This window comes from Phaethon aethereus, assembly GCF_964289735.1.
Source record: "Phaethon aethereus genome assembly, chromosome: 1".
Lineage (NCBI taxonomy): Eukaryota > Metazoa > Chordata > Aves > Phaethontiformes > Phaethontidae > Phaethon > Phaethon aethereus.
In genome coordinates this window covers 90,265,473-90,370,795 of record NC_138575.1, presented here as the reverse complement: position 1 = coordinate 90,370,795, position 105,323 = coordinate 90,265,473, and the positions used below count along the sequence as shown (strand labels likewise).

General features: G+C 48.8%; 2 protein-coding genes across 2 annotated transcripts; both read right to left on the bottom strand.

Moving 5' to 3' along the window:
- Positions 1 to 5,552: 5,552 nt before the first annotated feature.
- On the bottom strand, positions 5,553 to 19,292 carry LRRC58 (leucine rich repeat containing 58; the record flags this gene model as incomplete). Its single annotated transcript, XM_082003356.1, has 4 exons — positions 18,676 to 19,292; positions 9,446 to 9,574; positions 7,191 to 7,468; positions 5,553 to 5,761 (listed from the first exon to the last, which is right to left on the bottom strand). The coding sequence occupies exons 1-4, from the start codon at positions 19,194 to 19,196 to the stop codon at positions 5,553 to 5,555; spliced, it is 1,137 nt and encodes a 378-aa protein (XP_081859482.1). The 5' UTR covers positions 19,197 to 19,292.
- A 6,522-nt stretch (positions 19,293 to 25,814) lies between these two features.
- FSTL1 (follistatin like 1) lies at positions 25,815 to 88,583 on the bottom strand (the record flags this gene model as incomplete). Its single annotated transcript, XM_082005087.1, has 12 exons — positions 25,815 to 25,859; positions 26,067 to 26,164; positions 27,871 to 27,981; positions 29,190 to 29,302; positions 30,089 to 30,207; positions 33,010 to 33,140; positions 34,649 to 34,681; positions 36,220 to 36,349; positions 38,399 to 38,503; positions 77,833 to 77,892; positions 78,809 to 78,932; positions 88,528 to 88,583. 12 exons carry the CDS (start codon positions 88,581 to 88,583, stop codon positions 25,815 to 25,817), a joined length of 1,125 nt encoding a protein of 374 aa, XP_081861213.1.
- Between the last annotated feature and the right edge of the window lie 16,740 nt (positions 88,584 to 105,323).

Genomic DNA, 105,323 nt, shown 5'->3' with positions numbered 1-105,323 from the left:
GTAATTTTTTTTAAATGGTTGGCAACTGCAACTCACCACCTTAGTGCAGAGGAAAAGGTACATATATTCAGCTCTAGCTGTCTTGATCACCTAAGGCAGCCCATATACAGGAAACTTATAGCTCTACTTTACGAAGAGCACTTCCAAAGCATAGACGTAATGCTTGCTTTTACATCTGTGCAATTCTGCATAGGCCCAAATTGCCAATTTGACATTCTGAGCTCCTACTTCAGGCATCTACGTACCTCATGTTTCATTTACACTCTTCTCATTGCATTAGAGCTAAAAGCAGAGAAGAAAGTTTGAGAGCCAAGATTTGCTCCTTGAGATTAGAAGCCAGGCAACTAATGTCAGGAAGTCATTGGGCATTTGGAGAGACTTCTGCACTAGGAAGAGATTATAGCACCAGAGGCAGAGAGATTGTGGATGTTTCATCCTTGGAGGTGTCCAAGACTCTACTAGACAAAGCCACAGCGACCTGAACTAGTGCTGGCAATAGTCCTGCTTAAATGAAGAGGTTGGATTAGAGACCACCAGAGGTTCCTCTGAACCAGCACTTCCGTGATTTTGTTTCCGAGTATAAGAAAGGCATTAAGAAGGCACAGAAAAGGGTATCTTTAAATTAGTTAACGAGGCTGAGAATATTCTTGCCTCTTTTTGTTACTACAGGCAAGGTTACTGTATTCCTTGGTATTTTATGTTCTCTGAAATGGGGCTGCTGCATAATTTGAGAAGTTTTTCATTACATATGAAGTTGAATCATCTCTGAAATAGTTCCTGCTGAAGTTAATATCAAGTAATTCTTGTTTCCCACTGTCCCATTTTCCAATACACCACATTTCTGCACTGACAACTGGTAATTGCACAGCAGGATCTGAAACATTTTGGCAATAGATCACAAAAACTCTTCAGGATGTAGGAGGAAACACGGGATTACACAAGAAATGGGAAAACATTAGCCAGTTAATATGATCAGAAAATTAACATTCAAAAAGTCATTTACAGGTTTCAGTGTTAGCGTATTAAGGAAACAATTCAAGTAGTTTAGGACTGTTGTTTCATATTGCTGGAAAACTCCACCACGACTCTCGCCTGTGAGTTTATTTATTTATCTCGCCTGTGAGTTACTTCTACCTTTAAACCGTGGAGCAAATTTCTGCAATGCTATACCAGAAGTAAAACAGGGTCTGGTCTGTGACAGACACTGGTCTGTCACAAGTGGGCCCCAAAAGCCAAGAGTTTCAGCAGTCCCTCTGGAATTCTCACCTACTCTTACGTTTACACAGAACAGGTCAAATGTCATCTGTTCCCCAACCATGTATAGCCACATTTTTAATGTTTATAATTTTGCAAGGGTTCTGCCTGCAGCAATACCAGAATCGAGATGCTGGCAAATAACGGACAGACAACTGTAGAAATAACATTTCTGGTTTAGTGTTTGCAATTTGTTTTACAGCTCATAATGAAATACTGTTAGAGATATTCTACATTCATACATTTCTAGCAAAATACACTTTTTAAAACACAAGGCACTTTAAGACTTCCTAAAACAAATGCTCATGATAAAAATTCAACAAGAGGGCCGGATGAGAACCCTTTCTACCCTTAATGTTCAGGTCAGTAGAAGATCAATCCTCTAGTCAGGCAGGCAAATGAAATAATCAATAGAAAGGTTTCCAAGATAGAGTTACTGCTGTATTAGTGTGCATTCTGAAGCAGTCTACTTGAAGTATCTTCAGTTGGGGAGGGAGGGCATGGTGTGAATAAGATGCATTAAAATAGTTCTTTGAACTGGGTAACAAAGACACATTGCAGGGATTAAGTTTCATTACTTTCATTGGATTAAATTCCTTCCATTCATTATTGCCAACAAGAGTAAGGAACAAAAAGGAGCTAGTTCTCCCCTCCCTCCCCCCCATTCCCATTATAATTCAACACAAGATTTCAAAGACTTAAAATGACCAGGACAGAGGCCCATGAAAAACTGCATCTGGCCACTTCAGAGTACGTTTAAATATTCATTACTGACTTCCTCAAGTCTCACCTCTTATTAAAGAAAGAGAAACATAAAAGAATTGGCAACTGTGTAAGTTGCTTCCAGTCAAACTGATATTTTGCTTCTTTTTAACACGACCCCACTGTTCACATTAAGTACCTGCATTCAGAAGCGCACCAGCAGCTCCCCTTGGCAGAGAGATGGCGGGGCAGAGGATGAATGCAGGCAGGGCCCCGGGCCCCATGCCCCGCGGGGAGGAGGGAATGGGCAACGTCGCTTCACACGCTTGTGTCTTGGCTTAAGAACAGTTTCAAAAGCCCAAGTGCTGGGCTGCTGTAGCAACAAGGGGACTGATACCAAAACACTGACTGAAGACTTCACTCAGAGATGCATCTGCAGGAACTGAAATCCACTATTTAAAACTGACAAAAAGAGCTATAAAGCTGGCAAAACCACTGTCTACTTCTCAGGGCCTGTGAGAAGGGGATGGTAGAAATTAGTCCCTACCATCCATCGGTGTATTTTCAAGTTGTGTCTTACCTATTTTATTGCCCAGTACATTTTCCAGTCTTTGGGGGCTAACAATTGCTCAAAAACTTGACTCCCAGGGGCTCAGTATGCTAGGCACTACAGTACAAACCTGCATCCCTAGTCCTCTCAAATCCACTGCCGAGGGAAAAAAAAACCAAACCCACCAACCAAACGTTTGTTTTTCTTACAAGTCCTTGATTGTTTTAAATTCAAACTTACTTGAATTGCACTTTAAAGCCCAGCAGCAAAAAGAAAACTTGGTAGCTATATTCAGGAATTTATATAAATTTTTAAGAGACAAGACATTTTATCAAGTCTAAAAATGCACAGAGATACCAACTGCATAAGCTGTCAAGTTTTGACCTGGCTACAGTGAAGAAGCTGTGAAAAAAGATTAGCCTATTAGCCCTATTAGAATTGGAGCAGAAATGGGATGCCTGTTCAGTTAGGAAAGAATATGCAGTTAAGGATGGAACTAAATTAGAACCAGCCACCACTGGTTTTAGCCCATCATGCACAGAGTTGCTACTGTGTAAACAGGAACTGTGGTGAAATCTAACTTCGAAGCGAAAAAATTCATGACTTCAAGACAGCTGCTGCTAAAGAGAAGAAAGAAAAGTGGTACCTCATGGCCCTGAGCTCAAAAAGATCTTGAGATCTCAACTTGTGTGGCTCACTTTCACTGGCAGAAGAGCCAAGCCTAGATCACTCAGTTGCTCACTACTGTTATACTAGCAGCCAATTTAAAATTGTGGCTCTGCAATCAGTTTACTGTCCTTCAGCCCTGGTATGACGATAGTCACTTGGGACAGGAGGAAGCATCTGAAAGAGGAGATGAAGAACAAAACACAGGCCACTCACTGATCCGAATTTAACTAACAGCATGCAGTCAGTTTCTCGCAAAATCTGTAGATTCTTCTTCCCAAGCAAACCTCACAGAATTTACTAAAGTGACATCCAGTTGCTTTGCATATATACCTTATTGTGTTTTAAAAATATACTTTAAAAAAGTTATATGGAAAGGCACAGAACACGTGCAATTTAGCTCCTTGTGGATCTGTGCATGTGGGGAACCTTCAGACTAAGTTGCAATGATTAATAATGGACGCAGTTCTATTTTACAACCAGATCATTTCTTTCAAATTCCAGTTCTCTCCAAAGGAAACTAGGGAAATGAGCAGTGCTGTCAAGGAAATACAAGGCGAGAAGTTCCACCTGCACACCAAGACAGACTGGAACATACAAAGTTTCACAGACCTTGTTCTTCAGGTCACATTAAAGGAAAAATTGTAGTCTAATAAAAAAAGAAAAATCACTAAAGCTAGTTACAAAGAGTAGAATTATCAAAGTGCTTTAATATATAAAGTGTCAAATATAATTAAACAGGACCATTAACATAGAGCTGCCATAAGATATTCAAACAGGTACATGCGTTTTCTGAATGCAGGAGAGGAGCATGGGTTTTTCATTTCCCCTGTACGGCCAAAGTGGGTTAAGAAAAGTTTTTCTTGTTCGTTTAGTTTCTTAACACAGTCTGTTTGCTCTGCTCATGCATTCAAAGGCACAGTTGGATTTGCTCTATCTGAAACTGCATCAAAAGGACTGTCTGCCATGAAATATTAATAAAGGGGCAGCTCTCACCAAGCAAAACGCACAATAGCCCCATAAAGTAGATTTACAGATACCTGTCAATTCATAATATTAATCTTTATAAGCTATTTCTTGAAACTTAAGAATTCTGAGCTATTTTCTGCAGCTTTCCTTTAAATACAGTTTAAGACAACTGAATGTGTTATTTGAACAAACCAACAGACTGTCACAGCTGTTATAAGGAGAGCAAACGCAAACAAATAAATAAGGAAGAGGTTTCAAAACCACCTCATGCAAGATGTTCAGACAATACACCTTAGCCTCCCTACCAACTTTTCCTCTCATGTTATGAATAAGAAAAAAAAACAAACGCCAAAAAACATTCTCCATGGCACTTCTCGCAGTACTTACAATTGATGAAGCTGCTGCCGACTTTAAGCAGATGACCTTAAAGACGGAAAGTAGCTCTGTACCAAGCATAGCAGAGCTAGCTGCAGCAGGGGGACATGGTTGCTTAGAAACAAGAAATGTCAATCAAGACCCTTCCTGCACTTCACAGATATAAAAGCAGATTTGCTCCAGTACGCTGAGGCTCAAAAACATGATACAGAGCATCGCATCTGCTCCCTTGTACAGGCACGTACGGCCACAAGTCTGAAGCAAGACCAAGTCTCAACAGAACAACTTGTCTGTTTTCTGAAGGCACCATAAAGACAGCAACACTCCAGGTGTAATGGGAAGAGGCAGAGGGAGAAAAAATAAGGAATACAGTTAAGAGGAAACACTAAGAGCAGCCTGGTATAACAAGGGAGAAAAAAGGTGGCTCAGTTGGTTGTAGCATCTGTAACAGCACAGAGACCCTATGCCTCTAGGCAATGGACGAGTAACCAGAGTGTGGAAAAATCTACTCCTGAACAAAACACACCCAACTCCCATTTTTAGTGGAGGGGTGTAAAATCTGTAACTGAAATCAAAGGAGACAGCAAAGAATCAAAATGCTATATAAAACACTGGGGTCCATACATACTCACATGGCATCATCAGCCTGTTTCTGATTTACCACAGTGTTAAAAGATCTGGACAGTCTCCTTTGCTCTGCAGGATGACTGAAGTCCAGTGAAGTGTCATATATTAAAACCCTTCTCAATCCGCCAGTGAGAACAAATCCCCCTCCCCAGCCCGTTCAAGGGAGCAGGGGGGGTCTCCCAGACAGCAGATGTTTCTAGCAACCCCAGGCACCCTACAGGCAGTATGCCACTGAGTTAGTTCTCTTAAGTAGCACTGCACCAAGCAAGTCTAGGCTTGCTAAGATGTTCTGCCCCTTACATGGACTTTCAGTTTCTCCTGAGCCCTTCAGGCCAGAGGCTCATGCTTCCCTGTTCCATTACTGCTTTTCAAATACGTTTTCCTTCCAGTCTTCCCCTCTTGTTCCCTGTTATCCCAGAAGGACTTTCTGCATCCTGCGTGCTGCGACACTGGCTTCGTCCTCAGAGTCAGACTCGCTCTGGGAAGTAGAGCTCTGGGAGGCAGAGCTGCAGGGAGAGGAGCACTCTGGGGAGCACAGGTAGTGCATCAGCGGGAGGCGATACTTCCCGCAGAAGTCAACGAACTTGATTTGTCTGACGCAGCTGTCAAAGTAGACACCTGTAAGGGCAGAGGGGACAGTAACAACATATGAGACCCCGTGCAGAGAAATCTGTAAGGTCTACGAGGTTGTTGCGTCTGCTGCAAATGCCTCAGATTAGGATTTAACTGACAGCACCGGATGTAGAAGGACAAAGGATATTGGTAGAAGAGAAGGGACCAGGGCACCTTTGGAAATGTGAAATTTCTTATCTTGGTTAAAAAAAAATCCTGTAAAACTGTACTTGCTAGGTGATTCAGAACAGCATGCTCTATGTGAAAAGACACAGGGCAGCTACTTCCAAAGAAACCAGCAATTTTTTTTAACCATTAGGGAGAAATCTCAGGCTGGGAACTTGCAAACTTCTTAAATGTCAAATTAATGCATGCACTCTATTTTCAAACTTGTAAAACCTCTTCTACCAGCTAGCAAAAATGCATTCACAAATAGACCTTCATAGCTTTACTTTTCTTCTGCTTGAGTGAAGTCACCACACTGAGTTTGGATGCTACTTTCCATAGCAACAGTCTTGCTGTAACACACAATTACCTTCTCTTCTTGTCATAGCAACTGATTTCAGATACTGACATTTTCAGAAGTTTCCAGCGGTGTTTTAAGTCCTAGCTGGTCTGGAGTAAGCTTTTCTTTTTGTGAACTGCAGTACTATGCTAGTTCATAAGTGAAAAAGAGCAAAACCGATCCACTGTTCTCCAAGCTGTGAAAAACTCTAAAAAAGTAAACATTTCTTTCCCTCCCAACGCAAGTTGATATCACATATGCTTTGGTATTGTCGTGTAAGGGACATAACAGCCTGCATTATGACTGTGGGGTAGATACTAATTAATGATTTTTTTTCCTTAATGTTCTAAAGGCTAAATGCGCAGATCATTGACTCTGAATAAAGATTAAGCATTACGCCAAATTAAGGAGAAGCATTCCAGGCTTTTCTATGAAGTCCTCTCCTTCCAGGAGTCCTCTCCTCTTACTCCCAAGCAAGAGCTAAACAAGTTGCTCTTGGTAACTGCCAAGCACTACAGCCTCTCTCCTCTTCAAGAACTGAAGCTTGCTGTTCAGGAAGAGTGCTTGGAAAAATTCTCCTGTCCTTTACTTAGTCTGAGCTATTTCAAGTTGGACGGATCCGATAACTTCAGACCGTAAAAGCAGAGTGGAGTGCTGGGATGAGCTGCAAAGACTGACAGAAACACATTCTGTGTCTTATATTCCTCATGCAAATACAGTAAACCAGCACTACAACTTTGAACATCATTCCTAAGTGAACAAGGTTCCTTAAAGACAAGTTTGCAGGAGACCTGGAGCCAATGAAATACAGCTAGAATTTGGATGCAACAGCACATCTAACCTGACTGAGCTACTAAAGTCACGGCAAGTCAGAGGGAAAGAAAACCCATCAGGTAAAAGCAGGAAGCAGAGCGGTGAAGGTGAACTTACCCCCACATTTAGGATTGGGACAGTTGCTGGCCAAGCTCAGATACCGGACAAGATTCTCCGGGAGATCGCTGGGAGCATAGGGAACGTTGCGAGTTTTAACTGTGCGTCCAGCCAGTTCCTGAAGGCTTGGGGGATTGTAGGTCAGGTCACGGACAAAACGCACCACCAGTGGGTTCCCACGCAAGCTCAGCTCTTCCAGGTGAACCAGGTTTAGGATCTCTCGAGGAAGGTAAGTCAGCAGGTTATTGTGCAGGCTAAGGGAACGCAACGAAGGTAGCCTGAAGAGGGAGATGGAAACCCAGTCAAGATGTGCAAGCAAAATCACCCCACAACTGCATTGCACACAGACCTGATTACTCTCCCCTCTCCCACCAATTTCTTTTTCTTTGGCTTTTCTCCCTTTTAAAGCATAAATTCACGCTAAAAAAGCTGCTGCTACTCCAGCACACACAACACCCTAGAAAACTTGGCTCAGCTCCAGAGTGCCTGTTAAAGAAATACAGTCTTAAATATGGTGCTGTCCTCTCAGTATTCCTCCCACACACCTCCCCAAAAAAGGTAGCACAGAACAAAAGTATACAAACTGAGTGCTTTCAGGGGAAATGACGTTTCGTTGTACCCAGGGCATACACCAAGAACAGTTCCATGCAATACTTTGAATAAGTCTCCTGCTTTCACTCATGCATTAAAGATGATTGCTGGTAGGCAGCCAACCCTGGAAAAACCCATGTTTTCATTGCTTGTGGCTGCATCAGCTTGCACTGTGATGCTACCAGATCTCACAAGCTAAGCAAGGTCAGGCCAGGCTAGCATCGGCACAGGTGACAAGCAGGTTTTTGGCTTGTGGAGAAGGCATTCTCCTCTCTCAGGAAACACAAAGCAATGCTCCAGCACAGCATCCAGGGATGCTCTCGAACCTTTACAAGTCATCTAGTCCAACCCCCCCTGCTATGAGCAGGGACATCGTCAACTACATCAGGCTGCTCAGAGCCCTGTCCAGCCTGATCTTGGAGGTTTCCAGGGATGGGGCATTTACCACCTCTCTGGGCAACCTGTGCTAGTGTTTCACCACCCTCAATATGAAATATTGCTTCCTTATGTCCAGTCTAAGTCCACCCTTGTTTAGTTTAAAACCATTACCCCTTGTCCTGTTGCTACAGGCCCTGCTAAAAAGTCTGTCCCTGTCTTTCTTATAAGCCCCCTTTAAGTACTGGAAGGCTGCAAGAAGGTCTCCCCAGAGCTTTCTCTTCTCCAGGCTCAACAACCCCAACTCTCTCAGCCTGTCCTCACAGGAGAGGTGTTCCAGCCCTCTGATCAGTTTTGGGGCTCTCCTCTGGCCCTGCTCCAACAGGTCCATGTCTTTCCTGTGCTGAGGGCTCCAGAGCTGGACACAGGACTCCAGGTGGGGTCTCACCAGAGCGGAGTAGAGAGGCAGAATCACCTCCTTCAACCTGCTGGCCACACTGCTTTGGATGCAGCCCAGGACACAGTTGGCCTTCTGGGCTGCAAGCACACATAGCTGGCTCATGTCCAGCTTTTCATCCACGAGTACCCCCAAGTCCTTCTCATCAGGGCTGCTCTCAATCCCTTCATCCCCCAGCCTGTATTGATACTGGGGGTTGCCCCGACCCAGGTGCAGGACAGAATCAACTGAGAAAACTCTGTGCTGCTATTCAATTGCTTTTGGGGTTACAGCTACACTCTGAATTCTTCACCTCCCATCTTAGGCTACCCATACAGAGTTTGCAACGTCCTTTTTCCCCTGTTATGAAACAGATAAAGCAGTAAGCTATCCTCTAGAGCTGTGCCGTAGGATTTAACAAACACTGAAACATCCTGAAATGCTAGAGTAAGAAATGCCAAGGGAACAGAGGGTTTGGTACAACACAAAAGTACACACAAAAAAGCTTTGGGTAAAAGACCAAGCATTCATCACTACGAATATGGTAACATGGCAGTTTATCTGTTCTGAGTTGCCCCAGTACTTCTCAGGGCTCCCTGTACAAATCCATTAATTCCCCCTAAGATGTATACTTGGTGACACTTTTTTTCCATAACTCTTTGATTGAGATTTCCATATTACATGTTCATGGTCCACCTGCAGTCCAACACGCTGAGGATCTCCTTGTTCAAGTCTAGTCACATTAACAAACTGAAGTACAAATAGGTCCTCCCAGGTGCTTTTATCCACAGATGCAGAAGAAAAAGTTCAGAGAGTTAATTACAACTGGTGGCTGATGACAGTAAATACTCACTGTGCGAGCTGAGGTGGAATGCTCTGGATCTTGTTGTCACACAGAACTAGATAGCTTAGCGAAGGCAGGTTTGCTAATTCAGGTGGAATTGAAGTAATGAAATTCCCTCCAAGGTATAGAAACTCTAAACTGAAAAAGAGCAGAGAAAACACTGCATTATTTCATTAAGGTCATTTCCAGTTTCATTTAACAGTAGGTCTTCTCATCTCCTGCATTTCTTAAACAAAACTTAGAGATGACTATGTGTGAAAGAATTTGCTGAGGCAGGGAAAAAAAAAAAGAAAAAGCTGAGTTGTACATCAAAATTACAGCAGAACAACTGTTTCACAACAGATAATGTCGAGATTTACCTTCAGCTTCCTGCAGTCACCATTACCTCTATAGGCAGGCACCAGGCAATTATGTATTCCTACACCAACTCCACATGCAAAGCTCCTGCTCCTATTTCCAAAAAAGCAGCCTGCACACACAGGGTCTGCTGCACTGATGCAGCCGGTGGGAGCTCTCCGTTTCAACAGCAGCAAAGCAAGAGAGCAACAGCTCTCCCCAAAAACCTTGGCCCCGCACAAGCGCTAGTCACTCTTTATGGTATCATTTGACTCCTTGGTGACTAGCTGCAACCTTTCAGCAGAAGTCAGAGGCATCCATTCCGACTTTGACACAGCTCACATACTGACAACACTGCAGCTGAGACAGCACAGAGCGCATCTAAGTCACACAAGAACCTGCATGCCATTTCTCAAACAGATTGATTTCAGTATACTGAAGTCATGGAGCCCAAAGCTGCCAAAAACATTAGCTGGGCTTAACTGCAGTTTGGGCCTAAACAAAACAAAACAAAACAAAACAAAATCATTGGACATCCTGCAAAAAGTCAGTGGATGGGATACAGGAATGAGGAGAGGCACATGATCACTTCTGCCAGGTGGAGTCAGTATTTGCTGTGCATCTCTGCCCTTCTAGGAAGAAAGATTGGCAAGCACTTCTCTTCGACATAATAGCTTCAAGTCCCCATTTCACAGAGTCAGATAGTTTTCCTCCTCTGTTCTCAAATGTTGTCTGGCAGAGGAGCAAAAGCAGGTTCAGTCTGGGTACTTCTAGATGGGAAGAGACACCATAGCAAATCATGGTCCAGACAATGCTTTTTTCCATGCCCGAAAAAGGTGGATCCCACAGTCCTGTCTGCAGGTGCTGGTTCCAAGATCTCCAGTAGGTACTCAGATTAACTGCCTAACGACAGTGTACATTGGCCCCATCTGATTCACCAAGCATTCCCTGCAGGTCAGGGAAAGAGAAGTCATACAGGCCCTGTCAGCCTTTCTTTAAGAACAGCTTATAACCTTCTTGGAATAGGAGACACCTTCATCTCATCCCAGCAACTGAGAAAGGCTATGGATACAACTGGCAAAGAAATACATGACCAAACCACCCAAGGGACATGGTAGTCAACCCAGAGAAGGTCTGAACCCTGCAACTGTGCCACAGCATGTGTGGAGCGTCAGAGAAGCTCCTCCCTGAGTCTTTCCCTGAGATGGACCAGAAGAACAGTAGAAAGAGACCATTTCATTCAGTTCTTGCAAGAAACCTGAAGCCCAAAGACCCAATGACAGCATCTGCTTGGGCTACAGAGGCCACTAATGCAGCACAGAGATACACCTGCCCAGCAGGCAAAGATGAGAACAACAAAACCACTGCAACACACAGGAGACACTCACGGAGCTTAACTTCCCCCAAATCTGCTTACCTTTCTAAAGTATGTCAGAGGAAAGCTAGATACCTGAGATCTGAAAAAATGGGCACAGAATTAAGCCATTTAAACTGAATCTGACTATATAAAAGGAAGTAACTATACTTGCTTCAGCTGAGAGATAAAGTGGGACAGCACATTTGGAGGTTATTCTGAACATGCAAGAAAGTACACCAGGAAAACAACCACCGCCAAAACCCCACTGTTGAGAAGTAGCCTCTCTTCCACAAACAACCTGTAGGTGAGGAGTGGGGGTAGGAGGAAGGTTGCTGTGCAGAGACCATATCAAGGGGAGATTATTTTTAATTAAATTTTGATCCCCTAACAAAGCCCAGAGTGTTAACCAAAATTCCTCCTTCAACCTCCATTGTTTCCCAAGGTGGATTTAGGCTGCTTGGCTCTCACTAGGAACCTAACTGCTGACCATACAATTCCTAGGCATATTTTAACTCCATGCCACTGCTGGAGCCCACACTAAAAACTGTCGGGCAAGGGAATTCTACTAATGTGGATTTCAATGTTTAAACAAGGTTTAGATGTGTACAAGTCTCCACTTCCTAGGAAAAGTGAATAATTAACTCTTCATCCTCTATGTTTAAAGACAACAATGCCATAAAGCCACGTTGCGTAAAAACATATACTACCAGGGAAGGGGAACAGGGGTGCAAAATATATAGTCAATAATGGTTTTGAAATTAATTTCAAGGTGTGAAATGTGTAAGTTTCAAGACCAGCTTATCAGACAAACTAAGTGTGCAAAAACACTGCCCACAAACTACTTGCAGCTTTCAAATCCATTCTTTGTAGAGTCTATGTAATGAGAACACTCACACTAGCTGGGATATAAAGCCCCAACATCAGACTACAAACTGTCTCTAACTAAAAATTCACTAAATATGGTAACTCCTTCAGTGTCAAAGGGCTTCTTAAAAATTGTCTTCTCTTTATCTATCTTCTGAATCACCTTTTTGAGGTCAGCAGACTAACAACTCACTGAGACCAGTCTAGTACAGCAAATTCAGAATTTCCAGCATCAACCCAAGATAGGAATGAAATGGTAGATTTATTGTTTTTATTATTTTTTAATTAAAGGGAGGAGGTTTTGAAACTATAAAGAAACTTATTTTAAATACAGCAAAGATACTCTTATAGCTTCCACTGAAACACTGCTCAGTAGGCAAAGGAAATCTATCACTCCCGTCCCCCCAAATATAATTTGCTAGAAAGGACCTAGCCTAGTCTTGGCTGAGCAAGATGGAAGAATTAATAACAGCCATTTCTGCATCAAATTAAAGCATCAAGAATTGTTTGAGCAAAGCTAACCATGACACAGGCAAGGATTTTCAAGAGACACAACCTTTTTGTAGTGAGCACGGACCACACTACTGGGGCCACAGTTCATTCCTAGCTCATCTACTCCTGGCCTGATTTTTGTGTAGTGCTAAGCCCATACCTAGAGGCCAAGGCAATGCTGGCTCCACTCGGGGGGGGCAGTTTGCTGCTTGGTAAGATGAGCAAGAGCACTGCTGAGTTCTGCCCTCCTCACAAAAGAGCCCCTCTAATGAGGCAATCCACAATGTTTACCACAGTTTTTCACAGCAGGATCATAACAGAGACTGGACTGAGCTTAGTGGATACTTCTAACTAACCTTTCACACAAAGCCCCAGTTTTTCTGACAATCATTAATCTGCGTAGTCACTTGGACCAGCCAGCTAAGGTCTCGTGCATTGCTGTGTACACAGAGGGAGAGACGGAATTCTTCTGTACTTTTAAAAGTCAGGCCAGGAGCTTAGAAAAGCCAGAGAGCAACCAGCCTCAAACGAACATAAGCTCAGTTCCTATTTTTGAAGATAGAATAAATGATGTGCTTCCAACCTGCCACACAGGATCTGGCTGAACAAGTTTCAAGAGGGGACAAACACTAACAAAAAATGAAAAAAACCCCCCACATTTGACAGAGTAACTTATAAAGACTCACACTTCCTCTCCTGCCTCTTAGCAATGTTTACAAATACACTAATAAAAGGCCAGAGTCCTTTTCAGCCTCATCTCCCGGCTCGCACAGCGCAGCCAGTGCCCACTGCTGCCAAGCAGCAGCCAGCACACCAAGCCCATCGTGTGTCGCTCCTCGGCAGGGGTTTTCACGCCACCGGGCTGTAAGGTGGCTGTGTATATCCTTTGACACGCAGGAAGGGAGTGGGGAAATGCTCAAACAACTCTGAATCAATTCAGGTGCGGGCAGCAAAGTTTAACATGCCAAGAGACTGTACATTCTTGCTTGAGTATGTCCCTGAGGTTTCCAGGTCATCTTATAGCACAAAACAAATCAAAAAGCCCCAAAACACTCAGAAGTAAGAAGAGCTCACTCTGAGCACTTAGAGCTACTTTTGATACCCTATCAATTACCATGACACTTTCATACCCATGTTTCAATGGGAGAATGACTTCTGGCACAGAAGATACTAAAATTTTCCATCTACCCTGTTTCCCCATAGATGCTTCTTTGGATAAAATTTAACAGCTGACATCAAAAAGATGCATCTAAATGGGTAATCTAAAAAAGAAACAATGAGCCTGATATAGCTCCAGGTCTTTTTAAGATAAACTTTTCAGAAAGAAATTTCCAGGGCAGTTTTGAGGATCATGCAAGGAGAGGAATTTAAAAGCAGCCCACAATACACTCCTGCTAACCCTGTTCTACGATTTGCTAATTCCCGAGAGAACTGCATAGCCTTTGCTGACACGCAAATTTAAGATCAAACGGTCGTCTGAAAACTATTTGCAAAACGTTTGAAGAGGGCAAGAAAAAGGGAGGCAGCAAGCAGATTTCCTAATGCTGTATCTTTATCAAAGCTTCACTTGCCGTTTTTTCCCACACTGTAACAGCCATTCTTAAGTGTATGCTTGTCTAACATGCTTAATACTACCCACGAATAAAAGCAAATACTCTGGTTTTTGTTGCATCTAAGCCTTCACACAAAACTTGGATGAATCCAGTTAGGCATTTGAGGCCTTTGATCCCAGCTCTTGCACAACTGGGCTTTACTAGAGGAATCCAAGCAAGAAGGAAAGGAGCGTGCACAGCAGACGCCTGGAAAGAGCCTGGCTCTTGTCCAAGCTCTTTCCGCCTGCCCCTGATGCTCTACTGAGCGCAAGAGTATTAACAAGAAGACTAAACTCCAAGTTCACATCAGGAGATTCAAGGTATCCATTAGCATTTTGCTAAGCTCTTGAGGATTTTTCCTTTTACGGGACACTTGCAAGACGTTTCCTCCAGCGTGCACACTGATGAGGGCAATCCATGCACCCTTAAGCCAAAAGCTGCAGTTGGACAGTGAAGTTCAGAGCTGCTCTTTACCAGACTTGCCAAACAAATTCTGTCTGGAACGGGCACAAGTAGATGACCACATTTCTAGCTCACCAGCTAGATGCCCCTTAGTGCATCCCCAGCTGGATCAGCAGAGGAATGACACACATAACCAATGCAGCGGTGGGATGTCTACACAGATCACAGTTCAGGAGCTGCTGGGCGCTGTGAATCGAGTCTGAAAGAGTGACTGACCATAACATCTCACGCAGCAAGGTGAATGTTGGAAGAAGAACTACAGAAAAGATGACACTTACATCTACCTATGGTAAGCTCATCTTTTATCTGGCCACAAAGAGGAAAGCAATGCCAAGAGGGCTGCTCTCATCCATCTGGTACATTTTCTACTCTACATTCACAGCAACAGCGAATGCTGCAATTCAGGTCTTGCACTGTGCTGACACAGCTAGCTGACAGTAACTGGGGGTGGCGGGTGTACAGAAGGAGCTGGCACAGCCTCAACCTGATTAAAAAAAGCCCTCAGCAGGGTCCACACTTCCCTTTCTCAGAAACCTAAGAGGCTGCTGCAGGTCAGCATACATAGACACTTATGGTGGAATTAGGAGGAAAGAGCATTGCATTTTCTTAATAGAAAACATGAAGCAAAGGCTGTTCATCCTTGGTGCCGGCATGCTATGATCGGCATCGTCCTCCTGCCATCACCACAGCAATCATGATCATCCACTTATGAAGCTATGTGAAGGAAGCTTCAAGCATCAGGACATCTATAGGTGGTCCTTGCACAATGGCCTAGGAGGTAACTGATAATCAGGTGAAAGGCATTCACTTTCCGTGCAGGACCTTGCACTGCACACAAAGATTTGTGTGGGCAAGGGTGGGGCAGATGGCTGAAGTTGGAAAGAGTAAGATGAGACAGCAGCAGGACTGGCTGTGGTTTATTAACTTCCTAAATCACTAGGGACATGCTAGGGAAAAGTTTTTGCACAAAATGCCTGATCCCAGATTGCTGCAAAGTTGGGGATTTTTTATCTTCACGTGAAGAACAACACATGGCACACATCTCTCATTCTAGGGCCTTTGTGTTTGTAGTTGCCAGCATGTTCCCTCCCCTTTGGAGATCAGACCCATCAGCTTTTTATTCTTTCAACTTCACCACATAGACTCCTTACCTGCTGTACTCCTGGCCTTCACTAAAACTGATGCGCTACCCCTTCAAAAACTACAACAGGAAACTGTATGGGGTGGAAAGACATGAGGCTTAGTTACCACGAATTAAAAAAAAAAAACACCCCAAACAAAAAAATCTCATCAGAGGTCAGACATTCCCTGGAAACATAAGTATTTCTAGATCTCTGCAACTCTGCTCAGCTCTGTAATCAGTGACTGGAGCAAATGGGAAGCTGCCAGGGTCACGGGAAGAAGAGAACTGCTGGCCTCAGGAGTACCAGCAGGAGGAACGTGTCCGGTCAAAGTGCTGCCTGCATTCCTCTGTGGTCTCAGAGACCATGAGACATGAGAAAAATTTATTTTATGGGAAGTTGCATATGGAAAAAGGCTCAAAGTCTTGGCTTGCCAACAACAGTGAGACAGACACTTACAACTTGAGCTGTGAGGTTAACAGAAGCCCCAACACCTACACCAGGTCCCACTCCCTGTCCCAGAGTTCAGAAACAAACAGATGCCTCCATGTTGCCCTGCCACAACGGCTGGTACTGCTCTGTCCTTGCTCAGGCTCATTTCATCCACTTCAACACTATGCACACTCACATTGCAGACACCTCTCGTGTTGGCAGGCAGAAGGAGGGTCTGGCAGCAGTTTTTCTCCAGTACATATTTACTACCTTTTTGGCAAGGATGTCAGGTCACTGGTTATCTGGCTCCCAATGAGTAGATTCAGGATTCCCTCTGGAGGAATATTAGATTATAAAGTATTGTTTTCTCCCAGCTCTGTCAAGCAAGTGTGCTGCTCCCTTTTGTTATGTAAGCAGTCCCAGATACAGAAGAGTCACTGATGGTAAAAAAGTGGTAAAGCAGCTGACAATCTTGGTGGAGCATGGATTTGCTATCTTGAGCTAAAGTTCAATTATATGATGGTGACACATTAGCAGAAGTTCAATGAGTTAGCAGTGATTACGCGGGCAGCAGACACAAGCTGGGTCTAGTCTAGTTTTACTACCTGACACATCACTTTGTAACGATAAACAGACAGTTCAATAGCCTTGTCCGCATTTGCCCTCTCAGAATTGACATTCTGGGGTTTGAGCATGATCAGCCCAAGAAAAGCTGCAGGACAGGACAAACAGGAGCCCTGCTTCAGGGCAGGCCAGAGGAACAAAGCAGAGTAACCATGCAGCAGTAGTTTGACAGCAGTGCAGCATGGAGCACAGCACACAGCCCACTGGGGCACCACATGCAGTGCTACGCAGCCTGGTACCTTCCCGGGGACAGCAGGATAACAAAAGGCAGGGCTGAGGTTTGGTTTGGGGGGGGATGTGGAGAAAAGTGTGAGAGAGAAACCACAACCACAGATGAGAGCATATAAGCAGCAGCAGAGAACCTCTGCCTCAGAGGCGGGTGCAACAGTCAGATCCCAACCACATCCTGGATGGTACAGGGCATGCTATGGAGGCAACGTGGATCACCTCCCACGCGCAACTGCCCTCCTCCACTGGCCTCTTCTCCCACAAAGCTGGTGCCACTGTCCTCATTTCCTCCATTATCCCTGAAGCAACTGCTCCTGAACAGAGAGAAAGCTGAGGTTCCTCCTCCTCATGACAACCCCAACCCAGGATGCATCCCAACTCTGCCAAAAAGGGCAGGGGCATTCTCTAGCACTCGAAATGCCTCAGAGCATGTCTCAAACTTAGCTTAACCCAGAATTGCTCCAGATCCTCAACAGGTGCATGCTGTGCCATCTGGGCAAAAGCCACACACCCAATGGTATTATACTGCAGCTGACAAAACCATTTCCCCCCAGCACTCATGCAGTTCTGGTACCGCCAACTTAGGGCTGTGGGAGACAGCACCCCACACACCCCACACAACATCCTGTGCTTCCACTGGATACAGCTCTGCTGAGCCATCAGGGCAAATCTGCTGGAATTTGTGTAAGAGAGGCTGCCTCTGGCGAGTCCTCTGGCAAAGAGCTGGAGTAAAGAAAGTTTAGAGTTAGTCTTTAGCACAGAGCCACACAAGGGCTAGTCTGAGGCTACCAGCAGAACACACTGACACACCTGCGTGTAACATAAGAGTCAGAACACAGCCTCCAGCTTGCCCAGGAGGATGGCAGGCTTGAGAAGTACCCATCCCAGGTCAGTGCAGGCAGGTCCGTACCCAGTCCTACCTAAGATCTGTTCCCACCTCACCAACGTTCCTAACTGTCATGATTCAGCTACAGGTTTCTGCCATCAGCCTGCAGCAGTTTGATCCAGCCCCAGAGCCAGACACATCACTGCACCTGAGCATGGCCTGGGGCTCTATGCTTCCAAAGATCTGTCAGCTGACCTGTCTGATAGACATGAGCTGGATGGGTGGAGAAAAATACAACAAAAACCCAACCATGCCAGCAAGCACCCTGATGAGGCTGGAGCTGTATCAGCAGAAAGGCCCTATTGTTTGCATAAGCCACAAGCAGATCTTTATCCTCCTCTGCAGTCCATCACGCAGCCATGAGCTGCATGAGCCCAGGGGTTTTATTTTGCTCTCATCTAGAGATCTGTATTAAAGCAAAGCCACGGAGTCCCTTCTGCATGTCAACACTCATACCAACCACACTGTCATTAGGAGTGCCTCTTCTGCACCAAGGCAGCCCGAGGACTTGGAAATCCTGAAAGTCACCCATGTTGCAAGTGCAGAAGGGCCATCGTCCGCCTGAAGAGCTGCTTTGAGTTTTGGGAACTCATTGTGATGCAGGGGAAGAGACATGTTAGCAGCTGCAGCAGCAGCAGTGCTTAGAGACACCTGAGGCTGGACAACGCTCACTCCCCGAGTGGGAGGGAGACGCGAGGCGTGGTGGCGGCGGCGCACCGCTTCGCGGCGAGAAAATCCGGTTGGGTTTACCTGGCAGCCGCCGGGGCTTTTCTTATCCCCCCAGGCAACGGCCCGGCCCCGGAGATGCGGGGGGGGGCCCGTCCCGCCCGGCGCCCTGCCCTCACCTGCGGAGCTCCTGGATGTCGGGCGGGATGCCGTGGAGGCGGTTGCCGCCGAGGCTGAGGCTCTGCAGCCCGCGGAGCCCCAGCAGGGCGGGTGGCACCTCGGCGAAGCGGTTCCCGCTGAGGTTGAGGACACGGAGGGAGCGGCCGAGCGGGGCCTGCCCCAGCCCCTTGGGCAGCGAGCCGGGCCCGCCCAGCCGGTTGTTCTTGGCCAGGAGCGTGTGGAGGCGCGGCAGGGCCAGCAGCTCCGCGCCCAGCTCCACCAGCCCCGTCCCGCTCACGTCCAGCGCCTCCAGCGCCGGGAACCACTGCGACAGCCCGGCGGGCAGCGGGCCCGACAGCCGCCGCGGCGACAGCACCAGCCGCCGCGCCTCCGCGCTGCGCCGCGCCGCCAGCTCCGCCGCCAACTCCGCCTCCGCTGCCACCTCCTCCTCGCCCTCCGCGGCCGCCGCCGGGCCGCGCCGCGGTGGCTCCGGCTCCAGCTCCAACTCCAGCTCCGGGGCCCCGCCGCCCGCCGCCGCCATCCCGCTCGCACCGACCGATGTCCCGGCGCGGCGCCGCCGCCCTTGCGTCACCCCGGGGGCTCCCACGCCTCGCTCCGCCCCGTCCCGCCCCGGAATCTGAATAGCACCTCCGGCCCCCCGCGGCCCCATGCTCGATCCCGGGCGCGCCGGCCGCCGAGGCGAGAGCGGCCTCCGCGGCCGTAGAAGGGTGAGCGCTCTTATGCAGCTTGCGGGGCGTCCGCGGGCTGGCGGCGGGGAGAGCGCGAGCCCCGCCGCGGCCCCGGAACGAGCATACGAGGGAGGTGCGGAGGCGGGGCGGTGGGGGCAGCGTCTGTGGAGGGGGGGTTGGCACCCCCGCACCTGGCATCGCAGGTTTCCGTTACTGCCCCCGTGGGACCGTTACTCGCCCCCTGGGTCACCGTTAACAGCCCGCCCCCGGCGGGCCTGGCCAGCCGGCCTGCTGGGGAACCGCTGGGTGCCCGCCGCAGGGCTGGAAATGGCACCTGCTCCCTTCAAAGTGTTATACACCAGGCTCAGTGAAGTCGGGCTGTGCTAAAGCTCTGAGTCCCTCTGACCGAAAAATTAAAAAATAACCTTCCTCTTGTCCTTTTCACCCATCCTCAGACCCTGAGGGAAAGGCACTCTCCATTCCTCCTGTGCCCAAGGCCTCTCTCTGCTGCAGCTGCTGGCGGCAGGGGCCTGGTCTGTGGCGTCCCTGGCCCTGCACTCGGCTGGTGTTTTTGTCCAGGGTTTGTCTGCTTTGGGCCTTGCAGTCCTGCTGCTGGTGGGGCACCAAAGCAGAGCTGCCCCCCCGGAAGTACCTTGCTGTATCTCCTTGCACTGATGTGAAAAGGAAGCTTTCATCTTGGGCTAGGGCATTGGCAGGAGTTAATCCACAAGACCTCAGTCTGTCAGGTGAAGAGACTTTGATGCAGGTTACAGACTGATACGGAGGTGACCCTGGTTGTACCATATATGAACAGGCAACTTGAGACTCGTGATTTCAATTCATCATCCTTTGGACACAGGTTAACAGCAGTATAATCAGTAATTGCCCACTGGAAGAAGCAGCAGCAATGTGTGATGACAATGAGATTAACAGCCCAAGGGAACTTTTGCCCTGACAAAGTCTGTGCTTAAGAATCAGACTTACTTCCTTGTGATGTGTAGAGGAACCAAAAAGAAGGGAGCTGCAATCTCCTACCTGCTCAAAACAAAAGCCTCTGTGATCTTACAGTGGAAGAAATGCAGACAAACCACAGTTGGCTTGTACCAGCCAAGAGTTTAAAACCAATGCGTGAAACAGTAACAATGCTGAGTTTGAAGGTGTCCAGAATAGTGTGGACGAAGCCCATGGTTCACTTGTCCTTCCTTTGGTGCTCCTGTCAACTCTGGATTTTACTGCAAATATTTTGAAATATTGAAATATCCCCTAAAGCAGGGAGCTATCAAGGTTGTGCCATAGAAAGGGTGTGCCACAGTGGGTGGGAGAGAACACATCACCTTCTGCTGGACTTGTTTGTTAAGTGTCTATGGATATTCACAGATGCAACCCCTGATGTGAACCCAGAGACAGCTGCATAAGGGCAGACGCTTTACCAGTACAGTAATTTCTTTCAGTATAGTTATTTTTTTTAATATAATTTTTCCCACTCTATAAAGCTTGTGCTGTTTCAGCTGGATCAGGATAATTTGTGGGAGGGTTTATGTAGGGACAAGAGTAAGGTCATCTGGATTTTGGTCTTGTCTCCTGCAGTGCTTTTAGCCTGGGTTCTCCTAAAGTTGTGTCCTGTGAAATGGTTCAGTTTTTTTCAGGAACCGAGCCTTATTACAGATCAGTTTGCTCCCATCTTCAGAATTAAAGTTAATAAATACCTTACAAAAACAGTTCAGAGTCTTGATCAACCACTTAAATAGCCTATTTCTCAGTTTGAAGCTTAAGAGTGCTGGAGAATTGTGATTAAGTGTATGTAGCTATAGTGCAGCAACTTGCTAACACTCAGATGTGCTTAACTCCATAAACAGACAGGTCAGTTTTTGCCAGGCCTCCGCTAGCAGTGGGCAACAGATTTTTTGCTCTTTCTCTCTCCCATCCCTGAATCATTTGGCTTCAGGAAGTATGCATGATGCATAAGGCAAAGTATTTATAGTGCCATCTAGCTAAATTCATGGCTGATGCTTCCTTTCATTCCTTCTTAAAATCCTGGGAAATTCTAACAGACCCACTTTGCAGTTGAGCAGTGAATGGGCAGGAAATGCCACAGTCAAGCATGCATACACAGCAGCTGCTACGTGCTAGACGCCATTTGATGTGAAAAGTAACATGTAAGAGGCAACGTTGAATGGTAAGACATTATCCTCCTGTTACAGAACACCATTAAAGGGCATTCCATCATTCAGGTCAGCAAAGGTGATATGAGCCATTCAGGCCTGTCTTCATAAGGTCGTATCAGAAATAGAAGGGATGTCAGGAAGGTCACCAGCCTGTTCTCCCATCTTGGGGTAGGACCAGCTATACTTGGTCTATTCCCGATAGCTGTTACTCTAGTCTGTTACTAAAACACATACAGGGAGGAAGTCTGTGAAATATCAAGGCAGAGTCTTCCAGTTCTTTTCTAACCTTGGCATTCAGCATTCCCTGATCTCTCATCTAGATCTTTGACTGTTCAACTGAAGCTAGCGTCCCATCCACCACAGCGAGATGGGTACGTTCATCTTGGTAGCAGTCTCCACCTGAAGACAAACATTTAGAGCTTTCCTTGGTTAAGGAAAAGGTGTCTGACCTGTGCTTGTAAGTCATGTTTCCGAGACCTTTAGTTATTATTTGTACTTGCCTCTGGGTTCTTTCCACCTAATCCATCTGTTTCATGAAAGGCACTGCCCAAACCAGAAGGTACTCCAGCTGAGGCTCCCCCAACGCCACACAGGACAGAGCGATTGCCCCGTACTTCACTGCCTGTGTCCCTCTGTATTCTTCCCATTCTACAATTGGTTTGCCTTTCTGTTGGCAGCATGACCCTGATGCATGTTCGTCTTGTGATTGTATCACACATTGGGAGCTGCTAGGTGTTTCTTTCCCAGCAGCAACAGGCGGAGCGTGTGCTGGGGGAGCGAACCAGGAATACTGAAAGGATTGTGGAGCAATCTCATCGTGAAGAGCGCGCGGCTAAGGAGGCAGGAGTTGTAGCTGCAGGCTGCACGTCGGCCACTGGCTCGCCACGCGACTGCAGCTTTCCACTTCTCTGCTGTATTTCAGCTTCCCCAGCTACAAAACAGAGATGGTCATGTCCCGCATTTGCCAAATGCATTAAGATCTGTGTATAAATGCCATAATGAGATGTGCAGAAAGAGTTCATTTTTTTTTTTTTTGGAAGAGGAAAAGGAGAAATGTGGCTTGTGAGAAATAAAACAAAACGTGTTATTTTTTAAATTTTGTTTCATTTATTTGGCAGTAATATCCAAACCCCCCTGCTTCAAAAAAATTACAAAATCAAGTAAAATAAGTGCACTAAGGATACCTACAGAATACCGATAAATTTCACAGACATACAGGAGGAAATATAGAGGGAGGAGTAGGACTTTTTTGTCACTTAAATTTGGCTTTTTTTGGGGGGGAAAAAAAAATATGCCTTCCCTGCCCCTTGCAGTCCGTACAGCAACTGTCCCAGAGGGCAAATGGCTGGAATTCAGCAGCCAAGTCACCCTGCAAAAGTTAGCCACTGGCCAGTCTGCTGCGGGGTACCGTCTGGGCACAGCTCACCCAATGGTTGCCCTTCCCCTGGGTGCGGGGAGGCAAGATGTTTCCGTCGTCTTTAGGTACCGTAGCCCTTAGAACCGGCATCGCTCTCCACAGCCGCGTTGCCCTTTGAGGGCAGGAGGAGGATGAGGCCCCATGGGCAGCAGCCCTTTCCGTGGAGGCACGTTCACCACACTCTTACCCCACTGCCCCAGGCTATCCTGGGACATGTTGTATGGCTTGTCAGAGCGGTCAGCCTGCCTCGCCTGAGATAGCAGCCCACCCCTCTGCCTTCAGTGCAAGTGCAAGCTCTGTAAACCTCAACTGCCAGCACCCGCCTCTCCAGCTGTCTCCAGCAGCCATCCTTGCAGACTGCACAGCCGCAGGAGACAGGAAAGGGACTAGAGAACGTATCGCATAATGCAGCTTACAGAAGCTGTTCAGCTGTGGATTAGCCTCCCCTTCCTGCACACGCACTGCTTCTCCCAGTTGGAGATTTTCCTGACTGGACAATAAGATGTTATCCCCATCCAGGGAAACCCTTTAAGGCAAGCTGTTGTGTTTTCTCTAAGGCACTTCAATGATCCAAGCTGGAAGGAAGTGAACTGGGAGGCACGAGCTACCTTTCAGAGCAGGGTCGGAATAAAGCAAAACATTTATTAACAAAGTTTCTGTGACTCCAGATCCAGCATATCAAGCTGTTTCGCTCATACTGTTGGGGAGGAGCAAGGGTATGTCTAATGGGTGCTCCCAATTCCACCAACCGCTTCATCCAGTGCCGCCAGAACACAAACTGTGACTCTCCCCCAGTGTAGTGTTGTCCACATTACCCTCAGCTCCTATGGACTCATCCCCCTCGCCTTCTCAAATCCAAGCCCTCATGGGAAAAGAACCAGCCCCCTTCTGTATTTATAATGCCAAAACCTCCAAGCATGTCAGGGCAGATGATTGATGATTTTCACTGGAAATGTGGCACTGTGCCAAAGTCAGTGGAAGTCCTCCAGGTTCATATCAGGAAAACAGCTCTAAGACCGGACAGCCTTTAACAAATCTGGCTCATGGGCAAGACCACAGGAGGGGCCTTTTTCTTCCCTTCCTACACTTGCTAGGTACCAGCTAATTCTTCCTCTCCAAGGAAAGCAGTGTGCAAAAAGGGGAAGGTTGGGACAAAAGTCCTGCTGATCTTTACTCAAGCAGAACATGCTTCTGCAGATGCAAGTGCAAGTGGAGTTTCGCTTGAGTAAGCACTAGGGACTGCAAGACACCTGGCAACAACCGCTGATGTTGCTCATAAAGAGGAAGATGGAAGTCGCAAGCAGTCATCTTGACTCAGGGTATGTGCAACTGCTTGGGATGCACAGCAGCGGCATGAAGGGAACGTGGAAACAGGATGTTCAGGTGTGTGAGCATATGAAGTAGGTTTGACAACTGCAGGAGAAAATCAGCTGGGCTTGAGGCTACAGAGGCGATTGTCAACAAAACAGCATTTCATTTATATCTAGGACTGATGCTCTGAGAAACGGGTCAGACAAAAATGACCCATGAAGGGATGCGAGGGTAGTCAAAGATGGTCTGATGAGAGACACTGTGAAATGGGTCAGTGATGAGGCTTCCAGCATTGACTCCAAACCCAGACCTGGAATCAAGGAATAATGCTGCTGCCTCACCCCAGAGGGAGATGGAAAGACCAAGGTGATGGCTAACAGCCCAGACTTCAACACAGTTAACCATTTTAAAATACCCCACTTACGGGATTGCCTGGTCCCTCTGTCTCTAGACTACTTGGCACGTCCCTCTGGGCAATTGAGAGAGGCATGAGCATGGACTTTGAGCACATGGTCAATGCTAGCTAAGGGAGCAAGAGCTAAAGGGAGCTGCAGTGTCAATCCGTGCCTGGTGAAACTAATTACATCCAGCCCTGTCTCTTCTTCCCATGAGGACATTGCTATCCCCAGTTGAGAAATACCCTGTACTGCAGGGCTCACAAATTGCTTGTGGTGTTTGCAGTGGCTGAGCGCAGTGCGATACAAACTGTGCATGGGCATACAGCACTGTCACTAACAAAAACCCACAGGCTGGGTTTTCTTGAAAGATCTAGAGCTACGAAACATACAAAAGCTGAATTACTATCATAGGAAATAAAGCAATAAAAAAACCCCAACAAAACAAAAGAGGGAGTCAGCATGTGAATGTGGTAAGAAAAAAATATGATAGCACCTCTAAGGAGGGGGCAGGGAGAGCAAGAGTGAGATGAGGTCAAAAGGAACCATGTTGTGTTGGAGCCCAGAATGTACTGGAGGAGCTGCTGGGGACAGTCCGGTGGAAAGCAAGGAGGAATGTGCTGGACTCATGCCAGCAGCGTGGTACCATGACTTCCATGTGTCACACCAGGCTGACCAGCTTTGAGGAGCTCGAACCAAAGGGGAGGGTAAGCAGGGCAAGGTCCTTGGCTAATGATGCCCTGCAGCACACGTGCTCAGCCACAAAAGTGCCAGGCCTGTATTTCTGCAGCCAAGGCCGCTGCTGACAATCTTATCAATTGAAGACCCCCTTTTCTATCCAGCACTGACCTCCATTCTTTCCCCAGATCCAGGGGAACAAGAAATCCCTGTTAGCTCTTGGAGGGAGCAGCTGTCTGCTCTGGGAAAGGGTCCCAGAGGCTGCTTTAAGTCCCTCCCAGCCTTCCAAGGTCCCAGCAATAAAGCTCCCTGAACAGGTGGGCTCTGCTCCCCTTTCCCGGCCCCATTCTCTGTGTATTACAAAACAAATAACCCATCGCTATACAATGTAAATATCTGTGACTGGGCAACTGTAGCAGACACTTGTGCATACTGAGATCAGCATGGGAGGACAGGGCGGCAGGTTGGGCCCATCCTCCTGGGCTCCTCCGGTGTGGAGGCCCCTTACATCTCCTTGGTGCTCATTCTCTTGGTCTTCTCAGCCGTCTCCTAAAGAAAGAGAGCACAAAAGTGAAAGCAGTGCAAACACTGGCTTAAACCTCGAAGCCTCACACCTGTGTTTGTCCCCACAGGCAACAAGAGATCCCCCTTTACTGTGCTCCCCCTTCTGCCAGAAGTCTCCAAGTGACAGAAGCAGAGGGAACCCCTGTAGCAAGCAGAGACAGTGCAAGTGGACCTTCCCAGCCTCATGCTAACCTGATGCTTCTGCAGTTCCTGAACGTATCTAGCCAGCTCCTCCTCAGTCAAGTCTTGATCAGGTCGCTGTCTCTGAGCAGGCACCTTCTCATTCTTCCCTGCAAACAGAAATGGAGTTATCACAAACGGGGGATGTGGATTCCAGAAGCTGAACCACGCAAAACAAAGAGGCAGGTTGGCCACAGCATACCTCAAGCTTAGGGAGGCTTTGCTGGAGGAAGGTATGGACTGGCTTCTTAGAAAGAGAATGGGCCTTGTGCCTGCCTGGGACTTCAGAACCTGGGTATCCAGCCTGTCCCCGTCTCTCCCTCCCATGTGATTAAAAAAATAAAACCACAAGGAAGAAGCTGCATATTATCTAAAAGAAGCACCTATAATTAGTTCAAACATCTTGGCCTCTTGTAGGTAATAAATGGAAGCTCAGTGCTATCCAAGTACAATAACTGATGCCTAATGAAGAGGTAATTTCGCTCAGTGGAGATGCATCTTGCTGATGTATCTGACATGATTCTTTGGTTTCATTATCCCTCTAACAATAGCCTCTAACCCCTCTGCTGTTCTGACACAGGCAGAAAGTCAAGGAATTGTTGTCCCATTGCATGCTTCTGCCATGGATGCAGGGAACAAAGCAGGCAGCAAGACTCGGTGTTGCATAGCAACTTTGAAGGTTGTTTTTGGCGAGGCAGCAAAAAGAGTCTCTCATTCCATTGCTTAACCTCTGACACCTACCCACAACTCCTCTGGCAGCTCCATCAGTATCACTGTTACTTTTTCTGAGGTGAGTTCCTGCTGCAACAGCCAAGTCTGAGCTGAGTTGATCCTGAAGCCTCTACTGCAGAAGGCCAGCTAAATGTGAAAGAAACTCTCTACATACTTGTTGCTGACCCTCTCTCTCCTACTCTGCCCAAGCTACTGGCTATAGTTCTGAACTAACATACTGTTGACAGCTCCTGCACAGCACTGAAAACAAAGCTCATGCAAAGGCCTGGCTTCTAAAGAATGCGTCCAGAGAAATGCAGCGCAGTGCTGGGGGGGTGGATGTGGCTCCTTGAAAAGGACCCGTATATTTCCTAAGGCAGGGGAAAGCTGGGTTTTACTGCCCCCGGACCATCTGTGAGAAGCAAAACAGAGAGCTGTTGTTCACAACCCCACCATGACTTTTCACAACTGTAACACGTCTGTGAGAGTTTAAAAAGGGTCCTCCAGAGGAAGAACAGACAGACAAACAACCCTGCCTTAGTAGCAACACCACCTCCCTTCATCTCTGTCATCATTAGTTTCTTCTACAGTTTTACAGCAAGAAGTTAAAGTGCTTTCTTGGCATTATTGGATGAAATCTCCTATCTCCCCTCTGGGGTAAGACAGGACTGTACCTCTTGTTGTACCGATACCGTAAACACAGATACAGTGAGGATACTGACACACATATAGGAAAGCTGACTTGCTCACACCTACACGTATGGTTGCAGACAGTGACTTGTTTGGTCTGTGCATGCCAGCTGGATGCAGAGTAGCTCTGGTCTGGAAGATTTGGTGCTGAATTTTTATGATGCTAAATCCAAACTACAAGCCCCAGCAGCATTGCGCCCAAACCAGTTGAAGACTTTCTGACCTCTAGAACAGAACCAGTTTGGATTGGGCCAACATGGAGCATGGGAGGGTGACGTAGAAGCCACCCATACAGGAGCTGAGGAAAAGCTGGAGAGTGAAGAAATTTGGAGAGCTGGTGCCCTTAGAAAGACAGAAAGCAAAAATCCCTTTTGCACCAAATAAAATACAGTGATTATCTGGAGAGCATACGGACCCTGGCATGTCATTGCGGTGCACACCCAGTTCCCACAGGCACAGACGCAGCGGTTGCACTCCACTTGGGTCTCTGCTCCATCCTCATAGGTTTCATCTTCCAGGGCACACTCTAGAGAGGCACAAAACAAGAGCAGTGGTTGTGAGATAGCAAGCAGGCTAAAGACTGGAGATGCTTTGAGAGAGAAGGGGTATAAGGTTTTGGAGGAGCCCTTCCTTCCCCTAAGCACCAAAATTTCATGGTGACTGAAATATTCATGGTGAATTTGCTGTGTGAAATCAGCCAAAATATAATTTGGGAAAGTAAAACACTTAGTTTTGCTTCCTCAAAAGAACACATTTCAACTTTTCAATTCTAAGTGAAATCTCAATATTGGATTTGTTTGAATTTCCTAATCTATTATACATAGAAGAAAACCCCCAAACTGAAAGTTTTGGTTACTCTTAAACAATTCTGCAATTCCTGTTCCAGGTGGGGAGAAGTTGGGGAAATGATCTGTGTATTTGCTGTTGCCCTGAGAAAGGAAGGGAAAGGAAAGGAAAAAAAAAAAAAGATTTCTCATTTCAGCTCACATTTCTTCTCACAGCTCTGTTATATGTTTAAGTCGAGGCCCCCAAAGCATTCAAGGGCCCGTATGGTGTTAAGTGCAAACCAGCTGATCATGTTTTCAAAGGGAGATGCAGCATCCCTAGCTTCCCACTGAAACAGGCAACAGAGAGTTCAACTTAATATTCCCTAAGAAGCACAGTCTCTGTCTGCTCCTTGGTGCCACCGCAGTGGCATGTAAATCCAGCACTCCCCAGGGAGGCAATTATATGAATGGCTAGGCACACCCGGTCAGCACAACACTAAGCTGCTTCCACGTGAAAAACTGTAGCACTAAGCAGGATTTGGAAGGATAGTGAACTTTGAGATGTTCCTCAGGGAGGGTCTCTGTGTGAAAGGCAAAGCATAGCAGGACTTTGGTCTGGTTTGACTTTCCTAAGTTATCCAGATGTGAACTCCTTACATGATTTATCTCTGCACTGTTAAAGACATGCCTTGACCTTCCAAGCATACCATATCCATTTGACCTACACCCTTGCTTTTAAAATCCAAACCTTTTTCATCACAGGAGCTGTGGGAGCTCTGGGACAGAAAAAGCAGTACTTCTGACAATGCAGGGACAAGAGATGCTGTCAGATGGGAGGTAGGTGTATATCAACATTACTTCTGGGAGTGGAGTTACAGCATCCAATGTCTGGCCAAAAACTGGTCTCTCTTCTTTCCTCCCTTCCCAGGACCCCTCTGGTTCCCCAACACAGGTGAGGAGTTCCTACTTTTCTCTGGTGGGTTGAAGGATGGGCTGAGGCACTTGAGAAATTCACTGAAGCTGAGCTTCCAATCAGCATTTTCATCTGACAGCTCGATGAGGGCATCTACGCAGAGTCCCCTGAAAGGAAACACAGAGACATGTTCTGCACAGGGCTGTACTAGGCTGTTCCCTGCTCTGTTGGCTTCAGAGTACAGATAAGTAAAACCAGTAATAACTAGAAAGGCTCTGGGATGCCTGGCAGAGTGGCTTCCGTAAGGAAACCTCACTAGATACAGGCAAAAAAAAAAAAAAGTCACAAAACACTCCCTGTCTGGCAAAGGGCCAGGAAGTGGGGGGATATTCAGAACAGCAGGAATAGGACCTTGTTGACATCTACATGCTGTTACACAAGTAGAGATGCAAGCACAGCCTAACCACAAGCAGCCTCTTCTCCTCGTAGTCTCACACACAGTGGCGCGCACACAGAGAAAAAGCGAAATCTCTCGAACTATGTTTTCATGCGATGCTTGCACCAGCTCTAACTGCAGGCTGCCCATGAGCTGTGTTTTCCCACCATCTTCCTTGCACTGGATCTAGCTAGCAGGCAAAAGTGTGAGTGAAGTCCACTGGAAAGCTAATTTGCTAGGAAGTAAAAAAGAGGACAAATTTTCTGTCACTCAACTCACCTTCTGGCTGCACACCTACTAGATTTAAGGCAAAAGATGGTTGGAATACATGCCTAACGTGAAGGGTAGGGGTGGGACTGCTCCATTTGGTGGTATTCACACCTAATTAAGTGAGAAGCCACTTCATACACAGTTGTCTTTGTTAGTGCAAGCCCTAACTAATATTTTCCTTGAGTGGATTTCCATGCTCCCTTCTACCACATCTGGCCCTCCTTCTGGCATCCTGTCCACTGCCCACCTGAGCAGCTTGTTGGTCTCCCGGTCCATGTAGGTGGTGATGTTGACAGCCGTCTCATTCTGCTCCACAAAATTCAGGAATTCAGTGGAGTCCAAGCGAGAATCGCCATCGTCAAAGCTCTGTAGGGGAAGATGGGAAAATGTGAGAGGGTCTGATTTATCAGTTCAGAGTACCCCTTGCTTCTCCCTCTTCCACATACACTTAGCATTCTTGAAGCTTTAGCAAAACAGGTTGCATCATCCCCGTTTTGTAGGAAGAACAGAGGCTCAGAGAAAAGCAGCAACATATCCATACCAGCATCAGAACAGGGAAATGTGATCCTAGCCCTGTGCTCACTGACAAGCTACACTGCCTCTCATTCACCTCCTGCTGCTTGATTTATGGCTTTAACCCCATTTCTTCTCTTTGTTGCAGCCGGCTCTTGGCCGCCATATATACCTCCTGCCGTAAAGCAGACCAGTTGCGTTCATGGAGGTGTCAGCTTTCCAGTATGTGTAAATCCAAAGCTGTGCCTGGACTCTGACAGTGACAAAAGGGAAAATCACAGGAAGCAATTTTCTGCTGATCCCAAAGAAGGAACAATTTAATGCAACAGCACAACGCCTTGCCACCAACTTCTTAAGGTCCTGACAGGACACCTGGCATTCAAGAGCAGGATTTTTAGCCCCGAAATCCTGGCTGTACTCCCAAAGAAGTAATTGCATTTTTGCCTTCCTGTTTGGAGATGTCATATCACAGTGCTGGGCACTCAGCAGGAACTGCTGGGCCCCCTCAGAGACAGCTGTATTGCAGTGAGGGGAAAATGAATTCTGCACACAGATTGCTGCCAGATAATTTTTGCTGTGTGACTTGGGGCAAGCCACCATGCCTCCTTGTGCAGTGCTTCCAGGAATGCTCAGAGACACTACCTGTTGTTACCTCAGTGTGGTTCAGGAGAAGCCTGTAGGGCTAAGAAAATTACTCTGCGCGCTACAGCCTGTGTGTAACTGCTCCACTAACATGTTTCAACTTCTGCTCTCTCCCCGCTATTTCTCGTGAAAGTGGCTGCACTTCTCTTAATGACCCAAATTCAGTTAAGCTAGTTTTCTTGCCTTTCAGTGGTGTGGTCTGCATTTATGTGTTCACCCAGACACCCTCCAAAGCAGAGCAGCTTCCTATTATTCGCCTCATTCCCCTTGAAATAATGTCCTTCAAGGTCATGGGCTGCCTGACAAACAACCCACATCCCAGTGATCCACACAAGTCAGGCTTCCAGGAGGGAAACAGCTTAATGCCACATCTACAAACCTCTCCATCAAGGAGAAAAGGGAAAAGCTTCATGTCATCTTGGTGTCCAGTGTTTATTACCCACAGGGCAGGAACCAGGCCATTTGCAGGGTGGGCGTGTGGAGCCCTAGGGCTGGACGGCTCCCGTGACAGTGGACCCTCATTGGTGAAACAATTCTCTGTGTGTTTGAACCCATTTAGTTTGCTTTGCTTGGATTTGTCCCAAGTTGCTCCAAGCTCTGAAGTCTGCTTTTAAAGGTATTTCAAAGCTTTAAGGATTCTTGATATGGTGGATTACCACTTCACAGAGAAGGAAATTCCCACTTTGGTCCGAGAAAAGGTATGGCTTTGTCATGGAAACTTTCATCCACTTGTGCCTGGGATCAGTGCTCCAGAAAAAGGGGGACAATAAACAGAACATGAGGCTGTCTGCCTCTCTAGCCGCAGCCACGGGATTTCACCAGCACCCCGACAGGCGTGGTGCTGGCAGAGGTGACTGGGCTGTGTGGCAGCAGCAGAGCAAGCCTGTGGCTGGCTCATGCATTTCAGCAAAGCCCATGGGCCCGGGGAGACTCCCTGCAAAGGCGGCTGGGGACAGCACGTTTGCAGGGGGGAGGGACTGCGCAGCTCCCTTCCGCAGGATGCCGCAGCTTTCGGGTGCTGGCAGGCGCCCTCGGGGGTACCTGAGGCAAGGGGGCACAAGTGGGTTTCCACAGACAGAGCAGCATTAACAGGTACAAAGGTGAAGACGCTCTCTGGAGTGCGAGGACCAGCTCCCCTGCCTCAGCAGGGGGTGCCATTGCCATGGCAAATTTGCTTGCAGCGCTAACTCCTGTCAGGCACCATTAATCGCTTGCTGTCAACAGCTTATGATTTAAACACTCTCCCCCTTTCCCCACCTGCTCCTCTAGCTCCATCCTGAATGCTTTGAAGTCTTTATCAGGAGCTTGGCGTGAGGGGGAGGGACACAGCAGTGCATGTGGCAGGAGCATGGGAGAAGCGAGTGATCTGCTGGTTACAAAAGGGGGTGGGGATGGGCTGAGGGACAGACTGACAGGGAGGAGGGAGAGGAATGGGATTACTGCAGGGCCTCAGACTCACGGGCGGTTCCTGTCTCTCTGCAGAGCACTAGGGAACTGCCAACTCTTGGCCACAACTGGGCCATACTCCTTGCAAGCAAATATTTTGCTTGAAGCTCCCCAAGTGTCTCCTATTCCCACCTCAACATGGCCTTGGGACTGTCTGGAACAAAGGATCAGCAGCCCCTGCCCCAGCTTCCTGCTCCTTTGACCTGCATTTCCAGCACTTTCCCCCACCTTTTCTCCTCTATCTTTTGTCCCTTGAATTCAGTTCTTCTCTCCCCTAGCACAGGGGAGGCACACCTGGCCTGCCCTCTTCCTTTTCCCCAGGGCAGGTCGGGTCCCCAGGGATGCTCCAGCTCTGGGCTGTCCCATAGCCACGTCAGTGGCTCCGTCAGCAGCAGCTGCAGGCAGCCGGAAACACATCATGCTGTAGGACATACCAGACCTCTCTGGCCGTCGGCTCGACAGGCCCATCACACACTGGAGCCTCTTGGGTGGGGGCATGGCAGCTGATTTGCAGTGACAGGGCAAGAAATGTTCTCTGGCCTCTGAGGCAGGTGCTGCTCTACTTGCCTTGAAATATTTGTCCAGGACTTCGCTGTAGTTGCTGCCCTTGGAAAACCAGCCGTCTGGGATAATCTCAGCTTCCAGCCACTGGATGACGCGGCGACGAAGCTCATCCCTGTCTGACTGGTAGCAGACGACTGCCACGGGAGAAGGTGTAGCAGGAGAAAAAGCAAAGGTGAGAGAAATGAAGTTGGCAGGGAGAGACAACTGGAAGTAAAAAACAGCCAGACAGCCTTGACGGCAGTTTGCAGGCCCCTCTGTCCACGGCCAGATCAAAGCAGAGGTGCCATGTGCTGAACGGCGGATGGACTGTGGGTGACACCATGTGGCAAGGCCAGAAAACGACACCCCTGCCAAAGCCCTCTGCCTTCTCACCCTCAAAGCTTGTGGAATAGTGGTGAAGCGTCTCCAGACTGAGGGAGAAAGGCGGCTGACTGGCCCCGACAGTGTCCCCAAGGCTCCCAATGCCGTGCAGAACAGGCACTCAGCCGTTAACCCTCAAGCACCAAAACCTCCATCCTCTGCAAGGCCAAAGAAAAGTCTGAGCAAGCCGCTGTCTCCAAGACTTGAATTTTAGAAGCTACTATCTCAGGAGATTTCGTTTCTTCAAAGCCCTGACTTGCCTGCTCCGATTCAAAATGAGAGGGGGTCAAGCTGGCCTTGCTCGCAGTGCTCTCCACAGTCACGGGTTTATCACCTGTGTGTTAATGCCAAACTATGTATCTAGAAGCAAAACTGAAAGCTAGATCTTCTGGCTTCTGTGAGTTGTCACACCTGCCCCAACGTCAGTGGAGCCAGAAGGGCAACCAGTGTGTTGCTTACACACACTAAGGATCTCCTTCTGAATCCAGTGACTGCAATCACAACTGGACAGACAGTTTCTGCATGTTTAAATTTGAACTTCCTTGAAAGAGCAGTGAGGTGGTGGCCATGCCCAGAACACGGTCACTTCCCTTAAGTTTGTAAGGGAAGTTTGTCTCATCTGTCCTAGGAAGCTGAAGTTGACAATTATACAGCTCTAGCACTTTGAGGCCATGGACGGGAAAAGGGTCACCTGATGAAGCAGAGGCCATGGCCCCAAAATCCATAGTCTAAGTGCACGAGGCAATGCATAAGGGGAGAAACCAGGCACAGTCAATCACAGACTTGCTGGCTGATGGGAGAGGTGGTTCAGCTACACCTCCCAACTGCCCAGACAATGCCTCATTCATTACCTAGTGCCCTATGCCCATCAGTTAATCAGTTAAGTCTCCCTTCAAAAGAGGGACAACAGTTCCACAGTTACTGTGTCTTAGATCCCCAATGAACTATGCAAAAGAGTGCCTCTTCCTTCCATCTGGGTGATGAACACAGCTTGTGTCCGTAAGGGCAAACTGGGTTTCACTGCACCTTGTACATGCTCAGAGTCCACAAGACATCCCAGCACAGCGAAGAACCCAGGAGATGTATGAACTCTGAAAGGTTACACAGGAGTAAAGAGCTGAGCAATCATATTTCAGCTGATTTACCACCTCAGACTACAACAGCCAGTGCAGAGGTATCACTATTACAAAGAGCTGTTCAACTCTCCCAGCAGACCTTCCTCCCCACCTCTCTTCCCAAAGACATACTGAGGCCCCAGCCATGCAAGGAGATGGCTTCTCACCTGGACTTGCAGCTGGATTCTCAGACTTCTTCTCTGTTAATAGAAAGATAGAAGAGGATATTTCTGACACAACATGAAGCAATACAAATCTCTTCCTACCCTGGGTGCCACTTGGGCAAGAGCAGAAGCAGCTGGGAACCTTTGGAAACATGAAGGCCACATGTATGATTAAGGGACTGGAACATGTGTCACCTGAGGGGAGGCTGAGGACTGTTAAGCCTGAAGAAGAGAAGGCTCAGGGACGATATCATCAATGTTTATGAATCTTATGGGAGAGAATGAGTAAGATTGAGCCAGATTATTCTCTGTAGTGTCCACTGACAGGGCAAGGGCAACGCGCACATATTTAAACATCGGAAATTCTGTCTGAACGTAAGGAAACACTTTTTTTTTACTGTGAGGCTGGTTGAAACTGGAACAGGTTGACCAAAGAGGTTGTGGAGTCTCCATCCATGGAGATACTCAAAACTCTGGACTGGACACAGTCCTGGGCAACCCGCTCTAGGTGACCCTGCTTGAGCAGGGAGGTTGGACTAGATGATCTCAGGAGAGGGGTCTCCTTCCTACCTCAGCAATCCTGTGGTTATGAGTTACTTCTTAGCAACAGGCTACACATGGTTCTGGCAGAAGTTCTGCTCAAGCAGCAAAGGAGGTCAGGCAGTTTGGGCCTGTGCTACTTTTACCTTGTCACCTGTTCACTCTTGGAACAGCTCTTTTCGCAGAGGTTCCTCTCAGGAGACATGGGCATGTGCAAGGCTGGCCCCACCACTGAAGCAGAATTCTTTTCCTAAAGTTCTTGAGTCCCTCATGAACCTGGATGGTAGTATGGGCTTTGGGGATTTATCCTCAGTCTGACCTTTCCTCAGCAGGTAGACTGAGACACCTGCCTGGCTGAATCCATAAGCTCAGAGAGACACAGGCAGGAGCAAGAAGTCGCCCTGCTCTCCTGGATGCCCCCCTCCCACCAACCCTGGGAGAAAATAGCTCCAAGATCCCACCACAGCCAAGGTGTCAGGACCCTGAGTGCACTAACGAGGGTCTTAATGGCCCTGCAAACCTCACTTAGGGCCTCCACCCACTCTCTACCCATGGGCCCATGTCAGCTGGTGCCTCAGACCTTCATCCTTGCCTGGGATTATGTTGCAGGTATGCCTGTCTCCAGCTCTGTTGCAATCATTCTTCTACTTGCCATAGATCCTGTTGATCTAGGCCCTGACCTGGTGACTGTCTTCCCACCAATATCTCAGACTGCTATAGACTGCGTCACTATGGACTCGTCTGGCAATTACAGGCCTGTGCCTGACCCTGGTTACCATCACCGGACCTGATCCTGACTTGATTTCATGGCTCGACTTCAGGCCTGCTTCATCACCACAAACTTGCCTGGTGATCTGAACTCTTGGTTGAACCTCGCTGTTGTTTCCAGGCTTGCCCTGTTAGCCCGCTCAACAGCTGCAGGACAGGGTCCTGGCTGGCAAAACCTCTGCCTTGCCTTGTTATCACGCTTGGCTCCCAGCTCTCCCTCCCTTAGAGGGTAGCCAGCCCCTCATCACCCCCTGACACAGTGTTACCTTTACAGTGGCCATCGTAATCCACCTGGATCTTGGAGCCAGTAAGGCAGGCATCACGGTGCAGCTCACAGTGGTTCAGGTATGTCTTGCCGTTGCTACCGCACACAGGCCTCTTGTGAGGTTTGCATTGCTGTGAGAAAGCCAGAGAAGACAGCGTTTTATCTGCCTCTTTGGGACAGCTAGAGGGAAGCAGGTGAGTCCCAGCATCGTCTTGGCTTAACAGAAGCTCTTGGCACAGCCCCCTTGGCCCAAAAAGTGTTTGGAGCAGGCTGAACTCACCCACTTGTCCACCCCTTGCGCCGGTCACGAAAAGGCTGTCCGCACCCCTCCGAAGGCCACCTGCATTTTGGTCACAACAACCCCATGCAATGCTACAGGCTTGGGGAGGAGCGGCCGGAGAGCTGCCCGGCGGAAAGGGACCTGGGGGTGCTGGTTGACAGCTGGCTGAACATGAGCTGGCAGTGTGCCCAGGTGGCCAAGAAAGCCAACAGCATCCTGGCCTGTATCAGGAATAGTGTGGCCAGCAGGAGTAGGGAAGTGATCGTGCCCCTGTACTCGGCACTGGTGCGGCTGCACCTTGAATACTGTGTCCAGTTTTGGGTCCCCCACTACAAGAAGAATGTTGAGGTGCTTGAGCATGTCCAAAGAAGGGCAACAAAGCTGGTGAGGGGTCTGGAGAACAAGTCTTATGAGGAGTGGCTGAGGGAACTGCGGTTGTTCAGTCTGGAGAAGAGGAGGCTGAAGGGAGACCTTATCACTCTCTACAACTACCTGAAAGGGGGTTGTGGCGACGTGGGTGTTGACCTCCCAAGTAACTAGTGATAGGATGAGAGGAAATGGACTCAAGTTGTGCCAGGGGAGGTTTAGATTGGATATTAGGAAAAATTTCTTCACGGAGAGAGTGGTCAAGCATTGGAACAGGCTGCCCAGGGAGGTGGTGGAGTCACCATCTCTGGAAGTGTTCAAAAAACATGTGGATGTGGCACTTCAGGACATGGTTTCAGGGGCATGGTGGCGTTGGGTTGATGGTTGGACTCGATGATCTTAAAAGTCCTTTCCAATCTTAGTGATTCTGTGATCACCACCCCAGAAAAACCTGCACAGAGAAGTCTGAGGGTGTGGGTTCAAAGGCTTCCCTTTATCCCAGCCTCCATCACCACCACCATGACAGGAACCTTCCTGAAAGCAGAGCCCAGCAGAGAAATCAGTGCCCAGCATAAATACTGAGTGTAATCCTGCAACTGCTGCTCTGTGTGCCATGGATGTGCCTGCCCGGAGGTGTCTCTATGAATCTTTTCTGTGCACCTCTGCTTGCTCAGCTCTGTTACATCTCTTTGTAGACTCTGCTCCACCTTTCTGCAACTGAATGTAGAATAAGCCATCAGCCATGAACAAACTGCACAGCCTACAGCAGAGGGAGAGTTCACCAGTGCCACTGTTCAGGCTGTGGGCTTCCTTCTTGTGTCCCTTTCAGTCTGGCCAAGCCTACCCAGAGTGACACACTCTATTCTTGCTAATGGGGCATTTCACTCTCCAGTGCCCAGGCTGGCTGCATCGCAGCTGCAGGCTCTGAGGGAAGTGGGAACAAAGAGCCTCACACCCATTCCCAGGAGCCAGGCAGGAATGGTTTGAAAGCACGGGGCACAGCAGAGTAGGGAGACTCCAACAGCTGGGAAAGGCTCTTCTAATCATCTCTGGCTCCCTGCGGGACAGAGCTATTCATGCTCACAGCATTCTACCACAATTATTTCCATTTTACAAAAGCTGATTTTTAGTAGGGTGCTTGTAACCTCCTCAAACAAGACGCCAGTGAGGGCAGGCTGTCTTGGAGCTCGCAGACCACTCCTTATAGTATCCTCCAAAGCCAGCTGCATATCAATACCCTACTGGGCTTTGCCAGCAAAAGACCTCCAGCCAAGTCTCCCTCGCACATAAAGATCCCAGGCAGTTGTGCAAGTAGCACAGCTGCAAGCCCCAGACAATATCTACCCTACAGGGCTCTTCCCCCACACCACACTGGGAAAGGCCCTACTGTTTGAAGAGCCACTGTGAATTTGCAGCTGCTCCAAAACAGCCATAGCCTCATCCCACCATGGGATCCTTCCAGCGACCAAAACCCAGCTGGAGGGTGATGGTGGTGACACCTGTCCCAGATGCAGAACCTGTGCTGCCCCCGTACCTCAATGCAGAGGCAGGTTGGCTCTCCTTTCTCAGTCACTGCACACTCCCGCCCAGCTCCACAGAAAACATTGGCACAGATCTTGGATTTGCTCCTTGGCTCTTCCTGCAAGATAAGAGACAAAATACATAAAGTTACCTGGAAGAGCAGCAACACAGCTTTAAAAAAATAACACATTTACCTTCTAGACTGGACCAAAGAGAACCAAGGTGGTAAGGCACAATTACAGAACAGGAGAGACATGACTGCAATAGATGGACAGCTCAGACAATAACCAGGAGCAGACATAAGAGCTAGGTCTACAGCCCCAGCAATAGAGGGCTTCCTCAAGGTCATTCCCAGAAAATCACCTAGGAGAACCAGAGCAAACATGAGCAAGAGAAAGTCTAGCACAAATGGCAAGAATAATTTGCTCATGTCAAGGACTGCTATCTTGAAATTTTTTTTCATGGACAGTAGGGAGCAAAAATGTCTTTGCTTGAGACATTTAAGAAGGTGGTGAACATAACCCTGGAGAAAGTTGTGATACCAAACAGGCAGAAGAAATCACCATCAGGCACGAGATAATGCCCCTGTCACAAAAAAACCTTCACAAAACTGCATGACCCATTATCTTGCCTCCACTGATCAAGATTAAACACTTCAAAGGAAGAAACACTGTCATAGATAATTATACAGTAACCTTCTCACAGAGAAAATTTCTTCCTGGTCCCTGACAGCCAGCAGTTGACTTATGCCCTGCAGCACAATTTATATGCTTTACAGTTTTCTCCTAGCCAAGTCATCACAAATATTCTTGTTGTTCACGTAACTGTCAAATCCTATTTTTTTTTTTCAGTCCCGCTGCATTCCCAAACTGGTGACACCTAGCAGGGAAGATTTCCACAGGTTAATCATGTTTTCAATAAAACCACCATTTACTTTTATCAGTTTAATGCTTTTTTTTTTTCCCCCTTAGAGTTTTAAAAGAGAAGAGAGTTCCAGGAGTTCAGACCTTGGAGACCCTGGTTTAATTTCCTGCTTTGTCATTAATTTCCTTTATGACTCTCATTTCATCTAACATTTTCCACCTGAAAGTTAAGTATCTGGTTGAGGCTATCCAACTGGCTTCCTCAACAGTTTTGTATCAGAGACAGAAGATTGAGGAGTGTAAAATGATCAGTGGGATAGGTCAATCACATCTGCTGTGACTCTTCTCTCTATACAAAGGTTTTTTTTTTATCTTCTCATCTGCGTATTATTAACCTCTGCTCGTTTGTGGTATCCCTACCTCCATCTTTTGAAAGTAGGTGATCAACAAAGAGCAGAATTTGCCTGAGAAGCAAGCATTATTGATACATATAACTACAAATGCTGAGCACATTTTTTTCTCCTGTTGCTTCTTTACCCTAATTTTCTTTTTTTTTGTTGTTTTGCTTTTAAACCACAATTTCACAGTGAGTTGCTGTCTTTACTGAACAGCCCACAGTAACAGCCAGATCATTTTCTGAATGACCTTGCCCTGGTCTTCAGAACATTTTGTCTGCTTGGCCTACTGCAGTCATCAAGCCCAAGAAGGTATTTTCAAAGCACTGCAGGATTCCCTCCATGTTTGCATAGTGGCAAATACCTTTCCTACTCTCTGCAAATGTTCCTATCTTGCTGCTTATCCTGTAAAATAAAAATATAGTATTCAGACCCACCAGTCTTAGCTCAGAAACACACACCGTGTCCCAAGCCTTGCTCACCCCATGAAGACAGTCTGTCATCCTCCCTCTGCCCCTTCATCTTCCTTTCCCCTACCGCTTCTGAGCCATGAAAAACATTCTGCCCCTTCTGCTGCACCCACCTCTCTTTAGTTGCCTTCTAGTGGAGGGCTGCGGTGAATGATCTAGGCATTTCTGGGGTGGGATAGAGCAACATAAGCGCTTCTCTGCACAAAGCGGCAGGAAAGAATGACTCATTTTGCAAAAAGCACAAACGAAAAACAAATCATTCCAGGCTGGAGTCTGACTATGGCACTCACACACCTAAAATTCACTGTAGACACCTACGTGCTGATCCATTTACAGGGTTTCAAACAACCTGCCCATCTCTTCGCTGAGCCAAAGACCAAGGGGAAAAAAAAAAAAAGAAAAAAAAACAAGAAAAAAGCGCTAGACACGTGTTTGAACTGCCACCCGGGTACCAAGTCTGTAATCCAGGTGCCTGGCAATAGATGGCAGCACTCTGCCTCTCCGCACCCACGGCCAGGCGGGGCTGCCCGCGGCAAGCTCCCACCCGTGACCACCGATGCCAAACCTGGCTCTTGCCCCCTGGGCACTGCTACAACCGCAGCCGGGCTTCGGCTGGCGTCCGCAGGGTTGCAAGACTCCTCTCACCTCGACAGCTTGCTGCAAACCAGGCCTGTGACATGGCTGTCCTGGCCACAGCCCGCTCTCCCTGTGCCACTGGACCCTGGGAGCCGTCCCACAGCTGGCGACCCGGGGTGGGGATGCTGGCAGGGTGACCCCGCCAGAACAGCCTCCTGCCAGGCGAGAGGGCCATGTGAGACTGATTTTTCTTATTAATCAAAGCAATACGTTTTGCCAGTTGCTTCTTTTCGTTGTTTTAAGCTGTTCTAGGCTGGCAGTGGGTTGGAGCGGGTTGCATGGCTGCCTCCAGCCCCAGAGGTTTGCCAGAGAAAGGAAGGAAGCTGCCCTGCCTGCCCTTCTCACTCTGGCACAGGGTTTCTCAGACTCGGTGTGCTCACTCTCCCTCCCGGTGGCAGCAGCCATGGCAGGAGTTACCAGCCTGGGTGCTGGCTCCACCTTTAGTGAAAGCAGCTCTCAGCTTCCACCCCAGTCCCAGAGCAGGAATTCAGCCCCCTGTGCCCCCCATCCTTGCAATGCTCACCCCACAAACCGTACTTGCTCCAACCACAACCTATAAACCATAGTCCCTTCTACTCGTATGCCCCACCCCCAAATCCCCCAAACCCTCCTTCCTCCACCAGACATCACCTCTGCAACCCTACATCCACTAGTTTCTTGTGACAGATATTATGATCTTAAACTTTGACTTTGTCATGTTTGTTCTTTATAAAGCTCCATGTGCTGGAGTCATGTGAGTAAGTGGGGATGGCAGCTGCCACTTCCATATTAAATAGCTTGTCCTCACACCTACCACCATGTAGAAGCTTGAAAATGTGAACTGTGAAGGTTTAAATGCAAGGTCACTCACAAAAAAGACTCCACAGTGTTCAAATGTCATTGCCCTTAAATTAATTTCAGGATCTGGGGGCTGGAATCACTGTTTTTACACTGCTTCCTCCCTGTGAGCTGCCATTGCCTTTTCTGTCACCATGGGTTGGGAAGTGTCACTCATCCCTGTGCACGGCGTGCTTGGGCAGGCGGAAGGGAAAGGGCAGAGAGTCGTTATTAATTGCTGCACAGTGGCATTGACACTGCAAGCCATGACAAGGCAGTTCCCCTCTTCTGCCTCGGGTGAGATGCCCAAGCTCTCTCCATTTGGGCAATGCTTTTAATTACTCCTCTGCTGCCCAGAGAGCAAGCGGGAAGGTGTAAAAGCGGTGGGCACAAAGCAAGGGCAGGAGTGCCTGGACTGAGAGAATCCTCCATGGCACAGGGGCACTCCTGACTCTCCACCCCGTGGCTCCTCAGACACCTTCTTGGGCAAAGACCATGGAGAGAGCTGTTTGCCACAGGCTGATGGGCCAGAAACCTGGGGCAGCCGGGAAGTGTCAGCGTCATGTTCACATAGCCCAGACTGCCTACTGAATGGGGACAGGGACGCACGCCGCTTTCGGGGGCTTGGGAAGCATAACCTCATGGACCAAGGGTTCTTGCAAGCAAAGAGACAAGTGCCAAGCAGAAGACCTGAACCGACAGTGCCGTGAGCCATGTGCACTGCTTCTGCCTCAGCTGTTGCTTCCTGGGGAGCAAGGAGGAAAAAAAAAAAAAAAAAAAAGAAAAAAAAGAGAGACATTTCTAAGGCACTCGCGGGCGAGAAAGCCAGCCAGCAGCAGCGGCGGCGGTGAGGGATCACCATGGCAACTGGCAATGCAGGGCATCAAGGTGAAGAGTTAAAATTAGGCAGCGGGAAGGGCTGTTTCTCATCTCTAGCAGCAACCAGCGCTGAGGTGTCGGAGCCCCAACACAGCGTAAGTACCTATGCCAGAAGCATTTCCGAGCCCCTGCCTGCGCCTGGGTGTCCGGGATCGACCGTGGCTTGACGTAGCGACGCACAGTGCCGCGTGCGGTGTAGCCCGGGCCTGCGCGGGGGCCCGAGGTCCTGCAAGCGGCCGTGCCTGCTCCGCGTGGGTGAGACCACCAAAACACAGCGCAGTGCGCCTTCACCAGCACGCCTGTGCATGAGCCCTTGGTGTGTCCACGCACGGCTGTTGCTGAACATGGAGTGCCTGGCAGAGATTGTCTGCACACCCCTGTGCCCCAGCGCTTGCACAGACACGCATCTGTGTGTGTGTCTGAGAGTCCATCCGTGTCTTCAGCAAGATATATGAGTGACCACACACATGAAGGAGAAGAGGCATCGTGGCTCCTTGGCTTTGCAAGGGAGCCTGCTCACTGCAGCTCTCCCTTGGCCGCTCCCTCCCCTGGTCCATGCTGAAACATAACTGCCTGGTGTCACTTGCTGGAAATGGGGACTCTCCCAGCCTGCCTGTGAAAGCTCAAATCATCCACAGTTCAGCGACAAAACACCTCTGTAAGGAAGAATGAGCTTCCACCTGCAGAGAAGAGCTGTGCAAACAGCTGCACGTCCATGGTGCCCCACTGCCCGGAGGGAGCAGCAGGGATTGCTGCCATTACGCATGCTCTGGGAAATAAGCAGGGAGACCGACCTGCTACGAGGGGGGGGAGTTAATGTGCTTGAAAACAACCCCTCAGATTGCTTTTCGCTTTCTGCACATCCGTCCATACAAAATCTCCTCTTGGAGATCTCAAAAGTCTTTTTCTCAGCAGCTCATGCTGCACTGGAGAAATACTACCTGCTGTCCTGCTCTTACTGACACAAGTAAAAAGCTTTTCTGCTATCAACAGTGACTGAAGGTCTTTTTGCTCTTTTGGCATCAGTTTGTGGAAATCTGTAAACTGACTTGACCCCTCACATAATGCTCTGTGCTGTCTGCTGTAAAATCAGGGCTTTGCATTTTTGCCCTGCCTGATGTGCAAGGAAATCAAAGTGTTCTAGAGCTGTAGCAACGAAAGCCCCTCTGGGAGGCCATCCCATGGATTATACAAGCTTGAGTACCACACAGGTAAGGCAAAACTAAAGGGCACCAAAATTATGTCTGGGGGTGCAGGTCTTGCACAGATTCCCACGCCTCAGAGAAGGCAGCAGCAAGAGCTGGCAGGAAGTTTTCAGATATAACCAGTACAATTCACAACAGACTCCCTCCACACAGAGAGGGAAAAACAAGCTTTGCAGCTATATATTTTCAGCCAGTCCTCCCTACATCTTCCCGTCCACATGCCTTTTTCCTGTTCCCTGCCATGACTGACACAGGAGTAGGGAGATAAGGGGTGTCCCAACGCGCCAAGGTGCCACCTGTAAACAGTGCTGCCTGCACAATTTCCAAACCAACTCAACATCCAGCCACGAAAATCTAGCACTTCGTTCAGCTGTTGTCTTGGTGATGTTTTCTTTTCAACACAGAAAGATTTGGAGACTCAAAGTGCTAGGTCAACGACGCAGAAAGCTAAGACGAGAAGCCCCGTCTCCTGACTCCCAAACCTCCCTTCTCCCCTGTTGTGGGGAAAACACTGCATCGTGCTCAATACCCCAGAAGAGAGGGCTGGGCAGCAGAGCAGCTCAGGGCCGTCAAGAAAACTTCGCAACTTCTGTACAGTGATGGCACTGGCAAAGCATGTGGCTTGTGCATTTCACCCCATTGCCCAAGCACACCTCTGGGCAAAACAGCTCTTTCGGCAGCATGCCCTCCTGCAGAGGTTGGGGAGAGCGGGTCCCACATTTGCTGGGGGGTGCGCACAGGCAGGCAGCTTGTCACCTCCAGCCATTCGTGCTGCTGGCTCTGGCAGCATGTTTGTTCCCTTGTTCCGGTTTGTGACCACCGAGCAAAGCACTCATCCCTCCCCGCAAACCTGACCCAATTCCTGTGGCAGCTCCCTGGATCCTCTAACACGCTGGTGTGACAGGGCGGAAATTTGGCAGCAGCGTAAACTGAGCAGATTAGCGTGAAACAAGCAGGCACCCCGACGTTGTGTTTGCCATAAATAGACAAGTAAGGTGAACACTGCAATTTCTCTTCCTTAGGGCTCAGGAGATTCTGCCTCAGGACATCTGCAGACACTGGAAGAAACCCCACACAAATTACCTTTAAGTCCAACTTGGAAAGTGTGATTTTCAGTTGTCAAGATGGAGATAAGCCCAGTGTGTGGGGATTGAACCACATCTGATTCCCAGTTCAGCTCTCCAATAAAACCTACCTCCCAGGACATCATCACTATTTGGACGGTACAGTGGGCTGTGGAGTGATCCATATCCTTAACTCTGGAAGGAAACCTGCTATCAGAGGTCACTGAACACACTGGCACAGGGTCATCAGCTGTCCCCTTCCTCAGGTCTGGTGTTATCTGGTCCCAAAGTGGCACTCTCTGAAGCTACCCCCCCAACAGGAGCTCCCCCCCTCCTTGACTCTGGGAGGCACATGGTACATGTCCACCGGCAAAGGTGTCAACGGGCAGCTCAGAAGGCTCGAAAACAGGCTGTCCCCCAGCTACGTACTTAAAAAGGAAAAGCAAAGATGTTTGTCAGGTAAAGTCTGGACCAGTGCTGGATTCCCCAGGGGACTGTGACCAGACACATTTCACAGTGTTCCTAATGCTAACAATATCCTATTTGAAGGGTGTCAGCATGAGGTCTGCGCTGGATGCAAAGGAGTCCAGCACCATTAAAACTTCAAGATTCCTCCTCCCCCAAATCCTAAAGCCATCCTGCAAGCAGCAGAACTAATGAAGCCCAGTTTCCAACAGCTCGCTCTGCACGGCCTGTCTGTCAGCTAGTTACAGGGCAGTGTAAGGACTCCTTCCTCAGGGGGGGTCTTCGCAGGCCCCTCTCATTAAGCCAGTCACCTAGAGTCACAAAACCAGCTGGATCCCATTATCTCGGAGGCCTCCACTGCTTTATCAGCTGTGGCGGAAACAGGCCGATAGATTCAAGACTCACTGGAGGCCAGAGACAGGCAGGCAGGCACAGACAGCCTGCTGACATAGCTTTGCTTCCTTAGGGAACCAGGCTGTAATTCCTCTGCCGAGCCCCACAAAACACCTCTCCGGCTCAGCCTCTCATCTCAGCAGACTCAACACCACGGCTGCTTGCAGCCCTGGGGCAGCTCCTCACTCCAGCCCCCCCTGCCATGACTCCAGCCCCCCCCTTCCCCCTGCTGATCCTTGTGCTCCCTCCCCACCGTTTTCCTTGCGTTGGAGGACAGACCTCATCTCCCTCTCGCTTTCATCTGTCCCTCAGAGCTTCCACCACTAAGGTATTTCAGCCAGCTGCGATCCAGGGTTGCCAACAGCCACCCGGACACAGTGCTGGGAGCTGCTGCACTCCCTGCGGGACGCCTGCCATGGAAGAGCACATGCCCCAGTCCATCAATCCACACACCCAGACCCCAGTCACCACTCCTCCCTTCCCAAATCTTTCCCTCTGTCTCTTCCTATTCTCAGCTGACATCCAGGAGTGGCTCACTAAATACATCATGCAACAAAACGCAACCCCGTAAAGGCTTCTGAATGCTTAATAGATGAGTATTTAATGGCAGCTGACTTTCACTAACGGGAAACAGGCCAGAGCATACATCTCTGCCCATGCTGGGAATTGGGGCGTGTTCCCAGAAAACTTGGATTCAGAGACAAGCAGACAAGAGATGAAGGGATTCGCAACTCCCAGAGCTCAGAGGAGGTTCCCTCTCTGCAAAACCCGTACCTCATTTGGGCGCGACCCTTCCTGCCTCGCTGGCTGCTCAGTCCGTGATCCACGAACCGGCCACGTCCATCATACCAGGGCACCGGGCGGGAGAGCAGCGAGGCTCTACCTGACCTCTGTGATGAGAGGGGCCCATCAGGTCGGCGATCTCTGCGTAGGGCCATGGAAAAACAACATCGCCCGTGGCAGCCTGCTTGTGGGTATTTGTCCGTGGCTCTGTCGGAGATGAAGACATCTGATGCTACTACTCCTAGAAAAAAAAGACGTCCTTGGCAGTATTGCCGTGCAGAGATTAGCGGGGTGGATACAGAGAGCTCTACCTCCCCACTGACCCCAGTGGGTATATGGCTGGCCCCTTGACAGGGACTGCAGCCCTAACACACCAGCCGTGGCTTTCTCGTGTCCCACAGCAAGCAGGCAGAAGCTGGTGCCTGCAAGGAAAGGGAAGCAGGAATTGGGAGAAAAGCCTCCTTCCTCCCCACAACCTAATAAAAAGGAGAAAGGCATCTGCCAAACAGCTGATTTTTCCTACAGCCCAATGCCGCTAACAGTTACGGAGCCAGGCACACCTCTCCCGGGGACTCCACTGCGTGAGGACTCTGTTTTCCCTTTTAAATTGGAAGGAATGTCTGTGCTCTGGCCCCCACAACCTCATATTTTCCACCACAAGGCAATGACCGGTGAGGCCCCATAAGGGGAACAATGACATGAGAGTCTGGGGAAGAGGAAATCTCTACTGCAAACAAGTCTGGAAAATGGCTGCTAGAAGGAAGGGAGCTCGCGTCTGGCAGCGCTCTCCCTGCTGCAGCCGTGCTCCACCGCTCACCCTAAAACTCCCCTCACACTCACAGCCTCAAAAATGTAATGGCCCAAAACTGCACTGTCTCTTAGCACTCCTCCCTCCACCCATCCCTGCAGTGCTTCTGGAAGAAGGGGCTCGATTCCCTCCTGACGCATCATGCGGTGAAACTGCCAGCTCCTCTACAGCCACCAGGAACTTTCTTGCTAGCGCTGGCTCCCAGCAAGGCACGGAGGCAGGAGATCGGAGACCGATTTGCGTGTGCCAAACCAGCTGGAGAGGCTTCAGCTGTGAGCAGGGCAGAGTCGGTCCCACGGGAGGAGAGGAGGTGGTGCTGCTGCTGCTGCACCGCGGTTTTCAGGGGGGAGGAATCCAGTTAATCACTTTGTATTTGGATGAGAAAATAACCCTCGCACACAGGGAAGGATTTCAGTGCACATGAAAGGTCCTACATCAAGTTAGTCCCACAGGACCTGTGGGATGAGACTGGTATCATCCTCCTCCTCATGTGACAGACTGGAAAAGAAAGGCCCAAGGGAGTGGATTTGCTCAAGAACGACCAGAAGACAGCAGCTCAGCTCCATTTGCTCCCTGGTCTGGAGCCAGAACCACTTTGCAGTGCTGCTACTCATTGGGGCATGACTCTCCTTACGAGACCCCAAGCGCCCTGGGCCAGGCTCTATTTTGCCATGGCTGGGCTTCTGGGAACCACAATTCTCCATCCTGTCTTGTTTAAAACACAAAAATTAAAACAAGACTGAAATTTCAACAGGAGGGGGCTGTTCTGTATGCGGGTAGCACAGGAGACAATTCTCAGCACGTTAGGGGTGGTTAGAGGAAGCCCTTGACAACAGGAGGGTGTGAAGCACGAGGATGAGGAGCATGAGTTCCTCCTCGGGGCAGGCGGGCAGAGGTAGAGCACTGTCCCCTGGCCTCCAGTCCGGAGCAGAGCTATGGAGCACAGACTCCTAGCAATTAAACAGACGCCATCACCTCTCTCCTTCTCCAAGCACACCCAGACTCAGCAGTAAAAGGAAGGTTTCTCTGCCAGCTGGCCTTTTCCCAAAGGCATGCTCCTTCCCCTGCAAGATGCAAGCAGTCCAAGTCCATGGAGCCCAGCAGCAGAGCCCTGAGATCATCTGCCCCGTTTTGGGGTGTACTCACTCAGCAGCGTCCCCCCATTACCCAACCTCAGGCGGTATGTGGGATATACAACCTCATATGTTCCCTTTCAACCCCTAAATCTGTGGTGAGACACAGCCCTTTCTGTGTCACGGCAATCCCTCGTTTTCCATCCTTTGTCCCTCTAATTTCCCACACTCCGAAGCCCTGCAGATTTTACTGGTCCTGCCAGTAAGATTTGTTGCCTCTTTTTCCAGCCAGCTGGGATGATTTATTTCTGAATGGGATCCTAATCTGGCACATTTCTCAGACATCACCTGGCTCCAATGGAGCGAAGGGACGAGCAAGCTGAGCAGTTGGAGGCAAGTTAGGATTTACAACCCTATGGCACGTCCTCACCTCTTCCAGTAACTGGATACAGAAGAGGAACATAGAGTGCAGGAAATGCTGAGGTTTACCAGCAGCTTCCAGCTTCTTGTGCAAGAGACCTCAGTAGTTGTGTTCCCGTCACTAATGCAATGGATTTGATGATCCCTCTTCCCAGCTCTGTGTCTTGGTCCTTCTTTACCCGTGTTCTACCACAGCACATCGCAGAAAAAGCAATGGAAATCACTACGCAACTGGAGGGAAGCACTGAGTCAGCCTCAGTGTGGGAGGGAGAGTGAGAACAGAATTGGACATAAGCCAGTTTTGCACTTCTCATCTTCTAGCCTTGGTCAAGGACTTGCTCAGCTCCTTGTTCATGCAGAGCAGCTTCAGGGCTGCTCCACCCAATGGCTCTGCTGGAGATGGCTCGGCAAGAGCAAACCCCCAGGGGACAGTGCTCTCTGTCACAGTCGTTCTTCTCCTTTGAGGCTTCTTTACTACATGAAAATTCATGAGACCCTCTCTACACAGTGGGAACAGTGAGGAGACGTCAGAATAAACCCCATTATTAGGCATTATTTTGTCTAGACAAGTTTTCTCGGCCCGTGGTATTGACAGAACATTCCCCTCCTGAAACCATATAGTCAGGAATGGTTATCAGACTAATGGGAAAATCTGAAAACAGAAGCGAGGAAAAACAAACCTGCAAGAGGGGAGAAGTTTGCGAAGGCCGGGCAACTAACCTGGGGTTTGCCTATCAGTGGTACATCTGCCAAAAAAGCACAGCACCATCAAAGGTTAAACTGTGTCGCTGTAGCCAGAGGGAGCTGGAGGCAAGTCTGCCAAAGCTCTCTCATACTACAACCTTCAAAATGCAAACTAGGATTTCAGGAGGTGGGCAGATGCAAAGAAAGCTCTCTAGGTTCTTGTAACCTCAGCTTTTACTACTGAAGACCTGACAACTGGAAGAAGGGTTATGTGCGCCTACTCATTTGTATTGGAAAGAGGAGAGGAAAAACACTGCTGTAAAAACTAAGTGAAAATCCTGGCTGCAAGAGGAACAGGGGGAGGGCTGCACAAACTACCAGGAGAGATGTGCATGTGTTTTTCTCTGCTCTCAGAAACATCACATCATTACAAGCAAATCCCAATAAACTGCAAGGGCAGTCACCCCACAGCCCCACCAGAGAGTAGCAGTGCTGGGCCATCGGGCACCCAGCACAAAGGGAACTGTAACCCCTGAGTTACGACCAGCTACTTCATTTCAACTCCTGCTTGCCCCTATTATCCCCCAGAAAGCCTCCGGCCCAGGCAGCGGCACCTGAAACTGTCCCTGTGCGGAGGTAACACCATTTCACACCTACCCTGAAGGGGCTTCTCTCTGCAACAGGGAAAGTGCTGTAAGTCTCTCTGACTTGCGCTTAATGGCTGACCTCTTTGCTGAGACAGCCAAGAGGAAGCTCTGGTAAGGCAAGAAGGCCATGAGAAAATTGGTAGCATCACTATGAAATACGCTATAAAACCCAGTCACTATGGTAACGGCCACAGCTGGGAGGAAAGAAAAAAACTTCTGAAGTCCGAGGGTTTCCAGCCTTCCCACGGACGCCCCAAGGATGCGTATCACCCTGGGGCTATCGGCACCGCATCCACCTGCAGCCCCTTGGCCCCTGCACTGCTCCCTGCAGCTCACGCTGAACCCTCTCTAGCTCAAGATGCTTGGCTAAACACTGAGGCTTTTTCTTAGGCAAGCTGCTTGTGCTTACACTGGTGTGTCCTCGTGGGTCCTGTCTCATTCCTGATTTAACCCAGCATAAACAGAAGGGGAACAGGAGATAAACTGTGCTGTGTGGGCTATCAGTGAGGCAGACAAATGGTATTTCCCTGGCACCCCCCCAACCTGTTCGCTTACAATCTGTTGCTCTCATGATATACCTGTTAGAACCATGTTCCCTCTTGCAGCAGTGAAGCAGTATATAAAATGAAGGGTAAACGTAATTGAGTAGTGAATAACCTCTGCTGTGCTCATTAGAAGCAGCACACCCCACGCCCACGCGTGTAGTCTCAGGGAAGCAGACCCAGTCACCCCCACTTCTCCCAGAGCAGAGCTCCCCTGATCACCCCATGGCCTCTGTGCCAGGCTGACAGCACAGACTCGCCAGCATTTGCAGCCCGAAGGCAATTCTGTCATAAAGAAACAAGAGAAGTGATTATTGATTTTCTATAATTCCTAAATAATGCTGGGTAACATTTTTCAGACAGAGAGCTAATTCACTACAAAATGCAATTTGAGGTTGACCAAAGCTATTTGGAAATTTGTGCCTAGTTTGGGGAACAGCTTTGATTCCAAAATTATTTCTAAGATGAAGAGAACTATTTTCCCCCCTTTTTTTTTTTTAAATATATTTCATTAAGTGTTGTATGTAAACTTAAAGGTCAAAGAGAGCAAAACAAAAACATGTTTTGATAAGCTTAGCAACTTTGTTTGGTCAGTCCTTTTTTTCTGTTGATAATAAAATATGAATTTCAGCTGACCTGAAATTTGTGGTTTGACTGACTGATTCAGCTAGGGAATTAAAAAAAAAGAAATTATTCCCATGGCTTTATTCCTAAAACATCGTTATTTGGTGTCTAAAGCAACCTATTCTTCTCATTCTTTCATCTCTTTCCATCTGGCTCTTTGTCACCATGTCTGGAAATAACGAAGAACTGTTGCAGACCTCTCCCCCCGCCCCCCTCTGCAATCATAGAATTTTTTCCTGTCTAGTTGGGAAGACTGTTGGTGCTGACTCTCATGGCTTGACTTTAAGAACCAAACAAACAGAAAAACAAAGCCACAGCTCCATTTGGTGGTTGTGATAACCCAGATAGATGTTGATTCAGGGAAAGCGTCCTCTCCTCTGAGTCATGCCAGCAAAGCAAACAGCACTGATTTAACAAGGCAGCTCCCAGTCCGAATCGTACCGGGGCTGGAAACACCTTTCTCCAACCCTGCTCTGGTCCCCTCTCAAACGCTCAGTCCCGTCCCAACACTTCCCATCCCTCAGACCCCGCGCCTGCCTCCTGGCTGAAACACGCAGGGAGCGCTGCAGGTCTCAGCAGAGGAGAGTATCATTCCTCCTGCTGGCACCAGCCAAACCCAGCTGGCAAGCTAACGGGTCTCAGGAGGTTTACATGCAGAAGCTCAAATGGGAGGCTGATACTGGCACTACAGAGCGGTACAGAGATACTCGGGCTCGCCTTCAGAAGCGGAGAGTGCCCAGGACTCATGCAGAGACAACACGGCACCGCCTGCGGCAGGGGAGCGGGTGCCTGGGTCCTCTTCCCAGCTCTTGTGCCCTGATGGGTGATTTCAGGAGACTTGCTGTCGTTGCCTATACATGCACCCAGAGGTGACTCAACTTGCAGAGATGTAAGGGACCTGAGCGCATCACTGCAGTCACTTAACAGGGCTTTTGAACTTCAGCAGCCTACCTGTCCCCAAACTAGTAAGGGCAGGCAACCAATGCCAGCCAAAAGCAATGACGATGACCCAGGCTCTTGCAAGTCCCTCTTTTCTCACTGCTCTGGAGACAGCGATGAGGCGTTAGGGACTCGCTGTGAACTGCAGTACTGCCCTGGGCTAGAAGGAGAGGGCTCTGAGCCCTGCTAGTGATCCTGAGGCTTTCCACAGCTCCCGCAGCTGCATTCCTAGAAGAGGGATCACTGCTTGAATCACCTCCAAAAGCACGAACTATTCTCTAATACTTCTTGAGCTCTTCCCAGGATGTTTTGCTTTCTGCCCTGTGGCCTGGCCAGGCTGCATTTTGGAGATGAAAGGCTGTGAATGCGCACAGACGCCAGCATCCTTATGCATTCCTGGCCAGCAGGCTTTCCTCGAAGCAGCTGTGGGCACACTGCCGGGGAGCAGGAGCTGCCTCCCAGTCCAGAGAGAGGGCTGCCACTCTGCCGGCTGGTAAACCCATGTTCGCCAGGTACGCTGCAAGGTCCCAGCACAAAACCCTCTACATTGGGGCCAGCAGTGACTCCCCGGGGCCCCCAACCAGCCCAGCAGAAAACAAGACAGCTCCCCTGCTTCCCCTAAGGGCTATGATAGCCTTAAGGAGACAAGGTGCAAAATGTAGAGGGCTTGTTGCTATCAGTACACAAACCTGCTTAATAACAACAAGTGTTTCTCATTTCTTTTGTCCCCACGGCTCCCAGAGCACATCACAGACAGAGCACATGAAGCATCACTGCCCACCTCTGGACAACATGCACTACAGGGGCGGAAACACAAAGAGCACTTGAGGTTCTTGCGCAGAAACTTCAGGAGTTGTGCAACACCGGAATGGCCAGCAGGAGCCTGGGGGGCTGCAAAGCAGACATCTGCATGCACCCCATCTCCCTTGCCCAGCTCTGGCACAAGCCAAACCAGATTCCCAACCCCAAACACTGGAGGGAACCTCATTGCTTTGTGCCAGTAAACCAGAGGCAAGCCAACACTCGGGGGTGGGACCGCACAGAAAGCCGCCGGACTCCCTTTAGCTGGCCACGCTGCCCGACCCTTTGTGCAGGAGAGCCCCTGCTGCTGGGGCTGGCCTGTTCCTGTTGTGAATGCTCAGAAAAGCAATGTCCTCGCAGTTTGTGCGTATCGTATGGTGTGAGGCAAGTGCTCCCCTATTTCCCTCCATTGTCATAACTCAGAGGTGGGCTGAAATAATTGCAGGCGCTTTCTCTGCGAGTGTATAAACTGCACCACTGCCATAGGCACACAAGACAGGTTATAGCCAGTAAAGGAAGATGGAATAAAGAAGTGGCTCTTTCTGGGTGTCCTCTTTAGACAGGTCCTTTTTCCCCATACCTCCCTAAGACAATTATCATTCTTGCTTCACACCACACGGGCAGTCAAACAGCCCCCTTCCACACCGCCTCACAGAAATCGCAGTGCAAGAAAAGCTGGCTTTGTGTCACCCGCCTGACCACCAACACAACTCAGGGCTGCCACAGGAGCTGTGGCTGGCACAGCTCCGTCCCTGCATCTCAGCACTGCTGAGCCTCCGGTCCCCCTGGCATCCTCCTTCCCACCCACGGCCTTGGCCTGGACCAGGGAGCCCTGAGCAGGAGCATCAAAGGCACCAGCCCAGAGGGGAAATTTGTTGCGTTCCCTTCACAACACCGCTGCAGTATGGTGTTTTCAGCAAAGATGCTTCTGGCAACGAACTCAGTCCTCTGGGGTATCTCTCTGCTACGCAGTCGCTCCTCCTGTCCACTGGCTGTTTAATTTCTCTCTTAAATACCAGACCTTCTGTTCATTAGCACTGAACATCCTCCAGCTGCCAGCAGCTCTTCTTGCTCTGCGCTGTCAAGCTGAAGACTGCTTCCCCCCCTGCCCCTTGATTCATTTTTACTCCTGTAACTTTGTACTGGTGGAGCCTTCAGTTTTCTCAAGGGCATTTGGGCAGTCATGGTCTTCGAATCCTTTCTAATGCTTTGGAGTAAGAATTTGGGTTTTAGCTCTTTCGGACAAAAGGAAACTTAAACTTGATCTCCCTTGTTTTTTAGCAATGATCACTTGGACATCATGCCCACATTCCCTCAAAGGGGTTGGGAATAACAGCTTTAATGTTTATTCTTCAGGAGTCTACCTGGAGGCTGAGAAAAGATGTTCACAAGACCCAAGTGGCAGCACTTGCTGGTGAAACACAAGCCACAGAGACAGGTCTGATCGTGTCCTGCCTCACCACCAAGCTCCAGCTCCCCACTCCCTTGCCTGTCCATATGACTTTCCCTGCCCGCTTTCCCAACACACTGCTCTTACTGCCCTCCAGCAGCACCCCTCATCGCCAACGCCTGCCTTTGAGTGACACTGCAAAGCTCCCCGTGGGATCACACACGTGTAGGAAGCACACAGGACTGGGAGGCACCTCGTGAGCCACCAAGTCCATCTCCACACTCCCTCTGCGTACAGCTCCGTTCACGTGAGACCGATCAAAGGATGTTCTTTTTTCCCCTTTTTCACGCCCATTCAAAGCCTTGGTCTCAAAACCCTCTTGCAGTTATGAGCCTTCTCCTAATGTCAAGACTGACTGTATTCATGGCCAATTCATATCTGTTTATTCACACTGGCATATGAATAAATTCTATGCTTTAACTTAACTTAAAGCATGTAAATTCCATACATAAACAGCACATTCCCCTCCCTGGTGTTTCATTCCCTTATGCTGCCCAGCACAAGCAACGAGAATAGACAGCAATAACATGTCTGTCTTAATAAATAATGCTCTTTTATAAAGGTAACCTGTGTTTTGATTGTCATCAACAACATTTTTAAAGAAGCATGGGATTCAAAAATCTTCCATTGCAGGGGAAATCTAGGGGACAGGCCAAATCAGGGGTGAAAATACACAGTTTAACACCATTTTATGGCCAGAAGGGGGCAAAGAAAAGTTTCAAAACTGAATTCAGTGTTTTTGCTACAGCACAAGCTTAGCCAAGACTATCATCAGGACAATAAGTGATGACCGCCAAATTCCTGTTGCTTCCAGGGAAAAAGAATCCTTCGTACAAGACGTGACATGCAAGATTAGGGATGGAGAAAGAAAGTAGAAGGGATTTGCTCTTGGTTGCATTAGCCTAAGAATGAACAGAACAACAGCTCCTAACATGAGGCAGCTTTAGTCGTGTTTTGGAATGGGAGCAGCCCCCTCCAGAACTAAGTGCCCTACTGTTTTGGAGCTGATACCCGTTATTAGCTATGCTGTTATCTCAATGGGCAACTGAAAGAAATAAAGGCAGCATTTTCCCCACATTGTAAACCCTCTCCCAATAAACCAGGGCTACGTAACCTGCAATTAAAACCGCCATGCAACAATTGCTGCAGAGGCTTGGGATCTCTTAACATACCTAAGTGCCCGTGCCCCCACAGATGGAGCGTGTGGAGGGCTCAGGAACAGTTCCTGGCAGAGAGGGAGGAGGGTAGGGATGCTGCCACAGAACAGCTCACATCTGGCTCTCCCACTTTGCTCCCCTAGCTTTAATTCCCATGGAAAGAAACAATTCTTTTTGTGCAGCCTTTTGCAAAATCTCTTCAGCAGGACCACACGTTCATCCTCCTCCTTGTTCCTCAAACAGCCCTTGTGACCCCGCTTCCAAGAAGGCTGGTTAAGCACAGATGGGTTCAGACACCCACGCCAGCCCTTTGCCTCCCACAGCCCGGGAAAGCATCCCGTGCTCCGCCCCAGCACAGGGACCTGACCCCGAGGAGCTGGAGGCCTCTGGCAAATCCTCTGCCTCTGCTGGCACCTCCAACAGAAGGCAGCAGACCACACAGACTTAGTTGTCCTCTCCCCAGTGAAGAATGATCCCTTCAGGACAAGATTGAGGCTCCTTTTGGGAATGCAGGAGGGATGCAGAGGATGGAGTAGAGAGGAAGGGAGGGAGGGAGGCAGCATTGTTGTCTCTCCACTGTTGGCTGCTCTTTGGGTAAATAATGGACTTCTGTCTCCAGGGCTGCTAATCAGCTCTAAATGCCCTCAAAGAAAGCAAACAACAGCACAATAGGAAAGCCCAGAAATAAATCCATTTCATTATAAATTCATTTTGTTTTCATTCCATTTTTCTTGCTAGTAAAAAATTTAGGTTAAGCTAAGCACTTTCTTTTCCCAGCAATCTCTGCTGGCTGTTGGCTAATGCAACGGAAAGTTAAGCTTTTGACAGTGTAATGGCTTTGTTATGAAAAAAATACCATTATATTCTTTCCCAAGACAAATTCTACAGTATTAAAACACAGGAGCAATGCAGCATTGTCCTTGAAGCCGTTGGTGAAGGAATTTTACATGGAGAGATAGGAGGACAAGAGCAGCTTTCACAGGAGATGTATTTTACTGCATAGCTCTCCACTGCTCAGAAATACAGAAGAGATTTTGTAGCGGGGACACAACCCATACACCGGATAACTGAGTTATGGAAGCTTTTGCCTCTATGCTACTTGCAGTTGTGTCACCAATAATTAGAAATTTTAACCGCGTGAAGTCTCCTCCATGGCATGAATCAAACTGTCAATTCATCAGCCTTGGTTCATCTCCATACTGGTATTTCTAACAAACTGATTAGCAACAGCTAAGATTACTAATCCAGGAGGAAGAAGAAAGAGTTTGGAGTACTAAATGGAGTGAATTCATAACAGGTAATCCTCCACGTCTAGGCTAATCCCAGCAAAGCTGCTTGAAATTCAGCCAGTGACAGGAATACCCCCAGGCAGCAGAAGCCACAAACAGCTGACTGAGAGCCCCCCCAGATGCCCAAACACCACGTAGAAAAGGAAAAAGCGAGGGAACCATGTGGTTCTGAGCAGGGTCTCAGACTGGTGTGGTCTGCAAGTTCTCAGACACAGTTTCGGGGTTTGCACAGACCACCGGTAACCAAGAGGTAATTTACATGCAGCCATCCTAATTAGGAGATAAGGCAGTTTAACAGTGTAGATGTGGGCCATTCTGTCTCACAGTCAGCAAACAGCCCCGTGCACGTTTAATTTCTCATTGCCAAAGCCATGGCAGAATCTCAGCCACAGCCTGTGAGGAGTCAAGCACCACGATGGGAAATCTAGTAACAGTCAAGACAAAAGCATCATTTTCCACACTGCTGGTGTTTGCAAGACATCCTTGTGGCTGGAAAAAAACAACAAGGCACACCAGGTTGTGTATCTGAAACGGCAGCTCTGATCCATCTCCAACTTCGCTTGGGTTCGTACATCATGGCCTGACCTCCTCTGAAGGTCCTCAGAGAAATGGAGTGCAGTTGAGCTGGCTGATTCACAGCAGTCAAGAGGTCACCCCACGTTATGGGTGGAACAGGTAGCAACCCAACACCTGACGCTTCCCCTTACAAAACCATCTTTTCTGTTGCTGAGATCTTTGCTGGCACTGAACTGCTCAGGTTGAAATTTTCCACACCAGGTGTTTGCCTTAGGCTGACTTTTCCTTTTTAAAGTGTCAACAGAAAAACGTCAGTGGTTTCTGAGAACAAGATTAAGTTGTTTTGTCCGTGTTCGAGGAACTGTTGAAGTTGTTCTGCTCCGAACAGTCCTCAGCACCTCTGCAAGAGCCTGAATTTGGCGGGAGCATCACCCTGGTGCCTCCTGCTGTGGGGAGCTATCCACATCTCTCAAAGACTGTAGCAAGTGTGTGTGAGCCTGTGTTTGTGGAAATCACCAGTTTACGCACAGTCAGTCATCTTTCTAGTGTCTGGTTCCTTCTAAAACTTCAGTCCCTGCTAAAAACAATCCCTCCCCTTATGGCTCACAGATCCTGATTACACTGCCCAAACACTAGCGGAACATTTTAGACTAGATACAAGGAAGAAATGTTTCACAATGAGGATGGTGAAAGACTGGCACAGGTTGCTCAGAGAGGTGGTAGCTGCCCCATCCCTGGAATCATTCCAGCTCAGGCTGGACGGGGCTCTGAGCAACCTGATCTAGCTGAAGATGTCCCTGCTCATTGCACGTGAGTTGGACTAGAGGACCTTAAAAAGACCCTTCCAACACAGAGATTCTATGATGACCAAACAAGCTCTCTTCTGGGATTGTAGGATTTTACAGGCAGCTGCTGCTTGGGGTGCAGCACGGCATGATGAAATGAAAGGCAGGGAACTACACCTCCCTTGCAGGTCATCAGCCATTACAGCCAGCTGGGCTGATGCCAGAAAAAACAGTAATTTAGAACAAATAGTACAAGGGTGGAGAACTGATGTTCTGATGTCCATGCAGACGTTTTGCATAGAAAAGGCAGGCTCAGGACATGACTGAGACTAGAGAAAAGAGGGCAGGGCAGCTAGAACATGACCATCCCCTGGAGCTAGAGCCTGATACGGGACCTGGATCCTGTGGCAGCAGGCCCCAGTGTGTGTTTTATGTTCCCTCATCAAGCCACCCATGTGGTAAAATTCCAGCTCAGAGCCTGAATGTGTACCAGCACCAGTCTGAATATGCAGGTACTACAAACCCTTTGCAGGTAAAGGTGGCTGAGCTACTGCTGCTCTGCTGAGGAAATCACCACCCCTCTAAATCACTTAGTAAGCAAGCACTGTGGATCCAAGAGCCAAGCACACGGGCAGCTCCCACCTCATCTCTGACCTTCCACTGTTTTTTCCTTTGCATTTTCCTCGAAAGAGAAGCACAGCCCTTAGCGGTATGGAGTCAACAGTCACCACCGCATTCTAGAGAGGGCATGAAGACCACCTGAGGTCATGGCTTCATTTGCTGGTTTTTGTCTGCAGTGAGAGAGATGTAGTAACAGCCCACCTTACAGAGGTTTGATGGCAGCTTAAGTAATTAACCAGCAAATGCTCTAGCGAGCTGAGAGAGATGATGCAGCAGACGGCAAAATATAATTACAAATGCTCTGCACCACAGAGGCAAACAACGTTGAGGAATGCCAAACCAACTGCAGCCAGCGCTCAGCTCCGCCAGTCCCAGTTCTCTTCTTTCCCAATAGCAGAATAGCATCCCCCGATGGTACTTACTCCTAGAAGGACCAGGGTCCTTCTGGGCAGCCAGGTCTTGCCAACGCAAGGCACTGCCTCCAAATGCCATTTGCCCTGATCACACAAGCAGAAGCCATCCAAGGAGCACATATCTCCCAACAGAAATGAATTTTACATGGCAGCTGGAGGCACAGTTCAGCGGATTTACATCCTGGAGCTTGGGAACATGGGATGGGGGGCATACAAGGCAAAACAAAGGTGGTGGAACAAGACAAAAGACAAGGCAGTAGCTCATGCAGAAGTAAACAGTACCTGTACAGCAGCCATTCCTCCCTGAGCAGTGAAGGTGATTGTGCCAGACCTTGGGAAATGTCCCAGAAACCTGAAAGTTTATAGCAGCAGCAAAAGCCAAGATCTCTGCAGAGACAACAGATCTCCAATTACCAAAGCCAGCTCAGTTGGCTTGAGGACAGGTTATTTCCATGGGTGTTTTTTGCTTGCTCATTTAATGATTACATTTTTGTGTGTGTATCTGTTTTCACATATAACAGCAAGAAGCCAGACATAGGAATTTTTGCTAGGCATCCCTAATCAGAGGGAGTATCTGTGATGCAACTTGCAAACACAATCCTACCGATGCTTTCAGCCACTGGGGTTCTCATGTACTCCTCCTCCTTGAATCAGAGGTGACCTGCCGATCATCTGAGGCTAGCTTCCCAGCCTCCTGGGAACTGTGCTACAGAACACTGGTGTTCTGCCATTTACCTTCTGTATCCACCCCTGCACACCTCCCTCTAACCTTCTCCCTTGAAGGGAAAAATCATCTGATCTGCTTTGGTTCTTCTGCCAGGGCAGAACGTTCCCCCGAACAGCCTGACGTTCACAGATGCTGGAAACTCTTAGCGATACGGAAGGGAAACAAAAGCATTCAGCCTCGCTGGAAACCCAGCCCACAGCACCAGCCTAGCACTGCCTGAAAATATCCTCTATAATCTGGGGTGCTCAGGTCAGCAAAGAGAGGGCAGTGGCCACCCTCTCCCTTTGCTAGCAATGCTGTAGAAATGGCAGACTTAACTTTTCTCTACAAATTCCCTTGCTTGTGGAACTGTATAGATGCCACAGAGACATCTGTGGCAGGCTGAAACTTGGTGTTTTACATGCTTTATGTCAAAATCAAATCAAAGTTAGGGGGAGCGCACTGAGTTTGGATGTATATTAAGTTAAACATGCATAAAGTATTTGGCAAGTTTCCCTCGCTTAATGCAGTATAAACAATTTTGGTATTCAACAGAGAAAATTTCCCATTTAATGAATGTGGCAAGTAATTGAAAGGAAGGTCACGCTATTTTTGTAGTTTCAATTAAGCACGGGGCAGTCCCAGCTTCTGCTGCACCATTAGCAAAGTCTGTGTGCGAAGTTAAGAGGCTTTTTTGCAGCCAGGGCTGCACTGCGGAGGTGAGAGGAGACACTCCTGTGGGATGACAGGTTCTCCTGCAGCACCCAGTGAAGACAAGTGGATTTCTGCCATTACTTTCAGAGGGGAAAAAATGAACTCTGATAGACATAAAACTGAGGCAGACTAAGGGTTTCAGAAGGTAGCCTCTGGCAAATCCAAGTGCAGCAGTTTAAGACATTAGCTTACACAGCTGTCTGCCAGCCTTGGCCGTCCACCTTGTCGGCCAGCCAGAATTTATTGCTCCTCTAATAAAGTCAGCAGAAAGAAATACATGCTTGTCCCTCAGCCACTACAGTTCGCAGCCCAGTGTATTAGACTGAATTGCTGACGATCATTGGTTTTCAGTAAGGTCGCAGACTCGCGGCTGTATATCCAAGGAGGGGAAGAGCAGACAAGAACAGAACAAAATGTCTCCCTAGCTGTGAAAGGCTTAGAAGAGACTTGAAAGAAAATGGGCAAATAAAGGGGCTAAACACCTTATGAAAGATGTTTATTTTACGGAAATTGCCACAGTGTCTCTTTTCTTCATCCTTTGCTGTTGGCGAGACTAGTGTGGCTACCTACTTGCTTACTCCAGGGGGAAGGGAGCTGTAGGTGCAGAAGATAAAGGTCTGCAGGAATTATCACCATGGCTCATGCCCCTGCTGGCCCAGAGCCTCCTGTAAGAGCTGGGGCATCCTCCATCGCCTCCAGCTAGAACAAGATATAACCAAAGAGAGCTCTCCTGACCCTAAGGCCTGCACTTCTGCCACTGCCTTCTGCTTTCCAGGGCTTGGTGCCAGGAATGACATCGCCTGAATGTATAAGCAGTCTGGTTTTGCAATTCCTAATGTAAACAAGCCCTCTTCTCCTATGCAGAGGAGAGATTTCAGTGGTAGAATGGTGTGTGTCAAAAGAAATTACAATAGGAAACTCAAAAGGGACAAACGGTTTTCTTTTTCAACAAAGATTTAAGAAAACTCAGGAAATTCACACACCCAAAGCATTTATTAAAACGTGTTCCTAGAGCTGGCTTTGACTCAGGCACACTAAGGAATCTGTGGTAGCCTTTTGAATACTGAGAACAAATTGCTTAAGCACACATCATTGTGTATGTGTAGACATGATTCTTATATACTTGACGTTACACTTGCCTTGCTGAATGAAGCTGTACTAGATGCTACCTATACAAATGTGCGGGCTATAAGAAATAAACACAACATAATCTGTTTCACCCCACATGATTTTAGAAGTAAACAAACAACAACCCCCTCAAACCCTCAAACCCACTACCCAAAGAAGTCCCAAAAGCTCCTTGTTGCAGGTCTAACAGCCTGCCAAACACCCAGACCCTGTGAGGCTGTACAGATTTCAGGTCAGACACACACATAAGATACCAGCTCTAAAAAGTTATCTCACCGAGCTGAAGGAATGGTATGCCTGTGCTCCTTTAGCCTACGACAAAAGCAAGATAAGGTAAATAATCTTAGCCTGCAATGAAAGATTTACTAGAACCACAGCACCTAACATCTTTATCACAGCCTATGCAAATCCAGCTGCTGGCTGTATGTCCCTTCTTGCATTCTAAGTGCTCTAGCACTTACAAGACCCGAGTCATTTCAGTGTGCAAACTCAGAAGAAAAGAGTCCTGACCAAAGAGAGACTAAGCATCTCACAGTGAAAATGAGCGTCTGCCACATCTGTGCTGATCGTAAGAGCTTTTCACTTATGGGGACTTGACACCGATTCTCTCTTACTGTGTGAACCACAAACCCCTTACCCATGCAAATATTACTTGCTCTTGCGCTTGGTACCCTTGACTGTGAAACCTGTACGTAAACACAGCCTAGTCCCAGCAGTGATCATTTACAGAAGAAGCCTTTAACGCTGCAGTCAGAAACATCAACTCCAAGGAGCAGATGAAAATCAAGTATCTACAAGGGACACTGCTTGTGCCTGCTTGCTTTTCCCCTCTAGGAATGAATGCTCGCTCTAGAGCAAAGGCATCCGAACTGGTTGTGAAGCAGTTCCTGACGTGCTGCAGCTTACTGCTTCATCCACCATAGTAAAGCTGACCCAAGTTCAGCTGTCAACGCACGCTGTGCCACAAGCAGTTCAGGACATGCTATGTGACCTGTCCAGTCATCCCTGCTGTGTGATAGCAATTTCAACCAAAGGGTGGAGCAGATGCCATGGTCACAAAGCGCTTCAGCTGCCCAAGTTTAATCCAAGTCCCCTGTTATAGCAAAACACAACTGACTTTTATGAGCCTCACATCCTCCAAAACACCAGGATGTCAGCACAGCCCTGCCATAGGGACCCTGTGCATTCAGTCACATCAATGTCCCTCTAAATATTGTCATTTCTTCCCCTTCTCATATATCATCAAACAGACTAAGCAACAGTCCATGAGACACATGCTTTACTTCTGCATGTTCCATGCATGGACTTCGCTGTGCTGCTTCGTCTTACCTGAGTTTTGTATCTTCATCTGAGCCAGGACATTGTAATTTCTCCCCTCCCTCCTTTCCTGTCGGAAACCGTGCAACTGCAGAGGGATCAGACTACACTAACACTGGGACAGCAGCCAGCAGTACGCGGTGTGCCTGGCTCTTAACAGCTAAATCCTATAAAAAATAATGATGCAAATATGAGCACTCCTCCCTGAGACATCCTAACGCTTTCAACAACCTCTTAGGAACACATAATGCTGCTGGACAGGACAGAGGCCGAGAGGAACAAATTTGGGACTCCTGGTACTTACTGTGTGAACACCTGCTGGCTAGACAAACAGCCCCAGGTCTAAAAGCAGAGATAGCTGTACGCGCGTGCTTCAGCTGCCGTATCAGATAGCTGCTTCCTTAGGGCAGGCACAAACTGCACCGAATTATCACCTGAACGTAGCCACGAGGTGGAAAGCTCTCCTTTAGGAATCTCCTGCACTGATGTAGGACCAGGGGTCCTACCAAAGCATCAACCTTGAAGTATTTGGACCCAGACCCATATCGTCATTTACGAGACGAACTCCCTCGTTGTCCATAAACTTTAGATACATTATCATCTGTCTTCAACGCCCTGGGGTTCAGCGGCTTTTCCAGTACCGCACAGGAAGTCTGTGGGAAGCAGAACTGGGCCTTACAAGTCCTGCCAGGTAAGCACATCCCCACGCCTCTGCCAACAACTGCAGTTGGTCCATGACACTGCCCTGCCCACACACTGCACAAGGGTGAGCAAGGACACAAAGCCCCCCTCAGGCAGAATTCAGATGATGGATGCAGAAGCATCCATCCTTCAGTCGTGGTAATCTGTGTCCTTGAGTACATCACCTAGTGCTCTCTGGAGTCCGTCTCCGCAACGGATGAGTGCTTGACAACTCCCCTCATGGACGCCACCTCGGGGAGGTGGAATTCGCCCCCTCTGCCGCTGTACGCTGTTGGAGGCCATGAAGGAGAGGCCTTGCCAGGCCCCATCGCAGCCCCAGCCAAGGGCTCTGGCAGCCTCTCGCTCTGCTGACCACGGGGAAGCACGGCAGGGATGGGCGAGCAATCCCTGGGCCACATTCAGCACAAGCTGCGGTGCGGCTCATGGCCATGCTGGCCACGCTCCTGGCTCCCCGGTCGGACCCCAGCACCCACTGGCCAGGCCCTACCCTCAGAGCTGCCAAAGCTGCCGAAACCTTCTCAAGCCTGTTCCCCCAAGCCCACCGTGCTCCTCCCCCAGTATGGTGGGTGCTGGAGGAGAAGCCCACCTGGCCACGCTCCTCCATCCTCGTGGCCCATGGTGACTCCCCACAGGTTTTGTACACGAGGAATGATGGGGACAGACCACAGCTTCTCTGAGAAAGCGTTAACGCTCTCCTGCATCGAAAAAAACCAAGAGCAGCCAGTAAAGGGACCTCCCTCCCGGGGGCTGTGGTCACTGGCAGGGGATGGGACGGGGCAGAGGGAGGCACCTCCTTTCCCCTCCCCACACTCTGCTTTCCCATGTTTTCTCTCACGCCTATGTACAGATAAAAAAAATGAAAAGTTATGTCCCCTGTCCTCTCCATCAACCAGAGTTTTCTGGGGGCAGAGTTCAGTTTTCAGCTGCACAGGGGCAGAGGAGGAAGAAGAGGGAGCACAAAGAGAAAGCAGCACGGGAGGTGCTCACCCTTCTCCAAGGCAGCTCAGGGGCAGAGCAGCTTGCACCCACTGTGAAAACGCTCCTTTAGATGTGCGCTGCAAGGAAGTTTGGCTACAAGTTTAAAAATCACACCCCCGAGAAACACAGGCCTTTTTGCCTCTTGCCAGACTTTTATTAAAAAATGGGTTTCAAGCTCATGGCAGAACACAGGGTGAAAACCTGGCCTCAGGAGAGGGAACCATCTCCTCTCACCTCTTAGCACTGACCTAAAAAGCAGGACTTCCAACTAGCCTGCCCACAGAAAAAGTGCACAAGCCTTCTTTATTTGAACTCCTCTGCTACCCAGTTAAGGCTGCCTTGGGGGAAGATGCCTTAGAGCTATGAAAGCACAAACCTTCAGCCTAGTCCACTCGGTCTTCCTGATGTGTGAACTGGAAGCAACCCGAGAACAAGAAATGCAGAGAGCCTTCTACTTCCTCTGAGAGGAGAAAAAACGCCCAGACATCCGTATTTAACGACAAAGTTGGAAATGGAAAAAGAAACAAAAAAGGGGTATTTTAATAGCCCCTGAATCTTTATTATGCATTTTTAGTACAGAAGCTTCCCAAGGTCCAAGTCAAGATCCAGCCCAGCCTATGACAAACTCTTCACAAAGACATCTCACAAGAGAGTCCATGCCCCTGGGACAGCAAGCAAGCAAGATTTGCTCTTGGAAGAAATCCCTGTATTGTTATTTGGTTAGCAATGGATCCTTTGAGAAGAGTGGAATGAACAGCAAGAAATCTGGCTCTGCCTGCACCTCTCTTAACTGCATCCAGTGCGGGTCAGACTTGCGGGTGATGGCTGGAGTTGCCTAGAGGGTGGGCAGCCTGCATGTTCTTTGTGCCCCCCTCCGTCCCAGGACCGATATCTGCGCGTTAAAAAAAAAACAAGTCACACCTAGAAATAGACTCAGCCTCTGGCATCATAGAGCGCTCCCCTCCTGTCAGAGCCTAGTTCATCCGCCAGTCTCTGCCATGAGAAGAGTAATAGAAACCAGAGCAACAGCAGTATGTGCTGGCGCTCACATGGGACTTCACAGCACACAGGCACGCTCACCGATGTCAGTAGCGCAGCCTTTAACAGCTCTCGGGCCCCAGTTCTGCAAGCCATCACTGCCTGGGTTAGATACTTCAAGTGTAGGCATGCAGGAGAGCACGCACTTCCCCGCTGCTGCATTCGCAGACTTCGTTAGCTGCTCTCCCCGCCCCGGGAGCCTGCGCACTCAAACTGGCCCACGAGCCCGTCAGCCAGCTGGTCCGGTGCAAGGGCAGGGACACCGTGCTCGTGGCGCTGGACGGGGAGAGTACGAGCTCCATCTGGGCCCAGTGGAAGCTGCCTGCTGGAGGACATGTTCCAGCTGGCCGAAGTGATGCAACGTGGCCCTTTGCTTACTACAGCTGCCTGGCCCCCTGTCCCGTCAAATCTCACCTGTGGGGTCAAGAGGGTCGAGAAACCTCTAAATAGCGAGCTTCGACTTAAGCGTCTGTTATAGGAAACTCAAAACCAGGGCTTTAGCTGGTACCGACAGCAGCACGTTTGCATACTGCGGGGAAGACTGCCATTACGAAAACATCGCCAGCTATGCTTCCTGACGGTGTGTGCGTTAACGTATATTAACTCCCTAATACTAAATTAGGGCTTGTACTGTTTTTGTCTTTCTTCTTCTTTCTTCTTTTTACAACTTGTCTTCCCCACGGCTGTACAGATTCCCAGTAGGAGCACACGGAGATGCCCCGTCACCAGGCGGTCAGGGAGCACTAGCAGACTGGGAGAGGGGATGCGACACGCGGAGACCCAGTGCTGCGCAAGGTATTAGGAGACGTACCGCACCAGGGGACGGCTTGAGGAGCTCAGGCTGTTTCGTGTGCCACAGGCAAGACTGTCGCGGTCCCTGTCACAGGCCACAGTTACAATGGTGGGGAACAGACGCGCGGTACTGAAGGCCTCTTCTGTTCAGCGGATTAAACACAAGATTCAGCACCCGGAGATCAAAACCAGACAAACGCAAGCCAGAAATGAGGTGTAAAGGCATGTGGGTAATTAACCACTGCAGCAACACACCAAACGTAGTGGTATTTTCCATTTGTGGTAGTTCCTTAATCAAGACTAGATGTTTTTTAAGACACGCTTTAGAGTCCAGAGCAAATGGAATTAATAAAAAAAGCTGGATATATGGGCTGTATTATGCAAGAGAGCAGAAGTAAAGCACAATTGCTCCTTCTGGCCTCACCATCTATTAATCTATGGGGGAAATTGTCCCTTTTAGTGTCAGTGGAGTTGGTAGACAGCCTTATTTTTACTGACAAGACACGCTGATGTTTACATGAAATAGTAATAATAATACGTTGTGTTTCATCCACACCTCTAATCTGACACTCTCCAAGCCCTTTACTGTCACTATGTCAAGTAAGGCTGACAACTCACTGGCTGATAAATTGGCATTATCATCTCCCTTTCATGCAGGTTGAACTTCCTCAGAGTAGCTAATCCTCTGCTTACCATTGACACGGGAAAACAGTACACTCAGGCTACCTGTCATCTTAGGCACCTACTTTTAGGCCTGTTGGTGAGAAACATTCATGTGGGTGCCTTGCAGAAGGTCTCAGGGTGGGAAGCAGCTCAGCACACAGAACTGCCCAGCAGCTGCCTACTCCGGATGCTCAGACCCAGCACATACTTTACAGCACTCAAAAACTCTATATAACCTCCCTAGAAAAATTCTGTTACCAATGCACTTTTTAAGACCAGAAGTAAGCAGTTAAAATGCTTAAAAAAAAAAAGAAAGAAAGAAAGAGAGAGAATGCTTCCTAGTTGTTGTAACAAACATCTTCATATACAACAGACAGACAAAAAAGAGAGCAATTTCCATTAGTTACCATGACAACCAATGGAAATCACTAACCCATCTTCTCTCCCTTCTCAACCTTTGGCAGACCTGTCAGGGAAGGCAAGCGACTACGCCCCATGTAAGATTCTCTACTTAACTATAACATACAGTTCGCAGGGAAATCTACATTGCCGCAATGTGCTGTAAGGGGAGCACTTGACATGTCCAGTTTATCTCCTCCGAGATACCAACAGCTGGAGAGATGCTTGCTGCTCCCCTCTGAAAGTAAATACACCCCAGAAATGCAATCCCCACTGCAAGACACCACAGCTCTCCCACCTTATGCCCTTCCTTTCTCTCTCTGGCTCCATAAAAACATGCAACCATCTATTCCTTCCCATCTGTGGGACATCGGCTCATATCTTAAACATGACCCGTACAAGCCCTTTTTGCACATCTTTACCACCTGGCAAGAAACTGCTGTATCACACAGCAATTCTGGTCTACACTTTATCTCTATTTTCCTTACTATTGTTATTGTTGTTGATATGGATAATGACTCTCTGCAATGCCTGCTGCACCTTCTATGTCAGAGCTTTTAAATTTTTCTGAACACGAATGCATTCAGCTTCATAAACCCTTCCGAGAGGCACAGCACCATCATCGCCCTTATTTTACAGATGTGAACACTGCAGCTTAGAGGAATTAGGTGCCTTGCCCAAAGCCTACATACAAATCATGGTATGATGCTAAGAGTGAGAACAAATAGGTCTGCAGAGAAGAGCCTGTTTGCATTTTCTTGATGCCTACAGGCTCTGAAGTCGTTTGAACCACATATGCTCAGAGTCCCCTTTAGTCCCTCTACCCTGCCAAAATCCCACAGCAAATAAATATAAACCTGAAAAAAAAAACAAACCCAAAAAAACCACACAACCAAAAAAACCAACAGTTGCCCCTGTTTAATGCTGGTTTACTGTTGACCTTGCATCTGCAGCGAGGACAACCTAACTCACCCCAGCGTCTGGATGCGTGCTGCTGCACTGCAGAAGAGCTTGGCAGTGATTTCTGAGGAGGTGTTTAACGCCCAGCTGTTCTCCCGTCTCTTTGAGTTTTCACATGCACAAAGTTCGGAGTGGCCCAGGCACTGCACTGACACCGTGCGGTCTCAGGCTATTCATATACCACGGCGAGATTCAACACCCACCCAGCAGGATCTGAAGTCCCCAAATAATCCACACTGACTGCAAATTTTGCTGCATTTTTCTCCACTCCCCCACCCCGAGTCTGGGTTGCAGGAGTTACCAGCAAGTTACTCTGTAACATGGCTGAGTAAGGTGGCTCTGCGTACGTGTACACAAGGCATAGCAAACTGTGTTTTGTGCCCCGTGATTAACCACGCTTTGGCTCAGTTTCCTCCACGACACCCTCCTGGGGGACTGCGCACAGCTCCGAGCGCCAAAGAGGGAGGACAAACCATAAAGTGCAAAGCCAAGCAACAACAAGCTGTTCTACAAGCTGCTTCCCACAGATTCCTGTCTCGAGGTTGAGCGCGTTTGGCGGCTGCGAAGGTACGAACCACGATCAAAGGGGAATACTCATAAAACACTTCTCTGGTCTGTAGTGAAAGCTGATGTCGTGCTGGAGCTTCTCCCTCAGGTAGGGCAGTAACTACTGTACCACAGTGCCTATGTTAACAAAACTTAAGAGGAACACAGTGTCTTGTAGGAAATTAACATACTTCGCTAATCATGGCTGAAACTGGCTGTTGGGTTTAAACGTTATTTGAGGCAGTTCAAAAGTACCAACAAAACAGAGAATAAGATCACACAAAGCTCCGTTTCTCTAGGCAGCCAGAGAAAAATGCCCTGCTTTGACAGGAGAAGGGGAGCTACAAGGAGATTAAAAGAGGTGGGCTAAGTATGGAGCTGAGGGGCCCCATAAACCGGCTACATGTACAAGGTGGAGCTAACTGCACAGGGGAGGCACTGATTTTCACTGAACACAGGGGCGTAATTAGGATTGTTAGGACAGAATAAAAAGATTAATGGTCTACTTGCTCATAGAAGAGGACCACAGAGATAAACTTACTGACTTTGAGATACTCCAGAGCATGGTATAATTTTTCACAGAACAGGAAGGGGGCATCACTTATCGGGGATGTGTAAAACTGGATTTGACAAGACACTAACTGGTGTGGTTTGTGCAAGCAGCTACTAATCCCAGGGCATCCACCGATATCTTGTAGAAGAAACAGTGTGTTTTTCTAAAGGGGGATGCTTTGAATGATCTCGAAAAGCATTTTCATGTTTGTCACTAGCCCCTCTCAGAAGCTTGGCAAAACACATGGGCCAAACGTGGGAATGCTCCTTGCCAGGGACGGCACAGGCCACCTGCCCAGCCCTGGCCATGGGAAGGGCAACATGCTGCTTGCTGAGCGGAAAAGCTCAGGGCACGAGCAAGCCCAGGCACCGAGGCTCGCTCTTTAACTGTGGACCGGGTATAAATCAGGCAGTTAAAATGAAAAAGTACTCCCTCCTTACCTTACACTTCATCCGCTACCAACCGGTCTGGGCCCCCGTCCTGGGGACATGAGAAACGGAGCCTCTGTTGCAACTTGACTTCTCCATCGTCCGTCCACAGGGCAACTGGAGAAGCGGAGCAACTTTGAGAAGATTAGGCCAATGCTACTCATGTGGCATTCATTGTCTTGGGGCTGGAATAGCCCAGAGCTTGCATCACGTGGAGCAAACATGCTGTCCTCAGACAGGAATACCGCAGCTTTTCTGCCAAGTTGAAGGCGATGCCTTCAACATGAATGCTTGGTCCCCTGCCACCTTAATCTTCCAGAGCCGTGGGTTTGAATGCCGAGCTACAGACCAGAGCCGGGTCACAACCTTTTCGGTTATCCCTGAGGAATTTTACTCACCCAGACAATGAAACGATCCAGACATAGCAAAAATTCCCTGAGGAAATCGCTTCCTCCTACATATAGGAAGCGAGACAACAATTCCAATCCCTCATACTTAACCTTCCTCAAACATAAACACAAAAAAGTGGCCAAAACGCAGGAGGGAAAGAAAGTCCCAGAGCAGCAAGGAGTACATATGCGAAGAGTTACGTCACGCAGAAGGAAAGCTCTTGGCTTCAGGCTGCAATTACCAGCACTTAAATGGCAGGGGCCACTCTAGTATGGGGTGGGAGCCAGGCACCATCCTCCAGATCAATTCATCATTGGGAAAACGGCAACAGGCTCCGCCATCAAAACCGTCCCCGGACAGCGCGGCGCTGGAGGCCAACCTGGCACCTCGCCAGGGCCTGCTGAACGCTCCCTCTTCCCTCTGTCCCAGCGGATGGCCAGAAACTCCCTGTTCTGCCCCTCCAAACGCCCAAGCCCTGAAATGCCTCGCCCTGGCAGCGGGGTGATGAGGAAAGAGCGGCCAAGGGCAGCGCTATTGATGGCCAGGAGATGTACCCAGCCCACAGGCTCCTGCATCAGCACAAGCTTCACCAGTACATCTCCTCGTCAGAGGCAGGTACCTTTGCCAGCCCACCCCTGCCACCCCACTCTTGCTTCCCTCTTATCCAAGATTTTAATACCCTCTTCTCCGCTGTCCTGACTTAGAAGGCTTGAGAAGACCATTTCAGGCTTGAGTCTTACTTCTGCCACAGCTACCTCAGCAGCAAGTCCTTCCACTACCTCCCTAGGTCTCCTCACAGACAAAGAAACAAAGAAGTTCTTTCTGGCTATAGATGATCTTCGAAGATATCACTATTTCTTGAAAACTTCTGTTGTGGGGGAAAGCTGACTGAGCATGTAAAGCTCCACCAGCATCCATATTCCCAAGGCCTCTTGATCCTGTATCAGGATTGAGCTAGTAGCAGGGATGGGATCAGGAGGAACACGTACTGGCTAGGGACAACCATCAGTGGGTGACAAATAGCCGTCCTTCTCCTCTTCCAAGCCCAGTGCTACCCTGGTTTGGAGCATAAGGCGTGCAAATCCTCTCATCCTCCCCCTGAAACCCAGCTGCTCTCATTTGGTGTTTTTATCTGTTTCTCTCTATTGTTCCCTCAAGCTGGTCGGCTGCTCTTTGCATTGCAAGGCCCTCTACAGAGATATGATAAAGAGAAAAAAAATCCCACAAGAAATGCATATGCTTACAGCTTTAGTGCTGTGTTGCAGAACTGCAGAATGAAATGAGGGAAGGATAAAACAGAAGGAACAACACGAAAAGCTGGTTACTATGGGGTCCATTACATAGCGTTACAGTATTTAGAGAAAGTGCTTAGAGGTCCACCTCTGGGACAGCAGTTCACAGCGTACAGCTGAGGGAAATGCTGTACAGCCATCCATCCTGCAATGCCCTCACAGAGATGAGCGAAATGGGTTCTAACAAGTCTTTCCTCTCAACCTCCTGGTTTTCCTGGTGCATCGGGCATTTTCTTCGGAAGCACAAGAGAACTGGCACCCTCTCCCCGGTGAGACAAAAAACAGATTTCAGTCTTCAAGCAGCATTTAGTTTCTTCTGCCAAAATATTTGCTTAGCTGTCAAATAGTGGAAATACGGGATCCACCTACAGCTGAGCTATTAAGATACAAAATCTCTCCCCAATCATCCACGCCAAACTCCTTGTTCTCTCCAAATGTATTGGTCCAAGAGGACCCTCCAAATTGTTTGTAGGTTACAGATCCCTTGACATGGTCCAAACAAGGTGTGGGTGTCTCAGGAAATTCCACATATGCAGGCTGGAGCATGAGCTTGCTTTCCTTCATCATCTCTCATAGGCAGCCTACATCTAATCCACTGCCCCAAGCAACCACAGGGACTCTCAAAACAGAGGTGTAATAAGTGAGAGAGCTAAGGCATAGAGCAGGTGCTAAGATTTCATAGGAACTTATATGAACTTCACTTCTGGGTAGCTGGTTTGCATGGCAGAGGAGAGACATAGTCACTCATTACTGCTGGCTGCCGTCTTCAGCCCAGATCAGAACTGGAGCACACCTGAGAGCCAGTAGTATGAAAGTGCCATGCAGTTGCTGCTCGTGCTGCCGTTATCCGTGCTTTCATGCAGCACTGAAGTCTCCAGGCCTGCCTATCTGCCATTAGTTTATTTTCTGCTGCAATGCCTAGGAATCACAATCAGAGCCCCAGAGCGCAAGATGAAACAAGCCCCTGCTCTAACCAGCTCCCATCTAACTTCGTACGCTAGCTGGGGCAAAATCTACAATCTCTGGGAAAGTGGAGAGGTATATATCCCCACGTCTGCTGCCCAGACACAGGCCTGGGAAGGACGTACGCTTCACAGTGTAACAGCCGTCTCCTCTTTTCTTTCCCTAAACTCGGAGACAACGCTGTGAGGGACAAAACTCTCTGAAGAAATGCTGGTTATTCACATATTAGCTTAGATATTGTAGTACAGCAGAAGCCGACCGCCCCACGAAGACAGATGCAACCCAGCTAAATAAGGCATTTCTGGGAACCAACCTCGTCCAGCTCATAGGCTATGTGGCAGAAACACAGCCTGGTTAATGGGAGTCTTGAGAGCCCAGAAAGACACATCTGGCGGCGATTTGTGACAAACTCTCTTCTGTACAAAGAGAAACATTCCCCAGCTCATGTAACATCACACAAGAAAGATCAAAGGTGCCCCGGTGCCTCCTGATGGGTAAGCAGCTGTACCAATAACAGCAGCTGGAAAATGCAAGAGGAGACTCTCAGCCAGCCCGTTCCTCCTGTGCTGGGAGCACAGCCGCCTCCCAGGCAGCCCCCCTGTTAATTACTGGCAAGGAATTTGCACTCTGGCAGATAAAGTCATTCACTCAGCTATGGCACGTCTCCACAAAGCAGCTCAGATCTGACAGCAACTCCACCCGAGAAGCAGCATCAGGGTGCCACGCACATGTACGTGCTACGCAACTTCGCGTCCGCCTCGGAGCTTGTGCCGCTCACGCCGCTGCTCAGAGGTTATGGTCCCTTCCAAACAGCCGGGGAGGTCGTTTAAACACTCGTACACGGGGCATTTGGCCAGCAACTCCAGCGCAACACGAGGTGCCTCGGACAGAACCGCTTGGTTCGTCTCCCGGGCTCTGCTCCCTGGGACGATCTGCAGCACCGCACGCGCCTTAAACAACAGGCTTTGCACAGGTGAGCCTTTGCTGCGCGCCCAGGGTAGAATCTTTTTCCCCTGCCTCCCGATTTAAAATACGCTTATTGCCTTGAGGCCAACTCCAGCAATGCCTGGTCTGGTGCTCAAGGGCAGGATTTCAAGAAGGAAGACACCTATCACTCCAAAACCAGCTCAAGTAGAAAAACAGATGCAATTTTTCCTTCCACTGAAGACTGAAAATGTGCCTGCTAGACTAGACCTGGGAAGCTAGTTTTATTACATTATTAGGTTAGTGGGTTACATGTGACTGCTGGGTTTTATTGCACAAAGCCAGTGCATATTAAAAAACAGCCCAAGTTACCCACATGATTGGCATCATGGTGTCTTTTCTTTCCACTGCCATGGACAAAATACCCTGTGGGAGGAGGACTGAACTACCCACAAAGTCTCTATCACTAAATTTCAAAGGCAAATGGACCCTTCTTAAAATGATGGCTTCAGGGCCAAATGCAGCTATGCAATTACATCAGGATCTCAACTTTAATTTATTAATTTTAATTCATTAAGGCAGCAGTTCTTAGTTTTCACCATTGCAAAAACGTGGGAAAAGTTTAACCAAAGCAAGCTGACGATGCTGGCCAGATTGTGTGAACAGCCGGACGGGAGGAAGCACATCAGGCTTTACGAAGACCAGCTGAACTCCCAGCTCCATCTCCGTCTCCTCCAGGGCACAGGAGCACTCTGCTGGCAAACGGGGCAGAGGTCTTGGAAGGGGTCGAGTGTTGGCCTCCCTACATGCAGAAGCAGTCAAGTCAGATTGAGAGAAAGCGCTCAGGTCAGTTAAGCAAGCAGAACTTAGCCAAAACCTTTGTCTTTTCTCTCCCCCATAACACCCCTTTTTCGGCTTTTCACATGGAAAGATTACACTGAGGGAAAAAGAGGTGGGTTGAAAAAAATTAATCCCAGGGTTACAACAGATGTAGACACTGCAAACACTGTGCTATTAGAAAAGGTTATAAATCTGCCTCCAGATGCTTGTCATCGCTGTGTTGCTTGGGGGTTATAGCCCACTCAGATCTGTCAGTAGATCTCCTCGCAAGAGGAGAGCCTCTAGCCCTCCTCCTCTAGCCCCTTTTAGCCAAAATAGGACAAGTCAGATGAAAATGTTTACATAACTCTTCCCAAAGGCTGGCTCATTTGGCCAGAAATGGGTTAATAACAGTAGCTGTTCAGGACAGGTCCCTGAGATTAATCTGAACGGCCAGAAAACTGTCAAGGAGCAGAGGGCAGGCCAGGGCAGTGACCTTTCCTCTTGGCAAGGCTGGATTCAGGAAAGGACTTCTGTCCACAGCCAGCACCAATATACTCATGCTGGCATAAGCCTCTTTGCCAACATCCAAAATTCACGGCGAAAATAACTTTCTCGATGATTCTGAATTGGGTTTAAGCCAAAAGGAAAAAAAAAAAAGAAAAACCCTCACTCTTATTTTGAAATAAGTGTCCTGGTGGGACACATGACGACGATGGTATAATTACAGTGGTACCAGCAGTGGAAGTGCTCCTGCACTCTTCAGACCTCATGGACACAGTCAAACAGCCACTGGTCTCCTCTCCAGTGTTAACTAGGTAACTGTCTCCAGCAGGATATGAACAACTGATTAACTTTTAATACATTCATCAGACATTTCGAGCCTCTCCCTCTTCCTCTATCGCGATGGATGCTTCCCCCTCCAAAAAAATCACTCCATCTGCTTTGGAAAGCCCCAGCTGAGAACACAAGCAACTTCACCTCCGTAGCATCCCTGTTCATACTAGCGACCAGCCGCCTCATTGAGACTCTGACCCAGGAAGAGAGATAAAAAGGGCAGTCTGAAGCTGGTGGCTGGCTTCCATCCGAGGAGTACAGTTCACCGTCTATTGCTCTTGTGACTATTACTGAACCCGGCCAAGAAAAGCTCCCAAGTTTTGGCACGTCTCAGATTTTCCAGTCTGCACAAAATCATGCCAGGAACATTTACTGAAGCAATTCCTTTCTTTCTTTAAAGACTCTAATTATGCACCTAACAATGTTGTAGAAATGAGTGTTGCACAAAAAACCCAGCACAGTTCTGATATAGCTTTGCCGACAAAAGGATTAGATGTTTAAGGCTCAGTGTTAATATTCAAAACATACTGAAAGGCACAAAGTGCAAACTGCAGCAGAAACAGAAGAAATAGAGAGGTTATCACTTCCAAAATCTAGAAGAGGGAAAACCACACAGGAAAATGCCATACTAATCTTACTAAATGCCAGTGATACAGGAGTGCGGTAATAAGAAACATTTAGAAGGGGGAAACCGTCAAAGCTGTCTCTGAACTGCAAGCAGCTCACCTTCAAGCACAGCCCACTCCCTAGAAAATGAGGTGGTCTAGATATCCCAGAGGGTGGGATATTACATGTGAGTGAACTGATGTTCACCACTTGGCAGCTACCAGCAACAAGGAATCAAACTGAACCCCAAAACAAAAGTTGTCTGAGGTGTCAATTTTCCCTGAAGCCAGACCCAAACCTCATTCATCACTCTCAAGTTTTGCTGAACTTAGACTGGAATGGAACCAAAACGTTTGACACCTGGACCATTACCCCCCAAAACAGTCAAATCATTCACTTATCTACTCAAGCATGAACTGGCCCTTAAAACCAAGTTCTAAACATGATGGCTGTACAATTTTCCTACTTTCAGTCTGCAGATGAGGCACGGAGACATGACAGTACTGACACTTGGGCAGTCATGCAGGTACTCCAAATTAGAATACATTAGGCAAAAAGCAGGATTTAGCACTTTGACCATTAACATAATGTTAGTGGTGCCGGCGACATCAGAAATCAAGGGCCAAGCACATCTTGGCTATGTTTCTCTGGGTTACTGACTCCAAAGAGGCTTTACTTGGTCCGGTGCCATCACTATTTAGCTGTTATTATTGTTCGTCTTATGGATGCGCTGCTGTGCGCTTCCTTCCTACAGAGGTTTTGCTGTATATTGACCAGAACTGGTTAAGGTTTATTTAGGGTTCATGAGAAAATGACTAAAACTGATCTGGCTTTTTCAGGACAGAGTCGGAGAGGATGCGTGGAAATGCTGACTACGTATGTCACGCCTTGGGAAGAAAGTGTATTACTATATTATCATGTACAGGCAGATGTGAAACGCTAGCCCATACTACAGTGCAGTCCCGCTCCCTTTGGTTTTCACGACAGCCGTGACTAGAGCGATGTCTTGACAGTGTCAGCTTGCAACCGCCCTGTCTCACCTCCGCTCCTCACGTGCCCCAGCGTTTGCATTGTTCGTCCCTCCAGCGAGCGGCTGGCAGTTGTGGGGAGTTCGCTGAAGAAGCTTTGCTTATGGGGACAGAGCAACAGCGATGGGTTTCAGCCTCAGCCCCCTCTTCCTTGCCATAACCCGGGCAGCAGGGTCCACGGGTGGGAGGCAGAAAAAGAGGGAACTGTCTGTAGGAAATCAGATGTGTTTATGCGGGTTTTTTGTGGGTGTTTTGGTTTTTTTTTTTTTTTGCGCGGAGCCAAACTGCGATGCTCTAGGGTGGGGCTCGCCATCTGGGAAAAATATGTAGGGAGAAAAAATGCAGGCGGGGAGGACGAGCCGCCCCCCGCCCCCTGAGCGGGACCGCTTCCCTCCGAAAGCGGGCTCGGCCTCCCTCCCCAGCCCAGCTTGAGTTCATTTTCCTCAAATCACTTCCACATTTCCCCTGCCGTAATTATCAAATATTTTGTTTCTGACCTCACTTTTACGGAGGCCGCCGCAACCGGGAATTTCAGGCACCGTTTTATTTTCTGTCAACAGAGCTGGGGGGTTGCGAGTTGGGGGCTTTCAGTGGTTTTCAATGTCATTGCAGTAAAAGAAGGGGGGGGGGGGGGAAGAGAGAGCGAGCGCGGGAGAGGAAGGGGGCTGCCCAGGGGAGCCCGGCCCGGGCGGGGACGCGGTCCCCTCCGCCCCACGGAGGGGTCCGGCGGCCCCACAACTTCCCTCCCGCCCCGGCTGCTACTTTCCCCCGTCCCGGCAGCTCCCCCTCCCAGGCCCGGGTGCCGCCCGCTGCCCGGCGGCGCCGGCGAAGGGGGACGCAATGGAAAACACCAGAAAGGGATCCCAGCTGCCCCGCACCCCGGCCCGGCCCGGCCCCCCGCCCCGCCGCCGGGGCCCGGCGCCTACCTCGGCTCGCAGGCGGGAGACGGCCAGCAGGGCGCAGAGCAGCGGGAGAGTTTTCCAGATCTGCAAGAGAGGGAGCGGGGGGGCAGTGAGCGCCGGCCGGGCCGGGGCGAGCGGGGCCGGGGCGAGCGGGGCCGGGGCCGCCGCCAAACTTCCCGCCGGGCGGCCCCGCTCACCATGCTGCGGGCGGCTGGCGGCACCGGCGGGGCAGGAGGAGTTGCGGAGGCGCCTTTCCCGGCTCCGGCTCGTTCGGGAAGGGAAGGGGAGGGGAGGGCTCCCCCTCACCCCGACCCGCCAGTCCGCGGCTCCACCCCCGGCCCGACCCCCGCCGCCTACCCCCGCCCCAGGGCCGGCTCCTCCCCGGCCCGCCGTGAGGGGGCGGCCGCCTCCCGGACCCCACCGCCCCTTGGCGGTGGCCCCTCGGCGCCCCGCGGGGGACCTCGGCGGCCTTCGAAGGACGCCGAAAGCTGAGGGAGGGCCGGGAGGCTCGGTCGGCCCGTGGCCGGTGGGCTCGGGTCCCCTGGCCCAGCGATTGCCGGGGGGCGGGGGCGGTTGCCACCCCACAGCGCCCGGCCTCACACCCTCGGTCGGGCAGAAGAGGGGTCCGGGGAGACCCCCCAAGCCCTGCCCTGGTGGGAGGACAGGAAGTGCAGGGGCAGCCATGCCACGGTGCGGCTGCCCGCCAGCCCGGCCGAGAGCAGCCCTCCCAGGGGTTCACCGCCGCCCCCCACATTGTTGCAAAAAAAGGGGAAACTGAGGCAGAAGGTGGCTTCTCTGCAGGCGGGGGACCCTGCCACCGTGCTCCAGCCCGGGGGCCACGCAGGAATCCGAGCCACGGCTACAGGTGCCATTCGGGTGGGGATACAGGGATGTTTAAAAATAAAGGTTTAAGTCTGTACGTGTTAGGATCCAAATAGCATTGGCTGAGCGGGACAGGCAGGCCGGGTGTCGTTCCAGGCACAGGAGGCTGAAATCCCACCTGAAATGCCTGGTGGTGCTCATTTACATATAAATACCTGTGACGCCCTTGTTGAATCTCTTCATCTCTGAATTTCAGAATACTCTGGTAGATAGAAGGCAGGCTCTGACGATGCGAAGATGTCCTGGGCACATACAGAAAACTCTGTTACGGCAAGCAACACCGTGACAGTAAGTTGTCAAGGGCTTTTCCTCGAGTTTTGAGGTTGGTTGTACCCAAAAATGACACCGCTGGCTTTGAAATCCCATCTCCATAACCAAGCATGCCCATAAGCCATCTATCTTCTTGCCCTGCTTTATTCTGTGCCTTCAGCGCAAGAAGGGTACCATGGGAGATGCTGGCATGCATCCCCTCATGGTTCACCAACACCAAAGATTATTCCAGCATCCTGCTGGAAGAAGCAAACTCTGGGAAAGAGTAATCCTGGATCAGCCCACATCTGGTCTGTCCATGGCAGCTGTGCCATTTTTCTGTGCTTCCTCAGGCTCCGTGTCCTCACTCTGTTTTGTTTTTAGGACTACTGTTACTAATTTTGCGTTTATAAAGCATCTTCCCCAGCAAGTTCTGCTTCTGTCTGTGAGTGGTACTAGCCTATAAATCTATCCTGAAGAGATGTCTAATTATGTCACTGCTGATGCTGAGAGATGTGGGTTTTATTGTCTTTTTTATTTTTTTAAACTCACCTTTCACAATGTACCTTTTTGGTTTTGGAGTCGTTGATTGCCTTGCCTCATGACACGGCGCAGGCAGAGTTACGGCTGAATTCAGCCGGCCTCTAGTTTGAAGAAGCATCATAGAATCAGGCTTACCCTGAGTCACCCTGATGCAAGTGCCACGATAAGGAAAAAAAAAAAAAGAAACGAGTGGCAAGTGATAAATATGTTTTAAAAGATTCATCGATTTCTGACCTCTTGATGCCCAGCTCCACGCAAGCAGTGCTACACGAGGAAGCTCTCTATTTCCAGAGGGTAAAAGTGACTAATACCACTCTTGGGAACAGAGCATTAGAAGGGGTCTCCCAGCTCCCGCGCTCCCTCCCTGATACCATGGGCAGTCACCTCATGTAAGTGCGATTAGCCACTGTGCTGGATTGTATAGGTCACCATGAGCACGGGTGGTTTTCTGTGTAGTCAAAGGACTGAGCACGAAACACAAGGTAAAGGGTTAATCCTCTGTGCGGCGCTGGCATTCAGGTACACGAAAGCACATTTCTTCACGTCATTTTTTATCACGTGGAAATGGGTAGAGGTGAAAACCAAAAAGCATCTCTCATGCTAACATCAGAGAGCGTTACCACAGGAGGACAGGAGCCCACGAGGGGAGACAGGCATTTGTACAGCTCCCCCCTTAAAGCAAACAAAACTTTCTTGTGCAGGCGAGACCAGAGTATCTCCAGTAGACTGAGGAGGGAGGAAGAGTCTTTAGCCCTTTGCTAGAAAGATGACCACGGTGACAGAGCTGATGGTGTTTGTGGGAACATGGACGTCTGTCATGTCAGGAAACTTATCGAGGCAGGGAAAAGATGTGTTATCTCTTCCATCACAGCCAGCACAGAACACTCTCAGCACACACACCAGAGTCTTAACGCTGCGAACAAAGGCACACATTTTATAACCAAATACATGGTATCTGACCAACTGTTCACTTTTATTCCAAACTTTCACCATTTAAAACTGTAAACTGCAAAGGAGCAGCGTGTACTAAGTGCCTAAGAAATAAATCTGCCGGGAATCTTTACTCTTTCGTGATGGACCCATAACAGGGAGCTTGAATCAGAAGCACTGGAATAAGGGGAAAGCAAATGCATTTACAGTTGTGGTTTCAAGCTGTGGCCATAATGGATATGGTAATTCATCATTGCTGGCTACACAACCAAAGCAGTATCATAAAAACGCTTTCAGCTAAAAGCTTTATTATAAGGGTGAACGATGCTTGCCTGAAATTTTGAAGGTTGCAATGCTCTGTTGGGCCAAAGAAATTGGGAATCATTGCTCTACAGGGAAGATGTTATTCTATTACATACATCAATATTTCATTTCTGCTGACGCTTACTTTCCAGACACCACTACTTCTAAAACAAACATTTTTCTATATGTACGGGATCGCAAGTTTTGAGATACACACACACACATGCGCCCAAGGGGCCACGCAACCAACATTCTTTAACAAACTATCGCCTGAGAAGCAGAGCAAACGAAGCCTGGACTCATGCAAGTGTATTTCTCATGGGTGGATACATTCTCCTGTGTTTAATGAAGTGCAGGCTCCAACTGAACCTTTCTCCATTCTTGGGGCACTGTCAACATCACTCCCCTGGACGCTCTGGTGTCTCATGGGGGTTACTCTGAAGCCGCAGCCTCTCCCTTATTACAGCATGTGCACACATATACACCCAAAGTGATTGTGTAAGCTTCATTTCCCAGGGAAACTAAGCTAAACATGTGCCAATAAATTACTTCTTAAGCCCTCACCCAGCCCTTGTGGCTATACCATGATATCACCCTCTCCACATTACCTCACTCCCATCTACCATCCACATCCTTCATGTCACCTCCTTTCCCACCTGTCGTACGAAATATCAGCCCTAAGGGATGGGGTTGTGCTTGCAGCGTTGTGCTGAAGTCAGTGACTGCCTTGCCTGCGCTGCATTTTAGGTGACAATTCAGGAAACCAAGTTTTTTCACTAGTGGCCTTGGTGACGGGGCAGTAACCTATCCTGCTGAAGAGTAAGAAATTTGCAACAGCATTATTTGGTGGAATTAGGAAGCAGGGCATCAGTTTTGAATAGCAGGTGCGTAAGGTTGTATCTGAGAAGGCTCAGCTGATGTGGGACTGGAGGCACCCGCGTCCTCTTGAGCTACAGTGAGCAGTGACTCCTCGTGGACCAGACTGCAGCTCTGCCCCAGCACCCGAGGAAGGGCCAAGGGACACCCAGGCTCCCCCAGCAGAAACAGGCCAGGACTGCGAGACGTGAAGGGGAAGCCTGGAGCGGGATTACACATGCAAAGGTGCAGGCATCAGACCTGAACGAATGCTGGGATGACCATGAGGCTGGTGTGAGAATCCCCAGGGCTGTCACGCGTGGATCATGTGGACACCTCACCGCCTTGGCTGAGAACTCAGACCTGCAGCAGCCTTCTCCAGGCGTCCCCCCGAGGTAGGGGTGCTGATTTCACATCACCCCCAGGGCATGCCGTGTCCTGACTCCCCCGAGGAGTTTTACCAGGACCTTGCTCTCAGCCTGTCAGCGGAGAGTAGCGGGTTTGTAGGAGTGAATGGTGCATAAGTAAGGAGGCAGCTTCCTACCCTGAATTTTTGGAAGATGCTGGATGACTATCATTATCCCAGTTTCCCAACTGCAGTGCACCACCCGAACTCTTAAGCTGAAAAAGGATGGGCCGCCAGCGTCCGTACCCAGCCGGGTGAACTATCTGAGGTCTAAGACTTCTCTGGCTCAGGGAGAGTAACTCAAGGAGTTACTTCTCTAACCAAAATTCGAACTCAGGTAAGAGGTAACTGTGATTAACTGTGGTGTGAGGATACAGACATGAGATGCAGATAACTTAAATCTCCTTTTTTTACAGCACTGTTATTTCTCATGTCCGTATCACTTTCCTGTAGTTTGGTCACCTTCAGGCCTGCACTTTGTTAAATACAGATGGTTTTTTTCTATTCTTCTAGCTTTGCTTTTTGCTTCATTTCCTTGCTCTTGTAATTTTCTTTCTCACTGTGGTTTTCCCATTCCTTGCTCCTGCTCCAGCTGCAGCACTTGTACTTAAACCTCTGTTTCAGACCTGATGTAGTAAAGTGTTGCACCTTCCCCCTTCCCCCCTGCAGCAGATGTCTTTATTTTGCAGGTTTTACCGGGGACATTGCTAACCAAAGGGCACACACGTCTGGCACTAGCAGGGTCTGTGGTTTGTATAAAATGCATTCTCTAACAGTTAATGAATTTGATGGGCTTTTGGATATTCCATTAGCTAGAACAGTAAAATGCCTAAATACCTTTGACAGCCTGGCCCTTAAACTTTGCCCTTAGTATCCCTTATTCAAGGTGAGATTTTTAGGTTTTCTAACCTAAGACAAGCTCCCAAGGCGTCGTTTCCTCACAGACTTCATCCAGCCCCAGCACCCAGGTGTGATAATGTACGTAAGCCATGTCCACCAGCAGTACCCGAAGCACAGAACTGCACCCGTGTCCCGCCTGTGTAACCATATCCACTTTGCATTTGCTACAGCCTGGCCAAAGGGAAGTTGCCATTGTCTTGTAGCTCAGATCCAAGTCACGGTGCAAGAAAGGAGAACCTGTCTCAAAACCTCAGTGTGGAAACAGTCCTGCTATCCTGAACAGCATAACATGCTTCTGTCCCAGCATGTTCCTTGTGCCAGTTCATTCCAGCTGCTGCCAGGCCATGATGCAGCGTAGGTAAGTGAAATGCTCCTGATTTTGACTCTGCTATTGCACATGCTGTTTGTAAAGTCGCTGAGGGCACTGGGCTGCTTCAGCCTGGAGGAGAGATCCTTTTTGGAGCAGGAGGAGGGACTAGAGACTTCCTAAGGTCCCTTCCAACCTGAATTATCCAATTAATTTGTTTGGACCTATAAGTTTGCTACAGCCTTCAAGCTAAAAGCACTCTCACAAGAGAAGTCCTACCCAGCCAGAAACAGATTGGTACCATCCCTTGAAAGAGGGGATATGCTATGCTACTAGCCCATGGCCAAACAGCTCAGAATTGACAAACCCATTAGCTGTGCTCTGGGGATACAGTCCTGTCAGAGTTGCTGTGATTCCTTACTCACAATGAACACAGCTCACACACCTGCAGCAATAGCTGGCATAAAGGAAACAGGGTTCCCAAGAAGTCCCACTGGCCGCTGCTGGCACCTCCAGGGCCACCCTCCACCCTCATGTGGAATAAGGGCTGCCAGGTGTGTGCCTCCACTGTTGTGTAGGTGCTGGTTGGTCAGCGATTGTTCATAGAGACTGCCCGGCACATCTACACTATTGCAGTGATGTGGCTTATCTGCTTCGTCAAGCAAGAACCTTATTTAATCCAAACGAGGCAGTCACTTGCAAGGCACCTGCAGCCACGGTTATTTTGTGGGGTCCTGGCCTACATGCCTCTGCCACAGCTCATTGGAGTTTGACCTCAGAAAGCCCATCAGAGAGGTCTCATAATGCAACGGGCAACTGCAGGAGTCTGGCAAAATAAGCCTTGGGACTGGCATCAACGTAAGGTGGGCTGTCCATTGTACAGGCAGCTGAATGGGCCCATACGGTTCATAAGATGGATTGCCTAGTTATGTGTAACACAACATCACAAACCAGCATGCAGGTACATACTGCCGTGGAGATACACTTCTAGGTGGAGTCCCAGCTCGCCTCCACACCTGCTAACGTCGCGTGCACTTTACAGCGCATACTGTTACATGTGACATTCTCCTCCAAAAGTGAGGAAACAATCATCACTGCTTTCTACTGCCTTCCCCACTATCTCCCTCATTTTGCAGATGAATTCACAGAGAAGTTGCTGGGGTCGCTTCTGGCAGAGCATAGAGTCAAACCCATGACTTTCCTGGGCAGGCTGAAATTTCAGGTGCTTTGTCTTTCTGCATCCTTGAGCTACAGTGATGTACTTGACTCTGCCACGTTCCATGCAATGAGCCCAGGTACCCCATCCCCAACACACTCTTGCTGCAGAGTGAGCAGTTGTCTGCCACCAGCAAATCCTGATTCATGCAGTTAAGAGCACTTTCTCCGTTAGCTGAAACAGTAGGGGGTTTGTGCTCATGATTGTAGCAGGAGATCAACCCAGGATGTCTTAAGCTCAGGCACAGGCCATCATAATCTATCAATTATATTGCAACTTGCAACAAAACACAAGTGTTCCACATGCCACTCACTTGTCTCACCTCTCCATCATTGCTGTCATGCAGGGGCAAGCTTAACATTTGACTGAAATACCCAGCAAAATTCCCCAGAGGGGTGCTAACACCTGCCATCCTGTGGTAAAGAAGCAGGTGCTGTCTTTTCACCAACCAAAGTCATCACTTGCAGCTTGGCTATGAGACCCACAGCTCTTGACTAGCAAGTCAGAGAACCAAGTGCCAGAAGAGCCAGAGGGCATTTCAAGGGGATGTGTTGATTAGTCCCCTTCCCACCCTCTCTCAGCTGTGTCCTCCTCCCCTCCCCGCAGCATTTGAACCCCCCTCAAACACTGCTTGCAGCCAAAGCTGAAGAGATGTTGCAGCGCTGGGCAGAGGAGGTGCTGTGGTGGAGCCCCTGGATGGAGGATGATGCTTCAGAGCATGCTGGCGGGGGAGATTGGTTGGGAAAATCAGCTTCAAACTAAGGCTGCTGGTGAGAAAGGTCTGTCAGATCTCCAACAGCTGAGGCAACAGATCTGGGTTGCACCTGGATTAATACGAGCATCACAGGAGATGCTGGGGTATGTGGAGTCAGCCCCTTTTTGGTAAGGGAGGGCATGGACACAGAGCTAATGAGCCTGGTGGGGGGATTTTGTGTAGAGGCTTTTAGGCACCTCAGGACCATGTGATCCATCTATGACAGATGGGAGCTCAGAGACCTCTGAGTTGACCCTCTGCAGAGCAGCTCTGTCTGGGGATGTCTCCTAACCTGCATAATCTGTCCACAGCTGTGTGATGATGGAAACTGGGTGCACCTCAAGATGCCACCGATCCATTCAAACAATTGCCACAGCAGATCCTGGCTCTCAACTCTCTTACAGGACCATTAGAGTGTACCTCGAACTGACTTCCCATAGCTACCTACTCCTTACCCTTACCTTACACATCTACAAAAACTGTTTGCAGGTCAGGCGTATAGCTCAGAGGACAGAAGTTCCTGGGTTTTCTTACCCCCACTCTGAATACTTTTGCTAGCTATTTCTCATCCTCCAGGGATGGGCAACCTGCTAGCAGGGATCATGCTCAAACACACTTAGCTGTTTGTCCCAGCCCTCAATAGAGCCTGGGATGCTTGCTAGAAGGCATTCAGGAATTTTACTGTCAAAAATGTGTTTGAGTTGTGTGAGTTGTGCCTGGGGTTAGTGCAGGCTGGGTGTGGAACAACAGCTCTGTGACCCACCAGGGGTCTGGAGGACCAGGAGAAGAGCTATACATGGCCTTATTTAACTGACTGTTGCAATGTTCAGTACACAAATTTGGGATGGCTGTTTTGGTGGTCTATGAGAAAGCTTGGGAATTGGCAAGGTAAGTTTGGACAGCTGATCTAGGACACAAACATTAGCTCAGGGGCTCATAAAATGAAAAACTGCGCTGTTAAGCAAGAAAATGTGCAATGTGTTAGTAAACACAGCTCACCCTAGAGACTAGCTCTTGTCATTGCTTAGCAATGCTATGAAATCATAGATTCCCCTCCCAGCCCTGAGCTAGGCAGTAGAAACCAAGGGGTTTTAGTTTTCCCCCATATGGAGGTGCAATGCCGGTCTTCAACGGGAGCTATCATTCCCTCAGAGATGTTACGCACCCTCAGCTCCACCACAGAGGCTGGCAAGCGCAGTTGCTGAGCACCTGCAAATCAGGCTGTGGCATTAGGTTCTAAGTAAGTGTCTAAGGAGAAAGCGTCTGACCTTGGCCATCCGTATTTGAGCATGCTGGCCTTTAATTGCTGCAGCCAAGCTGCCCCAGTGGGTCAGGATTTATGCCAGACCTTTTACGGTGAGAAAAGGATAAATAGCCATAAACAAAGCCAATCCAAAGGAAAAGGTCACTGCTTTCAACCTATGTGAGAGAAAGCTTTTGGATTGGAAATGTTAGTGACAGGAGGCAAAGTGGGTAAGAAGCTGTAGTCGCAAACTGGATGAGTTGTCCGGGGAGAAGAGAACTGGAAGAGTGGGGCGGGTGAGCTCGGGTGTTGTACTCGCTACTCTGGGCCAGTGCAAGTGCTGCAGGGACCACTGGGCTACCTTTGATGGCATGGCAAAGGAGGTGAGAGAAACCTTTCTGGCAGCATAACAGACGGGAAGAGATGAGCAAAGCAAGCCGCAAGAAAAAGGAAAGGATGAAAGCACCATCAGAGAGCTTGGAAAGAGGGACAGGCTGGTTCCAGCTGAACAGCACAGACCTGAAGGGGCCTGCCTGGTGCTGGGAGGCTGAGGGAGGGGACAGATTCGCAGTGGAAGTGTGGCAGCTCCTTCTCAAATCCCAGCTGGACAATCGATGCTCACAAATCCATTGACTTTAACACTAGAGCACTCCCACCTTTAGAAATGGAGGCTGTTCACTGGATCTGAACCTTTGACTGTTTAAACATCTATGTCCACGAGTTCCCATAGCAAGAGGTGCCACCTTTTAGCAATAGCTCTGGTAGATCCCAAACTGCTGAATAAAATCTCTCCACTGAACTCAGACTTCCAGTATCTTTCACAAGCTTGCATCTGTCTCCTTTTAGCAAGGTCTAAGGTCATCTGCTCCAGAAAAAACATCGGGCGTGGCAGTTTTGGCTGCTGTGGGTACCTATCCTGGTTCTGAATCCCAGTTTGGTGGGAGATGCTCAACAGGCAGGTGACACAGCAGGTCTGGATGGAGCCACACTTTGTAACTCGGTCCCTGTGCAAAGCTGTACATGACGGACACAAGACCTGGACAGAAACTCTCAAGCGAGGGTCTTAGAGGCCTCTCACCATCGCACTCCCCAGGAAATGCAAACCTGGCAATAACCTGGCTTTGAGTTGGTGTCGAGCCTGGAAATGACAAATTAACATAAGCTGTGAATTTACATACTTTTCAGCCATTTATGGCCTTGTCTGAGCCTAAATAAAAGCCATGGTCCCTGGAAAATTTGGGCCCATTTGTCAGTGAGACATTCCAGAGAAAACATCACGTGTTCATTTCATGAAGTGAAATAAAATCTTTGTTCTGCATGCTTCCCCCCCTCCTTTTTCTGAATGAGGCAGTTTTGTCCGGGGATTACAAGCCAATGTTCCAATCCCTCGCAGACGTTTCCCATTATCAGAGCTGCCTCTTGTCCTCCAAATCATTTTCCACAGGACTCCTGTAACTTAGGCCGGGAAACGAAGCCAAGAGCTCAGAAGAAAGGACCCTATTCCAGGCTGCTGACAAGACTGAAAAATGCTGCAGGGTGTTGCTGGGACCACCCAGCCTGAAGCATCCTCAGCAGGGGAGCAGCTGAAAAAGATGCTAGTGGTGGGAGGAGGCTCACTCTACTGTAGAGACACTTAAACAGCTTGGGAAATATAACTTTGATGAGGTATAATCACACTGTGTGGAACTGGCTATAGAGACTGGGCGTAGACAACTGTGATGATTGACTCCGCAGCGTACAGCACAAAGGGTCTTTGTGTTGCACCCTTGAGACCTACTCATATTTTGTGACACCCTTCTGTCTGGGGGTCAAATTGCCCCTGCTGTAGAAAACTACTGGAGGGGGTTGGAGGAAGGGAAGGAAAACTCAAGTGAGGATTTCTGTTTGGATTCTTCTTTCCCTGACTCAAAGCATCATCCTCTGCTGGGGGGAATCACACGTATGGAGCTGGACCACCTAGTTACTGCACAGACCCAAGCAACTCCCTTCCTGGAAACAGAAACCAGCTACTGGAATGGCATCAGGCTCCCCTCTGTAGAACCCCTGTCCTGCTGAGCTCAGCTGCAGAGGAGGTCACCAAGCTGGGAGGGCCCATCTGAAAAGTCCATGAAGCCCCTTTCTGCATCCTCACATAACTTTGCCATTCTGGTCCTTGGAGTCTTCTGCTGAAGTTTCTCCAAACATCATGATCTCAACTGCCTTGAGAAGGAAAGTCTACAATGCCTTACTTCAAGTTTGCAAGAAAGTTAAGGAGCCACTAGATGACAACCATCCAGAAATTAAATTAACTTCCCTGCAGCACACACCTAGGGCCCCTTCCAGCCAACTCAGCTCTAGGAACTGAAATAAAACTACAGCAGAGATACTCAGAACCACATCCTATATTATTGCAGGAAGACTTGTCAGGACTCCTCTGTTAGCACCCTAACCAAGAAGGTGTGGGGTTCTGTTGCCCCATGAACAAGGGCTGCCCTAGGACAAGAGAGATCTGGGAAGAGGTATGCTATTCCCCATTATATATTTTGCATTTTATCAGGCTATTCTGGGAAGCAAATGGCATAGGCAGGCCTGGTTTCCGGGATCAGAGCTCCTGACCCCTACCTTCTGGACTAGACCTCGTTTCAATTGGCTCGATGAGTTTGACTTATTCTCACTCACAAGCCCCACGATTTCAACAAAAGTGTTGGAAAATCCCTTGTCTCTCCCTTTTTGCCACCCTAAGCCTACCAGCAGATCTCACCAAATCTGGATAAATGCTCCAAGCACCTGGTTAGATGGCGAAAGATGGACAGCAACTTTGACAGCTGTTTGCAGAGCTGAACTGACTATCAAAGTAAAGGAGATGTGATCTCTGCCAGGCTGGGCCCCTCTGGGGATTTGAGCCGTCAGATTCTGGTGATTCTGCAGAATCACAGAAATGCTGACTTGGCATTGGTGGTCATGTAGTTCAACCTCCCACATGAAGCAGGGCTATCGCCAACATGCATTTGGTTGACCATGCCTCTGTCTAGCCAAGTCTTGAAAATCTCTGCGGATGGGGACTCCACCAGCTCGCCGAGCACTGTTCCAGTGCTGCACCACTGTCCCAGTGAAGCCTTTAGTGTTTTCCTGTCCCCCCTAAACTTACCCTCACCCCCTCCTATGTCCCCAAACGTGGAAGTTCCTTAGCATCTGTAGGGGTCTCCATATGTAGGAGATCAGTGACCTGAAATGGAGCTGTCAACTCATCTGAGAAATCTCCTGGACCTGGACAGATCTGGATGACCTGACTCGCTGCTGGAGACTGGCACTACAGTCTACTTGACATTGAGAGTTAGCTTGAATTTAGGCTGTGGCTCCAGATTAGGAGTTATGGTCATTACATAATTTTGTATTCAGGCATTAACAGTGTAAACTTGCTACAAATCTAAAAATAACCTAAAATGCTGACTGAAAATACATAATTAACTACATTAATCCTTTTCTACAAATTTCTACAAATTCTACAAATTCCTCCACTTGCATTTCTTTCATTAATAGTGGGTAAATAGGCATTTGATTGCACAGAACTACCTCCTGCTCCTGTTCTTCAGGCATAAGGTTGGTTAAAGGCTTTTTTTTTTTTTTTTTTTTTTGTGCGCAGATACAGCAACAGTAGGAAAACCTGGCAAATTAGCTAAGACTAACAGTATACTGCTTCACCTAGCTGAATCGCTCTGCCCTTTGGGGGTCACACCTTGTTCTTCCTTTTCTTGCAAACATAATACTGCAATGGTAAGATAAACAAAATTAAAAACTGCTTAGTTACATTGCTCAGTCAGAGCGAAGATCAGACATTTTCCCCAAAGCAATGGTGATTTTTCCTCGGCTGCCAAGAAACGCTGCCCGAGTGAAATCTGTTCTGAACAGATGAGACACTCCGGTAACGAGGTGATAGATCATTTGTCAGTTCACACATGTTTAAGGAGAGATACGGGATGCCCAAGGAGAGAGACCAGCTATTGCAACCAAGAAGCAAGAGCAGGCAATAGGGGAAAAAGGGGAAAACCAAAAGGAAATACTGATGTTTGAAAAAAACCTGACAGAACTGAGGCAGATAAACTGGGAGAATTCAGATCTGGAGGGATGCATCAGAGAGTGCGAAGACGGGACAGGTGGTAAAAGCCATGGAGAGTAAAGAGTTTAAAAATGATTTATCTGTCCTTCAGTGGGAGGGTGATACCTAGTGAAGTTAAGAGGGTAGTTAACAGAACTGGATTACACAGGACCCACCTGCATGGGATGTTTTTCTTTTATAAGAATTCTGTTCCTTTACACTTCCGTGTATTTTAATCACTGGTCCCTGTATGAAAGCTCGGAGCTGGGGTCTCGCTGTCCTTCCACGTCGCAGGGAGCCACGCGGTATCCACCAAGCAATGTAAGGCGTCGCCTGGAGGTATGACCCTTGCAAAGCCCTTTGCAGAGCACCTTCCACGGCAGTTCTGAGCTCATTTTGGGAGGACACCTCTGGCAACACATTCCTGAGGAGGTATAAGGGCAGGGGGTCAGAGTTGCTTCCGCTTCTGGGCAGAGGCTCAGCTTCGGCAAATCTCAGAAACGCCGGACTACGCGGAGAGGAAGACAGCAGAGGGGACACTGCAATCGCCGCAGGTGTGGGTTGGCTCTGGAGCGGCCCGTGGTTAGACCACGCAGTGAGCGCACACAGATGTCTCCTGATGTCTGTTCTCCCGGTCCAGGGAAGAAGATGAGTCTGTCACCCAGAGGAGATGGACATCAGCCCACCGAAAAGGGGAGGGAAGAGAAAGGGAAGTGGGGAGCGGGGGTGTCCTAGCTGAGGTGACAGCACACGGACTGGCAGGGGCCACGTACAGACCTCCTGAAGAGCAACGGATGTGAGGGGTCAGCTGGGGTTTCACTGCAATGCAAGGGACAATCTGAAATATCCTTCTGTGTCCTGATGGTTCAACGCATTTCAGCTTGGCAAGACTCTCACCCGTCCCACCTTCCATAACAATAAAGTAAAAAAACCAAAACCAAAACCAACAGCAACAACAACAAAGCCCCAAGCTGTGGTATCAGATGGACACCCACCAAGAACAACAGTGGGGCCGCAGCCTTTACCAACGGGGAGTAAGTGACAGCCTCTGGTAATGGGCCAGCAGGAGGAGAGGACGCTGCCCGTGCGGAGGAGCGGTGCTGCAGGGAACGGAGCCCAGCTGCTGCTGGTGACAGTGTGGCCCAGCCCTATCTTCCCAGGCTGGTTCCTTCATTCTTACCTTGCCCAGGTCCTTCCTGCACCCAGGGCTGGCTTCTCATCCCACTCCCCTTTTCTCTCCAGTCACTGCCTCCACTCCTCAGAATCGCTCCTTGCTTGCTTTCTCCATTCGGCCCCCCAAAGCACCTGCCTACCTTCAGCTTTGAGGCTCAGTCTCCTTCCTCTTCTCCCTGGCATTCCCCCAAACATCCATCTCCTGCTACCAGTCTCCCTCCTCCAGCTCCTCGTCCAGTCACCCACTTCCCAGTCTCTTTCCTCAGGCTCTCCACAGCCCCTCCACGCCAGCTGCTTCTGGCTGTGTCTGCCCATTCCCAGTCTGTTCCCGTCCTATAGGTCCCTGGTCCTCCTTTGCCACCCACAGTCACTGCCTTCTCCCCATTTCAGCCCCAGGAGGCTTGTCCCAATACAACCCCTTTTCTTCCCACCTGGTCCTCAGCACCCGGTTCTGCATCGCAGGTAAATGCCTTTCCTTCTCCAAGCTGCCTGGGCAACTGGCAAAGGAGTCGGAAGAGCACAGAAATAACAGGCTCCCTGCCTCCAGCTGGGAATCCAACGGGCACACTCGTCCACCCGGTGAAGAAACTCATGCTGCTGCCCTCACCCGAACCTGTGAAGATCAGAGCGGGCACCCAGCATACAGGAAGCGTGCAGGCCACCTCAGTGGCCTTCAGCTGATGTGATGATATGGAGATGTGGACACTGTGTTCCTCCTCAGACACAGCTCCATTTTACCTTCTCATGGTTGATTAGCTTTCAAACAAAAGTACTACTCTGTAGTGGAAATGCCTCATTTTAATGTTTTTGTATGGAAACATCATAAAGCAAAGCCCTCTGAAGACTTCCCAGCTTTGTATCCTTGGGAAAAGCAATACGTTATCTGTGGAGAAATGTACATCCTCGGGTCATTTCCTGATGGGAGATGGGAAAGGCTGTGAAACCTGGTGGCTGCAGTCTTGTGTTCCTAATGACAGTACTTAATATCAGCTGATCTTCCTAACAGACAGGTAAGGCTGTACCAAAGCTTCCCATCATTTCACAGCCATGCAGAGTGCAGCAAACACAAGCTAAAGCCATTTGTTTCCCTTTCCACACTGCTGGCAAGGCTGATCTCAGTAAAATAAAGGCAGAAGGAAGTGGGCTGGAGCTGGGAAGGCTGAGTACAGCAGGAGGAAGAAAAAAGTTGTGGCTAAAGAGTTTGGCCAAGGCTGGGACAAGGGAAAGGAAGAGAAGGAGGGGACAGACATTTTTGGGGAACATACTGGACTCCGTCTGAAAAAATAACTGGTACTTCTCCACCGTAACAGTCTTTTGGAGCATTTTCTGCAAAAGAAAAAACGTTCCGACAGGCACCTTTTTTTTTTCTTTCCTTAGAAATCTGACTGTTGGTAGAGCCAACAAGACAAGTCCTCTCTTACAGTGTATTACAAAACTGTGTCAGCTTGCGGCTGCCAAACATTCACCGTTTGTTTGTATTGAAATTTTCCATTCTTGCTCTCTGTCTCAGACATGTATTTCCTTTTAAGTTATTACAGAAATAGCATCCTTGCTTTCTGAAAAGGGGCTTGGGAAAAGAATAGTTTTAATAGTGCAGACTTGTTTTTCCAACCATTCCAGAAAGGTGTAGAAATTCAGGCAGCTGAAGCAAGAACTTTAGATTAGCTGCAGCAAGATCTCCTCTCTTTAGGTTAGAGAGAGGAGCCATCGCTTTAATTTCTTTCTTTCAGATCCTTGTCTGACCATGTCAGACCCTCAGGAAACTGTGTTTGGATTTATCAGCACAAATACCAGTCTTTTTGGGCTACAGCTAACTGGTTGCTGTGGCTAACTGGTAGAAACAACCAGTGGACCCTGGTTGAAAACTGTGGATCCTGATTCCTTTGATTTTACAGAGCAGTTCACACTCCTAAGTCTTGGCAGCCTGGCACATTCCTTAAGATAAAATAAAAAAGGTCTTCCCCCACCCTTTTGTGACTTTCCTTTTTTCTTTAGATACTTGCAGTGTTGCAGAAAGACTATGACATTCGGCAGGGTACATAAGTGAGGAAGAGAAAGACAACCTTTTTTTTTTAATGTGGTCTCATGAAAATCTGTTCAGATTTTAGGTTGAAGTACAAAATGTCATAAATTTCCATCTCCCATCTGCGACTGGCATAGCACAGCTTGTGGTTCTGGCCCCTTGCCATAACTCCCTGACAGTTTTACTGCCATGTGCAAGTCCTGGCTCTGTGTCCCATTCTACCACTTTCCAGAGAGCTTTGGGCCAGCAGAGATGATGTGTCCAAATGTGATACAGGAAAACTCTTTTGATGGCTGATGTCTAGGTGAATGTGTATTTCTCCCCCACCAAAATGAAGCGTTGGGTTACTAGAACATTGGCCCACAGTATCCTTGTAGCCAACACGGGGTGGTCTGGGCTGGATGAATGGACTACAAAGTGAGTGAAAAACAGGCTGGACAGGTGAGCTCGAAGTCAACATTTCAAAGTTTAATAGGAAGCCAGTTATGAATAACATTCCTCAGGGTGCCGATACTGGGACCAATACCATTTAACATCCTCATCTACAGGAGGAAAAGGAGGCAGAGAACACCATAAAGAGTTCACAGATGATACCAAACTCAGAGAAGTGGTGGGTATGCTGGAGGGCAGCGCTGCCATTCAGAAGGACCTAAATAAGCTGGAGAAGTGGGCTGGCAGAAACCTCATGAAGTTCAGCAATGACAAATGCAAAGTTTTCTACTTCTTTCAAAGCTCCCATCCCGAGTGCAGGCTGGCTGATGACTGTCTAGGAAGCAGCTTTGCAGAAAAGGGCCTCAGGCTCCTGGAGGACAGCTAGTCGAACAAGTTCTCAGAAGCGAGCTTTGGCAGCAATGTAGGCTAAATGCATACTGGACTGGAGGAACAAGAGAGCAAGCCAAAGAAAGGGATTATTTCCCTTTATTCGACACTTATGAGGCTGTATCTGGAGCACTGTTTCCATTTCTGGTCTTCCCAGGGTATGAGCAATATTGATATACCGAACAGGGTCCACCAAGAAGATCAGGCATCTGGAGCAGATAGTGTATAAGGAGAAGCTGAGGGGCCTGTGTTTGTTCATCCGGGAGAAGAGGAGGTTGTGGGGGACCCACTTGTTGTCTTTGACTAAAGGGAGGGTTACGAGAGAGTGAGACTATTCACAGAGCTCCAAGTTGAAAGGATGAGAGGCAGTGGATGTAGGTTGCAGCAAAGGAAATTCCAACCAGATTTAACAAAAAAAAAAAAAAAAAAAAATCCCAATGGATTTTTTTGGCAGAGCAGAGTGGTTCAGTACTGGAATAGGTGCCTAGAGAGACTGGGGAATCTCCTCGCTTGGAGATTTTAGGACTCAGCTCAGGTCCCTGAGCAACCTTATCTAACTTTAGAATTAGACCTCCTGGGAGTGGGGGCTTGGATTAGAGACCTCCAGAGGTCTCTTTCCACCCACGTTGTTCTCTGACTGAGTATGTGCAACTGTAGGACATCACAACAGGACTGAGATTCGCTTAAGCAGCCAGAGTTTTACAGCTGAGGTTTGGCCAGGGTAAGACACTGGCACATGGCTACAGTTGGGTAACCCATTACTCAAAGCCACAAAACTTCACTCAGCTCCCACTGTCCTGAGCATTTAGCTTGTACTTGACTAAAGCACCTTGATTTGCAGAAAGTAAATATTGAGCATCGGTTCCTTCTGCTGCTAGTTTGTGCTGCATCCTGGGCCAGCGCTGCACTGCAGGCTCACCCCTCCACTGTGGGCAGAACTGGTCGCTGGGTCTCACAACTACGCTTGCTGGCGGGAGCTGAACAGAGTCACCTCACGGTTTATAACCCGGGGCGGTAAGTGCATATTGCCCTTGTGTGACCCATTCTGGGGATACGGAGTATCAACTCGGTCCCCTAAAACTAGTACCTGAGACATCTGAGCCCTCCCAGTTAAGCAACCCCACTCTGTGGGACCTTAGCCTGTAGATACCTGTCGGCTAAAACCCTTCAAAGGCAGTGCAGCAGGACTGAAAGCAGCACGAGTTTCACAAAGGCATTCCTTAATCTCCCTAAACAGCTCACATTCCTCAGTGTCCTAAAATGCTCAAATTACAGACCTGTGAAAACAACAAAAGCCCCATAAGATGCTGATATTTTTGGAGAGCCCGGCACTGCAGGGTGGGCCAGAACCCACTTGTCTTTTGCAAACGCATATTGGATGTGATGTTGGTTAGCCTGCCTTTGAAATAAGCTCTCTTTTCTGTTCCCCGCATGCTCAGGTTCACACAGTCTTGCTGGCCATCTCCCTCCCTTTCCAAAATTGTTGCCTTTCTGTTGAGATGGGTGGAAAATTAGATCACAGTCAGAATCAATGCAAAATACTGTTTGGTGTTCAAAGGGAAGATGAAACCCTTACTTCTGACACCTGTTGTAGATGAAGAGCCATTCTTGCTTCAGCACTTGTTTGTCCCCTCGTGGAGGTGTGGGAAGTTTGGGAGCTTCATGTTGAGTTGGCGAAGTTATTCTTTTGTCTTCTAGTCCTTTGTTCTAGCTGGACCGCATTTTCCATTTTTTGGTCTGAAACCACAGGTTTCTTCTTTGAATTAATGAATGTCAAAATTGCAGGACTCAGAGGCTGACACTTTAGATACCGTATCAAACACCCAAAGGCTTGCATTGTCTTAGCTGCAATTGCCCTGAGCAACAGTGATCAGCACTGAATTAAGACGACATTTGAAGCCTCCCTCCCACCCCACTGCTCAGTTCATCTCCACACACACACTCATGTGCACACACAAGAGGAAACAGGATCCCACTTCCCAAATCTCTCTTAAAATTCGCCTCCCCATCGTTACATCCCATCTGCAAAAGAAAAAGAGCTCAGAGCATGACATATGCTGCCATTTGATTCAAAAAAGAGGCCGCTGGAAGAGGTAGTCGACAGAGGAGGAAGAACTTGCCATTGCATTTGAAGTCTACTGTGTCATTTAGTGAGCACATCCCTTGTGGTGTAAATGGCCTCCTTGCTGCTGACAACGTTTCTAAGGCCAGCTCAGAAATGGTGATAGCAAGTATTAATGGTACAACTCCGTGCATGTCTCCATCGACAGCTGGCTCCCAGCTCCTCATGGCCCCTCCACATGACACATTAATCACACAGACAGCACTTGATGCCCCAGGGACTTCTCCTGAACCATCTCACCCCACTGTCTTCATCTAAGAAACTGCAGGCATCAGTATATATGTATACTGAGTGGCTATTGCCTTCCTGGGATTTGACAGTGCCAGAAAATTTGTTAGCTGATGGCGTAGCTAAACAAAACCTACCTTCTAACAATAATTTACGATAAGTGTGCTGTGGTATCTCTTGTACTGAGTGCATCAATTGTCAGTTGCTGCCAATAACACAAGCCATGATTCATCCCTTGCAGCACTGTTTGTTTGAGCAATAATGTCCAATATATCCTTCCACCTGTGCTTTCACACCATGTCAAAAAACTGTTTTCTTTTACTTTCTTCTTATAAAGCACTACAGCAAAATGCCCTTTACCCATCTTTTTTCAGGTCCCCTGTACCCATTTTGCTAGGAATCACTGTTTCTCCTTACCTTTCAGCCTTAGTCTTTTCTCTGCAGACAATGTTTTTCTCATTCTAAAAGTCTGCAATAGCCAAGGGAGCTTGTTATTCTTGTGCAGGTCACCCTGCTCTCTTCACTTCTTTTTCAAATCCAGCACATCCCACACTCTGCTTCTCTTGCTATTTCTGATAACTTATTTGTAGACACTGTTAAGTGTTGGACTATCACTATGGATTCCTTCCTCAAATTCTTCCTCCTCTTTTCCTTCTATTCTGTAAGAAATTTTAAGAAAGAAGATATGCCGAAGAATTTGTCTTCCCCTGATTATTTTTTCCGCTTCAATTTGAATCTTTCTAGTTTTAGAAGTACATGCTAATTGACTCGGTCATACAGGAGCGTGAAGCTTGTGAAGAACATCTCACAGGGAACTGAATCGCTTACAGTGTTAGCCTGTGGTCCAGTATGCGTCAGAGAAAACTCTAACATCTGGACAACGGCAAGCAAGTGCTTTTCTAGGAAGATAGTTTTGCAGCATTGGCTTCAGTTCATCAATACACTACTAGAGCTCCTTCTTTAACTGGTATTTTCCTTGCTTTTGCTGATTCAGGCTGATTTGAAAGCAGCTGCTTTGGAGGTCTTGTTCAAGGTTTCCTTGCCACTACCCCTTCTTAGTCTTCCTCATTTATACCCTTCCCCAGTTTGTAAGCTGTGCATTTACGCTGCTCATGGTATAAATCTTGATAGGTATGCCAATATTCTGTGTGCGGTTGCAGACTTCTGGAGGGAAGTGGCTGTTCATTAGCTGCTTTCTTTATTTTGAATCAAATCTGATGCTTCCTCTTTCTGCAGCGTGGACAAAATAATTCGGCTCCTCTGCGGGGATTTGCATTTTGCTGTGACTCAATTTTAGGCTGCACTCTCTGTTGCTTGTAGGTAACGCTATCAGGGTTTTTTTGTCATGTTTTTCTCTGGGTCTGACATGCATAAGAATGTCACCAAGAGTAACTTTAGCTCTTTACCACCTTTGTGTTATTTCATTAATCTTTTGGGGTGTAACTCCAGGATAGGCAGTATTTTTAGAGGCAGGCACTTGAAATGCTGTATTCTTAAAGTCATTAACACGTACTGCTTTCTTGGCTCAGTCTGACCTGCTCGTGCCCAGATGGAGCACTTCGTACATGGAGTATATGCACTCTAGAGAGCAGATAAGTGATCTCATCTTGGGTGTGTAAAGAGCAATATTTTCTGTTATTTTTCTCTTTGTGTCTCAATAGTCTATGCAGCTATAGATTATCATGGTGTTTCTCTCTTTCCCTGTGATTATTGTGCAAAATTATTCCAGCACTTCCTCCACTCGCTCAGCCGTCTTCAGCTGCGGCGCAGGCTCCCCAGCCTTTGGGGAATCCCCAAATCGCTGCTCCCCAATCCTTTCTGAGTCTTGCCGGTGGTGGATGCCACGGTGCATGTGCCGCTGGGGTCATAATTTTAGCCAGCCGCTGCTCTTTTGCAGGGAGGGGCTGTGCTGGCAAAGGAATCCCAAGGGACCCTTGGATGTCATCCTCAATGAATCCGGCTAATTCGATCCCCCTGCAGCGGAGGGGAAATCATCCATCATCCCCTGCCGCAGCACCGCTCCGCTGCTGGACAAGTGCCCCCGCCCCGGCCTGGCAGCCACAATGAAACCGTAGCAGGGAGCAGCGGTGCCCGAAGTGGCGAGGCAAGCCCCAGGTTCAGCCGGGGAGCCGAGACCCCGCGGCAGGGTCAGGGCTGCCGTCGGCGGGGTGCCAGCCTGGCGTGGACAACGGCTGTGGGGCAGCTCCGGTGGGGGCCAAGCGTGAGAGAGGCGTGACTTAAAAGCGGTTCCCGGGCTAAGGAGGGGGAAGCCCCCATGAAAGCATCTCAGCAGAGCTGCGCCCCGTGAAGCTTCTTCCAGCTCCTTTTTCCCCACCAGCTGGTCTGGAGCTACCAGCCAAAATCCTAGAAGGGGGAAAGCGCGCTCAAGGCCCTGACAAACCGCTCGCGATATATGCATTTGCCACCCCATACCATGCATTCAAAATCCAGAAAAGCATTTGATTTTCTCTACTCTGAGGCAGGCTTTAAGGTTTTTTTATCAGATTTCGGGGACTGAAGGCTTTCAGTCCCAGGACCGGTTTTGCTGGCACAGAACTTAAGATGTTTGACACTGATGTATATCTGCATGAAACACTGCATTCCCCTGCTGTGCCAAACGCAGGTCTCGGCATCCTGCCACTCTCGCGGTGCTGTTCACGGGCTGTGCTTTTCCTTCACTCCATACCAGGGTGGTGGCTGGCCTGTGCCCCCATGAGAAGATGCAGCATCACCTTCTCCTCCAGGACACCATTCCTGCCTGTCAAAGAAGAGTTTTCCTTATAGCCTCAGCTGTCTACTCACCACTGGGCTCATGCTGCCCATTTTTTTTTTTTTTTCTTCCTAGATAATTTGTGTTTGTGCAGAAATGTTTTCCTTCAGAGAGCTTCAGAGTATGCGCACTGTTCGCCTCCAGACCCCTGGTCACACTCTGTGACCCCAAGTACCCTGCTCTCACCCTCTGCCCTTGCAGACACCCCCCATTTCTGCTCCCCACTCTTCAGGAGTGCCCATCCAAGCTCTCCTCCGCTCCAGCCTTGTTCACTCCATAGCAGGGAGCAGCGAGGGCAGCCGTCAGGGTCAGGATCGGGTCTGGGGGCAATAGTGTCTATTCCCCTTTTCATCACTCTGTTCCTACTTTGTTATGCTCCAGGCACCTTCTTTTGCTCTATTCCCCCACCAGACCCCTCCATTTGTGCTTTGCCCCCTTCCCTCTGAGCTTGCTTTGTCTCCTGTCTGTTTGCTCTTAGCTCCTCACCAGTCCCCACTGCCTGCAAAATGTTCAGCTCCAGCCCACCTCTTTTGCTGACTTCTTTCCAGAAATTCCCCGTGCCTCTGCTCCTTCCTCTCACCTCCTGGTCCCCTCTCATGGATGCCCAAATTTCTGTCCACATCAATGATGGAGCCAACATCTTACCTACTACTGTTTGGAGGACATTTAAGCATGGGTCACCAGCAACCAGAGCCATCCTGCCCCTGCACCTCTCCCCAGCACTGGATGGCTGGGCAGCTACTCAGACCAGCACAGTCACCCTGTGGACATTTTCCCGGGTTAATTTCCAGCCGAATAAGAAAGCTGATCTGATTCACCCCACACAGTCTTGTACCAGGTCCACATGGGGCGATACGAGGTGGGCAGGAGCCCCCATGGGAGCAGGAGAAGAGAACTGGGATAGCCTCTTCTGTCAGCACTGCAGCACCAGGGTAGATAAACAGGACCACACACCACACCCCGGGACAAATCAGTGACAAGGGGATGCTATTTGGCATCTTTTAGCAGCCCAATGACTATCACAGCCCTTCTGCATTGCAGGGAGAGGTTCAGACATCTTTCTTTCTGAGTATCACTATCAGGGGACTGGCAAATGATGCAGTTTAGAGGTAATTATGCTCAAAAGCACAATCAGAAGAAAAAATGTGCCCTCTGGCTCCTCAGGCATAAAGTCCAGTGTCAGTAATTAATAGTAAATACAGGTCTGAGCCGTAATACAAATAATAAATAACAGTACCAATGAGGTCTGGTTTTCTTTTGTTTATCTGGGGAAACTCTCCTGAGACACTGCCTTGTTTTAGGGGTATAAAATGGGTGTAAAGTGAGAGCAGAATGAAGCCCTGGGAGTATGGCTCTTACTTCATGTGGGAAAGGCTGTTCAAGAACTCCCTGAAATCAGAGGAAAGTCACTGTATTGCTTGGCACCTGCCCAAAGTGATTTCATTTTCTGTTCAGGATTAAGATGCATTAATAGCCTGAGGGCAGCAGTTTCCTTGCCAAAAAATGCCTTTCTTCCCTCCCTCCACCCCCCCCCCCCCCAACTTGTTTTAAATATGAGGGCTTGCAGGTCAGGAGTAAACACCCAGTGAGTATTACTTGAATTATCAAATGAAAGTGCAGCAATATCATTTTCTTTTAAGCAAACACTGAGTTAATTAAAATGTGCACTCTGAACTTGGCAAATTTCACATTATTCATGAAGAAGGCAAACTAAAAATAACCAGAGATATAGCATCAGAATGGCAGCTGTTAAGACTAAGCCACACTAGAAGTTTTTCTAGCAAAGATCTATCTCTAAGAGTGTCATTTACCCTCAGTCTGCTCTCTACCCACAACCAATATAGCTAAGCCTGCAAAAGCCTTCACATAAATGTGATTATGCTGGCCAGAAAATCCTTTCATCTGGAGAACTGTGCTCTCTTTGGAGAAACAGCATAACCTGTATGGGCCAAAGCACTTCTGATGACCAAATTGTGCCTCAGGAGGGAGCAAGGTTGGTGCAGCTACATGGAGGTGGCATCCAAATGCTGCAGTGAGAAAAGTTTCCAGCACTCAGAGGTCCAGTCCAGCAGACAACGGCTACCATGCTTCTGCCACAGCTTGTGACCTCTTGTTCTTCCACTGAGAAGTTCTTTCCACAGCAGAGCCGGAACAACAGGAAACTCGTCGACATCTTTGTATCACTGGGTGAACCTGCGCAGCTCTCCCTTTGGGTCTCAATAAGAGTCAACGACCCAGGCAGCTGGTATGTGGAGTGGGACTGGGCAGGCATGGGTCAAGAAACCTGGCTCAATGTCCAGATAGAGATTGGTGACAAGTGGTGTCCCTCAGGGGTCTGTATTGGGACCAATACCCTTTAATATCTTCATCAATGACATGGACAGTGAGATTGAGTGCACCCTCAGCAAGTTTGCAGATGACACCAAGCTGAGCAGTGTGGTTGACACACCTGAGGGATGGGATGCCATCCAGAGGGACCTAGACAAGCTCCAGGAATGGGTCCATGTGAACCTCATGAGGTTCAACAAGGCCAAGCGCAGGGTCCTACACCTGGGTCAGGGCAACCCCCAGTATCAGTACAGGCTGGGGGATGAAGGGATTAAGATCAGCCCTGGTGAGAAGGACTTGGGGGCACTGGTGGATGAAAAGCTGGACATGAGCCAGCAATGTGCGCTCACAGCCCAGAAGGCCAACTGTATCCTGGGCTGCATCCAAAGCAGCGTGGCCAGCAGGTCAAGGGAGGTGATTGTGCCCCTCTGCTCCGCTCTGGTGAGACCCCACCTGGAGTCCTGTGTCCAGCTCTGGAGCCCTCAGCACAGGAAAGACATGGACCTGTTGGAGCAGGGCCAGAGGAGAGCCCCAAAACTGATCAGAGGGATGGAACACCTCTCCTGTGAGGACAGGCTGAGTGACTTGGGGTTGTTCAGCCTGGAGAAGAGAAGGCTCCAGGGAGACCTTACTGCAGCCTTCCAATACTTAAAGGGGGCTTCTAAGAAAGATGGGGACAGGCTTTTTAGCAGGGCTTGTTGCGATAGGACAAGGCATAATGGTTTTAAAGTAAAATAGGGTAGATTTCGTTTAGATCTGAGGAAGAAATGTTTCACAATGAGGGTGGTGAAACACTGGCACAGGTTGCCCAGAGAGGTGGTAGCTGCCCCATCCCTGGAACCATTCCCGGTCAGGTTGGACGGGGCTCTGAGCAACCTGATGTAGTTGAAGATGTCCCTGCTCATTGCACGGGGGTTGGAATAGACGACCTTAAAAGGTCACTTCCAACCCAAAGTTTCTATGATTCTGTGATTCTAAAGTGCCCAGTGCCACCAGAGCTGACGCTGAGCAAAAATAGTAGTAATTCCATGTTGACAGAGCCGAAGTATTTTTTCTTTATGGTTTTGTGCAAAGGACACTGCAAAGGGAGAAGAATAGCACTTATCTTGAAAATTGCATTAATAAAAATCTGTACAGAGACTGAAGAGATGACTTACCCTTTCTCTCCCTTCCCAAACTCTTTTCTATCACTTTGCTCTTATAATCTGAGTTTGGTTGATTTGTGTAGTGACCTACCAGTACAAAATTTGCCTTCTCTCCACTGCACCTATCACTCTCCGTCAGATTGATCTGAAAACACAAAGTCACTTTGGTCATTTGAAAATCCCAGACAAGATGTTTTCATTCCTACCTGTGTAAATTTGGGACAATCATCTCATCTGCTTGAATAAATTCATTTGATAGCTAAAGGAAGCCAAATAGCTAGCTGAAAAGTATGTAAGCTGTGAAGGTTGGTCGGCTTGCTGTACATCCAAACCAATTCAAGAGCAAAGGCTTTTTTTGTGAGATGACATGGCTCCTTGCTTAAATTCAGCCCTCATCTCTAGCTTGGAGGAACTGGAGGATTATATAAGATACTTAGAGAGGATCTAGTAGATGGAGGTTGGGTGTTCTTGTACTAGGTTGTGGCAGAGGCATAGTAAATCTTTGATGAATTATTTTGTCTAGGTTTATGTTAGAGAATAAAATATCTGCCCACCAGTAATTCTGGGCATGGCAGTTATTCTTAGATAGGAAAACAGGCTGGCTTACAGACAGATACATTTCCGAGTCCTCCATGCAGGTAGAGCAGAAAGGTAGTCATCTCCTGGCATTATATGAAAACTGACCAGAGTGGAGGCAGGGTGGCCAGCAGCACACCACATCCATCCCAGAGGCAATGCCAAAAGTCAGGGGCTGTAGCAGCCACGGGGGAATGGGGGAACTGTTGCTGCACAGATCCTGCACTGCAGAGACTAGCTGGGGCTGCAGAAAGATTCTCTGACCTAGGTTGAGCATGGACAGGGGTTGACAGTGGGTCTACACCAGGAGTCAGGCAGGGTCCTTCCTCATTTTTCAGAGCAGGACCTCCAAGAGATGGCTTCTGCAATATGGGCTGGGTACCATAAAGGTACTGCACAGCCCAGCTACACCATCCTCATCTGCTGGGAAGCATCTGTTCATCCCCAAAGAGATGTTCTCTTGCGTCTGCCCTTGCCTCCACAAAGGAAACAGAAGCGTGTGGGGAATTTACTGCATCTATTATGCATTGAGTGAATAATAGAGTGTTTGTCTCTCATCTGAAGGCATCATCTGCAGCAGATGTCACTCTCACAGAAACTGTATGCTTTAGGACGTGTGTTGGAAGAAGTGTGGGCATTAGGCAGAATAAAGCATTTTCCTTGTAGGGCAGGTTTCAACAAAAAGGAAGGTGAACCAACATCCAGCTACAAAATAAAAACAAGGCAAAATACGACTAAGAAAGGAGACACTTTTTATCTCTAAAAGCATCCAGAAGGAGAGGAATACATGTTGTGCACTGAAATCCCAAAAGGCATATTGGTACAGGTACCCTTGTAAAATGAAAACAAAACAGCTCTTCAAGAGCTTGCTGAAATAAAAGGCAGATAATAGCTGTCTTGGGGCACCCAGGTTTTAAGACTATGCTTAGCTCAATTGAGGAGGCATCTGGAGGTATGGATGGGCAGAGTGCCATGCTCCTATGGAGGACATCACATCTAAACATGACAGCCTGGAACAGCTGGAAGTAGGGCAGCTAGATAACTATGTGGTTGTAGCTACAACCTTGAAACGTACGGCAAAGCTATATACATTTGTGCTGAGGTAGGTGTTTCTATTGCACAGGTGGAGATCAGACCACCGGACCATGCCATGCCATGGGCAGGATGTGAGAGGAGAAGCCAGCAACGCCTGTCGTAGGTAGCAAGGAGTCTTTTAAACACCTACTTCTGGTTATATGTCAGCAATATCTCAGAAAACCAATCAAGAACCAGGATCCTGTTGGCTGGATGCTGCCCAGAGGACATAACCCCTGCTATGGTTTTCTGCACAGAGCTGCTCTGTGTCAAAGGAAGCCATATGTCATGGAGGTGTAGCAATCACACCCCATTTCTTAGCAGCTTTGTACTACTCTTTGAGGTGGGACTCTCCGTTCAGCAGCTGTCCCAGAGCCTTTGAGGACTAATTTTGTGAAGCAATGTCAGCCTGCCATAGCTGATTTTGCTACTGAAAGCTCTGTGAAGAGCAAATGGGACCAGAACAAATGTCTTACGGTGGCAGCTCACCCCGGCTCTCCTCCTACCTGCCTTCCTACTGCAGCCAGAGACACCCAGCTCCGGTGCTGGGGCTGGCGCTACTGACTACGGCACCTGCCTCTGCTCCTTGGCACC